Source organism: Tyto alba, unplaced genomic scaffold (genome assembly GCF_018691265.1).
Source record: "Tyto alba isolate M040663 unplaced genomic scaffold, T.alba_DEE_v4.0 Super-Scaffold_41, whole genome shotgun sequence".
Classification (NCBI taxonomy): domain Eukaryota; kingdom Metazoa; phylum Chordata; class Aves; order Strigiformes; family Tytonidae; genus Tyto; species Tyto alba.
Genome location: NW_024881317.1, coordinates 11,031,456 through 11,152,415, shown reverse-complemented (window position 1 = coordinate 11,152,415; position 120,960 = coordinate 11,031,456). Strand labels below are relative to the sequence as shown.

The window sequence follows — 120,960 nt, the reverse complement described above, 5'->3', positions numbered from 1 at the left end:
CTTTTTTAAAGAATTAATTTCTTATTGTAAAAGACTTAGAAGACCCTTTCCTGCTCATAGCTAAAAATCTGTTTCCAAAAACTAGTCAAAGTTTCTTCACAGCTTTGTCCTTCAAATTAAAGAGTTCTTTCCTCTCCCTGGTGTTAACTCCTCAAGTATTTATGGAGAGCACTCGTATGCCAAGCTCTTCAGCCTCCTGCTGATGGACAGGTGCCCTGTTTCCTCAGCCACCTCCGCACAGTCCTCTTTTGTATCGTTTCAATGTGAGAGAATCAGAATTGTGCCCGTTATTCCAAATGGGTGCTTTTGCAACGGTGTTAATGCTTCCTCATCTCTACCAGAAAGAGCTTGCTAGAAATGCATTTGCTGGTTTTCCCCAAGCAACGCAGGATGATCATTCTCTCTTGCCAATGTCCTGGATTTAAATGCTCAGTAACTTCTAGGAATAGTGGTTTTCATTTCTGTTTGCTTGGCATACAAGACTCAGTCCACCTTTGTTTGCACACTTACAGTTTACTGCTGATACTGCTGTATAAACAAAGTTTGAAGCCAGAAAAAAATGCTGATGGATAAACTGAAACCTTGTTCTTAATAACCCAGCTAAATTCTGATGTAAAAAGATATGCGTAATTTTTTCTTATGGGTTTCTTAGAGAACACTGACTCCTGCACCGGTCAGATCAAGGGAACCTCTCTTCCATCTGCCACCTTCCACGAACACGGGTCGCTTCCGAAAAGACACGGCGCCCTCGGCTGCACCCACCCGCGGTCCCTCGCAGCGCCATTATCGCCAATAATTAACCCGTGAAGCCTCTTTCACAACACTCAGTCCCGCGGTCACAGCACCCCCTTGGCATCTCGCCGCGGTCGCCGGCCGGCGGCTACCGGAGGAGCCCCGTCCCGGCCGCCTCACGCCCACGGTCCCGCGAGGGCCGCGTTCCCTGCCCCGCCTCGCCTTTTGGTCAGTCGGTCCCCCACTCCACCCCCGGGGCAGGAGCTCCCACCGCCCTCCCCGAGCCGCCGGGGGAGCCGCAGGCGGCTCCGGTTTCTGAGGCGGATTTAACCTTTCCCGCCGCGGGGCGGGAGGGGGCGGCCCGCCGCCGGGCGCGCGCCGGCGATGGGGCGGGCGGCGGGCGCGGGGCGTGCAGGGCTGAGGGGAGGCGGCGGCTGGGGCAGGGCGCGGGGCCTCGGGGCGCAGAGGGCGGCTGCCGCCTCCGCCCGCCGCGGGGATGAGCGCCTCGGCCGCCACCGGCGTCTTCGTCCTCTCCCTCACTGCCATCCCTGTCACGTACCTCTTCAACTCCCTGGCGGCGGCCGGCAGGTGAGGCGGGCGACTCCCGCCCTGCCGTGAGGGGAGGGGAGGGGAGCGGGCGGCGGGGGTGAGGGAGGTGCGGGCGGGCAGGGGAGCCCGGCGGGTATTTTTAGCGGCGGCGCAGGGAGAGGGCAGCCGCGGCCGCGAGGCTGAGCGGGACGGGGCGGGGGGAGGGCGCGGGTCGGGCCTGGCCGCGGGCAGCCGGAGCCCCGCTCCTGGGTCCTGCTCCGCGTCCTCTAACGGGAGCCGCGCCGCGATGCCAGCGGGGAGACCTGAGCAGGGCTCCTGGCTCGGGACTCCAGCCTGGCCGCTCGCCTCGGGACCCTCGAAGCTGCCGGTTTCGCACCGCCCCGAAGCGTGTCCCCGCGTCCCCGCCGCTCCCGCATGCGGCCCGCCCGAAGGACGAACCGGCCCGGGAGGTACCGGCCGGCCCCGCCGCAGCTGCCGCCGCCCCGCGCCTTCAGCCCCGCCGGCTGCCCCGGCGCGCTGCGGCCGCGCTCCGGCTCCCCGTCAAGGGATTCGCGAACAAAAGCCAATTCTATTTAAACACGAATGGAGGAACTCGGAAAGAATGGAAGGGCCTCGGAAAGCTCCCGAGCCGCACGCTTCAGGCGCCCCGTAGGACCTGCAAGTTTTAACTGAAAATGTCCGTATGCCCTCGCTCTAACCGCAGAAAATAAAGGTCTTTCCTCATGGAAAAAGACAATGTCCATAAAGGTCCGTGTGGTATTTAGTGATCCCACGGCCTCGGGGGTTTTGCAACTTCACAAATATTTGCTTTGTGTTTTTAAGGCTTTGCTACATCTCTTCCTTCCTCATTTTCCTCTTTCTGGCTGATAACTTATTTTTTGTTTCTCATTGCTAGAGAAATACCGAATAACACATGCTGATTTACTTGATTCATTGCCAATATTTATTTCAAATTGATAGACTGCAGTGAAAAGTCACTGCAATATTAACATCTGTAACGGTATGAAGAAATTCATCACTGGGAAAACAGATTAGCAGAAGATTCAAACCGTAAAATAAAACAACAAGCTAGTACTGCTCATCCTGACTCACAAAGTATGTGTGTACATATTCTGAAATATTTGATCTTTCAAACTTTTTGCAATAATTTTAAGTCAAGATTCACTAAGGCTGAAATTGTCATAATATTATTTGTTTGTACACAGTTTAGTTTTTTGACAAACGGAGTGGTACTCTGTATAAAATCATGTACCAAATATTTTTAGCTTATGCTTCTAGACTTTACCTAACTTTCCCCTCATTTTTTTTTCCTTCACACAAGTACAATGTGAAGACTGAAAAGGAGAGGCTTAAAGACAACTAAATACAATTTATGCATTTAGGGCTATAAACCAATTTCAAATTGATTTTTTTAACTTGCACTTTCCTGGGGAAGGATATAAATCTGCTTTGTGCCAAGGAGTTTTTTGCTTTCCTCAGCTACCACTTTACGTGCGCTATCATTGTAGCCCCATCTTCAGAGAAAAGGTCTTTCTGCCGAGCCAACCCCTGCTGATTACTGAGCCCGCCCAAGCAATTCTGCCTTATAGGGCCAGAGAGACCTTTGGTAGCACTTCCAAAACTGGAGATTAAACCATCATAGGCAGTTCGCACTGCCACTCCTATTCCATGGGACTGATGTGGTTTATTTGCAAATATGTAATTTCCTGAGTAGATAATTTATTGCTGAGGTTAGACTAAATGTCCTTAATGATCCTTTTTGGCCTTGAAATCTCTATGTTTGTGACTTTCACCTCTTATTGGCCTTTAAGTTTTCCATCATTTTTGTTTATTTTTGCAGATACCATTATGAAAACTGATTTTAGTCAGACAAATCTAGACTCCTGGATATGTTGTTTATCTAGTTATTTTCGTATTTTCTTTTTTTAGATGATCACGTGTGAAAAGACAGGGACATAAATTCTGCAAAAATATAAAATGAATACGATGACAGACTATGCAATGGACTTTAAAAACAGCTTTTTAAAGTATTTAAAGTTACTTTAAGAGTACGTGCATTTGAGGATAGCTGGTAAGAAAAGCTGAAGAAACAAAATTCTGTCTTTTTCTCTGTCTTTTCTTTTAAATTCTTTTTCTTTTTAATACTGTTACAGTTCCTGGGCAATCGTTGCAGTTGGATTGCTGGTTCTGGTTTTTATTGCTCTGTTGGCTCGTGTTCTTGTCAAAAGAAAACCACCAAAAGACCCGCTGTTCTATGGTATGCCTTGGTAACGATGAAGCTAAATTCAGAAAGTGCTACTTTATAGAAATGATAACATATGATGGTTATTTCAGATTGAACATTTAAGGTGTGGCTTCAGAACCCACTCTGGTGAGGTGCTAAGGATCCAAGGAAGAAAGAAAGAGTGGGGAAAAAGGAGGAGAGATAATGCTTCTTTTGAACTTTTCTATTCTTCTCAAATAGGAGATACGGCTTAGGGACAAGCTAGACCTCATATTTGAAAAGAATAACACTCAAGTTGGGCTGTGGAAGTGTTCATACCTGCTCTGTTAAGATCCTCCTTGTAGCAGGACTTAGACACTACAGTAGACCTCTTTCATGTATCTCATCCTGAGTGGAGTCATTTGGGGTTTTTAGATCTTTTGGGTCAATGGCCTCTATGGCTTAGTTCTTCCTATGATTGAATCCCTTAATTCTGCCTTTTTTATTAGGCTTCAGTGTTAACTCACCTTTGTGACATATAAGAAAGCTCAAATCACCCCAACTCCTGGCTCAGCCTGCCTGCAGACTAGGGCAAACTTTTCTATATTGGTACTTTGCCATTAAAAAATAGAGATACTGATTACCTTTTAAAAGGAAACCTTAGATCTAGATTACCTTATAGCAGAAATCTAGCAGAAAAACACTGCCATTTTCTAAAATTTTTACAAGATGGGTCTGTAGGTAAAGCAACGCACAAACCACCCGTATTTGCCCTCTATCTTCCTCCTCATTGCAACTTGTAGACGTCTGTCCCCATTGTTCTGCATGAGGCTGGGAACTATCAGTTCACACTGAATTCAAAGGAAATAAATAACATAAACCTACTGCAAATAAATTTCCTGTCTCAAAGGAGTGACTCGCTAACTAGCCGGTAGGTCTCCTATGGACTGCAGTGGCTAATGCAGTTTGCCTTGCTCTCCTCCAAAAATGGCAAGTCACATTTGCCTGTGCACCTCCTTTTTGTTGTCCTTCCTGCTTTCCAAGAGATGACTACAGTCAAGGTCGTATACTTTGTGAGACCAAGATTTTTGAAAGGCTGCATAGTCCTTTCTGCAGATGCTAGTTTTCCATGTTGGCTGTGCTGACAGCTCTACAGAATTTCACATTCCTAAAAAAATCTCCTGAAGGACTTTGTTGACTAACTACTAATTAAAAAATATTAAGCCATACAAGAAAGTCACACTGTATGCTAAATATCTGTGACCTCAAAGTAGATGTATCTAGTTCAGTAGATCTCTGCTTGACTGAATTTATCGGACTGTGAAATAACTGTGATTCTAAATCTTTTATTCATCTATTTTTTTTTTCCCTTTGTCTTATTACAGTTTATGCTGTATTTGCCTTTACCAGTGTAGTGAATCTAATAATTGGACTGGAACAGGATGGAATTATTGATGGATTCATGACTCATTACTTGAGAGAGGTAAACAATTGTTTGGCTTACAAATATAAACAAAATCTTTACTATAGCTTTTTATAGTAATTTTCACAGGAAAAAAACAGCCACTAACACATCAAAACGGGTCATCTTGAATTTGGTCATTGACCTGTTTCATTATTGTTATGGGCAAAATGTTCATTGACTTGAAATCACTGTTTCATTTGGAAAAAATAGCATACCTTTCAAGCTCCAACATTATTTCATTTAGTCAAAGTAATTCGGTTCTGTATGAACTTGTGGGAACTGAATAGACTCTACACATTTGCAGAAAGCAATAGATACTCAGCATTTGAAAGTGGATCAGTACTGCAGTACCTATGTGTTACCAAGAAGGAAACAAAATTGCTTTTATTTTTGCCTAATCACTTCACTAAAAGGAATTAAAGTGGAGTTAAAAAATGATGATGCCAGATAGCTAGTCAGCAGAATCTGTTGGCTGCTGAATATCAACATCTACCAAAAATAGCTCACTAAGAGCTTGATACGAAAGTCACTGAAGTCATTGAAAAGATTCCGTGAACTTTAGCGTGAATGAGCTGGACCTTACAAGGCTATGCCTTGTCATCAATATATTCAATGCTGTTGTAGATCTCTAGGTTGCTAAATATATCTTTATTTTGTAGCTTTTATTACTAAAATATGGAAAATCAGTATTTCCCTAATATAGCAGAACAATGCTGACATACACAGGAGTTTTTCCTTCCATCTTGCACCCTATTTTGCAACTATATGTTTGATTTAATTATGCCTGATCCTACCTAAACCAAGTTTGTGCTTGAGAACATGCACTGTCAGTCAAAAACTATACCCCTGGATTGAAAGAACATCAGTTACTTTTCTGAAATTGTTTCCTGCTGTTCTTTATTAATTGATTATTTGTTATTCTTCCTCTAATCGCTGTATCTTTTTTGAAATAAATGTTCCCTAGGGTGAACCATATCTGAACACTGCATATGGCCATGTGATCTGCTATTGGGATGGCTCCGTTCATTATCTGATGTACCTTCTGATGGTGGCAGCTATTGCATGGGAGTCAGTAATTTTGATTTGTGTACTGTTTACTCTGCTTGCATTCTCATATAACCTACAAAGGACTTCTTTTTCTATGTAGTGTCTAGATTTTTCTTTCAGGATTGTTTCATGTCTTAGGCCAAAGCAACACTATTAAAATTTTGTTGCTTTCAGGAATTGAAACCTCACTAAGTTCTCCTTTCTCTCAGCTAAGTAAGATCAACAAATCCATTGAATTGTAGGCTCTCTTCTTCACTCTGCAGCAGAGAGCATAGCCCCTCTGAATGCCTTGTGTTAGTTAAAATGAAAGCTTAAACAGGATGCACATTAAAACCATATCTGTAAAACTTTTTCTTTTTTTAGAACATATTTGTGATAGGAACAATGTATTGCTTAACATGATTATGTTCTTGCATCCATTTTAGAGAGTATGATCATGCAGTTTAAGATAAAATGGTTATTTCTAGGCATTCTTATGTTTACTGCTGTTGAATAAAGGGTTTGAGGAAAATAAGTGCTTAAATTCTAGAGGCTAATGTACCCACTGGTAATAGAAGCACTACCAGAATTAAATAAATTATTAATTATTTGATAGTCTTGTAGAACCTGTGATGTGCAAAATCATGCAGTCAGCCTTCAGATGAGTGAAGCATAACATCAGATAGAGTTTGTACAAATCCTGTACTGTTCATGCGATAACCTTCTCACACATGAATGTAAGATTTCTCCATATCTCCCTCTCAGAGGCAAGAATCCACTGTTGACTTGTGGTGCAGATTCTAAAACCTTTGCTTATTAATATACAACCATGGCAATCAGTATAATATTTGAAGGTAATTTGGGGTAGTGGATTTTTAGGGATGGTGCAATAATTATGTCTTGTTTTCTTTTTTAAACAGACAAAGCTATAGGACCATTGGCCTCTACTGGCTAGGTTCCATTATTATGAGCATCATTGTCTTTATGCCTGGAAACATTGTGGGTAAGGACATAATTTATATGACTAACTTTTTCCCATGTAACATTTTCTAAATTCAGTATTAGGTTATCTGTATTTCATTATTGAAGTGTCAGTTCCTTTCTGTAATAATATGAAAGAGGAATTTTAGGAATATCAGTAAAGAGTTGGAAGATATTTCAAAATTTAAATACAAGAAGGGGAAGATGGATACCAGGGGAAAAAAACCTTTCAATTTACATTGTTCTCAAGGAAAAAACCCCCGAAGTATTGTATTTTGTTATACCCATAAAGCTTTCATGCAAACTAGGTTTAATTTGAGCTATGAGACAATAACTGTCTCCTAGTGTCATAAAAAATCTAAATCTTATTTTGCACCAAATTTACAATCTACTTAGTAATTTGACTTTCGAGAAGCTCACAAGAGGCATCCAAATCACCTTTAAAAGTCAAATCTGGAAGTTCTTCTATTTTCAAAATAATTTAACATTCCTAGGTTTTTAACATAAATCAGTGCATATCTGTGCTGCTAGAGATTGAGAATTGTAATAAAAAAATTCTACATCATTATTACTGGCAGGTGGTCCTTTAAGAGTGCTGCCCCCTTCCATTGAATATTTCCTTTTTGACAAAGCTTAAATTGATGCAAAGTTGACAAGTGTTCAACTGAGCAAATTGTTAATGTGCCCAAATCCTGTAGACAGCTTCAGAAAAGCTTGCTCTGGCCCTACTTTTTATGACAGAGGAGGAATATTCATGGTGCAGCCTGGGGCTAGTCCAGTTCCATCCTTTGTAGATATACATGTACCATAGAAAAAACAGTCAGCAAATTTAATGTGGCAATATCTCTTCTTCCTCCCTCTAGGGAAGGCCGAGAAACTTGTTCTTGTGAGCATGCTTTCTGCCTTCCTTTCTGACATAGAGAGTAGTCAGTGAAAAAGACAGTTTTTCCTGATTTACCTGGGCTGAGGATATCAGTCTGCATTTGTTTTGTCCTCAAATGTTAGTACAGGCCCATAGGAGACATCAGGACTTTGGAAAACAAATGTTATATCAGATCTTAAAAAATGGACACAATTTTTTCAGTTTTTTTAAAGAATGATGTCTCTATTTGAAGCAGGTTTCATTAAGAGGTTTCAAAGCTGTCCCATCCTATAGGATTACTTACTGAATTGACAGAGGTAGTTTCCTGTCCCCTGAAAAAAATCCACTAGTTTCTGAAATGGCTTCCTATCTGATAAGCTGTCACCTGTGACTATCATTATTGAGCACATGATTTTCAATAAGATTTGTGTGTTGCTCGAGCATTTTTTTTTACATTTACAATTTAACATATTTCTAATGTTTTAGGTTTGCATTACCATAGCTTCTTTAGGTTTGATATTACATAGGGTATTTTAAGTCTTCTGCAACACAGCTTAAAAATTCTCATGCATCTTATAATTATTTTTTAACAGGCAAATATGGAACAAAAGTGTGTCCTGCTTTTTTCTTAAGTGTACCATATATTTGCCTTCCCATATGGGCTGGGTTCCGAATTTATAACCAACCTTCGGTGACTCATGACACTCCAGTCAAGGTAATATTATTGTATTTTTAGTATTGGCTACTGTTAGGAAAACTGAAATACGCTTGCTGTTTCTGCTGAGTTTTGTAGGTCCCTTGGTGAGCATGGAATGTACTGTAACGGTTCAATGTTATGACAATTGCTGCTGGGCTGTGTAGACACTGTAAAAATATCTATAGCGCAGGACCATTTCATTATGGTGGGATAAAGAAAAAGCAAAAGAATCTCATGTTTAGAGTGAAGAACCCATTTCAAGGTCTGTGTTATCACCTTCCTTTCAGTTTCTGACTGTTTCAGTTTCTTAGCTGAGGAAAATACTGACATATACCAGCTTTATAAAGCACTACAACATCCTTATAGAAGCTCTGCAGGAAAGTATTCTTCTGCAGATGACTTATAGATTTCATGTGATTTACTATCTTTTTCTATGTGCATTCTGCAATGTTAGATTTTACAGGTAAGACATTGTACATTGATTGATACAAAAATTATTTACATACTTCTTAAGAAAAAAATCTGTAAAAATAATGTTTACTTAAAACTTCTTATACCTTTGCCTTTGAATTTAATAGTTGTGCTGTAATAAGATTAACTGAGCAATCAAAAAATGCAATAATGGTTTATGCACTGTTTTATAGAAAATAAAAATACAAAAAATCCCTGCAGTACAAAGCACAGAACAGATCTTTAACTCTTTGTTGCTATAAGCAAGCCAGTTTATTGCCACAGCACACCGTATCAGTTGCAAGTAACATAATTAATATTTTTGCATCACAAGAGCTCCTGAGTCTCAGTTCGGTTCATTCTGTAACCAGAGACACAGATGAAGGCGTTGGTTTCTGTTCCATAGCTAAGAGGCAGTCAGTATGCAAGTGGTGTAGCCTATGGCATAGAATAACAGCAGATGATGTACTGACAGATTTTCCCAGGAATGCATGAAAGGTAACACTCAGCCATCCAGCCATGATTCTTCAGTAGGAAAGATGGGTATAGACAGACGTTTGTATCTCCTGAAGTTTGAAGAACCACTACAAAATCACCACTTTTAGGGCAGATCCTTATGAAAGGCAAACTGGGGGAGACTTCGGGTGCCAAATCCCCTTCTACCCTCCTGCATAGGCTTATAGGAAACCACATGTCCCATCCCAAAGCAATTTGAGCTGATTTACTTAAAGGCATCACTAATTCTGACCAGAAACACATTCTTTAGAGTCATCAGGGTAGAGAAATTAAGTGTAGTTAAAAGTAGTGAGAGATTTTTGCCATATATATTAGTGAGAACATCCTTTGCATGGAGGATGGATTTTCAGTTTGTTTCAGTTTGTTTTCTCAGTAATGAGAACACCACAGAAATTGCTATTATAGAAAATATGTGATGGACTGCTTATTTGCTGAAATATAGCCATGTCTCCTATGCTTACCAGAAGCTAAACTGCTTACCTAGGTTTGATATTTTACTTTGGTATATAGTGCAGAGAAACTTAGTTTTTAAATGCGGTTTCAAAAAGAGTGTATAAAAGCTGGTGATCTGAAAATTTCACATTGCATTTCTTAGTGAATCCTTTCTTGTAGACCTAAACTTCCTTGCACAGGAGGTCATAGAAGAAGCTTTGATTCCTTTCACTGGGGACTCCTACCCTTCCTAAATTGCTTCTTTTTTATAAATTGTATTTTATCTTCATGCCTAATTTATGCTCCATATCCAAGCATAAATACCTGGATTCAATAACTGTATATATTAAAATGCCTTTAAATATTAACATGACTACTCATGAATTTTTCTTACTTTTTATACAATTCTCAGTCCTAAATTAAATATTATTTCCAGAAAATAATTGTGTGTAATGCTATTAATCAGTTAGTTAATCATTGTAAGTCCTGAAAATATTTAGTTCTCTTTCAATAGATCATTTGCAATTAGCTGCAAAATTGAATTTTTTAGTTATCATTATTCAGAGTTGATATTAAAAGATTTAGGAAGAAAATGTAATAATGCTTTTAAATGTGATAGTGCAAGTATATAGAAAAATACATGAAAGCAATGGAAGTAAGGTATAGTCTCTTGGCTATGGTATTCATTGCTGTAATATTATTATAAACCAGTTTTTTTTTAAAAAATAAATCATCACTGTGGGGACAGAGAAGTACTAATCAAGTTTTGGATGTTTTCTACTAGAGGTGGGTGCATGGAAGAGGAGTTGTGTTGTGCCCTCATTTAGAATCGAACCAAGCTGTGCTGCACTATTTACAAAGCCCAGCAGATTTAACTACAAGTATATCAACCCAGAAAAGCTTAATGTAATTTAAAATTCATTAACAGAATTAATACGCATAAATTCAGATTTTCACATGAATTCTGAAGGGACTGACTTCTATGGACAGCACACAACACAAGATGATTTCGATTCCTTAAAACTGATCTTGTAAGAAGACTTTCAGAAGTTATGGAAAATACCTTTTTCCTGGAAGCGAGAGAAAATTCAAAGCATGCCTACATACTTCCTTGCCACACAAAAGAAACAGCAGGGTTGGCGAGATCTGTGCAGAGTTCAATGTTGTTTGCAATAAACAGGAAACCTGTGGCAGGTCATCTCTACTCGACCGATGTATTTAACACATAATTCATTTTAGCATGTATCGATGTGACTTTGCTGTGTAAAAAAAGGGTAAGGCAAAATTATTACATAGCTGAGGTCTAGCAGCAGAGTACATACTGTCTTCCAAACTCTTGCTTCTCTCTTTTTTAAAGCCTTGGATTTTCATGTTGTTTGCATAAATGTATGCACAGAGAAAAAGGTGTGAGTTTTCTGTACCTTAGCAATTTCACAAACTCATACTGCACCAAAGTTCTTTCCACTAATATTTGCTTTGTCTCCAAAATCTCTAAGTACAAAGTTCTATTATACCTTTGAGATCACAGTAAATATGCCTGTTAATTTAATATACCTTTTGAAAGGAGGATACATATATATAAGCCTCATACTTAGACAAATTTATGGGAAGGAAATATATCAACCCTCAAACTTTCCATTATCCTTAGGTAGCATACATCTGAAAATTACTTGCAACTCAGCAGCCATGGGAGGCCTTTTTCTTTCATGGAAATAAATATTAGAATATAGACATTCTTTGCAGGTAATATTATAAACATTCCTACACTAGTACTTTAAATGCTGTCAAGTGACACCATACTGCCAAAACAGACCTGTTATTTGTGTTTGAAAAACAAAGGTGTCACTTTTTTTCTGAAAAAAATCCCTTAAAATAAAAAAAGAAATAGCTTTATGAAAGGGATGGCCTATGTGTTTAAAATAGCCTTATTTTTGTTAAGCTACAATTCAGATCTTGTAGTTCTTACTCAGTAATTGTGCTTGTAAGATCAGTTCTCCTGTTTCAATAACTTTATTGTGAGTTTCTTGATCCTGAGCACTTTTAACTGTGCCTCTACATTCTAATTATTGTTTTGTGCTTTGGAGAGAATTCCACAAGTGTATAACAGGAAGGAAATCAGGTTTTTCTTTTGCTGTCTGCATGCCAACACAGCTAATAAAAAGGAAGAGGAAATGAGTAATATATAAATGGAGAAGTTTTCCCTCTGAACTACAGAAAGATACTCTGATATGCTTATAATTCTGTCTGTGACTACACAGTGCTGAGAGTGTACCTCAAGTTATTTCCATGAGTCTTGTAAATTTTACCATGCAGGCAAATAGGTGACTTCGGTTCCTTCAAGCCATTTCCCACATTAAGTATCTATACATCCTTTGCTACTGTAGAGTGTGAACCCCTCACATCTGCCCATGCAGTGCAGTGGGGGGGATTCCTGTTCTGAGTCAGAAGAAACAAGGTACAGAACAGACCAGATCCAGATGCTGAGCAGTGCTTCAGTGCCTGTCAGAGGAATCCATAACATACAGTAATAAAAGAATGAAAGGAGGATTTTCCACATGCTCCATATGTGCACAGACACACACATTCCGTTCTATATTTCTACATTACATATTAAGATATTTGCTCACTGATTTCAGAGAGCTCAACTGACCACAAAAAAGCTTTTATTTTATGCCAGTGGTATTCCATTAATTTCAATGGTGTCACAGGCTGCTGAAAGCCAGCATTCGCTGTCAATAATGAGTTAGACCCTCATTTTGCGGTCCCTCCAAACAGTAGTTTTACAAAGTGTATTAGATTCAACATCAAATGTTTGATAAGAGCCTCCATTTCCAAAACTTTTCTACATAGAGATGTTCAGGAAAATGTGTTCATTCCAATTATCAAAAGATGCAACTTTGAAGAAGTTACACTGCTTTAAAGCCTTATGTGATTGCAGAATTCATTTGATTTAATTTGCGTTGAAAGTAAGCCATTCTGTATTGAAATGGCCTTAGTTGGATCCATCCATTTCTGGAGTTTATTGAGATTAATTTTCCTCACTGCATCCTATAAAGTCTGAAGTCACCCTTTTTCACATGGAAATCTTTCTGACTCTGAAATTGGTGGATAAATAGCGTAATGTAACTGAGAGCTAACTGCATCTATCAGTGTTTCACCGCTTCATCCTTCTTGTAATGACTGATCTGGAGTTAAATGCACATCACATGGAGTCAGAATACACTTACTAAACACATTCTGTGTTGCAGGTGGTTCAGGAGGTCCAGAAGAAAGGACTCTTAAGACGACCAATAGATTTAATGTTAGCTGCATACCTCATTCTAGCAACGGTGTTTTGCATATTCAGAGGCATGGTAAGTTGAAGCTATTTTAATATTCTGGCCTCTAATTTTCAGTCAGACTTTTAAATTTGCAACAATTGTGTCTGTGAAAAAGTATGTATGTTTTGGTCAAGGGAAATCCTGTGACTTTCAGGGCTGGAATAGGCCTTAGATATAAAAAGGACAAATTGATTATTTATAATAATTAGCAGTGCTTTGCGTCTCCATTTTGCTCTAAGTATATTTTTCAAAAGGTGAAGTACAATCACAAGAGTAAATAGCATCCCAATGACCTAAAACTGTTTTAATTGGTCTGGTGTTACACTTATGGCTAACATAGACACAAAACAATTAAATTAAATCTGTATTCATGTTTTTCTAAATAGAGATGCATAGTTAAAATTATATAGGAAACCAAGTTGATTTACACTGCATGAGACAGAGGAGAACATCTCCACCTGCAAGAAAAAAAATTATTCACGTTACCTAAACAACACATTGTTTCTACTTACCAAGCTGATTTTTAAAAAATGTTTGCTTTTTAATCATAGTTGATTGAATTAAAATTTCTGAGGGAATGAATCAGTACTGGAACTTCTTGCAGTAAATAAATCCAGTTATAGGTAAATCTAGTCCTTTGTCAGCTCTAAAGCATTTTATGTCTTAAGCAGAAGGGAAGTTGTGTATCATTCAGTGAACAGAGCTCAAATGTTTAGGTGTCTTGGAAAACTGCCTGCTGACTTGATTTGTAGATCTGATCCTGCCTAGAATAATTCAAGTAAGAGGTGACGATAAGTACCCAAGCAATTTACCTAGGTAGATTGTCCTTTTGTAGTTCTGCTGCTCACATTACTCTATCATATTCTGCTGTTTCTCTGAAAACTCACCTCTCAAAAATATTATTTTCTTCTAACTTGTTAGACTGGTTTATTTTTTATAGATCCTGCTACTACAAAGCACCACTGATGCAGGATAATCAGCTGTTTTACCTGTAATTTCACTGTGGGGAATTGTTAATCTCATGCTCCAACATCTTACTTGGTTCTGCAATTTCTCAGAGGAATTTTTTTGTTGATTTTGAGAGTGTGGTCATTTCCTTATATATTTCCTTTACCAGAAACTAGTTACCAGTAAGGAACTCCTTAGTACCATTATTTTTACATACAAAGAACAACTGAAATCCATGTGTAAACTGCAGTAACCATGATTTATAGTCTACTGAGACCTGCTTCTTGAATGTCCACGTTGTAAAAGAACAGGGAGGGATATCCACTGTTTGTAAACCTTTACATTTCCCCCTCAAAGTCACACAACAAATACACATGAAATTTAGTTGTGCAAAACTTACTGTTCAGTCCTGGAACTTAGGCATTAATGATGCCTTGCCATAAAACAAAGTGACAGCTCTTGACACAGACTGCTAACTCCTTTTAGGATAGTATTTGCTGTAGTAGTTTCAAGGGCTACTATGAAAATGAACTACTTTTACAACCGGCTCTCTTTTCATGTTTATTGGGAGGTTTGTTTTTTCTGTAAGAATGTAAAATCCAATAATCTCTCATTTATTACTCTCTTTTAAAAATTATCATTAAGTAAAGCCTGTCTCTCTGCATTGCTCTCTACTGCTACCTTGTCACAATGCAACTCTTCCTTGGACTACATTCATAGCTTGCTATCCTGAAATTGGGTGCTTAACCTGAAGTTTCCACTGTTTGAGCAATTTTCCATTGGGAAGTTCATTTGCTGGGATCAAAGTCTGTTTATCAGAGCAAATTAATAGCAATTACACTTTTACTACACCATAGCCAACTGACTGAATTACCTTCTAGTCAAAAGCTTTAAAGCAGGCTTTTGGCATTTCCTTGCAAACCCTTGGAGCGGGAGCTGAGAGGAAGCTGCATTTCAGCTTTTTAATTAGTGATCAAATGGATCGCCTTTGCAATAGGATTTGAGCAAGCCTCCAGGGTAGCAGTGCTGCAGACAGCTAGTGAATCTTTAGGGCTGGTAACAGGCGTCAGGTTAGCTCGTTTTAGAACAAATTCTTTGTTCACAGGAAGTTTTAAAAATTCTTCTTAGATTGCTCTGGATTGCCCTGCTGAACTCTGCCGGCTATATATTCAACTTCACGAGCCTTATATAAAAGACCCTGCTGCCTATCCTAAGCTTCAGGTAAAGCATTGACTGTGAAGCATAGAGTGTTAAGTGATTTGTTAACTGGTGCAAAGATGAAGCCATGGATTTCACAGATGACAAGATCAATAAGGGAAGTATTTGTTCATGGCAAGTTAAATTGCATTTCATGTTTTTTACTATAGTCATTACAAAGTACCAAGATGTGATAAACTTAACTCAGATTCAAACCAGTTACCTAGAATTACACAACCTAATTACTCAGGCTTCTTTTAATATAGTCCATGAAACAGATCTATATGCTTTTTATGATCATTTCCCTTCCTTAGAAGGATGAAGTAGACTTTTGCTCTGGAATAATGGAGCAAAATGGGGTGTAGCAGGACAAGGTTCCTTAAGCTCATGTTACACTCCTGTCACCAGTGACACACTCCTTGAAATACAATACTTTTTACAAACCCTACTTACACAAGCATTGCAGAGGAGGGAATGTGGTGCGTTACTTTTGTAGTATTTGCAAGGTTGCCATTCTTTTGCAGCCCTGGCTGCTGCTTGGGGGCAAGGCCTGAAGTAGTAAGAGGATTCATGAGTGAGACAATGAGCAGAAACCACGTATCTCTGCTGGACCTGTTCTTCCCGGGAAAGGGGTGGCTCAGGTATATCTCATAGCTCCCGGCCGACACTGCAGCGGAGCTTGAGAAATGGACACCCATGTTGTGTTGGACACTGAATTAGGTCAGGCCATACTTATTGGCATGGTCTCAATACGCCAAGGGGTAGGAAAACATGTCCTGGGATGAAGTGGATTTGGACAGGGCAGAGACAACTGCCATCAGTATTGGTGGAGGCCTTAGGGTAGCTGGATCCAGTCAGCAGCATCCAGGCGTGCAACTTTTCACAAAGAAGTTATAGCTGCAAGAAGGCCTGGGAATCATTGCCACCAGGAATGTAGTTCTGAATAGTCTCAACTCTTCAGTGAGCAGCTGCCTAATTTTTAAATGCATCTCCCTCACTGCAAAGCAACTAATATTTCTGTTTAAAATGCAGATGCTGGCATACATGTTCTACTCTGTGCCTTACCATGTGGTTGCTCTGTATGGCCTACTGGTGCCTGGTTGTTCCTGGATGCCCGATTTAACCCTTATACATGCTGGAGGACTAGCTCAGGTATTTCTTTGTAAAACATTCACTCTTGAATTACAAGTTAATAAGTAGAGATCTATGGAATAAATAAGGGGCCCAGGGCTTGATCTTCCCACGGAGGTTTTATGCCATTGTAACTCAGATCACCTTTTGTATCTGTAAAATCTAATTTAAGGGACTGGAGAATCAAACCCATTATGTGCCTCCAATGACTGCATTCTTGCTTTAGCAGACTTTTATCCTTCTGCAGAATGTTTTTACTGGGCTCATTTAAACCTTATTAAGCACCATGCACTCTTTAGCTGAGACCATGAAGGAAGCCTATCTTAAAGCAGTAACAGTCAACCCTATAAAATAACCCAAACACAACAAAACAGTACAATACATTGTTCCCATACGTGTTGGCCAATTAGGTAGTTTGAAAAATACAAAAAGTAACTACTAGTTACACAAAATGGACAATATCGGTTGATGATGTTGATATAATACTGAGAACACCCTGGGCCACAAATCACAGTAAACACTAAGACATGCTTGTGTTGCCAAAGGCAGACCAATGATAACACTAACTTATTCTGTTCCAAATCTCTTAAATAAACAAACAACAGTAGTTAATTACTTGATGGTGCTGATGCATATGAGAAGACTGACCGAAACAGAAAAAATTCAACAGGAACTAGTGAATGACTTCTCATGACATATAGATGACCATTAAACAGTTGAGACAGAGTGACAATGGTTTTGTACTGTACTTAGGAAGTGAAATATGCTCTGAGCATCCAGACAGTGCAGAAAATATGCACGTAATCCTGCAGCAATAATGAGAACATTGGGACATGGCAGTAAGAGTAATTCAGGTACCACCATTAGACAAACAGAGATCAACATTTTGTTCCTCAGGCCTGAGATACCAATCATGGATATAAACTACAATCCAGCTTAAGTGCCCAGTAAGGATGCGGAGAGTGACATTTTATTTTCTATTTGTGAGCATTATCACGGAGAATACAACTTTTTGACAGTTTATAGAGAATCTTGATATACCAAATTAAATCAAAACAGAATCTGTCAAACATATTGATGAAGAAATTTAGATGCTCAAAAGATATCACAAATATTATACAACTGTGTTTGGCCCAAATCTAATCTAAAAAAAGCACAAGCTAGCTAAAGTACGCAAGCCACTGTCAAGAACCTCTCTCTACTGAGAGATTACTCAGGCTTCATGAATTCCCCAGACAGTTGGGAAAGAAACCACTCCTTCAAAGATTATTTAACACAAGGAAAAGTAAACCAGAAGTCAGAATGTGCCAAGTATCACAACCTTGCATACTTGCCAAAAAAGCTCAGCCTCCCAGATTGGAGGCAATTGCTGTTTGGTTGGTTTGGTTTGTTAGGGGGGTTATTTTGTTGTCGTTTTTCTTTCTCTCTTAAATGTTTCTCATAACAAACACTTTTTTTTTTTTTAAATGGCACTTTGTACCTTTTAGCTGTATGATGAATGCATGCAACATTTTGTTGCTGACTTCTCTGTTGTCCCTTGTGGTCTAGCTTCAGGATAATGCCGATACACACATTAGACAAGAAGAAAAGCTACTTGTAACCCAAAGCTAACACTCAAAATTTCCCATTTTACTCTTTAAAGCTTGTTCTAGGCACAAGTGAAAAACCATGGTCTGACAAAAACTGATTAAGAGAACTGTATGCTGCCGCACACTTCTCACATTTTATCCTGATTCAAAAAACATTTCTTTACCTTTGGGAGGTTTTTTTTTTGTAGTTTTTATTTTAATGCACTGCAGAAGGAACTTCAGTCATTCCACAACTGGACATGATTTAACTGATTTGACTTGGTGAACTGTGAGCAACCTGGGATGAAAAATGTGTGTGACAGTGAATTGAGGACTTCGTATTATTTTGGGGTTTGGTCATTTTGATGCACAAAACATTTCCAGGTTTGTCTACTGTTTAAGCTAAAACTTTGTAATTGATAATTAAAACATATGTAGCTACTGAAACATATTTTGCTTTATATTCTGCACAGAAGTGCAATAACAGCAAATATCTAATGATGGAAACAGTGGGCATTTCTCCCTGGGGATGAACATGCTCCTACAGATGGGGAATGTGGAGATTTTAATTATTTTTATTTCTATCATTATGAAGTATATACTTTTTACAAAAGTAAGTGTCAAAATACCATGTGATACATCTAAACTAAGAACCTCTGAAAGTGCCTAGCCTTTCTCACACAGAGCAATATTTACAGTTTTTCAGAATTACATATAGAACTCAGCTTGAATTATTCCATTACTAACTTTCAGACTCCAAAACCAGGTTGTGACCTTCATTAGACTTTCTGAAGCTTCAGAAAGAGCTCTTTAAATGCCATATAACTAAAGTAGCAGGAGCTTTGCTGATACAAAAGGGTTGGAAGAGCCTCTGGACTTGATTAAATTGCTATTTCCCTATGCAAGTGAGCCACATGAGAAGGGATGAAGAGCCATACCCCTGCTATCCAAAGCCGTTCTGCCTCACCAACTCCCCATAGCCCACTTCCCTATCCTCTCTGATGTAGAAAGTTTTTCTCTACTCCTTCTCCATTTAAGTGTTTTCCATAATCCTGCAATTTTGGTGGCTTGTTTCTGAAGTGCTTCTTTGTCTTACATGAGAACATAAAACCAAGAACAGTTTTTTCCAGGTTACTCTCTCCCCACTCTATTTGATGGCTTTCAATGGCCTCGTAAAACATGGTCCAAACCCCTCCAGAGTTACAGTCTTGGCTTGATTTTAGTCAGTTTTAGAGAGAAAGCACAAAGTAAAGGCCTCCTAACCTTTTCTGGGCCCTTCTCTGTCCCTAGCTAGAGGGTTTTCTTGACTGCAGGGTAAGAAACATTCATAATATTGCCTATGATTAGGCTACAGGCAAAAAAATACTGTAAAAAAAAAAATCCAAACCCAAACTATTTCATACAAAGTAGCTTAATGAGTAGCAGGCAGATGCCAATTGCAGCTGCCAAGTTGACCAGTGGCATGTCCAGCACCAGGCACCTTCAATTGCTGTGGGACAGCCTGATCAGCAGAGCAGCCGAGGCAAAGCGACCTTAGAAGTTTGGTGGCAGCATCTCAGTTGGTTTATTTCTCAGCCATGGTTTAGGGGTTTGATCCTCAAAATTTTCCATGTAAAGTGTTCAATAACAGGAAGCACCAAGGAATGGCTTATTTGCTGAGAGGACCTGATCATGGCAAGGGAACGCAGACTCCAGGCTGCTCTCGCTTACCACAATGCCAGCCTACTGCACAACAGGCACAGAGATCTGCAGTAACTAGCAGCTCTTGTCTTACTGCTTAAAATTATGGATTTGGTGCAAGTCTGCCTGGTACTTGAAAGAACAACAGGACTGGAATAGTGGTAAGTGAGAGATCTGCTTTTAAGATGTATCCTCTACCCCAAAGGATTTAAAAAAAAAAAAAAAAAAAAAGGCAAGCAGAAGCACAGTACAGTCATGGAAACAAAACACACGAGATTAAAGACATAACACAGTTTCCACAGAGGCAAATCGAATTAAAAAAGTTACTTTAACAAACCTAAATATCCTCCCTGGTAACGAAAGGAAAAAGCAATATGTTATGTTGAAAAACAAGTCTAATAAACAATAACTTAATTATATGGTACATCATTAGCTAGTAAAAATCTTCACGGGCTACAAATAGAGCAAGTGTTTCTGCTTTTCCCTTTTAAAATGCTCAAAGCTGACTAATCTGCCACAACTCTTGTGAGGTACAACACAGTAAGGCTTAGGTCTTCAAAGGTATCTAGGAGGCTGTGGGAACTCTGGGGCTCTCGGAAGCAGCCCCTTGCAGCTTTTTCTGACAAGACTTACTATGAATTTATGAATTTACTATCAACTTACTATGATGCGTGGCTGTCCACTCTTGGAGACTGGCAGGCCTTGCAGTCCTCCACGGAGAAGTACGTAGCTTAGCAGCCCATTTGCCCCTGAAGCGACTCTAAAATCCTGCCAGGAGGCTGTTAGCATCGAGGTAAACATCAGACAGACCCAAACCTCCTACCTGAAAGCGGCGGTAGCTGGCTAGCTCCTTGGGAACTGGTGCCCCACATAACGAGAGGGCTTTGCTGCTGAGCACTAATTCTCTGGCTGCCCAGGCCGAGATGGCTCCCGAGGCGAGGAGAGGGACAGGGATCTGACCAAACCACCCAGGTACCAAAGGCAATTCCTGCCTGAGACAGGTGAGAACAGACAGGCTGTAAGAGACATCCTGACTTATAAGGCTGATATAGAAAGGCTGCTGATAGTGTGCTCCTGAACATCTGCTTACTGTGTAATAGCTATTTACTGAAACATGCTAAGTGGCACTCTGCTGAAGTGTGTTTGTATTTGATTTCTTTGATTACTCCGTTTCCTGACTCAGGTTTGCTAGATCAGCTCTCCCTATTCAGTGGAGGTGATTAGAACCACCTGAAAACTGATTTCCTCTTCTGTTTTTGATGTACGGTCTCAGCCTAACCTTTGGCTAGAGGGGTGTGTATTAAACCACCTGGACTGTATTTCACTTTCTACTTTGCTAAGTGTGAACAGAACTGTGTTCTCTGCGGGCACAGACTAACTCCTGCCGAAGCCAGAACAGAGGATGTGATTTGGCCATAGTGTACTCTTGTGTTACTAAACTCCTGGTGACCCTTTCTCCTGCTCTGCTTAAGATCAAATTGATGTTTACCTTCTGAGATCTCCTCTACTGTTAAGTAACTAATAATAAAAAAAATTGGACACACAATAGTTAATGTGAACAAGCTGTGGCTTGAAATAGCAGGTAACAGATGGAGACAAAAGACAGTAACTACCCTGACACTTCTATCTTTAAATGTTTGTTTATGCTAAAAATATGCTTCAGCCCAGCAAGCTTGTCTTTGCATATAACCTTCACTGTAAACTTAACCTATACTTCAGAACCGCCCCCAGCCCAAAAGCCAAATACTGCAGACATTTTCTGAAATCCCCAGGAGTTCAGGGATCAGGATCTGGAAGACTGGGCCTAAGATGAAACAAAAAAACCAATCCCAGAACTAACATAGCTTCCAAGGTTTCACTTTCTAACTTTATTCGGGCTGAGTGAGCGTCTGCTTCCCGCCGGTGCCAAACAGAACATTCCTCGGGCGGTGGGTGCGAGTCCCACCCCCACTGCTGGGCGGAGGCGGGGGGGGGCAGGTCTCGGCGGTGATGCACACTGCAGCGGCCGCGGGGCTGGGGGAGGATCACAGACCCCCTGTGAATGATCACCTATAAGCCAAGGGTGAAATCCTATACCTGATGTAAAGATCAGTGCTACCACGTGCACAAAATAAACCTCCTACCAGGGCGCTGATGGTTCCATTTATGCCGCTTGTACCAAGATATTAATGATCTTAGTTTAGACTGTATTTTTATACCACTGTGCAAAAGTATGACGGATAATTCTGGAATAAAAGGGCTGGCTTGGAAAATGTCGCTGGAGATGCATACTTGCATGCAGATTATGCTGTCTTTCCAAAATACACATCAACTTTACCTTTTTTTAATATATACATTATATACACACCACAGGCTCAATTTTCCCATATTGGTGCTTCTCTTCATGCTCGAACTCCTTACATCTACAGAGTCCCTGAAGAAGCAAAACAGTTTTTCCTGATATTGAACATAATGTATGGGATCCTTCCCCAGCTGTTGGCTTACAGGTGTGTCAACAAGCCAGAGTTTTTTATGAAAACAAAACAAGAAGAAAAAACAGAATAGCACAACTGTTTTCGGCTCCTCTTTTCGGCTATGTCTGTAATTGGGTTGGGATGTAGTTGAACTGCTCAGATGGAACCCAGATGAAGCGTGTAAGATGTGTAAAATTGCACAGTTGTGTAAAGTTGCATGGTCTGTTTTGTTTATCCTACTCAAAAAGGGAAAATAAAGACAACTACCTTCAGTACCACTTCTCAACATTTTGACTTTGTGCTGCAGTGGACTTGCCAGTTCATATAGCTATTTTTAAGTAAGCTGCTTTGACAGTTTTAGAAATATTGTATGAAGTTAAATAATAATAATGATGTCAGTGTTTAGCCTGCACACACTAAAGAATATCAGTGCTAGCAATCCCTATACAGAGCTGCTGTAGAATGTGAAGGTCAGTATTTTGAAGTGTGAAAAATTAACATACATAACTCTGTCACATGCACATGTTTTATTTGTCAAAAAGTATGTCTTGTGGGTCAGCCTTGTTAAAAATCCCAAGAGCTCTTTTAAGAAGCAATCAACTCTTATGATAAGACTCCATGTTTGATAAGCAAATCTTACAGCTTTGTTAATTCTTTTAAGGATTCACTTCGGCAAGGACTGCTCATCTGCTTGAAGCTAAGCATGTGCTTACTGCCACTTGTGGACGGGGCACAGAGAGCTCATTCCCTTAAACAGTCAGGCCTTGCAGCCTAGCGTGCATTGTCAGAGGGGAGGGGTTTGGCCGGGTTCTTCTCTGCAGCTACTTTTGCTCATGCTGTTAGGTCATAAACGAGTAGCAGCAAATACAGTGGCCTTGGTTTGTGTAGCTGATGTTTCTGTTTGTAATTACAACTACTTCTGTGCCTTTTATGTGTATTTATACTGAAAGCAGTATGCTTAGTGCCTTTCTCACTGATGAAATTAGCTGATACATTTTAACTGGAAACACTTTATTTTGTGATGTGGACTCTTGGGTGTTTTGATTTAGAGAATTTTAGTTTTCTTTTTAAACCTAATGGGGAACAAGGAAGCATCAGCTCATGCGCATGCGTGTTGCACCCTGCACAAGGGAACTTCCAGAGCTGCAAGAAATTTCATGCTTTAATGCTCCCCCGCTGCACGCTGAGGTGTAGCTCACAGCAGCGCTCAGAAGAGAGAACCCTCGGTTTTAAACCTCCAGCCAAAGGGGCAGGTCCAAAATACCCACAACACATCTCAGTCAGTGCTTCTAGGGAAAAAGGAACTTGGCAATAATTTCCTCCAGCACCCAGCTCCCTGCTGTGGGCTCCTTCCACGTCCGCTGGGGTGCAGGATGGCTTCATCCCAGTCCCTCCTCCCGGGAAAACAAACCCAGAGCTGTTGGGCTGTAGTGGGACATGCTGGCTCACAAACAGGTATCTGAGCCTCCGATGTTACTTCTAATGTTCTTAAAGAAACTTTGAATACATTCAAGGTGAATTTAATAACCTCCTGTTATCCAGAAAAGGCAAAGTACAGAAAAAATAAAGATCTCACCTGCACTTGTATCTATTATGGTCAACTCATGTTAACAGAATGTTTTGCTTTAATACTTGACTTACTTACATTAATACCTCACATTATTACACGTATGAAGCCAAATATGACGCTAACTTAGTTGCTTACAACCTCAAACCTTACTCCCAATACACATTCCAATAAATTTATTCTGTAAAAACAATACATTTTTTTGTTTTCTTTTTGTTTTGTTTTTTGTTTTTTTGTTGCGTTTTTTTTTTAAGTTTTTTACAGTAAACTCATCAACTACAAACCTTGAATACGCAAAAGATGTTCCAAGGACAAGCATAACAAGGATTGATAAAACCAGACTAAATATGTTTCCACAATAAAAGCTGGCATAAAAATAAATAAAAATCTCTATTATCACAATAGCAACAATAATGTACACAGAATAATGAATTTGGAATGCTTACTTACTAGTCTAGTTCTATTTCCAAAAGGAAAAAAAAAAGCCAGAATGACAGCATCCTTTTTTAAGCCTTTCATTATTTAAAATTGATGTTTTCTTTTGGTTTCCCATAGGGTTCTATATCACAGTAAGCTTAAAAATGGAAAGCATCCAAATGAATGATTTCAAATTGTGTTGGCATTGGAAAAAATCCTTGTATTAATCTAAAGAAACACAAAAAGACTTTCACTAACTCCACATATAGGAACTAAGTCAGATAGTGTACATTACATCATGATTTTGAGAAGTATTAAGAGTATAACTAGCTAGGTACTTCTAATAAGGAAAGGTATTTTATTACATTATTGAACTTGGCGGTGATCTCAACTGAAGAATTTTTCTTTTATGTTGTAAACTGATCAAAAATCAAGAAAGTATGGATATAGGGAAATTTAAAATTATGTTTGTACGTGGAAGATATTGTAGTATTGTATGGAGGGGACTAATTTCTAAGATTTACTTGTTTTTAAAAAAATGCTGATTTAGAATGCTCTAATTTGGAGTTACACCTTTTCTATATAGAAAAGGAATCTAAAACATGTTCAAGTATGCGATATCTTCATAAACCTCAGCCACTGGTAAAGGGCAACTTCATGCAACCAAATATGAAAATCAAAAAGTAACCCTTAGAAAAAAGGGTAAAATGTCATTTCTGCAAACACAACAGATAGGAATGTGAATAATGTGCATACAAACTGGGATGCTGTTGATGATACTCATGAACAGATGTGGTGACTCATATCAAATCCAAGAATATTAGACAACCAAACATGTAACCTTCTTGTGTTTTCCCTTAATATTCAGCAGTCATTATGTTGGTTAAGTCTGAAAGAGAGAGAGAGAGAAAAAAAAAAATCACATGTAATGTAAGAAAAAGCATGCTGCAACAAACTTCATATAATTAATGCCTTATTCCCACACTTTGAAGTCATAGGTACAAGTAACCACCTGGTCTGTTCAAACAGGAATTTTTTTCTAGAAAAAACTGCTTGCATTACATCAACTAAACATATCACTACAAAATACTATAAAGAACACAGTTTAAACATAAACATTTAGAGCTTCATTCAAATAAGCAGCTCCAGGCACGTATGTGGGTTGTTTTTTGTTTTCCCCAATCACTCAATTGTGAATCTTGCAGAAAACTTCACACACAACCAAATTCTGCATTTTTCCACTACACTGAATCACTGATAGGCTTCACGCGAAAGCTCCGGCACCGCCGTATTCCTGATCGCCCTGTGATGAGAACACCCCATCGTTCAAACAAATGAACCCTTAGCAAGCATGAAGAAAGATAAAGTTTTCACAGCTAACGTCTCTGAATGTTGCTTCTGAAAAGGCAACAGGTTGGCTTGGAGTTCAGTGTAAGGTGATGACAGAAAAGGAAGAAACCCACTTCATGGATGAGTCGCGGTCAGCTCTTGCTTCCCCTGACATTAGTGGGAACAGGATCAGACTGTCCTCATGGGATCATGGCAATTCTTCACATTAAACAGAGAGAGCAAAACTCGCCTACAGCCACAGGGACACACTACTTTTGTCTGGCAACATGAGGACATGCGACGCCGTGTGACCACCTAACTCTGGGCGAGGCATCCCTGCTCCTCTATAAAGAATTCAGAGTGTGAACGCTTGTCCACCCCCGCCTTGACAGACAGAAAGAAACCCAGCACACACGCAGTATGAAGGAATTAGCACTGTATTTGGTGTGATCATCCAAGGCAAAAATCAACATCAAGGAGTAAGTGGAGGGGTCCCGGTCAAATCCACCGAGGATGAAAGAATTCTCATTTTACACAGGATCCGGAAGAGATTGTGAAGAGAAGACATTTTAACATCTCTGCACTAGCAGCTTGCTCCTCAACTCTCTCCTGCTCTGGCCCATCATACCTGCTGTGTCTGGTGCCACAGCTACCGTGGACTGTGCTTCTCCATCCAAGAGGCTAAGCGCATACGAGCACCCACTTAGCAGGCTGGGAGCCCAGTCTGGTTGATGCACCTCTGAACTAAGGGCTGTGTTTGTTCAGTGTGGTTCTTCTCTCCTACAAGGGGTTTGCAAACAGTAAGTAATGGAGACCTGCACTTTCCGTGTGGGAGGTCCTGGTACCTCCTGACTAACGACACATGATAAGGGCTTATTATAAAACGCTCATGCACGTCGGGATGGCTTACGGGAACTGCCCGAGCCCTGCCTCCCCCCAGCAGGTGTCACAACGCGCTGCTCCTCCAGAGCACCACACTTCCTTGACCTCTCTCCATTTTTAAGAGTCGAGGAGGTTATACTTACAGATGCTTTGGAGATGTGGCTTGGAGGGGTTCACTGCCGTTTCTTTCCCTTCAGAGGGAAGTGCGGAGACCCATTAAAACAACTACAAATGATTAGTCAATCAGCCCATGCCTCCTGCTAAAGCTCTTAACGACAGCTGCCACCCAGCACTGGTAGGCAGGATGGGTGGTGACACAGTCGGTCCCTACAGTATCACTCTCAGATCCAGTAAGGAAAGCTGTCCTTTTGGAATACGAAACCTTTGCACTCATTTACAATTCCCCCCCGGGCTAAGGCCAGAAGATTGGGTAGGTACCGTTCTTACGTGGGGCGCTGGGAATATTAATACTTCCACTCTGCACCGTCTCACAGATACACCCGTTGGGCCCCAGTGTGACACAGGAGGGACAACAAAGAGCCAGGTATGCGCATCATCCTCTCGCATTTTCAGTTCCCGGCACCATCTTCCAGCGTGACACACGTCGCGTCCCCTCGGCGCACGCCCAGGTGCCCCAGGAGTCGGCAGTTCTCCCCCCCCCCCCCCCCCCCCCCCCCGGTGCGGCAGCCCCTGGGGCCAGCGGGGCTGCACAGGGACCTCGGCTCCTTCCCCTGGCCAGGCTGCGCGCGCTGCCGGGCTCGCGCCGCGGCCGCTGAGCACGGAGGCGGCAGAGCTGAGCAGCCTCCACGGTCTCCATGGTTTCAGGTCTCTCCAGAAACACATCAACTCTCATCATCTTTGTTTGAACGAGTCTCTCGGCTTTGCTGTAAGACAGGGCACAGCGTGTGCCGCACTGACCAACCCCACTGCGCACAAAAGAAACAGCACAGAATCTGACTGGTTCAAGCGAAAAATTTCAGTCATCAAGAAAATTGAAGGACAGAGAACACAGAGAGCAGGGAATACAACAAAATCCGCAAATTGCCTTCTTTTTTCTGGCACTGAAAATTCCTTCCTCAACAGTGTCTGGCAACGGACTCGGCCATCCTGTACTTTAAAAGCTCTTGCTGGATGGGCAGAAGGATAATTGTGTACTTGCTCTGTATGATCATTGTTATTCCATGTTGGTTTGAGGTCAAAATGGTTACAGGACCCAACGTACACAGAGATGCAAACAGTACATTTCATCTGCACCGGCTGCTTTAATCTCAAACTGGCATTCAGGCATTTCTGCTTCTCCTGAGCTATGTCCCGTTGCCTGACTTAGCAGCGCTGTTATCCTGAGCTACAGGAAGGCAGCAGATGACACAACTCCACACCAGAGAGTATGCCACTGTCTGATTTTTACACAGAATAGTTAAACACATTTTTACAAATGTTGTTTTTTTGGGGGGGTAGATTTTAACTTATTTCAAATTGCAGAAAAAAAATCAGACAGGAATACATCCTCTGTTTTAATTTTCTGGAAAAATGCCCACATAAATGCTTGTACATTGAATAGAGCCCTAAATGCTATGCTTTTAATGTTGGTAAAACCTCAAACCTGTTATGCAGCCTAACCAATGTTATTCTTGAGAAGTAAAGAAGGAAGAGTGAAGGAACCAAACATCTCAAAACCACATCAGAAGGACGCAGTGAACCTGTGTTTCTCTGGCCAGTTTGGCCATAACACTTGTCTTTCACAGCAGTAACTGGAATTGTTGCTACCCCACAAGAACATCACAACAAAAAATATGTCCTGGACACAGGCTGTTTTAAATATGTTCTCCCAATTGCAATAGTATCGGATGGCAGTAATTTTGGACCAGATTTTGATCCCCTTATTCATGCTGGCAAGCAGTCGCCTCCACAAATAGATCCACTGACTCCCATGTTAGTAACTGATTGTCAGTGAGTAAAAAGATCAGAGTCCTTTACGCCACTTCAATATTTGGGCTGTACCAGGAGCAAAAAAATGTTTTTCATTTCCAACAAATCTATTATTTTTCAAAGACTCAGTAAAATCATTCACCTCCTGCAAGGCAACCACACACATCTGTACACAAAGGGAATGCCTCATTTGCCAACACAATGCCCAGACTGTAACTAAAATAATGAATACTGAAAGAAAAGCTTGCCACATACCCTGAGTGCTGACCTTAACATTCAAACACTCTGCAATAGGGCAGGGACTACAGCCAGCTTTCAGCCGTCATTATATGGGTACCCAGAGAGTGAAAGTAAAGAGCAGCTTAGGTGTTCAGTTATAAAGATTCAGAATTATGCCAGCCAAGAACCAAACACACAAGTCACTGGAGATTTAAATGGGGAATGTAAATCTGCTGCCATGAATTCACTGATTTAGGAACTAAATTTGTACCACAGAAAGTAAACAACACAGAGCCATGAATACCCTTCCACTGGAATATTCTGTTTGTGTGGTATTTTGAGAAAGCCAAAACAATTTAGAAATTAGCAGCAGAGGAATGTCATGGGGGCGGTTCTGTGACTTTTGACTGGAGCAAACTCTGGGATGGGCTGTCTTAGCTAATATATTATTATTTAATTAATATTTGCTAATAAACCCCTGAAGTTCAGGCTTTGCATCTTTCTGGGGAAGGAAGCAGCCAAAGAACAGTAGTGAGGGAAAGAGCCTGAGAAACAGGTAGTGGCAGGACTCAATTATAAACTGTGGCTGAGTCTGAGGAAGTTAATGTCTCTTCTGTTGAGAGTATCTGTAGTCCTCAAGAATAGCTGAGAAACTAAGGGATGGAGATAAGAAATCAGCTTTGTCAACCCCAGGGATAAAAAAAAAAAACGTAAGTTGAGCCCCTGAACAGTACAAAATTGGCTGAAAAAATATCATAGCCTTGGAAGTACTTTTATTTGCTCTGGGTTTGAGTCTTTAGGAAGCCATCACTTCACATTTTCCAGCTTTCTTCTACCACCTGGAGGTTAGAAATTTCATTAAAAAAATATAGCTGAAGATGCTTCTGCAATCATTTGACTTTAGCCGTTAACCCTTCAAGAAGATCCTCGTAATGCTGAGGGTAAGACTGTGATTAAAAGGCAAGGTTCCCTCTGATCTGAAGAAGGGAGATGTGTCTTCAGCCTGCAGTCCAGACATTATAAAACGTAGTCACTGCTTTATTATTAGTAGTATTATTAAGAGAAAAGTTGCTTGTGACCTTTAGGCAACTCTTGCAGGGTCAGAGCCCTGGGAGGTGCAGAGCACAGGGCCAAAGGCTGGCCAGGACGTAGCCCGTGGGGAGCAGTACCAGCCGGGTGGCAGAGCCCGCAGCCACCTGCCCAGCTGCCCCCCGAGCCCTCCCCAGCCGCCGCTGCCCGGCACCGGGGAACCAGCTGGTCACGGTGGCAAATCCAGGGGAATGAAGCATGCCAATCCTCGAGATTGGAGCCTTGAACTCTTGTTTTTCTTGTCTCTTTGCCTTCGTGGCACCTTTCTACAAGTTATTTTGAAACAAACTCTTTTTTGGTGTGAGTGTCACGCAGCCCCCAGCACCCCACCTTTGCGGGGAGGGAGCAGGTTTGCACGCAGTGCTGTACCCACGTTGGGGTGCTCCTGGTGGCATCTCAAACGGCCAGAGCTCGGCCGGCCGCGCAGGAAGGTGCAGCGGTGGGTGTGCAGCTCCGGTGCTGCACGCTGGGGAGGAAGGAGCCCATCTTCTTCAGACCGCGCACTGTGGGTCCCACGGTCTTCTCACAAGTGAAATGAGTTTAAGGACACCACAATATCATCTATGATGGTGTCTTTTAGCAGATCTGGAAATTCTTCTAAATTCATGCGTGTGAACAAGAGGACTGTATCCCAACTCTGCAGGCACGTGTTGGTCTTTTTCGACCTTCCTTTCTATAGAAGAGAAGTCCAAGTGCATGTGCTGGAGACCAATGCCCTTCGGCAGACTCCCAGTCTGGACACCCGGCAGAAGGTGGCTGCAGGACAGCCGGCCCTGTACCCCAGCAGGTCGATCTAGACACACACTGTGTGACTGGCTGTTTGACAGCAACTGAAAAAAAAAATATCTGATTACTCTTTCCCTGAGTGCCTTGTGTCTGACGAAGGCATACCTTCTAAAGACACCTGGTCTGGCTTTGAGGACACCAGGAGATGGAGTGTCCCCTCCTGGTTCTAAAAGAGAATTGCACTTCTGACAAATCTCCAAAGAAACGCTGAAGAGGATTGACACGTGAAACGCTGATTCTGCAGCAGAAATGCCTGAGGTGAAATATCTGGATCAGGATGTGAATTTCTCCAAACTTATCAGTGCTTTTATCTCAAGCTGCCCTTAAAACCATCTTTCCATCTCTCTTTAGTACATGCTACTAAACTTCCACCTTTCCCATGATGTTAAAAGCACCCAAGATCTAATTAAGGACCGGTCGTTCACGTGTGAGGTCAAGCCCGGGTGCTGGGGTTGCAGAAGTCAGAGCAGAGCCAGCTCCTCACACGGGTGTGACAGTGATGACTGTGAGTACTTCTGTGGGGTTGGTGCTGGCAGGAAGGGCACAGACTGTTGATGCTATTTCAGCACAGAGGCTGAAATATCCGCGATCCTAAACATGCTAAGAGCACGATGATGTTCTAGCATGCGGGACTCTACCTCCCAGCAGTTACAAGCATGTCACATAGAGAAGAAGAGCTGTATGAATGTCACCACCCACAAAGCCAACATCCTATGTGACTTTTTAGCCATTTAGTCTGTGACTGACCTAACTCAGTAAGCATTTGGTACTTACATGGAGAACATGCCTGAAGTTCACAGGCATATCCCCTGTCACTGCTACAAACACGGGAAACAAAGCAGGCCCTCCTGAACCTCTTGCCACCTCAGATGGACCTTATGGCCAGTTTTCTCACTCAAATACCTATTTGAAGACATGAAAGTGTCACAATGTTCACTAGCCAGAACGTGGGCAACACATGCACTACGCACTCGCCACACACATCAGCCCCAGACTCTCAAATTCTGTGGTGCTGGGAAGGCACAGCCGGGCACAGTGTCTCCTTGCGTCAGTCTCTGGCTCAGCCAGCGGCTTGGTCAGGGTGAATGGGAGAAGCTAGAGGCACATTATCTTCCCGACACCGTGAGCCACGTATCAAAGTCTTTGTGAGGTGAAGAGCCACAAAACAGACTGTACCACTGAGAGACAAGGGGAAAGGAAGCTCTGGGAGGAGTCTTTAAGCAGGAGACGACAGCAGCTCCCCAGAGGTTGTGTTTTGTGAGAAAGGGTTGAGGCCGAGCACGCAGCTGGGTGCTAAGGCACCTCGGCAGTGTCAGACGAGAGGCTGTGCTGGCTGGCTTCCTCTCACACCTGGGGATTCGTGTCACTCAGCAGCTCCTGTGACAGCCCAGCCCGGCTGCTGGCCACGTGGCAGGGCCCTGGCATGGGAATCGCACACAAACTGGTTCTGAGCTGGAGCTGTAAGTACTGGAGCAGGGAGGCTTGTGCTGCTCCAAAGGCTCAGAAATAGTAGTGGTTGTTAAAGGTGGCTGACAATTAACCAATTCCCATGCTAACTCTCCTGCTCAGCAGCCTTCCTTTCCATTGTAGTCACAACAAAATAATATTGATATCAACACACAACTGACATAAACAGACAAGGAGATCGTATGAAGCTGCCCTGGAGCAGACTGTATATCCCCCCTCCTTGGAAGGTCATATCCCAAGGCAGGATCTGCCCTGAAACCTGCAGTATGCAGAGTCTGTAACATGCACATGAACCCTCATGAACTCCAGAGAAGTCAGTGGGACTGCACAAATTTTAAACAAGTGTGAAAGGATAAGCAGGCTCCCACTGTTTAGTGAGCCAAAATGCATTATGCAAACAGTCTGATTCTGCTCTCACATCAATTTTGCATCATTTCAGCTCATGGTTTTCAGTAGCTCTTCTCAGCTGACATCCACGCAAGTGTTGGAACAAAAATAATGCTTATAGTATCTTTTTTCATTCAGTTGTTTCTCTAGAGCAAAATTTGGGCCAGTGCAGGGACCAGGCCTATGCTTCTGTTCTAGACGCACTGTGAGCACTGAAATGCAATGTAAAGAGATCCCATGTGGTATGCACAGGTCACTGCAATGCAGTGCCTTTCACCCCTAGCTCCAAAGCCCCCAGTAGCAAACTGCATGGGAAGTGAATGATATTAACAGAAGATTACCCCTTCACTGGTTTTCTGCAAATCTGAAGAAGTGTTTCTTGTGTCATTGCCTGCGTCCCCAGCATCAGAGCTGCTCTTATTTTCTTCCTCTTTGCAGTCCTTATCATCTTCATCTCCAGGAGATTTCCGTGACTGCTTGGAGGATTTCTAAAATGATCAACAACAGAGTTAAAAAGTAAAAACTGAGCTTCAGTCATAAAAAGACACTTTTGAAATGTATGTGAAAAGCTGTCTGATCATGCAGTTCCCTGCTCAGGGTGAATACTGGGGAGGACATGTGGGGTGAAAAACATTTTTCAGGTGAAGTAGTTGGAGTTACTGACATCAATGAAGCAAAAGGAAAAATTCTGTGTTCTACACAGGTTTGCAGCACAATTGACTGTAAGACAGATACAGTAATAGGAGATGGGTATTAGTGTTGGGTCACCTGTAGGTTTTGTTAGTTAATGAAACAGATGGTGCCAGCTTGACAAAAGTTTTGATTAAACACAGAGATGTAAAATGAGAATAACATTAGCAGAGCTGCTTTCCATACTTTTTTTTAGTGCTGTCAGCTTTAATATATTAACATTAAAGCCATGTGGAACCAATATATCTTTTCTGCTCCCTTTATGTTATGCAATTCTACAGTACAAAAGGATAAATTGTGGCATTAAGCCACCATTTTCCTAATCCTCTGTTTTCCCAGAGTCTTCTGGAAAGAAGATGGTAGACCAGACCTGAATTTCTAATGTAAAACACACAAAGGGGGTGAAATTACTTAATACATTTTGTTTGGTGGATGAACCACGAAAATTCCTGCTCTCCTTCAAATTAAGCCTGGATCAGATTGTTTGCTTGCTTCTTCTAATTTCATTTAGTTTTCACTTTCAGAGAAGAACACCAATGTGAATGAATGTGACTCTGCTACACTTTCCACAATTTTTTAAGCAAAGTACAGACCTAGAGGCACACACGGAACTGGAAGAAGCGACTATAATGTTGCTCCTGCTTTCACCCAGGTGACAGAAGCGTATCTGAGCCCAAAGTTGTCACTACCCAGGTGATTATGTTCACCAGCCATTATGAGGCTGTCTGAGACACATTAGTTAGCTTCCTCATCTACACTGTTACTTAGATATTAACAGGGCAGGTAGGTACTACAGTGCAGGTCTTTTATCTATAAACTGAGTGCCCTACTCCCTGCCTAATGAATGAGTTCTTCTTCTCGCCCATCCTGTATCCTGCACTGAAGTATTTTACACTCAGCTACAACAGGAGCTGCTGAGCACATCCGACCCTACCATATCTTTTAGCATGGCATCTGCGGCACTTGCACTGGAGATGGGAGAGGGAAGCTTGAATTCTCCTGGGCAGGCACCAAACCTGAACTCATGCCTCCCAGCAGGCACACTCCTAAGGCTTTTTTTTGATCTTCATGGCAAAATACCTATCAAAGATGATCAAACCTATCAATCCATCTTTGCATAGATTTTCTTTCCAGCCCTTCTGAACTCTTTCCCAAACTTTCACCTCCTTCTCAAAGTGTGGGCCCTGGAACAGGGCAGAGTATTTCAACTGTTGTCTCGCCAAGGCTGTCTACAAAAGCAAGAGCACTTCCCTTTGCCTGTCTGAACACCATCGTTATGGTACCGGAATCAAAATGCTAAAGAAGGAAGAACAGATTGCCATGACGTGGACAGTATTCTCATTACAAATGCACATGGGTAACAATGGAAAAACTCAGAAAGTAACCTTTGAAGTGTAGGATTTTTTCCGTTTTGAGCCTGCTTTTTCATTCTTCCTTTTTCCTTTTCCATCCTCTTCTACCCGATCACCTTCTTCCTCACTGCTGGCATCTGCTGTATTTCCTCCTTCTCCTTCAGTTTCTGATGAGCTCTGTTGCTGAATTGCCTTTGAAGTAACAACAAGAATAACAATAATAACATAAACAACAAAAATATCACTAAAATCTATTATTTAATTTTCATTCAGTATTGAAGATAGAAATACTGGTAACAGACAGCTTACACCCGAATCACTATTGTCAGGAAGAACTCAGGTTATTCTTGCAATTATCAAGAAAATGGGCTGCAAAGGCGATTTTCTCAGTCACCACTTGAAAACAGTTATCAGATGCAGATTCTGAGATAGCATGTTCTGGAGTTTACACAGAAACAGAAGATCTGATAACAAAAATGTGTTTGCCAGAGAACTAAGGGCTGCTCAGTGGTCAGACCTGGCATTCTCTACTTTGGGCAAAACTATGGAAACTTTTAGACTTTGGCTGCAATAGGAGACACTTATTCAGGAGAGAAGATGGCTGATGCAAATCCCTGCAAAGGGCAAGATCTCTGTGCTAGGAAAAAGCAAACACTGACCAGAAGGTTGAGAGCTCTCTGACAGTCCATCTCCCACAGACTATTCACTAGATTTTTTTTAAATCGCCAAGTGTATGCAAAACATCTGTAAGGCTGAAAATATGAAACAGGAACTGAGAGGGGCAGCAGCTTGTCTGCAGGTGGTCTGGTTTGTAAGGTTTTGTGCTAATAATGTAATAGGTGTTTGCCTTCTTTTGGAGGTGATTTCTGCCTTCAAAGGACCACATTTTTTTAATGAGAAAAGTTCTTCGGTTTTATACAGCCCACCAACTACTCTTCTCTCCCTCCAGCTTCACGGACTTTTTGCTCCGGACATCCAACAGGGAGAGCTGTTGCACAGCAGCTACTATCTCATAACAGCAGCTTAAACCTCCACCTTCTCACACCTCACAGCTCTGGCAGTGGTGTCCTACGTGTTATATGTTACCAATATAACAATCAAAAGTGCAGTGACCTTAAGGTCTGTGTAAAATACACTGAATCTGATATAAAAATAAACAACAGAAAGAATAAGTCAGAAATTATTCATGTTTATATTGGAGTAAATAAAACCTTCCATTTTTAATTCAACTAAATCTGCTGCAGAATTTTCCACTTCACCACCCCAGAATATCATAGAAAGCAAAGGACTCTGCAGTATGATTAAAGTTCCGTTTGTCACAGAGTGCAAGACTACAGTTGTGTTTACATTACACAATTACAAAAGCTGCAAAACTTTCTAGCTCCACCAAAACCAGGACCTTCCACATCACTCATACAATGTTTACATTGACAAGAAGTCTTCAAGTAAGAAAACAAGAAAGATAAGGAGGAATACAAGTGAAAGTAATTTACCTGATATCCAGTAAACTTTACTCCGGGGTTGTTTTCTATTTCCCACAGGCCTTCATTGAATCCTTTTCGCTTGTTCGACTTCCCAAACTTATCTTTATATTCTTTATATGGGAAAAGGTCTTTGGGCCCCAGGAATGCACTGCATTTTAACAAAGGTAACATTGCAAAAATTACTCGAATCTCTTCTTCAAAAAAACCCACATTAACAGTGCAAAAGTCTTCCCTATTCTTCTGTTCATTCCACCATTTTTTTTTTTCAGTTTTATTTATTTGTTTGTTTATTTATTTAACATACTGGCTTTGAGTTACTGATGTGAGTCTGATTTAATGGCTGGCTTACCATCCTGATGTTTGATGTTGTAAAATCGTGCTGGGTCTCTCTAGAAACAGCTAAACTGAGTCTCATTTATTATATTAACTACTGCTGGGAACTGGCACTTGAACAGTTTATGAAAGGGATTATATGACGTAATTGCCTGTGATAGCAAGGGAGCAAACTTCCAATCTTATGTGTTACAAATCCAGAAAGGCCTAAAAATACCATATGAAAAGTTAAGGCATGTGAGGAGTGCCTAGAACCCATAAGCCACAACTTATCCCTTGTACTACGGGACAGAAAAAGCAGTGGCATTTATTATTATCTATACAGTCAGTAAGCCTGGGAGTTTCTTTCTTGGAATAAGCCCCCTTCACATGCTAGATTCTGTGCAAACACAATAAAAATACTCTCTTTCCCAAAAATCTTGTAATTTCATATAAGGCAAGAAACAATGGGTGAATATAGGCAGATGAGTAATACAAGGAAACAATGAGACACATAGGGTGCTTGTGGCCAAATTGGTTTTTAGACAGCACAGCAAAGGAGGGATTTTGTGCTCTGCTGCTGCAAAAGTCAGCTGTGCACTGGGCCAACTGATTTCAGGCACAGGCACCACAACGCAGGGAAAACTAATACAAAAAAAAAAAAAAAGAAGAGTGGTGATTTATCCTGCTTTCTCTACATACTTTACAGTAAAATTCTAACTTCTTATATAAAACTGAAAACATAATTTCCTTTTCATTGGGTATCTATATCCAACGTGTTTACTTTGCTCTGTATCATGGTACTGCTATGGCTAATTGTAAGTTAAATTACAAACAGTGAAGGCAAAAACCCCCTATTCATTCCAACATGGAAGATTCTATGTCACCAATGTCCAGAGCTGAGCAAATCACAGTGGCCTTCACTATAATCACTGTCCTACTTTCCTGATATCTTTGCAATCAACGTTAACTCAGTGGTCTCCATTACCATGGGATCGCGGAGCTCCACCATTTCTAACACATTCTCATAACATCACCATGAGGTTGGGAAGGGGCCCTTTTTTGCAGATGGGCTTCTGAGACACAGAGATCTGCCCAAGGTCAAACTCAAACTGACAGCAGAGTATAGAAGAAAACCCAACCCTCTTCAGTCTCAGTTTAATACCTTAATCACAGGATCATATTTCTACCTCTCCGTAAACATTATTTCAGATTAATGCCTGATTTATGTCCTGATTCTTCCCAGCATTTATGAATGTGCAAAGTTTCATTCACTTAAATCAGCCCACTGGCCAAGAGGTTTGCCAGTACAGAGCTAACTGGTGGCTAAAGGCATCAGATGATAAGCCTCTGGGGAAAGAGCTTCCTTTTAACTACACAGAAGACAGAATGGTATCCACACTCAGTTTTCTCACTGAAAAATATCTCAATTATATAATTACAAAGCCAAGAATGCATTTCTACCTGAAAGCCAAACAGTGATTTCAAAACTAACAGATGTCTCGTTAATATTAAAGGCTACAATAGAGCAAGGGATCTGAATAAATTATTTTATCTAGGCTTTTGCTCATACTAGGAAATGTCTCCTCATTGCCAAAAATACATACAAACAGTTCTAATACAAATAACAAAGGAAAACTATGAAACTTACCATGAGCTACCTCAATTTAGCTCAACAGTAATGTATGGAAATGTTTCTACAGACTTTTATGTACAGCAAACACTGAAAAATTGTCTACATCTTTGTTTGAAATATGTTCATTGCCACTGGGAGAGTATAACAGTTTCCACTGCTCTGCTATAAAACTAAGGAGCTGCAATCTACAGTTCATTTTTAACAGTTATGATGCTTTTAAAATTATTAAGGTAGTAACTACAAACTGTTTTCTTATTTCAGATGTTACAGTCAGATGAGTCAACTAACAAAATCCAAAACAAAAGAGATTAGCAGTGTGGGATTCATTCATTTCAGAATAAAAGTGGCCAGAGATCTTTTCTCAAAATGTTTCTCAAGAAAAATGTTTCCATTAAAAAAAAAATGACATTTTGGTTTCTGATTTAAAGCATCATAAGTTTATTTGAACTTAATTCTTTTTAGATTATTTTGTGACAGTAGTAGTAGATCACAATATATCAAAATATCAGGTTGTTTCACTACAGCAGTATGAAGAAATATTTTTAACTACAGAGAAGTGATTTTTATCTTTATTAAGCAGAAACTGCCTTTCAAGATTTTTAAAACAAAATGTACGTATGAGATATGGGGCTTATTATGTTCTGGAATAATGTTAAAATTAAAAAATAAACAATACATTTTTAATAAAGCTTCAGACCTCTAAAATGGAATTTAAAATGTCATCAGAATTCCATTTTTTCTTTTTTCCATTTTTTAAGGAATTCTAGAAAACATGTTGTCTGCAACTGGGGAAAGAAAAGTTTAAAAATGTAAACATTTCATGCAAAATGGAAACTGTGATTTATTTTTTTTAACTACCTCAGACATAGTTTAAAATAGAGACATGTACTTTATAATTTTGAAACTCTGTAGCAATTACCATCAGACCTAACTTACCTTTTCTGTTCTGATTCCTTTCTTTCTCCATGAGCTCAGCCAGCTCAGTTCTTCTATCACTTCTGAGAGTTCCATCCTACAATATCTCTAGTGCAAATCTCACAGGAATGCATATATTTTAAAGCTATGTGAGGACTGTGTGAGGCTCTGGGGTCTGCTTCCTTTTGTTTTACAAACTACCAAGCAAGTTCTCACACAGGACATGAACTCAAACGTGTCCGCGTACAGCAGCCTGATCTCTGCTACCAAGCACATCCAAGTAAAAAATGTTTGCCCCTGCATCTGAGTTCTTTAATAAATTTATGCCAACACTTTTCCTTACAGGAAACACAGGCACTGGTTATTATTTATGCTTAGACCATGTTATACCATCCATGCAGCAGCATTCCCACCTACTTTCAGGTTTCACTTCCATGTATTAATACAAACAAGTTGGGCTCATAGGATCTACCTCTAGGCTCCCAATGGCTTCAGTCAGGATTTGTTCCAATAAAATCAGTACAGATGATGTTAGCTGCACTGGAAGAAGGCATTTTCAAAGGAAAAGATCATGTTCATTCACTTACGTTTCATGAGTCCCAAAAAAGAAGATGGGGTATTTATTTGCTGGAGGCTTCACGGCTCCTTCAGGGAGTTCATCAATCTGTGAGACAGAAATGGAAAAAGGATTATTCCCAAATGTGGTGTCCCTTGTCCAAGAATCCCTACAAAGCCATGGAAGGGCTAGTGCAGGTATCCCGCAGCCCTGTGAGGTACCACTGTCTGCTGGGGTGGGGAAGGGAAGAGGGCTGCTGATTTTTCAGGCAGGCAGGTCATACAAAGTCAGCATATGACAGAAACACTACGGGGAGACAACAGAAGACCAAGGAACAGACAAAAAGTTTTAATGATTTCATGGGCATTATAATACGCAAAGGCAATAAAATCAAGTCTGCTTAATTTAAGTGTTAACTTCAGATGCGGCCTCATCAAAGGCACCGAAGCCCAGAGGGTAATCCTGTCTCACACAGCCACCTAAATAACTTTTGCAACAAATGGGGAACAGATGGTATCTCTGAGACTCTGCAGCCGGAAAACCGGACAATCCCCACCGGTGCTTCCTGGTAGTGATGGTGGTACGCAGTGTAAAATCCAGAACGCATGCCAGGGGGGAGGGCCTGGGACTCTCCTTCCCCTGCAGCACCCTAATAACTGATTTTGGTTACCATTCCCCTCTGTACTCCATCTCTTCTTTCACATTTTATCCTTGCCCTTCTATTTCTCAAGATACAGCTGCAGAGCAGCTAAGGGAGGGATGGTAAGGGTGCTCTCCTGAGATACAGCCAGGGCTGGGACAAACCCCTCAGGCTGAGCAGTGCCTAGAGCCCACCTTCTGATGTCTGAGGGACAGCGTTGGTCACAAGGCAGACTAGGCCCATGACTTACTGTTGTCCATATCTAAACAGAAATAAGAGAGTCCAGGTGGCTACCCACATAAACCAGAAACATGGCGCAGCTTTAAATAAGATCTAAATGCCTGCCTCCCCAGAAATGGCACTTCTGAGCATATGTGGCTGTCTAAAATTGTGTCCAGAGAACTCTCTGGCTAAAAGGGAGCCTAACAAATCTAGATATCTATAGGGCAGCACCAGAACGCAGGTGAATGTCTTGCTGCCTGGGTCTTGGGCAACTCAATCTCAATACAGGCATATCGAGTCCTGCCAAATGTCACTGGAATGGAGAGCAAAGTGCTGACATACCAACGCTATACTAAATCTGCTCCTCAGCAGAGCATGGGGATGGAACCTGCATGTTTTCACTCAGGAGGCCAGGCCCACATGTGCTTTCCTTCTCTTTTCCTGCTGAAGGACCCCAAACACTGAATTCTTGTTGATTAATAAACACCAGATTGTTTTCAAAGGATGTTCTCTTTCACTGTAAAGCATCTGCTGGCTACATAGCTCTCAAAGGAGTACAAGCTTTTATAAGAATTCAAGTCCTTTTGGTCCTTTCTGCAAGGACACCGGTTGGGGACAGAGAAACCAGAGCCACATGTGGAGCTGCAACATCACAGGACTCCTTTCTGCAAAAGAAATGGATGTCTATCTTTTAGGACTAAGCGGAGCATTCTCTGAAGCTAAGCCAAATTAAGGGGATATAAGAGCACTTCCAAACCATTCCCTGTCTCTCTTCTGTGGCATGACTCAGGGGTGTGGATGGTAGAGCTCTGGCACACTGGGCCATTGTCACTGAGCACTCACTACCCAGCACAGTCAGCAGGAGACAATCTGTGATGGTCAGAGGTGTCACATGCCTTGTGGGCACAGCAATTACCCAACTTCTTTTACTTAACAAAGCTAATGAATTGACAAATAAAAGGAGAATCTATTATTTAAAGGCTTATAGAAGGAAGATACACACTGGCAGAAGATGGAAGCATGCATTCACTTTTAGCTCAGCTGTGTGTAAGAAGGAACTGAAACGACATGACAGGCTGTTCGGTGTCCTCTTCATCATCAGGAATACATAGAGGAAAGACTGCCGAAGATAGTTTTTTAGAGCTCATTATTTTCTGACATTAACAATTTATTTTTAAGTGCCCATAACGTGGTTATTTGCTCACTAATTCATCATTTAAATACAGGTATTAGACTATAACAGTGATAAAAAGACTGCAGGGGAAAAACACCGCAACTCACTTTACAAACTGATAGCAAGTCAGGGAGATAGTTTGTCCCACTCCGCAACACTTTTCATGCCTCCTTAAAGATGGAGGTATCTACGTGTCAGACCAAAAAAGGCTGTGCTGGCAGTTTACCAAGTATGGGGGTAATACACCTCAACTGTCTTGATGCCATAGCCATCCTCCTCTTTATTATGACAAGGAAGATGTCCAGAGAGATACCAGACCCCAGAAAAATGTGGACTCCCGTGTCTGAGATGAACAATGTCTGCTGGGACTTGAGTGTGAATCTCATTTGGCTGCTTGAAACACGGCGCCAGCTCTGGGCTGCATTACAGAACACTGCAGTCCAGTTACTGTCTCAGCCCTTTAAGAATTTCTCATGAAATAAAGCTAACAGCTGTAAATGATCAGTAAAGTGGAGGAATGAAGACATGCTTAGCAGGGAATGCTGATCAGAAGGGGATGGGGACCTTACATCACACAACGTGCTATGCTCCAAAGCAGTGAGGATCTTCTCCTAAACAACATCCCAAGCAGAGTTAAGCTTCATGTCACATTCTTTATACTGTCAGCTAAGGAGCAGCACCAAATCGACAAAGGACAGCACACACATCTGTCATGCAGCTCACCTGCTCCCCATTTCGTGGCATATTTCTTTATTCATCCAAGTATTCCCTCTGACTATGTATCATCACAGGAAACCATAAAAAAGCTTTTCATAGATTTTGAAAGTTGGCATACACATAAGAACACATGCAGTATAAATCTGCACTAAACAGCTCAAGGATAGACCATTAATGCTCCCACTCCAACATTTCATTGTGCAGCTCAGGTCAAGACTTTTCTTGCCTTCACTGATTTTGCTGTGAGCTCCCCAGCTCTCAGGCTTATGTCGCTAGTACTGTAATGAGGTTGAATATGAAGTGACAGTGCTATCTTACAGCCATTTAACTCCGTGGCAAAATCTCCAGGGAATTTAGCGAAGGATGAGACCCTCTCCGCCATTAGGGAAGACCTGTTTCCTTTTACCTGTTTGACTCGAATCCCTGCATTAGAGACTGCGAGGAGAGCTTTGCACAGTCTACCCATTCCCAGCAAAACCACCTTAGCCCTCTGTGAATGCTGAGCCCCTAAGTGCTTATTTAGCTGCAGAACAACCCCAGCACTGCTTAACGATTGCTGCTGTTTTGTAGCAACAGAAAGCAAGCAGTACAAGCAACCATACTGCAGCCCCCTGCTGCTGCACTCAGTCACAATTTATTCCCATCCTACAAGATGTTTTGGTTAAATATGCTGAAGATTTGGATCTGATATTTTTCCCCATATCAGCAAGATCAGACAGAAAGAGAGGGAGGGAGAGAAAGAGAGTGAGCATGTGAGCACAAGAGCAAGAAAAGCATCACTGCTTCGAATCAGGAACAAAAGAGATAAGTGCACCCATACTAGGACACAGTGTTGTAGTTACAGAAACCTCACTAATGACTAAAGTGTCTGTCTATCAGAGAGCCAGACTGCGATTGCATTTTGCTCCTGGAAGGAAACAAACAGATTCTAAAGAATCCGTTATAACCTGCAATCAAAGAGGAGATCCATCCCCTCCTGAACCAGAGCAGATAGTGAGCTGGAGCTTGCTGCCACAGAAATCAGTGAGAGCAGTGCATGGCGTGCAAATCTGATACGTGCATCAGCATCATCATAGGCAGCCGCTTCAATTATGGCTAAAATTAAAGCAGGTGGTTTCAGATTTCGAGTTTTATCCCCTTTGCTCCCGTTGCTGTCATCTGCTTAATGAATAACAATTGCTTTCTTTTTGCACAACCTCAGCAGAGCTGCACTCCCCAGCATTTGTTTGCCAACCAAGCAGCAGAGCTTTAAAGACGTAACTGTGCTTTTTTTTTTTTTAAATCCTTTTTTGTTTTTGTTTTTTTTTTGTTTTTGTTTTTTTTTTTTCCAGTAGACAAATGCCAGGCTTCTAGGGTCAAGAACACTGAACATAAAATTCAGCCTGGACCTCTCAAACCAGAGCAGGGCTTTAGCAAATGGTGTTGCTAGGGTATAGCAACGAGCAAGCAAGAAATCTGCCTCCTTACATTGCAGTTTACCGGCTAGGATGTATATGCAGCCCAAATATTTTGCTGTCAGTGGTGCTCAGTAATTGCTGACTTCTCAGGTAGTATTTCCAAGTGGTTGGTTCTCACAGGCTGGGGTTTGGCAGTACAAATACTGCAACACTTTCTTCCCAGTTGCCATGAGGTTAGGGACCCTCGGGAGAGGGGCACTGCCTGGGTGGGTTGGACTGGAGCTGCAGAGCCGTAGCCCTGTGAGGAGCACAGCGCAGAGCTACCCTCCAGGAACAACAGCGGCTCCCAGCAGCACAAATCATCCCCGTGCCTGCCTGTGGGATAACGTGGCATATTCCAGGCAGGCGGAGGAGCTCCCTGGGAGGGCTGGTGCAGAACCGGGGGAGCTGCACCCCCCCTCCTGCGTGTTCTGCTCCGCAGAGCTCTACATTCCCTGCAAAATGGGAAACATGTCTCTCCGAGCCACAGAGAAAACAGCAAGCTTTGTCTCTCTGCTCGTCTGTGCAAAGCAGCTTTCTGTGGAGGTGTAGGTTATTGCAGCTGTCAAGAAAGGGGCAGTGCTGCCCATCAGTGTGAAGGGCATCCCAGATGCGTCTTCTTCCACTTGGAGGGACAGCAGGTGTCAGGTTGTGGGGCTATCACAAAATCTCTGTGCTGTGGATAAGCTGCTGTTCAGAAGCAGGAATTCCAGGCTGTCAGAGTGGCTTTCGGACCAGACTCTGTTCCATTATGTTCCAACAGAATTTTACACTAAAAAATAAAAGGTATTATGCAAAAAATACTTATCAGGTTCATGTGTACAGACCAGAAAGCTTTACTTCAGCATGCAGAGACGCTTATGTGGGCATTGAAAGCACAATAACAAGTCCTTTTATTTTGCAAAAAGAGGGAATTAAAACTGCAGAGCAGTGATCACTGGTTGTTTTGACATACTGTAAATGCCTTTGATTGGCAAAAGCACACAGAAGCATTTCAGAGATCAGTATCTCCCACTGAAATCCCTGGAGTCACTGCACAGCAGTCGAGCAAAGGCCTATAGTATTTTTGCTGGAAAGTGGTTCAAGTTGATTATTATTGCCCAACACATTCAAGCAGCTTGATCTTCTGCAGTTAGCTTATTAGCAAAACTCTCGATGGATAAAAGCAATACTCTTCAAAATCCATTATTAAAATAGGATATTTTGCTTTTCTACATTTTTATTCAGATGGATTTAATATGCTTTTTAATAGCTAATGCTACCAGGAGTCAGCAATACAGCAGCATCTTTTCTAAACCATTATTTAAAATACTGTTCTGTAAAACGTAAAATATTTTTTTTCCCCAGAGGATCCTAAAATGTAAAAAACACAAAAAGAAAAGAAAAAAAATTTCCAATCTCCTTCAAGCTAAAAACTGTGACTCAAATTCTGTAGTACTTAAATTGAACAGCAATCCAACTAAAGCTGATTGGAGACTGCCAATGTTTTCTCATTTATCAGGATTAGATGATATTTGAAGCAAAGCACAACTCCTTCCCTGATGTACATCACATACTAGAACTCCTAGTGTGGAATGCTGGCATATGCACTTTTTCACCCATTAAAAAAGATAACCCTGTGAAGGGTGAGACTAGAAGCAGAATCCAAGTTAATAAGGTGAAATTGCACAGCTACAAAAGTAAAAATTAAAAAAGTCTCTGGGCATGCAGGAGTGCCACCAGCAAAAACAAAAAGCAAAACAAGATTAAAAACAGCAGAGCATACTTCTGAGCACTGCTGAAAATGGCTGAAGGGTATCCTGCAGACAGCCAGAAATGACAATATAAAGACATCAATCCTCCTTTTTTTCTGTGTATGCTCAGGACCTCAACGAGATAGAAGACAATGAAGGGTTAGTTGGAGTCCAAACAATGCTGGCAGGCAACATCTCACTAGGAAAGATCAGCAGTCTTGCAGCTGAGTTCAGCCCCTTTACATCCTTAATTAGCAGCATATTTTTAAGACAGAAAGTTGAAATACACTTTCTGCAGAGCTGCTTTAATCTTCAATATGAAAATGGGGCCAAAGTTTAGTTATGCGTGACTGGTATCTATATGCATGACTTTGTAGATAACAGATCTATGCATGTGATTCAAGTCCTCTGTGAGCTTTCATGGCTGGTGGACTGTCAGAGGAGGAGACTCCAGGGCTACAAAGACCAGTCCTGTCTTTGCCACTGGCCTCTGTGATGGCCACATCTCTGCATCTCTTTCAGTCTCACTTTTAACAAATGGGGACTATGGTACTGTTCTCCTTATAAAGCACTTGAGGTCCACTGCTAAAATGCTAGGTATTACTAATAACAAATACTTCCCTCTCTGTCAGAGGAGGATTTCAGGTCACCAAAATATAATCCTCTCAGGGAGCACACCCCAAAGTTAGACTGCTGCAAAAATGCTCCATTTTCTCCAAATGAAGTGTTTCCCTGACACTGTGAGTAAAGCAATGGTGTAACCACTAAGATTTTTTTTTTTCCCAGTCTGTTCCCTAAGGAAAGGAAAGGATGTGATCACACTATTTTCAGTGTGACTCTTACCTGCAATAACTCAGGGATACATCAGACAATTTTGCCAAACCAGAGAAAAGGAGAAAGGCCAAAAAGATATTAAGCTTCCCCATGTTTTGTGATAAATAGGCTGTCCATCAGAAGATGGACAGACAAGTAGTCCATATGCTGAGAGACAGCTTGCAACGCAGGCTCAACTAAAACATCAGACAACAGGGAATCCATATAAAGGCAAGCCAGAAAAAATAAACTTGTTAAGTTTCATGGCTCACAAAATTACTTTTTATTTGTGGATGGGTGGGGAGAGGTTGTTCATTTTCAACAAATATTGCCAGCTCTGAACTATTTTGTGTTTACTTTTCTTCCCTTTAAGCATAGTGAAGCTTGATTCTCCTTTGTCTGAATTATTCCTCAGAGATCAAAATACTGTTTGCAATGTACATCCACCTGGGCAAACCATAGCGAGCCCACTAATACCAAATGAAAGCAGTTCCTGATGACAGAATCTGGTTATCCTACTTTATCATCTTACTACAAATATTTTTGTCTTGAAATATAGAAGTGTGCAAGAAATGCACATACAAAAAATGTGTTTGGAAGACATACAGCAAATGAAAACTGATTAACCAGTCAAGACATTAACAAATGGGAAATCTAGGGACTACACATTCACGGACACCGTATTTCTCTCCCGTCACTCTCTTCTCATAAGCCAAAGGGACATGAAAAGTCGTATCATCTTCCTCCCCAAAGTGCTCAGATAAACCCTGCCACCTTCCGTATCACATCTGCTAGGAAGACTGGATGAATGGTGTAAGAATTCATTAGGCTGAGGAATGTTTTTTGGCCTTCCAATATTTACACTAGAATTTTACTATTTCATTGATTTTGTTTGTTTTTAAGGAAAATGTTTTATTCATGAGACAGAATTTTTTGGCCAGTCAACTTGATCAAAACCTTTTCAATCAGATGCAGCCTGCGTAGAGCACTGACATTTGGTCAAATATACACTACCAAATTTTATACTCAAGGCTCATCTGTTCCACAGATCCAAAACCCCATATTCCACTGTTCAAGCTGTTACTAAAAGAAGTGTTGCGCTAGCCCTTATACTCGTATATACTCATATTGGCACACTTAAAGCCAAAAGGTAAGCAAATTTCTGGAAAATTGCAGTCTCGTAGACTTGGCTGGCTTAATTTACTATTTCTTTTCCAATGTAATTTACTTCCCCAGAAAGTCAGTTAAAAAAATTGGATTGGCACACTATTCCCAGGCTGATGAATACTGAGCATCCCTGTGCAGTATTTGGTCCAGCTTCCCACGAAGTACACAAAACCCTGTTGACATTAAAGCCTGAGGATAAAATTGTTTTGAGTAAGGAAACATGATCAATGGAGACTGCAGGCCCCAGAATATGAACCTCCAGTTTGCATCAGGTGGACACAAACATACTAGAGACGAACAAGGGAACAATCTGCTTCACTTGCTGAAGCCTGCAGGCTCCTGCTAGGGAGGACGCAAGCTTGACACTCTGGAGGTTGCAACTATCATCTGGGCCTTCGGGTACAGAAAACCTTCCTGCTTGTCTCCTCTGTGACCCATTTTGTTACCATCAGCTGTAGCTAAGGAGAATAATATCGGGGGACTGAAGCACTCCTTGCCACTGAACAAGTACCTGCTTACAAAAAATGCTTACTGTTACAGGACAAAAGAACACAAAATCTTTGTCCCTTAAAAGCACTAAACATTTTTAGTGTCCTGCAACCCTCTGAGGTTTGGGTGCAGCAGTAGAGATGAGACTACATGAGTGTCCTGACTAGTCCTCCAGAGGGAATGGAGACACAGCTAAGCATGTATTTGTCTTCATTACATTGCTCTCTGTGGACCCACAGACCATAAAGACTCATGGTCTTAAATACCTGAGTATATGTGTCCACACGAGAATATCTATTTGTAGGATTTAAACAACTTCTTCAAAACATAAACTTCTGTTTCACAGTATCACAAAATAATTTACCTATTGCCTACCCACTTTTTTGCAGGCACAGGCAGCCTGCACCGGCTGAGCTGCACACACAGCACAGAAGCCATACAAACGGATATCTTCTGCAGACACCAAATGTGGGGGAGGTCCCTGAGCAGACCCTGTGCCCTGGCACTGAGGACTGCAGAAACATGGGCATGCTCAGAGCACCAAATCATGGCACTCAGGGGCCTCACGTGAAAACAGTGGACTGGGATTCTTCATCAAGGGAGATGCCTCGGTCCGGCTTTTGGTACTATGGGATAAGTATAATCACCAAGCACCACCAGCACACAGGCCAATTATTTTGTTGTGATGCAAATAACATGTACAACAACAACATGTACACAATCTGGGGGGAATGAGAAGCAATGAAATCTAATTGCAAAGCTAATGAAATGGAGTGATGTGCAATAATTTTTCAAAGGCAGGTTTTCCTGTTTACTCTGCTGACAAAGTGCGAACTTGTACCTGCAGAAGAGCTCAGTGTCTGTAGAAAGCCTAGGGTCGTTATAAACCTAACAGCTGTCTGTAAATAATTGTTTCCATTAGTCCCGCAGCCTTAGCCACCATCTATGGTACAAAACAACCAATTAAACCAGCAGAGTATTCTGCTAAAATGGAACTTTTGCTTGTGTGGACTGAGTTGCCAAAACCATGGAATGAAAAGAGATTCGTGGAGTCAGAGTGGCCTGTGTGCAGCACTTGGATCTAACTTTGTATTTTTACTGGGTTTGCTTTCAATCTCTGCTCAGATTTCCAGAAGCTGTCATTATGGTGTCAAATACCTTCTTTGCAAAGTCCCTCAATCTAGGTTAAACTCTTAGGAATTTTAATCTGTCTGCCTAAAGAGACTCAGGAACGAGTTTTTCCAAGCCAAATCATACTCCTTCCCCACCTGCCTGTTTTTCTGCTTCCAAACCTTGGAATGAGAGTTTTCATTTAGTTTTGACCAAAAAGTAATATTGCTGAAATTTACTTAGATAGTCCCTAAAAGATTAACAACCTTATTTATCAAAATTAACATTTTCCTCAAAAAAAACCCCAAAATAATCTCAAGCAGCATCTTACAGGGATAAAACTCTTTATGTAAAAATATACAAAGCAAACTATTAGGTACATGCAGACCTAGGAACTTAAATTCTAATTATTAAATCATGTTAGAAAAAAAAATACTCGAATAATAAAAACATGAAAGACAAAAATATGTATTTTTAGAGATATAAGTGGCATTAATGTCAGAGACAAGATGAACATATGGTAGTGACCAGACGTGCTAGGGATGCCCATTGTTCTAAAAAATATGTTTTACATCAGCAACACTAAACATAAGTTTTAAGCATGTGAGTACTCTCTTTTAATTTACATGGATTAATCATGGGCTTGAAGTTGCCTATATATATATACACACACGTATATACTTGTAGGATTAAGAGTTACTTTGTAACATCCCTTCTTTCTGTCCAATAAATTAACTTAAATAGGTGTATGAGGTATGTGTAAATATTTTGTGTTATTTTCAAATAACCTCTCAGAATATGGTGTTTCCATGAACATGAGTTATCAGCAAAACCTAGTGACTCAGCTGCAGTTATGTTACAGAAGTCACAAAGTTTACTCCAGAATCTGCTTTCTCCTGAAAGTCTCTGATTTTATCTAACTTTCCTTCTCTAAACAAGGCTTCTGGATATCACTCTCTCTCATTTCTATACTGGACTTGTAGGGATAATCAGATGATTAATTTTGAAGGAATGATGATTTTAAAAGGATACAGGCTGTCAAGGGACAAATTACACATGTGGAATTGCAATAGCTGTTTTCCTGCATACATTAATATTAAATTTTTAAAACACTCTTTACCTCTGAATAAGGAATGGCATCCATACTAAGCATGGGAACTCAGCACTCTCCCTTGGCAGCTCAATAAAAAATAGCTTTTAAATCAGATTATTATTTTGTTTTAAAAAAGCAGCTGTATTATTCTGACTCATATTGTGCAAATAACTGGGAAAAGACAATTACACATAAAAGAGAACTTGGTTAGTGAGACACATATCTGGAACTAGGAAGGACATTAGGGAACACTGCACATAGAAATTTTTCCTGGGATCCAGATACTGGGTTTATATACACCTCATACAAATCAACAAAATCCAACCAAAAACCTTTCAGTCATTATTTGAAATTTTAATTCTAAGTGTCACTTGCCTTTACTTTTTAACACACTGGTGATGACACATGACATGTCCAAAGCATGCTCCACAACCAAAGAGTTTTAGCTCACACTGCTTCTAATTGTCAAGATCCCCAATTCAGTCTCACCACTCACGATGGTGTCCTTTTTTATAAATCTGCCTTGGGGACAACCCTGACACCCCTGTTATTATACCAAGTCAACTGTATTGCTGACATTTGACAAGCAAGTAAACTAACACTTTCATCTGGCAGCAAATGTTTCAGAAAAAGTATATGCTTCTCAGTAAAAAATTGTTTCCCTTGCTCTCACATCTGCTAAAGAAGCTGGTGTTTCTTCTTAACATATTGCTACTAAAATCTTTATTATTATGGGCTTCTAGAAACTTAATAGCCAGAGGCTTGATCCTGCAAGCACAGCTGGGCATACAGTTTGGCAGCATAAACAAAGCCACTGTCTTTGTATGATCAGATCCCATCCAGCACAATAACATGGCAATTATACTCGCAGGTGAATCCATTCAGTTGTAAGGCAGGAGATGGCATAAAACATCTTCCAAAAGATAAGGAGAAAACATTCACAGCATTTTAATGCTGAAAAGCCCTGTCTGATAAATGTGTCTTCTCTAATCTGTTTTCATCTTTTAACAAGGAATTCTTGTCATTTTACCAGAAGTACCAATTCAAAAAACCTGCTCAGAAAACTGACCCACTCCCTTAACGACAATAAAAAGCTCCAAAGCAGAGTCTCTCAAATAAATGCAAAGAAAACAAAATATTAACAGAGAGAACAAGCTTATTACTGGTGATATATCTTTGCAGACATTAAAATTATAACTACAGGTCTTAATAACTTTATGCTACCTTCTTGTAAAAGCTGTGATAGAAACACTGACTGTGACAATGAAAAATAAAGTTTGCACAAGAGAAATATTTTGAAAAAGAACTCCTGATAAAAAACAGCAAGAGGGGTACCTGAAAATGTGAACATATGCGAGTCACCTGATCCAGACACCATATGAAAAGAATTATCTGTTGAGTTTGCTGCACCACTAATATATTTCAGAAGCCCTGGTATTTCAAGAGGCACTGCAGTAAGGAATGTCATCTTTTATTTTTTTCTTTTTTAAGATGAACGTCTGCCTTCTCCCTTAGGCTGTGGTCCTACTTGTAATGTTTCTACAGGCACGGCAGCGCACATGTAAGCAGTTTTATTGAAATCAAGGAATTTTTATGCAGTCGAACTCATTTGCTGCCTTTGGGACACGGTCTTTAGAGAGCAAACTGCAGACTAATGGGATCGGTACCATCTTCCTTCCTCTATTCTGTAACAAACAGGGCAGCAAGCCTCCAGCCCTGCAGTGGATCTGCGCAGGGCTACTCCTAGAACACGTGGAAATGCCCAAGACCGTGTCTGCTGGAGAACAGTGAAACACATTGGTAATAGTATACTGCTAAGAACACAGGAACCTCAATTCTGCGAACACTTCCACATGTGATTAGAACACTACCTAATTGGATTCCAGATAATAGTGTCTGAAGATATCCTTACAGAAATACAAATTTACACTGGCTCAGATGGAAACAGTGACATCTGGGCTGAAAACCAACTAGCAACTAATTAGTTTAAGAAAAAGATGACAAAAGATGCCACTACACTAGGGCACAGTGCCTGGCATGAGATGCCTTGCTTAGGTATATTCCTTGCCAGGATCTGCCTCACTTAACACCTTCTTGCATGTTCTGGAAGTGGCATCTGGGACAGCAAGCTGGGAACCTTTGCAAATATTAAGACAAAGATAGTCTCTTATGCTCATATGTATGTATGTATAAACATGCCGTCACTTCACTACACCCAGTGATGGTAAAACCAATATGACAACTGACTCACGGAGTCCTGAGTCTGAGAAATACAAGCTACGAGTAAACTGAAATTTAGTTTGCAAAAGGAAAAAGCTAACACATCTGGGAAAAAGGATTTGCAACGTAAGAGAGAGAAAGCTGGAAGCAGCAAAACTACAGGAAGCCAATAGTGGACCACAAGTTACATTTGAACAACCAATGTGCTGCAAAGGTCAAGGCAATATGCAGAAATCCCCATATGCAAACACACATCCTGCCAGAGAGCTGGCAGACAACCCTCACGTGGTGCGACCGCACCCAGGAAAATTATTTTGGCCCTGTGCAAGACATTACCGTACAGACTGGTAGCAAGTTGAAGGAAGCTAAAGAAAAATAAATGGATATTTATGTCAACGCACACACCAAAAAGCAATCAATGGGACTGGAGAGATTGATTTACATACAGTGATGAATAATAAATTATATCCCAAGGAAGAAGGCAGGCCATGCATAAATGGCCTCACTTCTTCTATGGGGTGCAAATCACATCCCTCCATGCCTGCTGGCTCTGGAGTCCCCCTCAGCCACTGTGCTTGGGTGGTCTCTGCACAAGCAATAGGAAAGAGAAAGGCAAAACTTGAGAGGAAGAAGGACACAAAACTCCTTTTGAGACACAGTGCTCTGCTTTCTGGCATCATCTTGTGGTGCTTTGTCAGGATGGCCAACCCATGGCAGATGCTAGTCTAAATGCCACTCCATCGGTGCCTTTCTCCCTCCCCACCACCCCACAGCTGCTGCGACAGGAAGATAATGATATATGCCACAGAAAATGTGACCCGTAAGTACCCTACATCTAAAGTTTTCCCAAAGGATATGTGGATGAGGAGCTGGAAGAACTGCCTCCTAGTTACCAAATACAATAAGTTAGGGACTAGGGTGACAGCCAGGAATGGAGACCTGTATTCTTATTTTCTTCATGTGGAGCAGATTCCAGCTGAGGAAGATATTCCATCCTCCAGGAGTTGAAATAATGGGTTCGCACTATCCCTTTCATGGAGGCTTTGTAAAATATAAGTTTTTTGGAGCCAAAGAAAAACTAGCAAAAAAAGAGCTGTTTGTATCCAATGGCTTGCTATGCAAAATGCATACATTTATCAAGTGAAGGACAACAACTCCAGAATTGTTTTTTGCAGCTATAGCATTTACTTCTCTATCTGTACTTTCATGCTTCTTCCACCTGGATTGCATCTACAGACTGATGCTACATATCTCTGTAAGGTCACTCCCTACGTTATAATTAAGTTTCAATATGCACTTATATTTAGTACATTTAGTAATCCAGCCTGGTGTGGGATTGATTCCCAGAAATGGCTTGCATTATTGTGCAACTGTGTCTTGAGCTCTCCCAGACTTAAAGTTTCTTCTGCTCCTTGCCTCAGTGTGGTTTTACTGTCCATGTTGTAAGTGGCTTCACAGGTAGGTGCTTTCTAAGCCCAACAAGTACAAAGTTACTGACTTTAAAGGCTGACACACTGTTTCCTAGTTGACATCAGTGACATCACAGTGATACTTGCAAGGTCCCTACAGTCCTGAGTTTTCCTTCCTCCCTGGCCCTATTAATTCTGCCATACATAGGATACTTTGTTAACTGATGGTCTTTAAGAAATTCTTTGGTGCATGGTATTCCTCGCCCTGTTTTCCCTCTTTTGTTACATGATGTCTTCTATTCAAGCAGCCAAACTAGAGCTGGCAAACAGCCTCTCTCTAGGTTTTTTACACATTGCTGCAAGGCAAAATAAACAGTTGTTTCCAGTTTGCATTTTTGGGGCTACAGATGTATGCTAATTATCCTTTCAGTCTACTAATGGAAAACTGAAAGAGATTTAAATGTACTTCTCTAAGGCAGAGACCAAAGTCTATGGACACCTGTCCTCTCTAACACTGGGCTTTGTGCTACCCAGAGCACAGTACAAGGTTGTTTCCTCCCTTTATGTTGACTCTGAAGGCATTTTCAGATTTCAGCAGGGCTTTACAAAAGGCCAGCAGACAGAAATGAAATCCTTCTGAAATTCAAGAACATTTTGTGTCTTTCTGGAGCAGCGATGATGCCAAGGATAATATTTAGGTTGACCTGAGACCATTTGAAGGATGGGGAAGTTCATAATTGGGCGATAGGAACTACATCATAACATGAAAAGTTCATTGTTTTGCTAAGATGCTATAGTATTTACACAAAATTTTTACCTTCCTTTTGTTTTCTAGAACTAAAAATTAATATAAACAAACAAACAAAAAACAACCCCAAAGCCAGGTCTCATATACCCTTCAGGTAAAAGTAAGTATTATCAAGACTGGTATGTCAAATGGTCTGTGTAGAAGAAAGAAAAACTGGAAATGAATCTGCAGTTTATTTCCAATTTCTGTATCAGGTTTAGAACTGGCTGTTAGACGAATGAAACAATCTCAGATGTACAAAGCCAGTAATGCAGAGACCTTCCCAAGAGGAGGAAGCGAGGATCTGTTTCCTTCTTTAAGTTTTAGAAGCTTTACCTCATGACACTCACAGGTTTGCCAGATATTTCTTGGAATCTTTCAAGTAACTGTTCATTCTAGTTGCTCCTATTGTGCTTCAGCCAAGCTACTGGACCCTTCTCTGTGGATGTTGCCTCTACTGGAGTCCAGAGTCAAGTGATGTGCTACAGCTATGTTTTAAGTGTCTATCTTTTCTATGTGAGTGTGTACACCTACGCACAGAATTGGTATGTATACACACACACATACATATCCATGGGATGTAGAGATGAGAGATACAGATGATGCAGGGGGTAGACTTGAAGAGTACCAAAACACGTAAAGATACAGCAAAGTACTGATGTTCAGCTAATTCCTAATACCTTTAAAAAGCTGGCTCCACCACCTCTTCCTGCCCACTCCACACAGGCTACTTTCCAGTGTTTGTTGCTATATTTATCACTCAAATTACAGTATTACTGAGAGGCCTCAGTCAGACTTGTTCTCCCTTATGCCTCTCAAGCACACAGTGGAAAGGTCTTTACTGCTCAGACAATGCCATTTCAAATGGTTAAAATGTCCAAGCTCTCTACATTGTCATCACTTTTCCAGCATTATCCTTTCATCTATCCTCAAATGACAATTGTATATACTTACTGTTGAAATCACTGGCTTACAAGATTTTGATTACCCTAAATGCAGGAAGACTCATTAATACATTATTATGATGGAGAAAACAGCAGAGGAAGAGTTAAAATTGAAAACTCAGCCTTCATTTTACTGTCTACACTTAAAAAAAATTCATTCCAGTTGGGGGTCCTAAAAGGTTCTTTACAAAACAGTAAAAAGAAGAGATCTGTCAATTAACATAAAACATTTCTCATAACTTTTTGCAGTAAGAACATAGAGATTGACTTGACAGGCTACAAATTTAACTGAAAGGGGCACCCTTCCTTCAGACAAAACATATATCCAATGATTTCCATGAGATTAGTTGACGAAAATTATTCAGTGGCTTCAAAATTACAAGGAAAAATATCTAACAAAAAGCCTGTACAATATGGGTATGAAAAACTTCAACTGCTTATTGCCTCAAAACTTCGGAGACAACTGTCTTCATTCTGGGTTAGCTTCATTTGGACTTAAAATCATGACACTGCAGGAGAAAATGCATTCATCTATTGTCATTTACACAAAAAGATCAGACTTGCACATTTGGGGCTAGTTATTTAAACTAATTAAATAAAAAAAAAAAAACAAAACACCAGAGAGATTTAAAGAACTGAATTTTAAAGAAGTTTTCCCAAATATCCCTGCCATGCTAACAACAAACATAGAACATCTTCGCCCCAAAATGATTTGTTTGCCAAACAAGAGCAACTGGAAAGGTTTTACTCTAAGCTATGTTTCAACTTTATGTATAAAATTTACTAATTTTATGCTACAATCCTCAGATGAAATCTGGTTTTAAGTCACACTTCAAGCAAAATGCAGGAGCATGGAGAAAGACTATCAGCTGCTGAGGTTCCCCACCTTCCAAACACTAGGAGAATTCACACTTCACTCCTTGTTATTTTTGTTTTAGGAAATGAAGGAAACAGTACTCAATGAGCTGATGAAGTCACTGAAAAGGCACTCACACCTATTCTAAATATGACCAGATATCTGCAAATAAAAGTTTAAATGCTATCTAGGCAACATGTGTCAACCTGGTGCAGAAGGTTTAGAAAGTAAAAAACAATTCCATAAGGACTCACTGCCTTAAATGTATTCTTTTCAGATGTACCACAGCAGAAATCATGGGAGCACTGCCTGAAGAAGCCGCGACTTCACCATTAGTTCCTTGATTAAGACAGACCTTTGCAGTGACCAGCAAATCATGTCTCATCTCAGAAAGGAACAGAGACCTGCCATGAAAAATTGCTTGCAGATCTCTGAGGAGTGATGTATGAGTGAGGTACATAACTAAAGAGGGAAAGAGACAGAAGAAGCTCTGAGCTGGTAAAGGAGAAGTCACAGGAGACTCATATTTAGTAACACGGCAAAAGTGAGGTCATAAACCAGAGCAACCAAAAGGGGGAAAAGGAGAAAAGCACATGGTGAAGGACTGGACAGGTCCCAAATGACCAAGGAGAAAAGCTCAAAAGACTGCAGACTGGGTTTTGGCAGAAAAACACAGAGAAAGATCTGTTGTCTATTTCTGATGGACCCTTTGAAGTTTTCTGGATCTAATCTGATTTTTGTCTGTCTTTATTTGCCAAAAAAGATAAACCCTGCCAGGGAAAACCTACCTTCCCTTATCCTTATACTAACAAGAAAACAAATGGTCTGTTTCAAATATCAAACACTTAAAATGTAGAATCTTTCTTCTATGATGTGTTTGGGAGTTTGATATTTCCAAGCTGTCATACTTGCAATTATAACTGATCAAAGTTGTTCCTGGTTAAGCATCTTGTACTTTACCAAGTCCTACACCGAGAGCTTCACCAAAATCAATGCACTAGCTCTATTCATACTTCACTCAACTGGGAGAGGTTTATTTACTAAAATGTCTGTGTAGAGGTGTCCAAAGTATATTTTACATTTTTTTTTTTTTTTTACTGATACCGAAAGTCTTCTGGAATTCTGTCACTCTATAGTGGTAATTTCTTTTAATAGTCTCTAATATTACACTACACTACAATACTACAGCATTATTAGTCTTATCTTTTTAGGCTCTTGTTTAGCACAGTCTTTAAGCATAAGCTTACCTTTAAGCCTTTCCCTTGGATTACTTTAGTTCATACTTTAAGGTGCCTTACTTTCATGCCTTGCTGGATGGGGGACATAGTCAACAACACTGAAAAAATGCACTCAGCTAAAAACTATCATGTAATCATTACATTTATGCTGCTCAGCCTGCCACAGACACTAGTTCCCATTAAAATGACAGCATTTACTATGCATTACTCTAAGCAATATACTGAAAATTCATACCCATTTGCAACTCTAATACATTAAAGTGCCCCAAATACCATTTTGCCAGTGCTATTGGCAGTTGCTTTTTAATAGTGATATTCACATATGAGGATTATCAGCTAACTAGCAAATTCGGAGTTCAAGTAGGTGTTCAGAGTAGCAGTAAAGGAACTGGACAAGACAAACAGGAGTCCAGAAAACAGGAAATACACCTTCACAAGACAGTAAATACACCTTCATCATAGTTAGTGTGGCACCCTTGCTTTAAAGGTTGTGTTCTCCTCCCAACACAAAATGTTCTAAGCAGCTCTAAACATCCATGTGTTTTACACTACAATACATTGTCTTACCTGCTTGGATCTCTTTTGTGTTGTCCCAAATCAACGTTACCATCCCTACACAAACTACTTGTGTTTACCCAAATGTAGTTCTTGTCTCCCCAGCTGTATGATCCTAGATTTCTGTTCAATAATGGCATCAGCCATTTACTTGGGCATGCTCTTATTTTATTGAGGTCACTCTAGACGTTTTCCTCTGCTCTCTATAGTTGCATTAACAGCTTCCTTCCTATTTTTAAATCAGCAGCTAATTTCAGCAACTAAGTGCTTATTGTTTCTTCAGGGTCACTCATAAAACAAACACCATTATTGATCTTTCTGAACCTACCACTAGTTTTTCCCTTTTATCTCATCTGAGTGACTATTCAAGGGGCAATTTCTCAATAAACCAGGACATCTATCCTAGATAAACTAGGGTATCTGAAGAAGGAGATTTTTCTGTCTATGTGTGCTAATATAGCTCCCATCATGGCAGTAGCCAAGCAACTCAAAAATGTTAGTGATTTTGTCTCCATAACACCTTGTTAAAGGGAAAAGTGATATAATTGTCTTTTACAAACAGGGAACTAAGACACAGAGGGATTTAGTGTTTCAAAGGCAAAGCCTACTCATGAAACGTAGAATGAATTGAATCCTTATTTCCTCTATTTTAACCACAACAGCATCTTCGCTCTATTTTTCATGTATCCCGGATGCAAAATTACTTATTTGTTGGATTACAGTGACTGATGACCTGGCCAGTGGTTATTTATTCTGCATTTTTGGTAAGTATCTGAAGACAACTGACATCACAGGCTAACATAAGAAACGTGTTAAACCAAGCTGCTGCCAGTATTTTATCTACTACTATTATTAAGCCTCAATACAATTCTTGGGGCCTAAGCCCTAAACCTTTTCATTGTCCTCCAGTTAAGCTAATGGAAATTTTGGCTTTGCCCAAGAAAACATGATACCAAAATGCAAAGTAGTCCTTTCAGGTAATAAGACCTAACTGACATCTTTCAGACACCAAGTATCTAAAAGCATCTTTTGAAGAGAGTGGTTTTATTCACTAATTCTATTTTAACAGGGTATGTAAAGATAAGATTTACTGGTCGTTACCGTTTTGGCTAAGTGTAGCAAGTTTGGTCCTTTTCAAATTAATTCTAGACCCACCCACAAAGAAACTTTAAATGCAGTCTGACTGCTATAATGCACCACCAATTATTAGACAAAATTTTTCAGTGGTCTCTGGGTATATCATCAGTATCTGGCCACTTCATGTTTTCTTTCTCTTTACTCACAGTGATGAAAGACAGGCTTGCCGGTCTCATCCTTGCTGATCGCTAGATCAACATACCTCCAAAGAGAGCGGGTGGAAAGCTATCGGTCTAGGACTAGAGATTGCTGCCTATGCTGGATATGTCTGCAGTGGTGTGCCACATGGAGCTGGCTGAGTCCACAAGCATTAAGCCTAATGAGAGATAAAGAGTAACTGAGCTAGGTGCAGATCTGCACTACCGCAGCTGGACTGCTTCTGGGATCCCTGTTAGATTTTCTGTATGACACTACCCATGCACACAAAAATACACAGTTGATTCTAAGCCAGGCCAGTTATGTCTGTGTGTTTCATTAAAGGGTAGGCAGAGTCCTTCGGTCCTGCTTTAACAGTTCTCAGGTTTATTAAACACAGTTTAAGAAGTTTGTCCCTCGACAGGAAATTCATGCCAAAGGTCTCAGAGATGCAAAACACCGTTTGGTAGGGGCAATAACACCGCCATTTAAATATATTGTTACTTGTATTATTAAGCCAGTATATTAGCAGGAAATATGTAAGTTTTTACATGGGAATACAATGATCAAAGATGCTAATTGCATAATGAATAAAGAAGTAGGTAGCAAACACTCAAGGATCTGGAAACAAGAGAATCCCCTGGATAAAAGGCATTCAGTTAATCAGAGTATCTGAGTTGTATTCTCAACCCAAATACTTCTTTTCTTCTTATTTGTATATAATAATCTTTTCTGGGAAACAAAAGAAAGACTAGTGTCTTCACTAGGATTTTCCTTTGCTTAAGGAAGTGTGCATCAGGCAAGACTTGGCAACCAAGACGAAGAAAAGTCCTAGTAAAGATGGTATGAACTGTATTTTTCATGAGCAATATGTTAGGTTTAGGCAGACATCAGCCTGATCTAACACGAAGTTGTATGTAACTGCATCACGCGTTACAGAAACACATTCTGTGCCTTCTGATGCTCAGGTGAACTAAAACCCAGTACTAATGCTGCCCTAGCCTGACTGCTCTCTTTCTACCCAATGGTAGACTCCAGGCTCTCTACAGTTTCTAACTCTGCTTGCTAAGTCATGTTAAAACTAGAGACTACTTTGTCTTCACTTGAACTTTACATCCTGTTAGTTTGCATAAAGGAAGTAAGTTAACAGCACACCTATTTTTTCCTAGTGAAGATGTTCTCTGTTGTGTATTATCACCATTCAGATACTTATTTAGACACGCAGTCAAAGGCTACGACTAGCTGCACAGCATATAATGATTTTTTAAAGGAAAGAAAACGCCATTAAAACAAAAGGCCCTGTTCTGCTTCTGGGTAAACAAATGGGAGTTTTACAAAGGAAAGGGATTAACATGCTCCAACATTGTAATGGTCTCAACTGCTCACATTAAAATTTTCACATTAAACCATGACAGAGGTAGGAAAGAAGTCAATTTTCAGTGGCTCATGCTGTTCTGCTGTCATAAATTGCCATTTTTTAGGTAGTATATCCACCAACCTGTATAATGATAGAATAATAAAACCGTAACCCGGTGTTGATTAAGCTTGGCCTTTTGCATGCTAATTTTAGGCTGCTCTACCAAAATAATTGAATGCACCACCTTATTTACATGCTTCTAGATATTTGGCACCTTCTCACTAATCTTTCTTCACCAACTTTGCTTACGCCTGCGGTGTTGGCCTTCCCTTCCTGTGTAGTGTATGCTGTTCAACACCACTTCTCCTGGTTCCTCAGTTATACTCGGGATATCTTTCCACCACTTACACCCATCCTTTTCCAGGGCTCTCACGTCAAGGGTAATGCTACATGTCAGTCAATCTTTATCCTGCCCATCTATGTTTTCTTGCACGTTGCATACAACACTTCATTACCTTCATGCTCTCTACAGTCTATGAAGACCAGCAACTTTCCTTGACTAGAAAATGATAGCATGAAGCACTACCCAATCGTCCCAGTAAGGCTGGAGAAGACAAGTAAATACAGACTCTCACTGGTTGATGCCTGCCAGTGATTTCGCATAACATGTGTTACACAGTGAGTTTACAAAACAGTGACCAAAAAGGAGGGAAGGACAGGCCACAGTGTGCCACAGTACCAGACCCCCCGGGGAGAAAGCTCTGCTCTATGTTACTGTAGCAGCACCAAAAATGAATGTTTTAATACAATGGGGTGCTTATCTGTCTGCCAAATGCCCACGATGCCTTTCCACCTCAGTTGCATCATGGCAGCGTAAAACAAAAAATGACAAAGGACTGGGAAAGAAAGTCAACACGGTCGAAGACAAAATAAAGCTGGAGGCCCAGCACTCGCCACGCCTGCGTACGGGCGGTGGGGTCTGTGCGGGGTGCTGGCGGCCACCCCTCAAAGCCAGGCCTCGCTTCACCTCACCCAACCTCTCCGCACCAAGCCGTGCCTCCTGCTCCCGCCGGCCGGCTCCCCTCGCACCCGCCACCCCGGGGACAACCGCAGCCTGGCTCCGGGCCCTGCGGGACGGCCAGGCCTCGCCCCCTCCTGGCCCGGCGCTGCCCCGGGCCCTGCCCCTGCCCCGCACAGCTCCCCCGGCCCGGCCCTAAGCCGCGTCCCAACGCCCGGGCCCTGGGCCGCGCTGGGCCGGGGGAGGCGGCCGCCCTGCCCTGCCCGGCCCGGGCCGGCCCCAGGCGCCGGCCGTGGGGGGCGGCGGGGGCCCCGCTGCCCCGCGAGGGAGCCGGGGGGCCGGGGCGAGGGAGGGCGTAGAATAAACAGCATCGTTGTCACGCAGGCAGAGCCGCCGGCTCCCCAAGCCTCCTCCCCGCGATAACAACCCAGGTACAGCCCGCGCTCGCCCCCCTCCTTCCCTCCTCCTCCTCCTCCTCCTCCTCCTCCTCCCGGGGGGCCGGGGAGAAATCTGCAGATCAAAGAAAAGATGCACAATAATAACGGGGTGGGCGCGCACCGCGGCCCCCCGCCCGGCGGGCCCGGGGCCGGGGCCTCCGGCAGAGGCTCGCCGCGGCCCGGCCGCTGGCCGCCCGGCAGGAGGGCGAGGGGGGCGGCGGCGGCGCGGGGCCGGGCGCCCCCGCCGCGGTTACTCACCCGGGCCGGCCAGTGCGGGTACCCCTTCATTTTGGCGAACACCAGGTCTCCAGCCTTGTATTCTCGGGGCCGCGGACGAGCCATCGGGAGCCGCCGCGGGAGCCGCCGTGTGTCCCCCCGCCCTCCCACACCCCTCGCCCCGCACACGCCGCCCCGGGGGCAACCGGGCGAGCCCCCGCGGGGTGCGATGCGCCCGGGCACGGGGCGCAGCCGGGAGCGGGGCCGGGCCGCGGGCAATCCCCGATCTCTCCGGCGGCGGCGGCGGCAGGAGGAGATGGGGTGTGTGTGTGTGAGTGTGTGTGTGTGTGAGTGTGTGTGTGTGTGTGAGTGAGTGTGAGTGTGTGTGAGTGTGTACGCGGGGGAGGGGGAGGCCTTGGACACAACCCCAGCAGCCCCCGGTAGCAGGGAGCCGGCTGGCGGCGGGGCGCCTGGCCGGGCGGGGGCGGCCGGGGAGCCCTCACCCCGCGGCGGCGGGCGGGCGCGGCGCTGCCCGCGGCCCCCCCGTGCGAGCTGGCTACGCCGCCCGCGCCGCCCGCTCCATCCCCGCCGCAGCCGCCGCGGCCCCGGGAATATGGAGCCGTCTCCTCCGAATTACTCCTCGGGCAGCGACCGAAAACAGGATCTTCTTATCCCCCCCCCGCCCGCGCCTCCCCCCCGCGCTTTCCCTTCCTGTTATTTTCTAGGTACACAGATCGGTTTCTATGAAAATAGGAGAGCAGAGAGCGGCTCCAGTCCCTCCCGGCCCTTCCTTCCCAGCTGAAGCATGACATGGTTCTTTATGCGCGCCCGACATGGAGGCTGGGCGACCAGGAGAAGCCGGCTGAGCCCGGCTGTTTTTTACAGCAGGGCCCCCGGGTTCCCCCGGCCAGTGGCTCCCAGCCCTCAGTCCTTGGGGGTGCCGTGCCGCCCCCCACGCCCCCCGCCATGGAGGCCCAGGCCCCAGCACAGAGCAGCTCCCCGGGATGCCTCGGCCCCCCCGGGGGGCTGGTGCACACCCTGCCCGCCGGCCTCCCCCGCAGCGCGGCTGCTGCCCCCACGGGGTGCCTGCAGGCCTTACCCCCTCCCCCGGCAACCAAACACCCAGCCCCGAGCCGGCCCCTGGGCACAGGCCTGGCTCCTGGGGACTGGGATTTCCTGATTCCTGTACCCAGCCTCTTCCCTGCTGCCAACCCCTCCACCTTCCTTCTCGGCCTAAAAACGCAAATAAAACCACACAGCCACAAAGACCTGGACCTGGGATCTGCTTAAATTCACAACAGGGGCTTCTCCTCAGAGGGCGTTTGGGACCTGGCTCTTGCCAGATGATGCCAGTTTTTACAAACATGGACCTCTGTGGAAGGGAAGCACTGGGAACTCACAAATCCAAAGCCCAGATACTGCTGTTTTTACCATAATGCTACTGGTTAAAGTCTAAAGGTCAGAAATCAATTGACACTTACTATACCTAAGTATTGTCTAGAGGAGCAAAGCTAGGAAGGCACCTGCAAGCTGGGCCACAAGTGGAAAAGTTTAGGAAAGGTTTTTCTTCAGGTTTGACTGAAACTGTAGCAGTGGGTTCCCAACTGTTCCCACATGCAGGATGGCAACTATCCCCATAGGGTCTAGGGAGATGGCTCTGGCTGGGTGCTTCTCTGAGGTCCGAGGAAAGCACCTGGCAGTTCCCATTGATGAAGAAGGAAATAGGTGGCTGAAGACTGTAGGGTCACATTTTGGGGTGGAAGTAGATGGACCATAGAGAGCACTACCTGTCTGTAAGGGCTGGTAATGGCAGAGAAAGAAGAGGAAGAAACACTGCTTCTAGCACCTGTTCATGGGCTGGAACAGGACCAAGAAGACTCTTACTGTTTATGGTGTCCCCAGATGTGGTTCTGGTACCCAGATGTTGCTATTGGTAGTACATGAGTCAATGAAGTTTGTCACTCTGGGTCATAAAATAGGATAAGCACTTCTCTGCTGGGGGAAGCACTGCTGTAAAATCATTAGCTCAGGTATCAGTAGCAGACTAACAATGGAAAAAAAAAATCCAGGAAGCTGGATAAACATTTAGATGATTAGCCTGCACTGTGCTCAATGCTGTTATCTGTTCCTGAAGTACTGAGATCAGTGACAGGGTTGCCAACGCAGCCACCTTCGGTATAGACATGTGGCCAAACAGCTCACTTTCACTTTCACATCAGATAGGATGTTGCATCCTTTTAAATTGATACCTCAGTGCAGTTTAAATTCCCTTCAGGAAAATGTAATATAAAATCTCTGAATATAGGAGCTGTAGACTCTGATTTGAGTCTGTCCAGAATAATCCTATGTGCTGTGTCTTACCTCCCATACCTCTATTATCTTTCCAAACCAGGCTTATCTCCAGAATACTTACTAGACAGGTGGAGCTGCTTTTTTTGTTTTTTTTTTTTTTTAAATACTTTATTTGCTTTTCATCTCAGATATGAATAGCTCTTTCTAGTAACTTATTTAGTGACCTTGAATCAGAAAGAAGCAGGATGTATGCCAATTTCTTCCAAAAGGAAACTGTACACATATACACATCCATGGAACAATGTATTGCTAATGTCAGAACAGCAAAATTCGTAATGTCTAGATGCTGAACTGAAACATCTAATCGGAATGTCCACTTTTTTAACTTCCTTTTATCCCAGCATTGGTGTCTGCAGAGAATGCAGTGAAAGAATAATGTTTCTAGTCTGCAGTGAAGATAATCACATAATAGAGCTCCAAAGAAAACTCATTCCATGGACATGCAAGGATGCAGCTCTCTTTTTCTCTTGTGTGTAGGCTACAAAGGATAAATGAGTTGCCAAGGTAAGAACTCCACTCAGGTTTGGCTAGCTGAAAACTCTTAAACACACTTTGCAGACAGTTCTTCCATCAAGCCATGGTTAAGATGCTGGGAAGAGGATGGGGAAGAAAAAAGCAAATTTCCCTGCTGATAAATGAAAAACCAAATCAAATGTTCCACACATTAACAGCACAGAAAACCGTCTCAGCACCAACAGCAAAGGAGTTCCTTAGAGTACGTAACCTACTCAGCTGCTCATCACAACATACAAACCCTGAGATCTCCTGCTATGTCACATGTATTCTGTTCCTTTCTCTTCTGTTACAAAGGGGAGTTCATCTACCCCTTCTACACAGAAGTGGGAAGGAGGAGCAAAGAGAGTTTCTTCCAAATCAAGAGCAGTTTCAGATCATAACCATGAATGGAGGGGTGCAGAGGCTTGCTCATAGATACACCACTTGTATATAGTCCATGGCCTAGGTCTACAGAAGTCAACAGCAGAGTCTGCTTTGGGCAGAGACAAAGATCAGCAGGTCACAGAGGCAGCAACACCATGTCCTTACTGAGGAAGGGAGACCTGCAGCAGGGATGGCTCTCTCCTCCCCCCTAAGCTCCCCTAAGACCAAGTTCCCTTTCATTTCTCATCCTGCCAGACAGGTGTTATAGTTCCAGAACAGGGCAGTATATACAAGTGCAAGGAGGGGAAGGTTGTAAAGGCAGAGAGGTGGCAGGCCCAGGAGTGGGAGTAGTGAAACCGTGAGGCACTCAGGACAGGTAGTGTCTGAGGTAACTGTTTTAAGGTATTACTACACTACTGAATTTTGCTTTCCCAACAATTCCAAGGAAACGGTATTCTTAAGCTATTGAGAATCTTTAAGCCAGTCCTGATCATTTCCCCCCTATTCATATGAGGATAAAAATAGCTATATTCCTGGTTGATAACTTTCAGAGAGGAAGAATTCCATTAATTCAGAAGTGTGGATCAATCTTTAAGAAAGGAGCATGTGGACATAAAAGGCTCAATTTCAAAAGCACCCTCCAAAGTAATGAGTAAATTTTTAAGTGTAAGTTTTGCATTAAATACTCCACAATTATAGGTGTGTACACATATACCAGACATTTGTATGCAAACTGTCTTGTATGCAGACCCTATTCATGCTGCTATCTTACACTTGCCATTTTGTGAGATGCTGCCTAATACTGTAATCTGTAGAAGCCACAGAGATTATTATGGTGTTTGCCTCTGAAATTCTGTCCCTGGCCACCTTACAATTTTTGCTTTCCCCACTCAAATCCCTTGTGAGATCAGACTATAAATGCTCTGCAGCATGGCCACTTGTATAATCAACTTTACTGTAAGATACCGAAAGAAAATTATTTCTTTTTACTTATCTATCTATCTATAGCCGATATAATTTTCTTTCCTTCTGCATTTCCTTTTCCTGTATGTAAAAATGTGTCAGCAGTGATTATGATGATTAGTATTTTGCCTGTGTCCACAGTAAGCTAGTGCTTGTCTGTTAAATATTTTAATAGGAAATTGTTCTGAGTCACAACTGAGGCATTCCCCTGTGCAAGACATGTCTGAGAGCACTGTCTGAAATCACAGAGCTACTTCATGTCAGGCATAAAGAGGCCATGATGTTCTATGTCCATCCTAACATGCACATAAAGGCACTTACCATGCCCATTAGGATATTCTTAATTACTGAAGATAAACAGCTCACCAGGGGATCCCAAGCCTTCTCTGTAATAAGCTTAGAAGGGAGAAGGGTGTGTATCATAGCTGGAGCAAGTTATCTACACTCAGTTTCATGAATCTTCTTATGTTATACACTGGAGCAATCTCCTAATCATATTAGATTAGACAATCTTTAAGGTGATTGCTTTACATGTTGCAGAGGTGTGAATGCGTATCCTAAAGGCAGAAAAGATCGGAGCACTTCAGTTAAAATTAACTTCCTGTCTGGTTGGGAGCTTTCCAATATTAGCTGAAAAGGTTTGTATGGGATGGAAAAGTTACTAGCAAGTATGCACTGCTGCCTTTCCTTGTTCTCTACAGGCGTTTCAGCTAAAGCTACAGCAGACAAAAGATGCCTACAGTCAATGCTGGTTAACAATTTCCAATTCAAACCGTTGTTTTCAGTTGCTTCTCTATGTTTAATAACTTAACCATTAGAATTGAAATTTTCCATGATGATTGTGTGGCTAAATATCAAAGCTCTTCTGACAATGACAGTAGAAGAAATAATGGTAAAATTACCAAATTACCAGGTACCATATAAATGTAGCCAAGTTGCAAGAGTCTGAAAATCATTCATACACGCTCGGTAGGGGTTGATAAACAAACCTCAGATGTTCTGTCTGGACTAAACATGCTCTAGGCTAAAGTGAATGTGATTCAGCTCATGACTGGAGATGACTGTGGAAGCAAAACTTGTGAGAGGAAAAGGTGGCTGTCTCCCTGTGAGTACCTAGACAGTATACCAGGGTGAAGTGACCAGACCAGCATGCGGAGAGAGAACTGGGAAAAGCTGGAAGCGGAGCACGAGCTAAAGCCTGGGAAGGATGTGAGAAAAGCAGAAAGGGATTAGGAGACAGAGGTAAAAGCAGCTGTGAGTGTAAGAAGACAAAGATTTCAGAATATCTTAGAATACATCTAGAAACTCCACACATTAAGAAAATTCTGTGGCCCAGTATGTCTCATTCTCTGCTGGTAGCTTCTCCATACAAAGACTAATAATCCGTTACTATGCTGCCAATTAACTTATCAGTTTATGTGGAAATCTTGACACTGCATTCAAAGGTATTGGACTCTATGACCTACTAGAGGTCTAAGTGGTAACCAGCCTGAGATTTTCTATTGGGGGAAGAACCCAAACAAATCAATCCAGAAAAAGGTTATTGAAAATTGTATCACAAACCACCCAAGAAGACAACAGAACTAAAGTTGCACCAGCAACCTAAACACAAGTATTTCCCAAAATTGGACTATCTGACTTTGCAACTTCAGTGTTCTTTGAATTTTCCCTTATGTCATGTGAGATGCTTTAGCAGCCATTTGTTGAGAAACACTCATCAAAATCTAGTACTTCCATTAACGTGCAGTAAATATTAAACATGATATGAAGATTATCTTGTTGGACATAAGTTGCACAGTCTACTTTGCTGTTCCCACAATTTTAAGTGTTCGGTGGAGACGTCATTAATTACAATTAAACTAATGACTTCCCATCTCCATTTGATATACTAATCTATAAAATGCCTCTTTAAATGGCCAGGTGAGAAACTCCATCTCTAAAGCTATAAGTCATAATACCTAGAAAAGAAAACGTGCAACAGACATTTTTCCTCTGGAGAAGTATTTTAAATGTGTCATCTAAAGCCTTGGAGATTTATTGGGTGAGAAATATGTTGAGAGTTGACAGGAACAATAAATTTAGTGCCAGATTCATGGCACTTACTCTATCGTAGTTTCCCCTCATAAATACTGGAGAAAAGGATTTCTCTCACATGCCCTCTGGTACATCCATCAAAGTGCCTTTTGGAATCTGACTTAATGAATAATTACATCCCAACATGGAGAACAGAACATATTTATTTAAGAAGCTTTGTAACTTTACTTTTGTGTCACCTGAATGACAGTGCCAGAAGCTGGGGAACAGAAAGAAATGTGGCTAATATGCAACTTCTTGAGATTGTGGCTGTTCTGTACCATAAAACCCCTCTCAGGAGCAGCAGTTTGATGTTGGGATGTACCTATTGCTCTAGAATTCATAGCTCCAGAACCCAAACTCTGAATCTCGTCTGCTGTAAAGTGTGAAGCATAGGTAATATCACAAGAAAAACAAGGAATTAATAATTCGGTCATGAATTTCTTCCTGCATAGCTTGGCGTCAACAAGAGTTTAACAGAATCCAAGCTGAATGACTGGAATGTCATCCCAAATCTGTTGAAATCAGAAGGAAAACTCTCAGCATTTTTCCCATGATGTCATCTCTGAAGCTTTCTTCAGATCATCCTTCCCTATTTCCATGGCCAACATTGCCAAACTCTCAGTGACTCAAATCTATTAAAATGAGTCTTATCCTCATCTCCCTCCACTTCTTTTACCTAGGCCACATCCAAATCTTACTATCTTTTTCTGTGGGCATTTTCCTTCTCCACAAAGGTACTTTGCTCCAGAAATGACTGCTACACCCATCTTGCCCTCTCCCACCCACATACCCTCTTTCTCCAGTCCATGTGAAGCAGTGCCTTTGAGGATATGGCAGTTCTTTATAATCACTTTGCCCAAGAGTCACTCGCAAACATCTTCTTCCTGTCATACCCGTGTTTTACACATTGGCTTTACTGGACTGAGCGTTCTGCTGCTTCTTTGCGGTGGGTAGTAGTTATTTGCCCAGTAGGCAGATAAGTCCCACACATCCACTTGCTCAGTCCTCCCCCATGGTGGGATGGGGAAGAGAATCATAAGGGTAAAAGTGAAAACTTGTGGGTTGAGATAAAGACAGTTTAATGAGGAAAGCAAAAGCTGTGTATGCAAGCAAACCAAAATAAGGAGCTCAATCACTACTTCCCATCAGCAGGCAGAAGGTTAGCTATCTCCAGAAAAGCAGGGCTTCATCACCATAGAGATTACTTGGGAGAACAAATGCCATAACTCCAAACATCCCCCCTTTCTCCATCTTCCATCAGTTTTTATTGCTGTGCATGACATCATATGGTATGGAATATCCCTGTGGTCAGTTGAGGCCAGATGTCCCAGCTGTGTCCCCTCCCAACTTCTTGTGCACCCCCAGCCCACTTGCTAGCAGGGCAGTGTGAGAAACAGAAAAGATCCTGATATTGCAGGAGTACTGTTCAGCAATAACAAAAACATCCCAATGTTATCAAGACTATTTTGGTCACAAATCCAAAACATAGCATAGTATGAGCTACTGTGAAGAATATTAATTCTATCCCAGCCAAAACCAGTACATTTTTTCTCACCTTCCCACCCTCATCCTGCCCAGACCTGCTGCCTCATCCCCTTGACTCTTGGATGATGCTAGTGCTCAAAGGGATGTGGGGGTTAAGGACTGAGATATTACTGGGATTGAAGGCATTAAGGAGAGTCCTTAGGCTGTGTGGCCATGGTGATGCTGAGGGTGATGACCGTGATGGGTGCCAGGATGAAAATGGGCTTGAGGAAGTGCTTGGGGAAGTGGATATGGATGATATTGCACCTGATGGGTTGCAGGGGAAGCAAGTCATCACTGGCCAGGCAGAAAATGGGGCAAGTTATTTTCTCTCCGTCCCTTATTCCCAATAAAGGAGGACCCAGCTCTCTGGGCAGTCACTCCTTTCCTCTCCAGAGAGTGAAGGGAAGCTTGAAGGGAGGGACTGAATTTGCCGAATCCACCACCACCACACTTGGTCTGAAATGCTATTACTTAAGTCCTCTCGTGTACTCCAAAAGATCAGCACACCACCCTGAACAACATAAGAACTCATTCCAGCTGGCTCCCGTGAGAACTTCTTAAAAGCACATTTCTTCACACATTCCACATACCCACTACCTCCAGATCATGTTTCTTGCGATGGCCTGCAAGACTGCCCCTTCCTACTTACATCTTGTCATGTGGCAGCCACATGTCGATCGTTTCCCCATTAACCATGCCAAACCTAATATCCTGCTCACCTATTTGTCTCTCAGAGATCTCTAGCCTATACTCCATGCTCATGACATGTCCTTCATATCCCGCTTCTCAAGAATCACAGCCTCATTTATTCTGAATCCCTTCCCCAGAACTCCATCCCTCCCAGACACTCCACCCAGGACAGCTGATTAGGTCTACCACATCTCTAATGAGTGAGGGTTAGCACAGGAATGTAAAGAGCCTGGAATTAAAGTGGTATATGGGATGGGAAGAAAAGGTCATGAGAAGGATGTGGAGGAGGAAAAGAAGTTAGTGTGCTTAATAATAATTACGATTATAACTTGTAATTAACATTACCTTGCCCGGCATTTCAGTGATCCCTTTGTTGTATAATGTATCCCTTTCCCCATAGTCTGACTTTGTTTTCCTCAACACTGCTCTCTTCAAAGAAGGCATGGTTTTCTTCTTCTGAGTTTAGAAAGTTATATGTTTATAAATAATAAATAGAATAATAATAAATCAGGGCTACTGCACTTGCTAGCAAGCAGCCAATATGCACTAGGTCTCTTAGAAGTCAAAGGGTCTGTTTCTGCTACTGTTTATGCCACTTTATATACTTTGGATACAGTGAAGTTGCTCCTGATTCATATCACTGAGAAATCGAGTTGCTAAAATGTAAAATCTCAATAAGATAAAAATACAATATAAATATTACAAAATAATACACATTGCAGAGAAATTACGATAAGCCAGGAAATGTATGTATTTCTAGAGAAGTGACAAAAATACTGTCTAATTAGAACATAGTGACTTGGTAAGGAAATGGCTTGTTTCTGACCACTTGTTTATATTCTTCTTTAGCTGTCACTGACATTTAAATGGATGCTATCTTATCAAATGCAAACAGCAGTTCAAACCTTCCCACTGTAGTTCAGAGAACTACAATGTTTCAGAATAAACAGAAAAATGATACCTATCTTCACTGAGTAGCAGCGAGGGGCTTAGTATATTGCTGGAAGACAAGCATAAAATATTTAGGCTGGTTAGTATTAAGAAAGTCAAAGAGAATATTATGAGATGAAGCAGCCAAACAGAATTGGCAATGATAGTCTTACAATGGACAGGTATTTATAGACTGTTATTCCCACTGGACATGATGCTCTTGTCTTACTCAGGCAAACCTCCCACTGAAATTTTCAAAGGGCATATTGCCTGTCTAGAGATGAGTAGGACCTTTGGGACCAAAAGTGATATCCAAATCATCTGTCCATTCACGTAATGCCTGTATTAATTGCTTGGATTGCATCCTCCCTCTGCAACTGCATGGGGTGTGACAGCTTGCTGTACTGGGCAGATGCTGGCCCTATGAAGATAAAAGTCATTCTTTGTTGCCATGTGGCCCATGGTGCCCAAAGAGGAGAAACATTCACAGCTGCTTTTTGTCATCCAGTGATCAGCACTGAATTTCTGGAGCATGGCTATCAGAGGTGTAGCAGAAAGACATGAATTGGTACATCTGGTTAGGCACCACAGACCTTTAGTTAAATTGTGCTGCCCCGCAAGCCTAGCTCTGGACCTATGTGTCATTTTGGACCCTGCCAACAGGAAAACATCCACTTTTCCATACATGTGTGCGAAGGAGAAGTCTCAGGCAGCAATGGTGTGAAATTGAAAGGAGCTGCAGTTTGCTTTCACATGCAGTGTCCTCCTCTGCCTACTACCAGCCTTCCAGGACAGCTTTTACCTTACAGTGGTAGCTGAGGGAACTCATAGCACATAGACTTCAGCATCCAATAAAGAAAGATTCAAACCAGTAAAAACTATTCACCTGGATATCAGTAATGTCCACATAACATAAAATTAACATTATTAACAAGGGATATGAACAATTGAGATTCAGGGTAATAACATAAACCGGTAACAGCAGACTATTCCATAACTGAAAACCAAAAGCTGTTTTACATCTAGTACTGGCCATTATATAGACTTTGTGCAATTTGTTTTTCTGTTTGTTTCAGCAATGGGACTTTAAATGAACTGGCAAAATGGTTCCATTTTGTGTTCATTTCCCAAAGTTAATAAAGTGACAACAGGTAGACAAATTCAAGTAAGGAATTAATTTCTCAGCAAATAGGTAGTTTACAATAACTGTAATTGTAACAAAGGTCAATAGGCCAAATGCTCTTGGTGCAACTTTGCTGACGACAATACAAGGAATAATTTGGCCAGTGTGTACCTGGTGGACCCAGTCCTCTGCTGCACAAGGCAGTGAAAGGAAGCATGCTCATGTAAGCCTGCCGAGTGTAAAACTCCCATTAATTCTGACTGCCCACTTGCATGACCAGCAAGATTCTGCATTTGAGTTCTCCAGACAGAATTTCAGTCTTTAAAATACTATGTCGTTCTGCACAGACAACTAATGAAAAATGGGAAGATTAAATGTATATTAAACATTACTTAAACTGTATACATATATCCCATAAAATTGTATTCAGTGAAGTATACACACACAAAGCTGATGTAAACCTTTATACATCAGGAATGTTATATACACATTCCTTTATTTCATTTAATATGAACTCATTCTCTCTCTCACACACATGTTCTCATACACACACACACTATAACGAACCTACTGGTTCTTACTGATCCTGAGAATCCCTGAAGGGCTGGGCGGAGGTCCAAACAGCCGTCTCATAGTAGATCACTCTGCCATATGTTTGCCTTTCTACACAAACATTTGCCAGGAAATCTATCACTGTCAGTGCAGCACCATCATGTGACATGATAATAAAAATGTTTACGTGCAGTCTCTCTCAGCGTTTTGCAGAGAGGGAAGCATCTGTAGGAATGAAGATACTGCAGCACATTCTCTTTTAACTACCACATTTTTTTTTTTGGTGACAGCTTTGATCCTCTCAATGTCCTTCTTCTGTCAGTAACCACTCTGGTTTGGATTAAGTACAAATTCTCCATTTCTCTTATTTTCCTAAGTGAAGTGCCCCTGCAAGCTCCTTTATTTGATGCTTGTGCTTCAAACACTGAAAAACTAGGGCTTTGAGCACCTAAATGCTTTTCTCCAGATTCATGGCATGTGGTTCATTGCCAGACATGTCAAAGGCTGCTGCCCCACCACACAGCATGCTCAGCTCCAGTCTTCCACTGAATGGGCAGCAGCATTCGGAGATGCTGCTACAGTAATGAGCAGAAGCCAAGTCAGAACATGTACAGTTGTTATTACTGCAATTGAGGGAAACATGGGTTATGTTGTGATGCACCTAAGGCCTGCAGCTTTATTGTTACTGTCTATCCATATACTGACTGAATCACTCAGATGTCCTATCAAAAACTCTGAGAATAAATGACTGAGTAGGATGAATGTTGTAGTAGAGACACCTCCATATGAAAAATCCTACAGAGGCAAACTAAAGATTCTTACTTGAAAAGACTGAAGATGTTTTCTCTTGACGCTGTGTCACCACGCATCGGAATATGCCTGTGCAATGTCAACAGCTGAATCTCTACTGGATTCAGTGGAGTCTTCCCTTTCATGGCTAACAAATCTGCTGGGGATGGATTTGCTTTAAAAATGTTAATTTTTTCCCTCTTTAAGGCTGATTAGTCCCAATGCTGGGCTTTTGTTTTCTGGTTGGTCTGAATTCTTCATCTAGGAGAAGGTGTCAATATGGTGACAAAACTGATTTCACTTCTAATCTGTGAAATCCACACAAATCACACAACTTGGTTCTATATTATAGCATACACACATGCACTCTTGACACATGGCTCCTGCTATTTAGAAGGAAAGCTTTTTTCTGCATTTTGGTGGGTTTTGCACTAGAAGTCAGGGAGGCCCAGCTGGGGGCTCCTGCACTATTTAAAAGGATACTGCAGGGCTGTTCTAGTGTAAAAGTAAAAACAGATGACACTATGAGAAAAGGGCTTCTCACTTGCTTGCCAAAACTTCTACAATTTCAAAATTCATCTATGTATATTTTCATATTCATTTCTGTGATCATTTATAACATACAAATGTTTTTAAAGTGGCTTCCAAAGCAGACTTTCTAAACACTCTTGCTTTCCACTGTACTTGTAATCACCTTATTTGTAGTGTAAAAGGAAGATAACATTGGCTTTCTCTAAAATTAGCTTGCTCTCAGAAATACACATACTATGACTCTTGCTTTCCTTACAATGCTAATGATGTACATAACAGGTAAAAATACTAATAAAAACAACAGGCATTTTAAAGGATTCAATGGGCTACATGTTCCTTCCAGCTGCAATCTCAATTATTTCATCAGAGTTAAGCACAATAATGTAAGTAAATTTCTGCATAGTGTTTGATCCTCTGTGAAATAATGGAGTCAATTTGCAGCTTTGTACTGACTATCCTAAACTGGTCATGTGTTTCTTTATGAACATTGTTTGTACTGCCAATTTCTATCAAAAACTGTTCAAATTATTTTCAGTTTGGATCACTAGACCGTTTAGAATATTTCTGAGGATGACATGAAAGTCAAGCACTCAGAATGCCTTACTCATTTTTCTCCTTCCACACTAAAATGGTCACCAGAGTGCTTAAGTAACCTAAAATGTCAACATAGATTGGCATGCTCACAGTGATAAGCAATAAAAAAACTAAGTTCAGGCACAGTGTTTGGTAATGTTATGGTGGAGTGTGTAGAAAAATGAAACTTTCTCTTTGCTCTGTACATGTCTACCAGCTAGCCTAGTAGAGCCTATGTCTGTGACAAATGTTTATCACAAAAGCTAGGCACAGGTTACAAAAACTACCTACATCTGGTGAACGAACAACATGCAGGCCCAATATCATAGCTAGGGCTATCACAGTGTGAATTTTATTTATGATCAGTAGTAAATAAGGTAAAATATATTTGAGTGATTTGTTCTGGCATGTGAGGGAAGCTAATCTGTATGAATGCAATTCTGTGCTTCAGGTAATATATTCTGTATATTTTAAATATTCTGATTTAATACATACTCTATTTAATACAGAAAAAAATATGTTCTTAGCATAGATCAAAGAAGAGTCAAACAATGTGTTAAGAAGGAGGTATCAGAAGATCCTCTGCCTCTTAAACATCCCTGAGTAGGTCAGTGGGCTCTTTGTGCAAGACAAAGGTTGTAAGACACATGGTTTCTTCTAAAAATCAAAAGTCAAAACACCCCAGGAACTCCTAAGATATATCTAGGATTGGTGTGAGAAGTGGTTTGTCAGAGGAAAAGAGATGGAGCCGAATAAGAAGAGGGAGAACATGAAAACTCACTGGGAAGGAATTTTGAATGAGCAGTTATGTATAGAGCCTGGAATTTGGGGTGGGTTGCTAGATGAAAGAAGTTTAGGCCAAGATTATCTGATTTCTTCTTTAACCAGAAAATCTGTGACTCTGGATATTCTTTCAGATAGAGAGATGTGTGTGAACTGAACTAATACACAAGTATTCAATACTGGCTATTTAGGTCAGTTGGAGCAGGAATGTGTTTGTAGGAAAATTAACTGAAAGAAACATTAGCAGATAGAACCATAAAATACTACAAAGCTAGGATTTCTAAACTGGGCTTTGGTCTGAGGATAAACCAAGAAAGTTTTGGCAATTTTTTCTAAGAAAAATGGGAAGTCCACTGGGAAGCTTTAGTTTAAAAGTTAATATCTCAGTCCCTCCAAGAAGCCTGTCAGACTGTCACTCACACTGAAAACTTTACTACCATTCCTTGTACACATGGTCACCAGCTACACTCTGCTTAGTTTAAAGCAGAGAAAGCTGCAGTTTTAAGTGGCCAGGGATACTGTTAAAATGTGATCTACTGTATATGCATATTATGTAGCTGGTGAAGATGCTCTGTTTGAGCACAATCAAAAACTTGAAGTCAGTAGGAATCTTTCCATTAACTAATAAACTTTGCGTGAGGGTCATTTTATAGCATAATTTACTCCAAATTGCACCGATTTTACTGTTTGTAACTCTGTACCATGCTAGACCAGTGGGCTGACTGATCAGCTCCAAAGAATCTGGATGCTTCTAGACATTTTATTGTGACTTTTTATGGGTTTGGGGAGAAAATAACAGCACATGCTTATGAGTTGCAATCTCCATGAGAAGTATTATTTTATTTTTGAGCTTGAATCTTATCATCAGGAGATAAACTTGGGACTTTTCAAAATTTGCCTGATGGACACTCATTGAATCTCAGGAGCTTTGGCAGTTTGCTGTTTCTGGTGCTGTCCCAGAGCAAAACCAGTTTCCTTTTCAGAAATGGGAAGCCAATGCTTCTGACAGCTATCAAATTTTGCAACTTTCTGGGAACAACTATTGGGTCAAGTCCTGCTTTAGCTTTATACAGCCTGCCCTGTGTTTAGAAACTGGCAGCATACTGCTAGCTGTACCATCATGTCCAAAAACACTGCAACTATTAATAAAAAAAATGTCAATGAGGAAGCTTCTTCAGGACAGACTAGTACAGGGATTGTGGCTTCAACATTTTGCTGATCATTTGTTAATGCAGTTAATGGCTCTCTCTGAAGCTACTTAGCACATGCTGGTGCTACTACCATGGTGTACTTGCCAGAAGGACTTGTCCAGCATGGCTTTCTCTTCTCCCTGGGGTCCCCTGCATTAGCCAAAGGTGCATCTCCTGCATGACTGTTGCCAATGCCATGGACATACTGCTGTCTGCCAAGACACTGCTGTGTCAGATGAACTGCTTCTTCCCAGAGGCAGCCTGAAAGTGTTGCCATTGTTGTACTCGTGTACAGATTCAAGTTAGTTCATTTATTTTCTTTAGAGAGCGCCATTCAGCTCTCACAGAAAGGACAGAGAGAAACACCAAAGAATATCTATGCTGCCATTAATGTAGTCCTTCCTGGACCTCTGACCTTTCTCACCAGGAAGGTTTTCCAAGCTTTGTTCTGTGAATAGAAATCTGTATTTCCCTGAAGTACTGAACAATTTCCAGCAGAGGTCTCTGCCTACTAATAATTAAAGTTTGGCTGTGCTGTTTACACACCGCAGGGTTCAAAAAAATCAGTGTTAGGCTTTGTCCTTTCACAGGATTAAGAAACAAAACCAAGACTTCATGAAGCTGAGTGCCTGAGAAATCATCATCTACTTCACAGGGCAGTAATGCCCATCTACTACATACACAGAGATTCTCAAGGAAGGTTTCCTTTTGTAAGATATTTTAAATAACTCTGCTGGGGTTTGCACAGCACGTGTACTGTGCAAACTAGCCTATCTACCAAAACCAACATGCTTCAAAGAATTTAAGAATTAAGAGCCCCTCATTGTTAAATACATGAGAGAATTATTAAACTGTAAATATCACACTTCTGGATGCAAAACAGACAAGTTCATTTCAAGTGAAGAAAAGAAACTTCTTTCTTTTCAGAGTGTACTGTGATCCCTAAATTGAGATCTAACTACGGTCAAGGGGAATTGCTCCAAGAGACGTTTAGCTTTCAGGCTACAATCTCTTTGCTTGTCATCTGGCTCTAATACATGCATACCGTCTGCTTATGAGAAAATGATTTATTTTTATGCCTACATTTCCCTGTCTTTAATTTTATTTACTAATCTACTTCACTGAGTGGGATGCACTCATAAAATGCAGGTTGCTAAAAGTAAGGATTAAACATTTCTACTTTTAGGTCTGGTCTCTAATTGCTCTGTGCAGCATCTCAATTTACCAAGAAACTTTAAGAAGTCTCAAACAGAGGCTCTTTTGAAGCTCAAACAATATCATTGGGGTGGGGCAAGTTCCCTTCCCTCACCTCAGGAAAGAACTTTACCCTCCTTTGTGCCAAGCCGTTTGCTGGTGTGTACATTTTGTTACAGGAGAGAACAGTGTGATATGAGATTCTTGCAGCAGAATCACTATAATTTCTCCCAGCTCAACTGCAACACCCTCTTGTGTGTTAATATTACAATAACTGTGGTACCACAAAAAAATAATGGCTGTTCACCCCGAAAGCTTATCAATTCAACTGTGATGTGAAAGGTGCCCATTCCCTTCATCTACAGATTTCTAAAAATCACAGTTCCATATTCCAAACTGAAACAGTCCAGCACACCTGTGGCACCACCAGCTTCTATAAAGAGAAGACCACTGGAGCATATGCAAGGTCTGATCCTACCAGTCTCAGTTGGGTGACTCACAGCAGTAGGTTTTGTGTGGAATGCCTGAAGAATCACAATCCAATAATTTCTTAATAGCTCTTACTCATGTCATAAAATCTAGCATTATTAGATGGTAACTCTACATACATACGTGCTCTCACTCACTTCATTTCCACAAAATATTACAAGTTGGGGCATTGAGGCACTACTGGAAGCTGCATGTATAGCACTGAGAACAATACTGAAAACAAATTCAGCCTTAAAACAGAAGAAACAATAATTTCAAAATGAGAAAAGGTATTATGCTCTTTTCAGCACATGGCACAAGACCTAGAACTTACCTTAGCACAGAAGCACAATTTACTCTGACCTATACCAACATAATCATACTGGAGTTAAGGAAGCATTATATGGATGTGATTGCAGGCCAAATTCCAGCAGTCGTATAACTCCTTTTTCAGCTTTGACTCAATCCCTCCTATTCATGCACACCTAGCAGAAGGTGTATGTATTGAATGAACAGACTGATAATGTACATGCTCACTTGCTTAGTGTCCCCTGCTATAGGAAGCCCTTTGGGACAAAGTGAAAGAGAAGAACTGCTTGTGGCTTAGCACAAGGAATTTTAATCAAACAGCAAAAAGTTCCACTGTGTCTCAAACTGAATGTTTTAGTCAAATCAATGCCTGCACGTGTCTTCTGCTTATAATTCACCATAAGATAGAAGTCCCTTGGTACTCTAGTAGATATTCTTGCAGTCCTTTGAAAAAATTCACTTGCAACTCAGTAGTTCTTTGATTTGCAAACGTTGGGTAGAATTTGATTCATGCTTCACTCTCTCTTTCCCAGCACATACCTGCATTCCAGCTAAAGCTGATCCTTGTTTTGTCAGTATTGTCTCTGATTTAAGATGGTATGTTGACTTTTTGGGGAATTTAGCATAATCCAATCTGTCCTGCTACCTTGTGTTTAGCTGAAAAAATGTATTGTGATTATGATAACAGGGAGATGAGAGGCAGACCTACTTAACCTCTGGATATCAGGATTCAATTCCAGTTCCAAAACTTTGAAGTTAGATGCTTTCCTCCCACATAGCTGCTGCAAGTCTGGATGATATGGTAGATAAAAATCCCTCCTCTTTTTATCCTGTCGGATAATCTTATAATTTAAAGACCCTAGAATAAGATGCAATGGGAAGCAGGACTATCTGGGAACAACACAAAGATTTAATTTGGATTTATGGATGTTCTGAACCTCTGAAAATTATATAAAGTGATAACAAAGTCAGAAACTATGTCTGAGGAGACCATCCTTCCCTTTCTCTAAAGCCAAGGACAGTGATATTCTCCTTTATCCCAAGACTGACAAAGACTGTTTAATTAATACCTCTGAAGCTCTGCAGCTATCGCACAAGTATCACTGTGGTCTGGAACAGTAAGTACAATTGACCATATCCCTTCTTACTGCTTTTTTCTTAGTTTTCCATAAACATTCTATATTGTTCCAAAATGTTTCCATGAGCCAAGATCTTCAGACCAAGACCATTCAAAAAGCTTACATTACGAAGAAATTAAATGAATAGAAAGGAAAATTAACTTAGGCTACAAATTCAAAGGCACGTTCATCATGTTTTGTGCCTGAAGAAACTCAAAGTGAGTCTGATTTAAAACTCACCAGAATATCACAGATTAAAGGTCTGCCTTGAGCTGGATTTTCATCCATATGAGGAGGGATCAGGATGCAGAAGAAGAATATCAAGTAAAGAAAAGATGAGCAACAGAGAAAGAAGAAGAAGTATTGGCCCTGTTTTGTGTCCAGAAGTGGTTCTCATGTTCACTTCACATGAAAGATGCAAAGAGACTGAGTTAGGTCCCTCCTTTCTTACCGCTCCAAAATTCAAGGCCTTTCAGTAGGCTATATCTACCTTCAAGAAATGAAAATAGAGCAAGAATGGACCATGAACCCAGCAGAAGGCAATAAAAAATCCAACCAGTAAAGAGGGATTGTGGGTCTTTTTCCTTGGCATGTGTTCTTTGTAGAAAAATTCTAGCAGAGAAGTTCAGAGCATCTTACCACACATCTTCCCCCAATCTATCCTTCTGCTTGACACCAGTTATAACGAAACATTTAAAGGTGTCCTTCTATTGAGAAAGCTCACTATTGGCCTGGAAAAAAAAAATAATTTTTCCTCCTATGCATTGACTTCAGCAGAAATACACATCTATTATGTGAGAGCAGAATCTGGGAATAACGGAAGACAGAAGCAGAAGTGAACAAATTATACAAGATCCTCACTTTTAAACTTGGAATGTGGTCCAGTTTTTAACACAGCAAAAGGAAACAACAGAAAAAGTGCTAAACAACAGAAAAAGCATTGCTGAACAATGTGGATAATGGAGCAAGTCATGAGATTACAGTTCTTTACTCTCATCTTTTGGAGCCATGAATATCAAGATCTCAGCAATATTTCAATACTTGCAGAAGAAGAGAACTCGTATGTATTCCACCTATCAGTTATTCAGCATAATACTGCCATTTTTTAAACTGTTTTACAAAACTGAGTGCTATTAACTCAGTTACCTATAGGTTTGAATTCAAGACTTTCAACAGATTAGATAGTATAATTCCAACAGCCAATCAATGTCATGCATGATAAAGTTGCACAGACAGTATTAATTTTTAAAAATTAAAAAAATAGCATATTTCTGCTGTGTACTGCTACTCAAAGTTAGTGCTTTAAAAATTAGAGTCACCTTTTCAGGGCAAAAGGCCCAAAGAAATATGTAGGAAGGCCATGATATGATCATGTGAATAATCTTTCCTTCTATCACAGTCCACATCAGAAAGATTTCATAATATAGTCCTTGAGCAAGAACGAAGCACTGGGCTTAGTTTTCACACTGTAAGCAACAGATAAAAATGGAATATTAACAACACTTGGAATTATAATGTATTACATTTTGGGCTGGTTGGAGGAATACAATGCTGAATATCTGAGTATTCCCAAACCACATTTACTGTAACATGCCAATGGCACTAATTTCTCTATGCTTGGGTCGTTTTTCTCACATTTCTAATTCCCACTTAGCTTTAGTTTCTGTAAGCATTCTCAGGACTGAGAATAAAAATACATTTGTTTATTCCCTTCATTTAATCAAATTATACTTCTGAAGTTTTGCATTGGTGCAAAGGAGCAACATAGCTGCTAAATGGAGTGTAGCACTTACTGCCAGGACCCTCGGTTGGAAAAGCGGGATGAAAAAGTCAATCGTTTTATGCAGAAAAAACCCTCAAAGCACACCCAACCCAACTATACTATTCTGACACATGTTAAACCATGCAGTTTGCAATGAAAATAACCCTAGTTGTATGCCCTTGTATGCCTTAGGGCACTAGTCCTTAAGACACAAGAAAACTGTAAGTGGACTCTTGCACGAGGATGGACACAGGGTCATGCACTCAGATCCAGAAACTTGGACTATCCTCCAGATTAGACATAGCTTCTATAAAGCATACAACTGTCTTGAATAACCAGCTATCCTTAGCCATTTCTTCCATACAGTAACCTTCCTCCACTAACTTGGTGGCATATAATGAATTTAGACAAGAACAACAACAACAAATAAAGCATTCAAATTCTCCTTGTCACTCAGTCTCAGTCCTGGGACTTTACAGAGGCTGCAAGGCCAAAACACTGGGGAGGGAGCTTTGTCTGTCCAATGTATGTTTCACTTGAAAGTATTTCCTATACACAGAATTAAACATTTTTATCTTCATTTGAAGTGCCCTGAGACTCTCCTTTGATGCTAAGTTAGGAAAGGGGTGCACTCTTTGCTGTTCACAATATTTGTGCAATTTTGGGATTTTCAAAGGCACTGTATTAATTTTCCACTTACAGCCATGTTAAAGCACAGGAGAAATACATCTAAGAAAGAACTGTAATTTAATATAAAAACTACAAATATAAAAGGAGAACTTGGAAATCAGAGAGATATCTTCTCACTTTCTAGAACATCACTGCTTCATGAGGTATTCTACATTTCAGAAGCAGGGTGCCAAGCAGGGTGATATTTCCAATCTGCTCTGCGAAATCATGTTCTGCAGAGATTTCTGGGAGTGTGTGTGCTCACTTTAGTTTGCATGATTCTTTGTGGTATTTATATTAGTGCAAAAGTTGTTGATGTAATGTCATGATGGTGGTCTTCTACCCAAATCCAACATGTAATTAATGTGATGAAAACCACAACTTTTCAAAGAAACTTTGGCCTGCTTTTATAGAAGGGAATGCAGACTTCTTGAGTTTGCAGTACGTATCTGAATGCAAATATGCATGCTTGATTTCCCCCGAGTGTTGTGTGAACAGTTACTATTACTGACCTGGAAATTATTCTACTTTCCCTGTTTGACTATTGTTTTTGTCTGGGTTATATGTATCCCTGAAACCAGATGTGCAACACTTGATATATTTCCATTACTTAACATGATCGTGTGTATTTATTATCTCAAAGTTTGAAGCAGTAACATTGGTTTGTTCTGCACACATCATGATCTCAATCTGTTACAATGACCGACAAGCTTCATAAGACAAAATACAGGGTGTTATAAGGAATCTACGTCAATTTAGGCATTGCCTGGGATAGTACTGCTATGAACCTCTTGAAACAAGAGGAGAGAAAACTTAGAGTTTATATTTCTAAAGCATGCTTGCATGATGGATTTTACACAGGCATCTACCATGTGGCAGAACCAGAATCACCTCCTGTTGTTAGCAATGAAAAGGCTGGTCTGGCCCGTTCTAATTCCATCCAGAAGAGTGCAGCAGTATATACTCATGCTGAACATGTTCTCACAGGACAGACTCAGAAAATGCCACCCACCCCCCCAACCCCCCCAATCACCTATTCCCTGCCATAATAGCCTGACATGTAAAACAAAATAAATGACAGTTTAACAACAAATTGATTTCTTTCAGTCACACAGAAGGGTAATAGAAAAGGGATGGGAGTTGACATCAAACTGTGGCTATTGCTCTTTAGCTCTGAAAACACTGTAATTTACTTTTTATTGCCATTTTACTGTAAACAAAAAAGACTGGTGATAAAGGAAGTGATTGCATATGAATATTAAAGATTTTTTTAAAAATAAGAAACTAAAGGGTGGGGGAGTATAATGTCATCCAAAAACAACCTTTGCAGTAATCTTCCACAGGGACACAATAAGGATTTTATAGAACCGGATTCTTACATATTCTGCAATATCACAGCATACAGCCAAGTCTTTATTAGCTCAGTTACTCTCACAATTTTCTTATGAGGTTGGACACTATTACTCTGACTGAGGCATAAAATACCTTTGCAGATCTTTGCTTAAAGTTAAACAGAAAGTTAGAGCTATGGCTGGAGTTTTCATGCCAGTTCCCTGAGCTCCAAACCAGCTCAGTTACCTGTATATAGCCCTTCCCCTCCTCCACATGAAGAATGCATCCTCAGAGCACGTACCAGACTCGCATTACATCTGCTCAAGGGCACTAGCAAGGGAGCAAAGAGTGTGTAATGCAGTGCTGGAAGCTCAGTGTGAGAGGAGGCACTGCTTTTTTTCTTAGAGCTGAACTGCATGGTCCGAGCGAGGGAAAAATCCCCATTCCTTTACCATAAAGAGTGTTGCAAAGATATGGGTGAGAAACTGAGACTACTTTCTAACTGTCCTCTAACATGAGGTTTTTTTCTTCTAGCATGACAGAATACAGGAAGAAGGAAGAGTAGCCTCATCAAATGCAACATGGAAACAAGTAGGAACAGAGAAAGTGAATCAGAAAATACAGAAATTTTCCCTTTCATCTTCAACATGCAGGTCTTTCTTCATTCCTGCTTCATCTCCCACAATATCATGGCCCACTCACTGGCAGTGGCCGTTCATGTATGCACAGCTTCAAAAATGGGTTCTCCTCCATTCAGTTCATACTGTTTTCTTCAACAAAGAAAGGTCTCCTTCCTTTCTGCCACACATAATACTCTAGAAGGAACCCCTCATAAAAGATTCTTTCTCCGGGAATGGTTATAACACACAAAATTCACCTGAATTATGTGCTCCATGTATTCAACCCTTTGGAACTACCCTGTGGTTTCTCTCCAAATGACAGCCCCCCAGTTTGATTCCCAGCCACTGCTCTTCTTCATTCTTGTTTGAGCAAGATAAGGCCGAGAAAGAGCAAAAGGAGCCTAGAGATTTTTGTCAAATTCCACAGCAGTGAGAGAAGCTCAGGTGCCCCTCCCCTCCTGGAAAGGAAGGAGATGAAGAAATAGATGAAGGGTAAGTATGGACACAGCAGAAGCTCTAGCTACTCCATCCTTTGTATACAGAGGGTAAAGACATGTTTTTTTGCTAAAGCGGGGGGAGGCAGAGTGCTGGGAAAGCTCAGATAAGTTTTTCCTGCATATGCCTAGGAAGGCAGAGAGGCTCACAGTCTATAGGACATCAGTGAAAGCTAGAAGAAGTTCTGCAGTGACTTTCTAAAGCGAGATAAACCCTCATTTTTGTAGATACAAGCCCTGCATTACTGTGCATATGATAGTATTAGGCAAGTTGTTAGTTTGGAGTACACTCTATTCAAGCTGCTTGCAGCCTGAGAACCCTGAGTATACCTCTCACTTGCACATGGCCTCTCTGTGCTCAGGAATCCAACGTAAGGTTTATATCATCCCACACAGAGGTGCAGATGTCGGCTTCCCAGAGCAGCAATAACATGTCTCCTCTCTAGTAAGTTATGTTGTTTTCCTAGCGTCTCCTCTGAAGTCACTCTGGCTGCTCCTGGTTCTTCCACATCTTTATGTGCCATACACTCACACATTTTGTTCTCTTTGAGAATTTTTGGCTGGAAACTGAATGTCATAAGGCAGATCTGTCCAGATTTTGAACTTGCCTAAACTGGCAGAGCTCACTCAGAGTTTGTGTTTTACATCGACACAGGATCTGTCTCATGCTATCTTACCAGCAAAGGTAACACTTTTCATAGTACAGTTGTTACATTGGTCATGTAGAAATATAGCTGCAAACTAGTCATTTATAATGGAGATGGGGGCATAGAAATTAGTAAAACATATTTGTTCTTTCAAATTACTGTATTTTGACCTGCTTCAGTAAGCTAGCAATTACAAAGCAGTATAAGCAGCCAACATGAGCCTAGGTACTCACACATGTAACTTATGGTCCTTGTTGAGACATGACTCCAGTATTATATGCCCTGTTCTACTGAATTCATTGAAATTACTCCCAAAGTGTATTACCATAAATGAGAGTGGAATTCGGTTTAACATGAATATGCAGCCCTATGCATATGCAATTACACTATGCATTGATATATGTGTGCATAAGTTACCTATGCATGGTGTGCATATATATACTGTCATTCTTAGAAATCAGCAGATTCAGATAAGATAAATATTTTTCTAGAAAAGGGCTTGCATAATGACTATAATTAAAAATAATAATTTTGGAATGAAAATGAGAACTCAGATTGAAATCTTTTTGTCTGCTCAGTTTCACTGCTGTGTAAGTTGCTCAGTATAGACCTTAACAATAATGTGTTACTTGCAACTCAAGGATCATCTTTTTAAAAAAAAACTTAGGAAGCCATGGCAGTTTATTAATTGTGGCTGAACAGATGTTAGGACTAGCTGTTTCTGAATTTGGATGGATACAAAAAGGAGGTGAGAACAAATCCAGGATGGTTCAGTTCATCCTTGACAGTCACCTCACTGGTGGCTGGGTTTAGGGCTTTAGGCTTCTATGTGAAGGGCAGGCCAGGCTTCTAGACTTGAGAAATGCTAGTCTGTGGCACGAGATGTGTGGACAGGGAAGGAGTAGGAAAAGTGTTACACATCTTAAAAAAAAAAATACAGTCTGACTCAAACCTCAAAAAATCAATAGGGAAGCTTCAAAAGAACTGACTTCTCTCACTCATATCATCATATGACAGGGAAGGCTTGGGCTCTTTCAAGCATATTGTGCTTCTAGGACCTCTTTTCAAGCAGCACATCAACATGCTTTCCCAGAAAATGGTAACTAATTTCCACAGTCCAACACCAACAGTTTCTCAGACTTGCAACTACCTAAGTGTACAGTCTTCAATGACTGTCTCTACTTAAATTTGTAAGAGTGGTAGAGGTGGAAGCTAATGGCAGCTGTAATAAGGGGACACATTACAGAAATCCCTACACTGAATGGGCAGAAACTATAGAACAGAAAGATTAGTGACCAAAGATTTAAAAGATTGAAGCAAAGAATCAGCTCACACTTAAGACATGCTTGTATTGGCCTTAAATTATTGAAAAGAAAAAAAGTTTCAAGAAATTGTAGAAGGATGCTGATATATGGAACTGCTTCCAATTCCAACTAATGAGAGTTTTGGTAGAGACTTTGGCAAGCACAAGTTTGACAAACTCTTAGTACCGCACTCAGGAGCTAAAAGCAACTTCTCTGCTTATTAAACCCATGCATCTGCCAGCAACAATGGCAGTAATTCACAGTCAGTTTTACCAATTTAGGATAGGAGCTACAGAGACAGAATACAAAGGGCTACACGTGCTTCTGCAAAGATCTAAACTGGTGCATAATTAAACGAAGTGCACACCAGACAGGGACTGTCACTTCACAGCATTACCTTTCCTTTACCTGTTCACAGAACACAAATGAAAGCTGAAGGGTGCTCACAAGGAATGGAGCTGACAGGGCTAGAGCTTAACAGGGTGATGTTTCAGCAGTACATTTGCAACAACTTCACATAATCCAAGGAGTGCCAAGAGGCATAGGGAGCCAGGGGGTGGGGGGTGAAGGCAAGGGGAAATTAAAAGCCAGTCTACCTTCAGAAACATGCTTGTTGATGTTACGTGGAAATCTCACTAGCCAAAGTGTTCAAAAGAGTTTTCCAAAAGTTGTCCAAGTAATTCAAAGCTGACTTGATCACACTATGCATACTTAATCCAACTTCAAATCTTACCTTTTCTATATTGTCTTTCCCTCCCCTCAAACGGGGGGGACTGGCAATAAATGCTTCACTGAACAAAGCCTGTAGCCTGGCTTTCTCTACAAAACCTCTTTGATCCAACCTTCCTTCTCTTATTGCATTGTTGTCTCCCTCCCAATTCAGAGTCAAACTCTCATTTCAGTTTGGAAGTGAATGCTCACTTGCAGGCTGAATGGAATCCTTATGGGCTGTATCTCAAACTCAAAAAGGTGTTTTTGGTTTAGCTGCGTTTCTTAAACCTGTGCTTGCTGATTAATCAGAAGCTGCTTGTGAACCCTTTTCAAGGAGGACCTGACATCTTATTTAAAAATCTCTGGACTATGTCCAAGTAGTTTAGCTGTTTTTCAGGCTTCCCTATTCAATGCAGGGCATCAGACAGGTATTTTCAGAACTTGTTTCTCCACTTTGCTGGGTTTTACAGTGTGTAACTTCACTAAAGATTCATCAGAAACAACAGCCTCTGGTTTTGCCACAGTTTTCAAAGTACTTAGAAACCTGCAGCTACAAAACCAGATCCTTTATACTCCATTCAAAATGGATTTCTGCAAATGCTGCTGTAAGCACTAGGACAGTCATTGTTCCAGAGTGATACAGGCTTGCTACCATGAACTATTCAAAATACCTGTATTCTGAGAAATCGGATGCTCAAACGTATAGAGTGGCTACCCCGCAGTGTGCATCTGTGCCTTCTCCTTTGGAGTCACAGAAAGATGACAGGAACTAGTTTTTGAGGATCTTGTTTTCTAAAGGAAAAAAAAAATAGATACAAATAAAAAAATGGAGCAACATACTTGGGTAGCAAGGGTGGGCACATCCAGGCCCAGTTCAAATCTCATGTAAAGATCTGAGCCTCCAACTGCACATACTTGCAGCATCACAGATGTAAACATCTCTGGAACTGAGCCTCAGTCAGTGAAAGCTGCTTCAGCTTTGCAGACTAACTCTGAAAAGCTCAAAAAATAATGGTACTACTATTCTGAAGTGAGGTTACTTCCTTCAACATCTGTGGTGAATATGTGATACAGGCTGCTATAGGCATCACACATATTTAAAACTAACAGGAGATGTTAAGGCTTGGTCCAGCCACATTGTGGTCATTAGGAGGAGGGAGCTACACAAATGCTTCATGAGATACATATGCTCTACTAGGGGTACTAAGGGCTTAGCCTATTCTGATGTCTCCCATTCTGTCCAGATTTTGAAGAAATAACTAGCAAACCTCTCCAAAATATAAAGTATAAATAGGGCTTAATATATCTGTCTTTTAGCACAGTTCTCAAGGATATTTACCTTCCGTTTAGCTAATGGCATTTAAACTAATCTCTACCCCGCCAACTGCACAAAGGAAAAAAAAAAACCCAACAAAAAAACCCCAACAATAAAATACCTGGCAACATTTATTACATTATTTCTAATGGCTTGTTAAAATGATGAGACTTCCTTATTATGGAATAAGTTAGTATCATTGTCAAAACAGTGCTCTCCAAAGATGGAATATGTTTTCAGAATTATTATTATTTTTTTTTAATAAAAATGAAGAACAGCAGTTTTTTCAATCACAAAAGCCTACTTTTCTCAATCAACCAGTGGCATTATTATTTGTTTTTATTAACACATACAAAATTATTGGGGTATACAAATATGTTTTCTTTTTGGACACAGTGAAAGCTAAATTAATGGGCATTACAGCATTAGTTTACATCACACTGTTTCAAAAAAACACTGTTTATGATTAAACAAATAAATTTTAATATATATATTAAAAAAAAAAAAAAAAAACCAGAGACCTTGAAATAGCTGGATAACAAATCATTGATATATAGTACCAAAAGGCTGGGAGAAATTGTGTCTCCTGTGATTGTGCCCTTAGCTTTCAAACCATGACCTCCACTGATAAGAGTTCCCATTTAAAAAAAAAACAAAAAACAAAAAACAAAAAGCAAACACCAACCAACTCCCCCCAAAACACCCAGAACACTAACCCCCCCAAACACAAAAACTCAAAGCAATGGCACAACTTTCCCCAGGCTAATAATTTTTCCTGACAGCTTCAAGCACAAATGGATTATTTTAAATATCACATAAACCTACTGTAAATTAAAAAAATAGAAGATTACTTTACACAATACATGGAAACCATTTCTAGTGAGCACAAACATTTACAACTGTGTCGTTTTTTCCTTGCATAACCCATACTTGCACACAAACCAGTTTTCAAAAGAATTAGTGAAATATTCAGTCCACTTTTGTTTCTTTTATACAATATGAAATGGTTACAATACCATAGTATTTTTTAGAATAAGTTAAACATCAAGACATATGGCAATAGCATTGTACTATTCTTTCTACATACATATGAAATCCAGAAATTCAGTCTATTTTTATTCAGTCACAAAAATGAATAATGACTAAGATCCAGTTATACTGGAAAACTAGACTAGTTCTAGAAACCACAAATACTGTAAGCGCTTTGGTATAATATGTACAGATTGTGCTGTCAATATCATGCTTGCATACTAGAATTGATCAACAAATTTCAACGGGTGAATTAAAGTAACAAAAAAGTACTGTAAGACTTGTTTTCTTCTTTTTCTTTTTGGAAATGATTCAGTCAAAGAAGATGCACAAGCACACACACAGCATTTGTATGGTGTGACTACAAATTAAATATTAAAATGTTTTTTAAACACAATGCAAGACCAGTCTTCCTAAGTGCATAGAACATAATGCAGAATACTGTTAATTACAGGGACAAGTACAAAGATACTGAACATTTTAACAGATATTGAACAATGTTTTCAATAAAAAGATGTGTGAATAAGCATTCTTCTACCATTACAAAGATCAACATGTTTTTCCCCCACCGTTAAGAGAAACAATAACTGATGAATCATGAAAGATATCTACTGCATCCATTTTATCTCTGTGTCTCAAAGGCTTAGAATTGCACCTTCAAACTCTTAAGCAGTTTGGATATTTGGTTGGGGTTTTTTTCTCCTTTTTTTTTGTTTGTTTTGTTTTTCCTACTTTTGACAAAAATTTTTCCTGTAAGTGGAACTCAAAAAGTGCATTTTAAATTAAAGGGTTTACTTTTTCTCCCTATTTTATGGATGCATTTGCTGTGTTTTAGAAATTTAACTTAACCTATTAATTCTTTTTATCGCTACAATTTATCAGAATGTCTCTAATTTATTCAGGTAACCCTGCCAAGTTACATAGCCCCTTCTTTTGCAAAACAAATGGTATTAAATCCTAAGAAAGCCAAAATACTGCAGTCTTTATTCAAGAGAAATGCCAACTTAAGAAGCAAGGACCGCAGGATTTTCAGAAGATTTGGACTGTATACAAAGTCTTCCCAAATTTTTATTTTATCTTTTGGATTTTGGGATATAGTAAGCTGTAAATACCACATTCAACTAACACTGCAAGTCAGCTTCAGACTGTGGTCTCAGGAACAAAATGGTAGCCCAAAAACTCTCAACCCAACCAGAGGGAATTCACCCCAATCCTTACTCATTTCTTACATGACACAACTCATTTAACATGTAAACACAAGGGAAGATGGTTCTCATTTGAAGTTCCTATTGTTGGGAAGTAATACTTCACAGGTATCAGAAATACTTTAGTTAATGTCTCCATATTTCCCCCATTTCTAAGATTCTTTCATTTCCTTACAGAAGCTTTAGCTATTTAACATCAAACCAAACAATTGCACAAAAACTACAGCACCAATCTTTGCTAAATGAAACTGCTGGAGAGCACACACAGGAGAAAAGAATTTGACCATGGTTGTTGAGTGGGCCAGAAGTCAAATGAGTTCAAATAAAACTAATGTTAACACATTCCTTAATTGAAATGATTAATTCTTAGCAGAAATAAGTTAAGATCATCATGATCTTACTATAGGTGAGTTGGTGACCCAGACAGACTTTTGTGCAGATTAGGGTTTTGACTGTGCCTGTTCCGACTGCGAACAGATGAGAACATTGTGTTGCAACCTGGGACTTTACATTTGTGGAGCTGGCGGAGATGCACAGTTTTGTAATGAGCCCTGAAAGTTCCTTTATTACTATAAGTTTTTTGACAAATATGACAAGTTATTGGCAAATTGGAAGGTAGATTTGTAAAGTTTTGATCAGCTTTCTCAATTAAAGTACAGTCTTGGTAGAGTTCATCATTGGGCATTAGACTGGGTCCTTCACAGCTTTCATCACTATCATCCAAGGGCATGGTGCATATTTCACTTCCTCCATCAGAATCCCAAGAAGAATGAGCACTGCTCTCAGATTTAATGCTGGAAGTAGTGCTTAGATCCAGAACAGCTCCATCATTCAATGGATCGTATCCATAGCTCTCAGAACAGGGTTCTCTAATTTTGCTCATTGGAAAAACCAAGCTACCTGTTCTGTTCAGTCCTTTGAAGATTACAGAAGTATGTCCAACATGTTGTTTTAAAGAGACATCTTGACAAAACTCCTTAGCCATGTCTTTCAAGAGGTATGTTGCATTGAAATGGTTGTTGAATTCCAGTGTATCTTTAGTCAGAAGCTTATGATGAAGATTTAGGTTTGAACTATGTCTAGAAGAACAAAGACAAACTTAGCAAGAAAGTGTTTCACCTCACTTAACAGCTGTTTCATAATGAACATTAACAAAGAAAAAAAATAATCAATATTTAGTAGCATGCATGAATGGTATACTTATAATTTGTCCAGCTGCCACACCAGGAGTGCACACAGATGATTTACACATGTACCTGGGTAACTGAACTTTCTTGCACTGGCATATATAAGAAATAACTACAGAAATCAATGTTTCAGTTTCTCTCCTGCATTGTGGATAGCTGTCCGCTCCACTAAATCTAGTGCTGGGTCTAAAGAGTTGGGGGACAGACTAAAAACTTGTATACTGAACTGAAATCAGAGAATGGACTGAGGCGGGGAGAAACAAGATTCTTTCCCAATTAACAAAGCAGGAAAGGAGTGACACCTGAGTCTGCAAAAGATACTGATGATCAAGTATTCTAACTACGTGCCAGAATGCAGCTGTACACATCAGTACAGAGCTTTTCCTTGACAGGAATTTTCTTGAAGAAAGAAATGTTGCATTTTATGCAACTTGCAGTTTTTGAATGGGTATCTCTGGATTCATTTTGAAACCACCAAAACATACAAAATCATTGCTCCTCACTGATTACTACCAATCAGCTCACTGGGAACTTCCAGGCTCTGGCCAGAAGATTCAGTTTATTGCAAGACAGGGGAAAAATTCATTTTTCCCCTTGCCGTGATGCTTTAATCCAAACCATGAACTGTTCAAAAGTGCACAGAAATATTTTGTACTTGCAGTCACAGCAGTCTACATCAAAGTCTAGAAATTTCTGCAAAGTTGTTACAAATAACAACTGTTTTGCACAAAGTTGTGAACTTTCTTGTGAGTTGGCTTTTTTTTTTTTTTTTTCTTTTTTTAAAAAATAAACCATCTTCCAAAAACACCTATGTTAAAACTTAACTGAATATATTGGTGTAGGAAGGAATTTGTGGCATGTGAATGCAAATCTTACTGCTGGCCTTCTTTCCTGTGGCCCGTACCATAATTACAGTGGAGAGGAATTCACATCTGGGAAGATGCAGGCAGCAGATCAGGGTACGAAGCTCTGCCAGCAGCAGATGAATCTGTGCATCTCAGATGCAGCGGCCAGTCCTCAGACTGGCTCATCCTCTCTCTGGACTGCATCAGCTGGCTCCAGTACTCCTAGCAGATTACAGACAATCTAAACCTTGTGTCACTGAACTACTATCCAGGCACGCTTCCTGCAGCCAAAAGCTGCCTTAACACTGTTACAGGAGAGTTTGAAAACTTACACCACTTAGTCGCACTTTAACAGGTTTGGTATCTATCACTTATCAATTCAGATACATAACCAACGGTCAACAATAAAGCTTCAGTTCTTGTTTCTCAGCCTATGTGCATAATAGGCTGAAATAAAATGATTTACAGCAACACAATACTGCAGCTAACAGTACACTGCATCAAGCTCATGATATAGTTTAGGAATTAGTATGTAATCTCACATAAAAGCACTACCAATGTGGATCCACACCACATAGTGTTAGTTCAACCAGCACTGTATAATGTTAATTTTGTACTGACATAGAGTAATCTTGCTTTTCGTATAGGCTTTTTCCCACCAGTCTGTTCAAAGTCCTCAAGTAAAGCAAGGACAAGGGCAAGAGGAGATTTCCTGAATTGATCTCATTGCTTTTTCATTAAAGAACACTGTATACATTAAAATACACATGAAAGTACATATTAAACATATAAGTCCACACATGCATCTACTGGAAAATTGCTGAATTCATACCCTTTTGGCTTTCCCTTTATGTTCTAAAGTATTCTTTCAACTACTGCAGTCTTTATCAGTTATGAAATTTTCATGGCTTTATTTAATACCTCATAGTCTAGTGGAAAGGAAATGTTTCTTTCAATGGATTTTCATTTCACAAATGTTCTGATAAGTTATCATACCTGTTATACAAGGATACACAAAAAATCTTTGCAGGTTCCATTCCTCAAACACTCATTTTAATTTCAAATTAGGCTCCATTGTGATGGTAAAATAAATACAATTTTGTTTATAATTTTCTTACCTGTCTCGACTTCTACGAGAAGGGAAAGCAGCATTACAGCCCTCAACTGTGCAAATATGCATTTCTTTGAGATGTACATTTTTAAAATGCATTTTTACACTGTAAGGGTTTTTAAAAGTCTTCTTACAGATGTCACAATGAAAGCGGCTTTCTTCCTTCTGAATCCCTAGTGCATGTTGACTGACATGATCCATATCTTTAGAGTCTTCAAAACAAGGAATGGCAGCACCCCTGTTTGACAAAGTGCTGAAAAAGCCCCCGGTCAGCAAGTGGTGTTGCAATTCAGGGCAGTCATTTTTAGGAATCCTGCGCTTTGACTGCTCTTTAATATACATGGGGGGTTCAGTCACTGGTTTTATAACATCATTGTGGTGGTGTTTTGGGTCTTCATATATAATCTCATGGGAAACTATTTTTAATGGTTGGTTTTCTTCTGGTTTAACCTCTTTCTCACAGTGGTGCAATTCATTCTCAGAGATATCCTTGATGTATTTGTTATTTGGCGCAAAGACAGATTCAAAATACTTTGGGCCCTCTACCCCAGAGACAGATTTCCATGAATTACCTGAATGGGGGTGCTTTTCCACCCTGTCGGTCACCCGCTTCTCTATCTTATGTTCACAGGTCTCAAGCTCTCCATCGCTTACCACTTGCAGACGTGTATCATCTTCAGAACTGGCAGCATCACTGTTTTCATTATGTGTCTCAACAGCTTCTTTCTCTATCTTAATAGGCATACTTGATTTACGAGATTTCTTCTTGGGTAGCATGTCAAATGGCAATTCATTTGATACAAGCTGCTCTGGTATTGAGGAAGAAACAAGAGGCAGAGAAGGAAGAGTACCTGGAGTATTAGCAAGCTCAGCTGGTGTGACTGGACTACGATAAAAAGGAAGAACAGGCTGTACTGTCTTCAGGTTTGGAAAGAGGACACCATTCTGTCCAATACTGGGAAATCCAGTCTGACCCTTTGAATCTGTACAAGAGCTGGCATAGCTGGTAATAGTTCTGCTATCCGGAGTTAAAATTGTAAATTCTGTCCTTTTACTATCTCCAGGTCCAGCAATAGTCAAGCCATTTCTTAGATCTTTATCCCTGTTATTTCTGTTCATTGGCATATGGAGTCTGGGGTTAGGATTTGCACTATGACGATTTCGACTACGCAAAGAGCTAAATACCATATTGCAGCCCTCGATTGTGCATTTGTGCTTTATCTTCAGATGAACAGCATTGTAATGTATTTTCAAAGTACCTTTGTCATAAAATGTCTTTTCACACGCGGTGCAGAAAACACGCCCTTTCCTTGGCCCAGTGCCATTTTTTTCAACAGATTTCATTTTGTTTTCTGGAGATAGTGCTGTCATTTCAAGCTTTGCTGCTGTATTATGTGAACTGGAATCACTTAAAAGGGCATCATCTTCTGTTTTAGTGGTGACATCTGGACCATTTATGCTCTCATTTTCAACTTGAAATGGTGCAGAACTAGAAGTTAAGAAGCTGCTTTCAGAAAATGGTAGCTGAACATCTTGTTTAGTTTCATTGCTATGGTCTTGACCTTGCTCAATCAAATGTCTTTCTGGTGGTGAACCTATCAAAGGTGGAGGCACTGGACTGAAAAACTGGAATGGCAGCATGAAAGCCATGTTATTTACAATATTCTCAAAGGGATGAATGTTGGTGGGACTCATTTTGTCCAAGGAAGCAGAAAAATTAGGACTGTGTTGATTGCAGCTCTCAATGAATGCCCTAATATCCAAATTGGCAGTTGTTGGTGGTATTATAATTGATTGCCCTTCTTTCTCTTGAATTGCCATCAACTCTACAATGGACTTAGTTTCTCCAAAACGAAGAAACTGCTGCAAAGTAGCCAGTTCTTCTTCAGTGGTCATTATGCACCAGTGATCCAGCACCTTTCCTGAAGCATCCTAAAGTCAAAAATATTTAAATGAGTCAGACATTAGTTAAGGCTAACAGAAAAAACCCTCCCCCCAAATCTCTCATTTTTTCAGGGACTAGAAATTCTTCTCTAGCAAAATTATAAAATCATTCTATTTAATGAGAGATTAACGCCAATTCTGTGGTACTTTCTTCCAAATTTTACCACATTGGTGATATTATTTCTTTCTGAAGTGACAGGAATACTTTCGAATAAATTATTTTTTTTTCACAAAAATTAAGACGCGTCATTTGAACAACAGTTAGTATCATGTAAGTACAGACAGCAGAGATGGAGCAATCAGACCAAGATTTAGCTCCTCATTTAAGTCAAGTATGCTTTCATTGCAAGTTTAATAATCTTCCAAGCAACTAAGATCAGAGAATAAATGAACCTGTATTGATCTATTGCCAGTGTTCACAGAGCACAGCTGTAATTACACTAGAGTGTTGGAGTTCTTTCAAACTCTAGCTATGCCTAACTTTTCCCAATAACTACAATAAATATTTTATCACAGAACATGTATTTGATGGCCTACTGAGATTTTTCACAGTGCATGTAAGAGTTTCTAAGATGATGAAGAACGTAACTTTATAAATTTTTCATGTGGTAGAGGTTCAAGGTAATTGATTCCATATTTTTAATCCTAACACTAAAAAGCAAGATTATCAAGACCATTAAATATTGATTCGTGTCATAATGTAAGATCATAATGTTACTTTACATAAAAGGTAACTTCCACAGTAGCAAGGACTAACATCAGTGTAAGCACATAGGGCCAAATTTATCCTTGATGTAGCTTCAGTAAGGTCAGTAGCTCCACACCAGAGATGAATATTGTCCCTGGTGTTTAAAATGATGGCAAATTTATTTGTCAATGTATTATTCTGCTGTATAAAAGTAAACTTACTGTTTATTTAATACTAGAGAAAATTCTGAAGCCTTTACTTTGACACATTCACAGTAACTTTTTATCTTGGCTTACCTTTGTTGATATATTTGAGCAAAGTAGGAAGATTTGTTATGTCTGACTAAAACGAGAGCAATGACCAAAAATCCACCCTTTCTTTTCTGGTGCTAAGCTTGTACAATCTATTACTGCTTTTCAGATGTACCACACTGTTAATGTCTTGTGAACCACTTATAAGGTTAAGCTAGAAAACATTATGAAATACTATTTAGCTATCACATTTATATTTAAAAAGCCCCTCTAAATACCTGTAGCACATATCCACGTATATAATCCTGTAGTGTCCAATCCAGAGCATGGAGAATCTGTATCACCTCTTCCTGTTTCAGAACACTGAAGAGCCGATCTAACAGAATTTTAAGGCGCACAGGAATGGCTTGAGTTCCGTACAGCATGAGGCTACTGATATCAAAGACAACATTGGACTGAACTATTTCTACCTGGCTTGATGGGTAGAGGTTGGGAATCCTTAATTTGCTCAGGGCTGAAAACAAAATCACAAAATGTAAATAAACTTAAGAGATAGATAAAATTGAATGTAATTAATATTGGGATGGGGAGGTGGGGGGAGGAGTGACACAAAAAGCATGCTACGGTGAGGAGGGTTCTAAAAAGTTTTATAGAGATTGTAAGAAGAAATATTACCATGTGCTACCCATCCATGCCGGCATTGGTCACATTGTCGCTGATTTATTTTCCCAGGTTTGAAACACTGACAACTACAGTTCACAAGAGTGCATCGGATAGCCTGGAAATCAATACAAAGGATGATAGGTAATATATAAGCACCATCTAGAGTGTGCAGATAATATGTACACAATACACACATAAAATCCACGTGAAGACAGAGTTAACATACCAGCACATATCTATTGACAGGCAATATAAGTAATCCAGGCAAAATCCAACTTATGCAAGACTACTCCTGCTTTAAAGAGAATCAGTCACCATCTAGAACACCAGAATATTATGGAAGCAAAATATTTAATGACAGACATAGCAACACTTCTGTGGATTTATTTAGGCTGAAGTACTTGTATAACAATAATAAAGTGTTCTTGTGCATTTATCTAAGCTATGATCTTCATGCAAGATCACTTTTTTCAGGAAGGCTTGAAAAAAAAGACATACAGATTAAAGTCCCACTCTCTTCAAGTTTTGCTGGAACTCCATACTACAATATAGGAAGTTCTAATGAGCAATTCATTAGCTCTGCATTGATGCCATCCCTTACATACAGCAGTATCCACATAGAATGTATGTATCCTGCCGTCAAAGATGCAGGAATTCACTAACACTTCTCAGTAACAAAACTCACTAAAAAGTACTCCAATTCCTCAAAGACCATATCGGTCACATTTTGTAAGGAAAAGCTTGAAAGACAGTAGGCAAAATAGAGCACACAAACAGATAACAACCAGTTGCACAGTTCAATTTGTGCATCACTTTACTCTCACCGAGGTCATCTATAATGCAAATCAAATCAGTATTCCTAATCAACAGGGTAATACAAACTTGCTTCCTGGAATATATGCTTTCGTCTGTATGTGCCCATCTGCTGCACAAGGCAGACAGACAACTTTGAGGTCCTAGTTAAAGCTCCATAGGGATTGGTATAGAGCAAAGCATTTGTAGGATTCTGTATTGCTTAGATCTGATACTGAGGATAGTTCCTGCATAAATGGAATATTTATTAAGGGAGGGAAAGTGAAGAAATTAATGTGCAGAAAGTCTGCACTGGAATACAAAATAGAGGTTAGATTATGAAATTGTATGTAACATGTCTTCATTTTTCTGTTTTACATTTTAAATATATAGAAAGACAAATATGAAATAAGGCAAAGTTATGCCCACTACTGGCTGTTACTCCTGCTCCTAGGGTCTTATGCAAATGGGACTTCCACTCTTATTAATCCCCATAGAAAAGTGAGACAAGACTTGAAGAAAGAAGTAATGTCTTTTCAAGGTAGACATCCCCACGTTGGCACTTTTGGAAAACATACAAAGCAGCAAGGTTTTGGACAATCAGGCTAAGAAAGATGGATGTGGGAAATGTTTAAAATGAAAAGAATGTGAAAGCAATTTCACTGAGGCTTGCAATGGTTATATCTTTAGACTCGAAGAATTTGACCGACTCAAAGCAGAAGAGGACACTACATACAACAGTCTACTACAAGCAAGCATGTGCAGGATATTGGGATGCCTACTGCTTTACATGACTGGATATGGACTGAGATTTTAAAATCTCAGTAGCTGGCTTATCAAGGAGATAGCTTACATGCACATCTCCAAACTGCAGTGACTTGATGCTGAGATTCATCTTTATTTGAAGAACTAGAACAAGTGGCAACAGGGCTATTGAAATCTCTGAATCACTCTGCCTTTAATCTTTTAAAGGAGCAATTACTAAATGCTGATTTCTTGAGAAAAGCTCTGTGTTTCCCATTAAGTTGTAAAATACACATCCATACCCCGTGTGGTATGAATTGCTTCACTTTTATGGAGAATATATTTTTACTTAGATGCTAAAATAATTTAATATCACAATAAAATCCCACAAATTTCTTGCAGAAAGGTTGAGAAAAGAGGTGTAGTTGACTGCTGATTCATTTTTATCACAAGATAAACAATGCAGTTCAAGTCTTCTACTTCTGTACATACATAATATTCTAGGACTTGCACAGACCGAACCCCTTCCATAGGCAACCCTGCTAGGGTCAGTAAGGTACAGTGCATTCCACGAATGCATCTTTTGCAGGCCCTTCAGACAAAATTACAAAAGAGTACTTCCTTTTTCTGCAAGAAGTAACAGAAATATGCACAACGAAAAAAGCTGTCACGATGATAAGTTAATTGAGATTTCAAAATTTTTCTCATTCCTTTTCCTTTGGACATGTTCCACAAACCACTGAACTTTAAAACTATTTTTTAATTCTTAATTTGTGTACTAAGACAAGAAAGATACGCCACACAAAGTTTCGCATTTCATGGATTTGTGTAAGATCTTTTTTCTTTAGGGAACATGTATTTATTTTGTCTTTCTGTATATGTGTAGAAGACTAAACATGCCAAAAGTAAAAGGAGGGCATTTTGTTTTACATATATGAAAGCAGCTATTAGAAAGGGAGTAGGGTTTCCCCTCTATTCTAAATATGGAATTGATCCCCTCTCAAGTCAATACATTACTGCTTCTGGACACCAGTCTTAGATGTAACTAGCTTGCACACTGCCAAAATATCAAAGCTATATCCTCAAATCAGGGGTCTGTCACTGACTTAAAAAATTAGTTGTAAGAACCCCTGAGAAGAAACAAGTATAATTTCCAGGTTGGTAGCATTTTCCTTCATTTATGCATGTTAGAATCTGTGCCTCCTAAAATCCTTCTAGCAACATTTGCGTTAATACAGTCACAGAGAATATATAACATGGCAAAATTAACTTTTAAAATAATCAGTGGGTCACTATTTTGAATCTTCATCCATTGTTCAACTTAAAAAGGCACTTGTAAAAGATGCACTTTGATTATCTCCCAAATTAACTTATATCAGAGTTTAATGAAGAGAAATTTAGCAAAACTTCATGAGATTAATATGCTTGTCTTTTGCCTGTTAATCCTACTATCCTTAATATGCCTATTCTAAGGTACTGTAATTACATCAAGTCCTTTAATGAGCTTTATTTTCCTAACAAGTGGAATGTACAAACAATTTCATTCTATAGAACAAAGGAATAACTTTCTATATTGCATACATGTAAAGCTTCAAAATCATAATTAAAGGATTGGAAATGTAGATGGAAATTAAAATGGAAATTTTTTTAAGTGCAATCCTTTCATTTAGGTCTATTATTTAGTTTCATTTTCCAGAAACATAAGGCAAATTTTTAAAATAAATAAATCTATGCTATCATTAAGGATCTTGTTACTGCTTTCCAGTCACTCTCTCCAACACAAATGGATCTTTCCAAATCCATTATCAGTTTCCATTATCACTTCATTTTTTTCAAAAACAGAGTTGAAAATTCTGATCAAAATTTTCTGTGGTTTTACCAGCACAACTGTGGGAATCTGAACATCAGATTTTAATACAAATGATTCCTCATTACGAGAGAGACAGATTAACCGTTATATTGGCCACTGTGAAATATCTAACTACTAATCACTGAAAAAGAAACCTTAACATCTGTTGCCTGAAAGTCACAACTGCTAACATCTTTTTTGCCAGATATTGATGTGGCTTCGATTATGCTTCAAAAGTTACTGAACGTTTCTTTGCAACTCACTCACAGCCTTCACAGCTAAAGAAAAGCACATGCTAATGGGACACGTTCATTCTGATTCGGGGTATATGATCAGGCTTCGTTTCATAAAACAAGACAGAGATCACCTCTGCTCTCCTGAAGCCTTTTGGGACCTAGGCTCACTTGCAACATACTAACAGCAGTTTTAAAAAAATGCAGCAAGAGAAGAAGGGCAGTGTAACTGTATCGAATCCCATTCCATGTTAAGTGGATGCTGGTTTGACAGCTCTTTGGCTTAGGAAATAAATTTAAAAGTAAGTAAATATTGAAGACCCTGTCAGGACCAAATTAGAGATCTCAGATCACGCTAGAAAGCCGGTCTGGCACTGTGCACGCAGTGAGAGCTGCAAGTGTAGACACCAGTAAAATGGAAGAGCAAGTCCCAGTTTATAAACCCTGGTAGCATTTAGCATCAGTAATGCACAGGTCACACAGGTCAGCATCCTCGCTTGTTTCTGGCATCCAAAAAAACCCAAACTTGTCTTCTTTGCCCAAAGCTACTCCTCATTTTGAAAACTGCCTTTTTTTTTTTTTTTTTTTAAGCTAATACCATTGCATGAAGAGCATGAGAGCTTTGCTGCTCTGCTGTAAGGATTACTGACAAAATGGTGTCATTGATGCCATGTTACAGAAACATCTTTTACAAACAACGATTAGAAATTCCTATCAGTTTAAAATGCAAGTTTGAAGAAGAAACATGAATTACATGAAAGAAGTGTGTGAGCAAAACTTTAATCAGATGAGATATAACAGATACCGCTTTTCATATTCTTTATTGAGGGCTTCTAGCAACAAGCTGTGTATCTCCTATGGCCATCTCACCTTTATTTCCCAGAAAAAGTAATCCCACTGAATATATGTAACCCTCCAAGATATGTGCTCCGGTTAGCACATATCCTATAGGGAAGAACTGGGACATAACCCATTTCTGCAGAATAGACTCACAGTGGCTCCACAGTAAGAACACTTGTGGAGGAATAGGCAAGATTTATAACAGGGGAAGAAGATCAATTTGTAAAGCATTAAGATTGTTTTTTTGTGTGTGTCTGTCAATCAGCTAAAACATAAAAGCCTTTTTACTTCCTAGAGTACAGGTAACAATTTTCTCACATATTAAGAATAATCCACAGAAACTAAGCTCTCTTTTTGGTTTGTAGAAATAAAATGAAACATGGGACATATGTTTGGTTATTAAGAAATATTTTCTTGCTTGCACCCTGTAAAAGATTTGCTAGGGAAGTAAAGGGATGGATACATTTACCATCTCTTAGATTAAAAGTACAGTCCATAGCTAAATCAAAGGTCAAATCAAAATCTATGTGCATCTTTCAGTAAAGAAAACAGTAACTATACAGGAGTGCGAAGTTGCCTTCCTGTTCAATTTGTGTTCTTTCCTGTTTTTACTGTTACCCACCAGGCTTCTTGTGGTTGTAAAGTTTAAATAAGTATTCTTTTTTCATCACCCAGTTATATTTGATTACTTCTGCATTTGAATCCCTTGAACAACCACTGAAAGCAGAGACAAATTAAAACAACCTTATCTTAAGCATCTCTGTCAATGCTGTACTTTTCCGCATCATACAATGGGCAAAGGTTTGCTTTGTTCATTTTTTGTCAGGCAACTTTTGCCACTTCCTCTAGGGTTATACTCCACTGATAAATAAAATCATCTGTCAGTTTTGTCATGAACTTAAAACAAGTTCTCAGTTTATATTTTGTCCACCTTACTTTCACTGCATCACAACCCAGCTATGCCTATCTGTATCACACTAATAATATTTGTTTTCTTCATCTGTTCTACATGTATTTGTATCCACCCTGTCCACTCAATAGTACATATTTAGCCCTTGTGCGTGTTCCTTCTAAACACAAACTTTGGGTTCTGATACTCTGTTGAGCTCCCTGCAGTTTACTGGAACTAAAATATATTCCAGTATATTCCAAGTACAATCACAAAAGGTGTTGGGCTGCTCCAGATGGCATAAGTGCTTATTGAAGACATAGCCCAACAATCAAGCCTAAACTGCATGTTGATATTATATCTGTTAGAGTTTAGATTAAGCATCTTATATCTCTATTGTTCCTTGAAAGTTTCAAGGTATTCTAAGTTTAATAAGTCTATGAATCCCATCTGCCTGTAGAGAACATTAGGAGGGCCCCTGCAGCATCTTCAAGGAAAGGCTCTGGGCCATTTTCTTCTTCCTGCCATGCTTACTTCAAAGAGGAAATGGGGTGCCTGGAGGATGGACAGAATATGGAAACCCTTCACTGCCTGTAAGTAGATCTGTGAGGACACATAGGGAACAAGGAAAAGTGAGACACTCACCAGGCAAGAGTGCACCAAAATGCACTTACATGTGTACAGGTCTGACGGCAAGGCCAGTCTGCGAGTTACTCTGCACAAAGCAGACTTGGCCCATGCTACAACTTGCACATGTTCAGCTCAGCATTGTGGTGTTTTCTTCTGTCACGTGTTTAAAGTTCTCAGTTATGGCTGAAGTCAGAGCTGTGCTGTTAAGTTACATACCACTGACAGTATGCATCTGCCTGCCTTTAACAACATTAGCCCTTGAAACAAAGGGATTTTTATTCATGTACACTTATGCCTACTCAAGTCCATTTGGTTGTTGCAAGTTCTGCTGTTTCTATCCTAAAGTTTAAAAATACTCAGGACTAAAATAAACAATTACATAAAATTATTAAACCAAGAAAAAGGTCCTCATAAGATTTCTAATTATATTGGACTGAATGCTGCACACACTATTTCCACAGTCTTATCTCACAAAAAATGTTCCTTACAAAGTAACAGCTGTCATTAATACATTTAATAAACATAGTAAGTAAAACCAAACATCTTTCATGAGAAGAAAACAAGCATTGCAGCTTGTTGTACCCAGAAAACAGTCTGGTATCTTCCGTAGTTTGAGTGTTTAATTAAGTAAAGTTGCACATGGATGTGACAGAGTGAACAGCACTGACCAAATAGCTCCAACTTTGTCCATTAACAGACATATTTAAAATGCTAGCCCTAGAAGATTCATTTGACAAACTCCTTACTAGTAAAATAATTTAGCAAAATTCTTATCTCCTGCTTAAGAGATAAAATTGGAGAGAGATGGGAAAGATGGAGATGGGCCACAACTTGCCTTTTACAGTGCCACTAAACATGAAATTACACTCACAACTCAGTTCTTAAATCCATGATGGCTCCTCAATAATTGGGCTGGTTTTCATACACACCGGCCATGTATGCTCCTACCAAGCTCAGGAGATGCAAGAAGCCTTGAAAAACCCAGACAAAACCCTTTTGTTTCAGAGGCCAAACATGGATTTAGGAGTTGAATCTAACACCCATTGTGCTAAAAATTTTGGCTGGTGCTGATACCACTCAACTCCCACTTATCCCTTCTCTGTGGGGAAATTATGTTATGATTTTTACTCCTAAAAGAATACAAAGGCCACAAGTTGAATACATTTTCTAGATAAGACCACAGAATACTTCCCATTAATTATCTGGATCCTTACGAATATATTCATATTGTTTATTTGGGGTCAGATACCAAAACCTGACCTCCTTTTAAACAGCCACAGCCTGAGAATACACATAAACAGAGTATTTACAATCAAGATCCTGCATTACATTGCATTACCTCATTACATTCTCCCTCAGTGGGGCTGAACAAAGCCAATTTTGGCCTAGAATTTGACCAACTCACTCTCTTGTGGGTGCAGTTGAACACCTTGAGCTGAAAATGTTTAGTTGCCCATGCAATAATTGACTAAAACATCCCCCAAAACAGCCAAAAAGTGTGTGTGTGTGTGGGGGGGGGGGGGGGGGGGGGGGGGGCGGTGGAAAAGCTCAGTAAAATGGAATTGAAATTAGGTAGTACCTTCACATGATGGGACCACCCTGTCAAATCAACCATGCTTGTAGATTTAAAAGAGAGTTTTAGCTTGCTCCTGAATTATGGACCACAAGTCCACATGCCACCACTTTGTTAAAGTTTTTCTGAGAATGGCCCTGAGAGCGAGGAGCTGAGATAAGAGACTAAACTAAACACAGACTCACAACCCTACAGCCAATTCGAGCTCAGCAGCAGCTTTCGAGGCTAACAGAGGAGCTCTGGGTAGTCTCGGGCAACGTAGCTGGGCAAGGAAGCAGAAGGGAGCCGTTTCTGAGAAAGGCAGAATGCTACAAGGCCAAACTTTAATCACAGCATAACTTGTGGGATGAAAATCACTCCTCATGCATGTCACTTACCCTAAAGGGCCCCTCAGGGCAACTCTTGTTAATGGCACTGCCAAAATAATTATAAAGCGAAAAGAATGTGCATGTGTGTGTGTGAGCGCACACACTCAGATTGCTACTCTTTAAGTGAAAAGCACTGGACAGTAAAACTTAATTTTGTTGTTCAGCAACGTGCTTGTAGATACATTGGCGTACTCTGCAATTAATCTCACTTGTTAACAACAGGTGTGTGCTGACAGACAGCTTGGTCAAACTTGGGAATGTATTTAGATTCTCTATTACCATTTGGTTTGGAAAAGAAAACAAGAAATACAAATTGAGGAATGAAAAGTGTCACTTTATAATTATCTTATAGTTATTTACTTTTGCTTCTGAAACAGACTACAATGCTGCAGTTCCCGTGGCATACCTGCCCTAGCCTGTGTAGGTCAGAAACATTTTGCTGAGTATTAAAGCAGTGTCTATCACAAGATATTGAACTAGCCCTAATAAGCATGATTTTTCAGTAAATTTATTAAAAAGGGACGCATTTCAAAAATGGTAACAGATTGCTGCATATTGATGAGAAAAAACTGCTCAGACTTTAGGGGTAAAGATAAGTCACTGGATAGAAATGGTGTGAAATTTCTGATGATAAAGCACTAGATGCTATTTAATCCAGCAAATAAACTGCTCACATACTGTTTATCTGTATTGACATGCTGTGCATACCACGTTAAATGCTGAAACTACAGACCTATCCATGAATTGAAGTTGGATTAAATATTTAATTCCAAGTCCTACATTAGCAAGAAATAAGTGTTATAAACACAAATGCACAAGCAGCAGAGAAATGCAGAATATTAGTATAAATCAACCGCAAGCCCTTTATAATCTGTCTTTAACTCTTTCCCTGGTTTACAAAATGTTATATGTGCACAATATGGGTGAGTTAATGTTTCAAAGACAATCCTAACTTTTTCAGCTCTTCACACCGCTGTGTAAGTTTCAAATCTATAAAATATGCATGCTTAAATTTTTTCCTTTTTTCCTGATACAGAGCAAAGACATAGATAAAAGAATAAAAGAAAAATAACAGCTCTCTGAGATATTTAGTGTTACACAATTTCATTTAATGCAATTTCATAATTTTTAACCCCAAACAGTATTTGTACGCATACACACGATACTATCTATGGTGCTATAGTTATGCAATATTTTATGCAACAGTGCAGCTCCATTGGGAATTTCATAATTTAAAACTTAGTATTCCTTTTTATTGAACACAAGTGAGGAAATTTTTAATTGGCTTTCAGACATCAGCTACTTTCAAATGAAAAATTACCAATTTCTCACGCATAATCAGCTATATTTGAAATTTGAAGTCAAAAGTTTGCATTTTGCTTTGGTTTTTTTTTTTTTTGCTCTTCATTTAAAGAAACAATCCTACCATGGCTTTGAAGTGTGGAATGAAAATGACATTATTCTTTATTCCAAAATGACTGAAGTCTGTTAGAAATTGTCACTTTTCCTCATTCCCCCAATAATTTTTTTTTGGGGTCTGAATATTGAAATTTCAGTCCCTAAGCAGATATTTTTTTTTTTTTTTTAGATAGCCATTAGCAACAAAATATTAAGAAATAAAAAACTAGAAAGAAGAAAGGCGCTGACACTTGATGTAAAACTTCAACTGTAGCATCTGCTAGGACAAAAACTGCTGGCTGCCCAGTACATAGGAACTGTGAGAGTTCCTGCACCACTGAAGCCAGGAAGGGCAGGAGATGACCCAGAGGACCAAAACAATAGTTTTTCTTCCCTGCATTTGGTGGATGTGTTGCTGGAATAGTCAATTCAAGATCCATACCTATATTTTAGCTCAAATCTCTATTAAAAATGTTTAGTAAATGCCAAAACACATAAAAAGTGCTTTTATAACACATCCAAGTAGAAAAACTGTAATCTAAAATAAAAGGAGAATGTTTCTGTTCTTATCAGAGGTGTATTTAATATTATCGTAATGAAGCCTTCATTGCTGAAGACAAAATAAATCACTGGCTTGTTTGATTGGAAATGGAATGACATGCTTAATGTTGTATGAACATATTTTTTAACAATATCATGAACAGGCATGGAAGCTGGAAGTCAAGACATTTGGTATCAAAAGACCAAACCTTGCTGCAGCCTAAGTATGTAGAATTTCATCTCAGCTATAGTAAAGCCCATGAAGTGACCCAACATCTAGAATAATTTTTCCTGTTTCTGTGAAGATTTAGCCCTCCTGCAGGTTTGGATATGTTTGCAGCTATCATTATTTTTAGGGTTCTGAATAGATTGCAGATTGTTTGGTAGTTCAAAGAATATACATAAAAATTACTTTTTAAAAATCAATCTAGCAAAAAACCGTATCTGAAGTATAACAAAAATGTATTTCCCATAACATAAGATTCGTTACTTTTCACACGTTCACCTATTGTTAAAATAAAAGTCTGATTAGGCTGCAAACTACTAAAAACTCTAGAGTTTAATTCAACCCAAAATGCAGAATTATGCTGATTAAAAAGAAAACTTACTAGCACTAGACACATAATGGTAAATAGATCTAATGGAATAGACATAAGTTCTTTGAAAGTCCGTATTTTTTCCCTTTTCTGTAGAAGAAGTAATTAGAAAGGTATTCTTCAGTGTATGTTGTTCTAATCACTAAAACAAAGAAAACCTACGTGTACTGTTGTTAGTAGTTAAAAATAATGCTAGTCCTACTTTGCACCATGACCTGAAGTGGAGTGAGGCTCCCCACCTCCCACTCCTCCAGCACCGAAAGCTGAGCCACAATTCCAGTATTTTAAAATCAAAGTACAGAAACAGAGACTCTCGTCTAACACAACGTTTGCATATTTTTCAGCAAACTGCAGTAAACAGGACTGTATTTTCCAAAAGGTTGTTAAAAATAGAAACATACGATTTTTTTCCCACCCAGAATTGTATCCTTACAATTAAAGACTATTAGCTGGCATCCCTTTTAACCGTCAAACTCAGACAGTGGCAGTTCTATAGCCACAAAGAGAAGCAGTAAATGAGAAGAACATGTTACTACACTGCATTTGAGAAAGTTTGGCTCCAAGCTATGCACTGATTAATATCAGATCTCCTTCTTTACTTGCCTCTTGACAATCTTGTCACATCTGGCTGACAAATCCTTACAAGCTTATCCAAACCAAGGCAGCCCAGATCATGCTCCGGGAGTAGCTTGAAGGAAGCGGCAACACCAGCCATGCACTGATGTGCCATCATGAAACTAATGAAGCTGACTTCACTTGCAGACTGCAAGAACACGAAGAAACACAACATGCCTCAAGGTTTTGCAACATAACGCAGAGTTAGCTCACCAAAAGATAAGACAAACAATCAGCTCCCGAGGTTCAAGAAGCCAAGTAGTTACATGAATTACAAAAATTTATATAGAAATCGCTTGAACAACAATCTCAACTAAATGAGCACAATAAACTCCAACCTCAGATCAGATGTGAAAATTGACTGCTAAATGCCTTTCAAACAATGGTTTGTTTTAAATTAAAGTGAAACTAGTTTATTTCATTTTCTCCCTCCCACATTCCCAAAATATCAGAATGTTGCCTGGCTTCCAGGTTATTCAAACTGAAGGACATTAAAAAAACAAAAAACAAAAAACCAAACCAAAAAAAAAAAAAAAAAGAGGGGGGAAGAAACAGTGTCACTTTTTATCCATAGGATTTTACAGACGGATAAACCACAGCCTGTGTATATCAGTAGTCCTCCCCTGCGTTAGCGATCTGCCCTCTCCTCATTTTTAAACCAAAGATTTGTTACATAGAGGACTAGAAGTATTTGGCCAATTAATAAATGAGAAAGTAAAATTCTGTATCTTAAACACATCTAAGAAAACCTCATTATGTATGAGCTGACAATTAAACCATGTTTATTTTTCTATGTGATGAAAAAAATAAAAATAAATTAAGTGTCTTGTATTCAGATGCATTTAACCTCTTAATTAGTGCAATGCATTTAAAAAAACAGACACCCCCCCATATACACACATGCACACATTCATTCTCCCTCAGTTGTCGACACCCCCCCCCAACACCCCCCCCCCCCCCCCCAAATACAAACAGAGTGATTCTAAGAAAAGAATTATTGGCCTTATTTTCTGGATGCTAAATAGGCAACAATAAATTGTACATAAAGGGCATTCATTACATTCCACTTTAGTGGTAATTTCTAAAGAACTTCGTAGTGAAATTACATTGTTGTCTGCTCTCCAGTGCATTTATACGTCATGATAATGATAATGTATCTGCTTAAAGCACTTGACTCAGAACACATCTGAGTCACAAATCAGAGATTTTATTGCTATTAATGTATATTGAAGACTTGTACAATTAAACATTGTCAAGTATTTATGATTTACATGCTACTGCTTCAGTTGGAAAACAATTACACAAGTGATGGCTCTGCTTATTATAATCAGCCTGCAATTCTGCATTACTTACTGTAGAACAGAAAAGTCATACAGTTGTTTACAGTGCACAGCAGAAAAAACCTCAGGATTTCTTACAGAAACTAGTTTTCTACTTTCACAGTATCTTTTTTTAATTAAGAAATGGAGAGTACAGCTCCCGACAGCTCTCATCTCCATTGTTCATTACCAAAAACAACACCATTGCAAGATTTTTTTTATATCTCCACAGTGCATAGCCACAAGTAAAAGTTGCACAGTAAAAATACACATTCATATAGAACTGCAAAGAACTTTCCTTACCTCAGACATTCTTACTGTGCTTATGTTTCCAGAGCTATAAAACAGTTTCCCATTCCCTCAGTGAGTTGTACAAAGAAGTACTGGAAACACTCCTGCCTGTACAAGTACTAAGGCAGAACCATCACACGCCTCTTTACTCTTGTCTGACTCTGAGCACCTCAAGGTCTGATGTATGCTCAGGCTGTGCACAGGGGAGTGAAATAAGATCCTCCCCCTTGGTGTTCTCCAGACCTACAGTACGAAGTTGTGTCTGCCTCTCACCTCTGCAGCCAGCTCTCACCTCGGTGCCCCGGAGTGGTGTGCTCCGGCGTGCTCCTCCAGTCGCAGGGCAGTCCCCTCACAGCTGGCTTGAAGAGGGCATGACACTCATCTTTCACAGAGATTTGATCAAAAGGAGTCACGGAGGCTTGAGGCGCTCCTAATGCAGTGCGAGGAGATTCTATCTCTGCTCTGGCAGCCTAAGTAATGCATTAAATCAATGCAGCTGACCTAAGGCCTATTAGGTTTTTTTTCTTCTTCTTCTCTGAGTGTACAACTATCTGCAAATAAGCTATGAGGTACTTATGATTAAAATTACTTATTTTTAGTGCCAGAGTGTTGTTTTTAAAATTGAAGCTGCTGTGTTGTTTTTTTTTTTGTTTTGTTTTTGTTTGGTTTTTTGTTTTTTTTTTTTTTTTTTTTCTTTTTAAACATTTGCAGGTCTCAAAGGTTCACCAAGTGGGGTGTATATTTTTTAAAGCTAGAACATTTCCCCCCTATCAACTTACTTTTCAGTTAGGGCTGAATTCTATTTCTTTTTATGAAGTTGAAGCTTCCTATTAAGAGAAATACAGGTCATAAAGACAGGAGAAGAATTACTTTCCAGTAATTGGGGCAAAATCTGGTTTCAGTTATTCAGGTGTTGGGTTGCATTCATGAGTTAGAGCAGGATTTTTGTCATAGTCATTTCTCACCTATTTAAAAAAACAAAACAAAACACTGAACAAAACACTTCTCCCCTCCTCTCTACTGTACTTTTGCCTCCTGTAGATAATTTCTTGGCACTCTCCTAATCCAGGAATACACTGTACTATGCCCAGAGATAGACATGAGCAAGTCACATCGAACTCAGTGGGAATCCTTGTAGGAACTTACCAGGACAATATTTGACCAGATGAATACTTGTAATCCCATAGGAAAAGCAGCAGGAAATAACATGGCTGTAGGGAGAAGACAGCTAACGTATTATTATTATTGTTGGTTAATTTGTTGTCTTCTAATCCTATTTATTATTTGCTAGATATATGCACAATGCTTAAGGAGAGAAACTAATTTACATTTTACTAAACACTGGACTACACTTAATTTTAACTCCACGGCAACAGCTGGAACCAGGCCAGGATAAAACCAATGGGATACCAGAATCTGGTCCCATAGAGCATGACATGAAGCACACGCTTTCCCTAAATACCTAGATTTCTTCACCCTATACCTTATTTCTCCTACTGAGCTACTGAACAATACTGAAAAACAGAGCGGGGGAATTTAGTTTCACAGTATGGTCTGCCAGCTACTTCTGCCAAAAACCACCGAAATGAGAGAAGAGTCATCCACCAATGGCAGCTTGGTCCTTCCCCAGCAGAGCTCTACATGGGGGCTCCAGTGCCACCTCTCTCCTCTGCAACATGCTGGGACATTTCTCTCTTGGCCACGCAGGGTTGTTACACACAGATTACCGGTGGTCTTGTAAACTGTAGAAAAAGTGCCTGAGAAGTCATGGCCAACATCATGCTATTTGAGGTGATTCATAACAGCGGTGTTTTGAAAGCGTATGTTCCGTGATGAGAACATACCTAACTGCTCTCTCATGGTGATAACCCAAAGCCAAAGGCACACATTGTTACTTACATCGTATTTCCTTCTTAATGAAATAAGCAGCGATGTAACTAAAAAAGACTCTACCTGATTGAGAATTCTGCAACAAAAGCGGGAAGAATGGCTTAAGATTACATAAACTGCCAGGAGCTCTGAATTGACTTCAAAATGATAAGTGACTAAAACTTAGATGTGTGGAGAACTGCTCTCCCCTCTAGCCAGTTCCCAGGAAGAGCCTATTTACTAGCTATCTGCCATTTGCCTAGAAGATGATAATTCTTATTAAATGGGCTAACTATCCATAGCAAACAATTTAAGACCAATTTACTTTTTTCTTAATTAATTATCTACTAACAGTCTTTTCTTTTAAGCATTATTTTCATTATTCAAGCTTTTTCAATTAATATTTTATGGGAACATATTCATGCCTTGCTGTTTTAAAACTATTGACTATTACTGATTAGCAGTTTTTCAGCGTTTTACTATCTGTGCACTTTTTAGTAAAATCCAATGATCTCTAGCATAATGTGACATGTGCAAGGCACAGTTTTTATCTACAGGCCAACTTTAAAAGAAATACTGGCACATTAACAGTGTTTTCAGTAATTTCAGCTGATTCATAGTTCAAGCTTGCTTGTACAGAACAGTTATCAAGATGTGTCTTGAAGAATGATCAAAATGGAAATGAGAGGGTGACTCCCATAACTCCTCTTGCGGCAGTAAAATCTAATGGAAAAGCAGCTTCTTGTGGAAAGAAATAGGCACCAGGACAGGGCACCAGGCTTGAGTCAGAGGTCTTGGGGCTCTGCCACTGAGTTGCTATTTGACCTTCAGCAAGTTATTTCAATTCTGATTTCTATTTCCTTGCTTCTGAATTATATATATATATATATATATATATATATATATATATATATATATTTGAGTTTTAAGCTCTGAGGAAAACATGGCATCTTAGTGTGTTCTCAGAGATAGTGCTGAGGACAAAGGAAAGGGGTCCCCAGGTCTGAACTCCATGTAAGTCCTAACATAAACACCTAGAATCATGGCCTAACAACACAGCCCAAGGAAAGCTGCCTTCTCCTCCCACCTGCCCCAGCATGTTTCTTCTTCTCCTCCATGTCTCAGCCTGTGTTCAGAGCAGCATGAACATAAGTGGATGTTGGGCAGATTGTGAAGTGCTAAAACTACTTAACCAAATACAAGAGTATTCATAGTTTTGAGAAGAACTCCAATACATGGGACTGACTACCAACAAAAAGCTGCTGCTCTTACCTGATTTCATTGTCCAGGATGCTTAAAATTGGGTATTAATCCTAGGGGATTACTATAATTGAGCCAGTGTGATGCAGCACAAAAGCACAATACTATCCCCAGGAAAAGATTTCTCCTAACTTTTACATTTCAATCATGACCTGAATTTTGGTGTTTCATTCCAAAAAAGAAAGAAAAAAAATTCTAAAAAGAAAATCAAGAATCTGATCAAGCACTGACTAAACATTAGGAGTAGGCTTGGTCTTTGCTGCTGCATTCTCTAGGGAAACGGGCACGTAACTTCCCCAACCACACACTGCCTACTTCACACTTCTACCAGAGCTAGCTGTAAAACGGTGTTAACCTTCGCGTCCTGCCTGCTTGGCCTAAATTCCAAACACATAATACACCACGTTCCTCTTACTTAAATCAATGCTGGCAAAGATCTTAGGGCTAATTTAATGCTCTGCTCACTTATCGCCTTGGAGAGATGTGTGGATTAAACATTTCACCTCTCAGAAGACACATGAAGTAATGGTCAGCCCTGTGATCATACAGATGGGCACTGGGTCACCTTTCAGGGAGAAAAGCCAACAGGAGTATGAATTGCTGTCCAGGACTGAAGGGACACAAAATTTTGAGGAGGTAAGAGGGGAAAGAGGAAACAGACCTTGAAAACAAGGAGAACTGAGGTGCTGTTGGCAAGATATAAGCACAATTGTGGGGTTCAAACAACTTGCAAGCCCAGTGGTTTTTAAAATTTGACAAACTTTTGCACATGAAGATGAAAACAGTTTTAAACTTAATGTGCTGCAGCATGGGTTTTGAGCACTAGTCAAACTACAAATAGGCCAGCTAAAGCCATAGAGTACTCGATGAAGTTTCTTAAGATCTGTGGAAGGTCAGGTAAGGCACTCCAGTTCTCACCTAGGCAACAGAAATCCAAACCTCTTGTTCAGTATTTCCAGGTAGGCTGATTTTGTAAAGTGGCCCAAGCAAATAATACAGAGCTATAAAGTGTCCAGAACCATTTTCCACTAACAGTTTAACCAGAGTTCAAATGTTGATCCCTGTCTTGCTATTTATAGTGCTTTTAGTTCAATTAGACAAAAAGAACCCAATGAAAACAAGAAGGTTTTTTGCATTTGCACCCCTACCTCTGCACTAATATTCATCTAACTGTTCACTGTGTTGCTTTTCTTCTGTAGCAAAAAATATCAGTGAAGTTAAGCAAGCACTGGCCATTACAAAACATTAACATTTAAAGTAGTGCATATAGTGGACCCAGAAAGACATCACCAATACCAGACTGTATCACTGATCCTTCCCCATTGAAACAGTGCCTCTCCACTGAAACAGTCACCAGGATCAAGCAACCCTGCAATTAACAACTATGAAAAGACCTGCCTGAATATTAAGTTTGGTTTGAACACTTATTATTGTTTTATGCTACAATGTATCGTCTGAAAAATCTGATTCTATAAAAGTTTTCCATCTTCTATAGTTTGTTTTTTCCAAGTTACATTCTTTTACAAGGCCAATTTCTCAGCATGAATAGTACCGTATTTATACAACATCGCTTAATTATGCATTGAACAGAAAAAGCTTTTTAATATACTGGTTTTAAAACATGTTGCTTTAAAACATGAAACAGAATAAAGCAAATGACTTTGTTTGACTTCTCTGTGCTAATCACTACATTTGTTCATGTCATATCTTATTAATCTCTTTGCTAAATGAGGTGGTCCTGTCGACAATCCTCCTATCAAAGCCTTCCCCTGCTTCCAATGATTTCTATAATTGTGCATTTTGATTCTCCAATTTTTATTCTTCTTTATTTGTTTAAATCCTTTTGGAGGTGTCTTAGGATCACCAGAAGAGGTACACTGCCCTGCTTGACTTTTTGATAGTATTAATGTATTTTAAATATTACTCTATTCTACCCTTTTGCTTTCTACCATTTTAGCTTCCTCCCTTTAATGCTGTTTTGCACTGAGCAAGAGGCACAACTTTTATCATATACTCGATGACAAACAGGTAAATATAGCATTTTCTCTCTCCTAATGAAAGCAGTAGAGTTAATCCATTGTCCATATATGCCACACTATTGACTCCACCCACTTTTGTGGTAACTGAGCTTTTCTGTTGAATGCTTACAACTTCATTTCAAGACTTGACAGCATTTACAAAAACTCCAAACTACTTTCCAGCACGCTCTACTTTGCATTTTTCAACAGTTTTATCTGCTCTTTAGGTAGGTTTATTAGATCTTTTCAGAGAACCTTACAATTCAGAGTCTTAATGAGTCTAAAACATGTATCTTCTCTGCAAGCAACATTCCTTCTCTACTCTCTCCACCCTCCCCAGTGTTTTTATAAACACCATCTGACCCAATGTGGAGCCTGGAGCATCCAGCTAAACTATTAGCCATTTCAGACTCACTGGTTGTTCCTATTGTTTGTTCTCTGTGTTGCTGCCAGTTTATAATGTTAAACTAAATACATCACCTTTCACCTTCTTGCTTAGTAGCTTTTCTATACTTGGATTTCAATACATACAACCAAAGAGTACAAGAAAAGAAATTATAAAGAGTTTATGTAGTGACATTATCATCTTTAAAATGTTTTGTAAAGTAGATCAACCCCCACAAAATTCAAACTTCAAGAAGAGGGCTTCACAACCCAAATCTGTACTTGTAACTATAGCTTGCAGATAGGCCAAAAAAACCACCAATTTTGAAGTAGTCTAGCCCCTAGAAATGTATTTCTTTAAAAACACAGAAATAGAAACATTTTGTATATATATATATATGCAGTGAGTATCAAGATTGGAAAAGTTGTTACACAAATATGAATCGCAACGCATTGCCATCCAGAATAAGCATATTTAAAGTGAACAAACACAAATGAACAGCACGGAACAGTTTTAGACATATACTAAAAGACTTTTTTTGTTTCATCCTCCCACTCCCCCCCACTCTGGGATATGTGAAAGAAAACTGGCTTACCCATTGGTTCTGTTCTCTACCTTTCTAAATTTTTTTAAACTACAATGAAGTATGCCACTTCCATATAAATGAATGGCAAAACACTGCAACATTTTGTCATATATGAATGTCATATGTATGAGATACCTACCCAACTAAAGATATAGCTCTAAAGAGAGATGGGAACACTGCAGTGAGGACAAGATGTCCAAGTGTTCTCGGCAGTTCTGCCCATTTTTCTTTGCATGGTCAGTCAAGTTTGCAGTGGGCTTGCACAAAAGTGCTAGCAGAGAATATGAACCTGCAAACCTTTGGGCTAGATGAGAAAGGTGTTATCAAGTGAAATGTAATTTTCAAGTATTAGCTAATCACCACACAATAATGGGAGTTGAAGTCTCTCGCTCTCAGGGATTGAAATGGGAGCTGGACTGGCTACACATTTCCCTTTCTGCACAACTCTACCGATCACCCTCTCATCTTGCAAGTCCTGAGAGCAGTTTAAAACATTTAATTGCCAACTCTATTATTAAGGAATCTACTCGGTCAAACTGCAGCTCCTAACAACATTAAGTCTCTTAGAGCAAATGAGTTTTGATACTGATGTTTCTCAGAAGTGCAGCATTTAATCCTCAAATTACAATACAAGTTTTAACAGGCAGATTCTGTCTGTCACCAAGATTTAGTAATTAACCAAAAAAAAAAAAAAAATCAACCCCCTAACACTAATGGTTTATCAAAAGAATACCAGTAATTTCAGTTAAGATATACTGATGAACGAGGCAGAAATACAATGGGGAGACAGATGTGTTTACACTATCTGATTGAAAGGGCTGAGACAGAATTCCAGAGTCTTCGTGTTGTCATAAGAGGAATAGTCAGGAACCACGTTTGTGCCCCCAGGCCAAAGGGTGTGACATCGGGCCAGAGGTGTGTCGAAATCAGAATAAAATGCCAGCCATAAAACTGGTAGCCACTCATATTCACATGGTTAAAGAAAAGGAGAGTTGGCAGTATGATACTTGAAACAGTAATGCTATTGGGTTTTTTTCCAAAGATATTCAAATCATACCAATACAGGACATGCTTCACCTATAGCATGGAGCTTTGTATTTATTTTCACAGCTTCCAGCATTTTGTTTCCTTTTAGTTGTGTTTTTTTTTTTTTTTTTCTGTTGTTTTGTGGCTTTTTTTTTTTTTTTTTTTCCCCCTGTCCTTGTTCTTTAATACCAGGTAGTGGTTTTAAACCATTTAAACTATGGCATATAATAACTGATGAGTAACATAGCAGTAATACCAGTGGTGGCAATTTTGCTTTGTTTCATGGGAGTGTTAGGGTATTAGAGAGATGACTAGGACATGTCTCAGTGGCAGACTGATAAAATGTAAGACGAATTTTCCTTGCCTACAAGTGTTGTCAAGTTTTAATCATAAGCATCATGAAGGTTACGGGACACTTTTTTTTTTTTCCAGTCAATTAAATAAAAATCAAACATCTTATATTTTTAGATGAATTTTTTGGATGAAGAATTTTTGCAAAAAAAATTCCTACAGTTTGTCTGTGGAATATTTTTTTCCAAGCTCATAAGCTCCAAATTTCTGACCAAATGGTTGAATTTAACAACCATGACTAAAGTACTGTTACTACTGGGACAATCAATGTATATTATGGAGGCATATTTACCAGCTCTCCCACTTTTCTCACAACTTTATGCTTTAGCCAAAATTTCTATTCTCAGTTATCTTTTCCCATCTACATCCCCTTATTGATAGGGAGGAAGAAATTTCAGTTCTTATTTACAGTGATATTCCAATAAAACTTCCTTGAAGGGGTCACCCATTCTCTACTTAGCGGATTCTTTTAAAACTATCTCTTTTATTAACTTACTCCAGACATGTGCCTGTTCTTTTTATGTCTAAAATACATGTTGAAGTTTTGAAGTTTACAGAGGAGTGAAAGCAGAAGGTATAGCAATGTCCTGGAGTAGCATCCGACTACCCCCTTCAACCAGGATAGCACATCGATAGCAGGACGGTTTGCAGAGAGCTGTTTTTAATGGACAGCTCCCAGGTGACACCAGACACCGCTGCCGCAGCAGCCGCAATATCATACATCCTTGATTGAACTTTGATTAATTTTCCAGACTTTCAGAGCCTGTGGCAAAAGGATCCACAGCGGTAGCTGCAGCCATTAACTCCACCTTTTGTGATTTCTCCTTCTTCATTATGTTTGGGTCTTGATTGAACTTTGTTCCAAGTTAGTAGCTTTTGGCTACGGACAAGGGAGATAAGACTTTAGAAATGGAGTGCAGAAGGATAATATGTGAAAAACTTGCAGTGAAAGCTGCCTGGCTAGCTGGTGGTAGATTTGGATACACCTTGATGATATGAGTGGTGTTAAAAATGTTGGAATTCTGGCTAACACCAGTCTAAACTACACAAACCATCACTCCATGCAGCCATAGTCCAAATGTCTTCCAACATTTGTGCATAGCGGATGCTATTTCATTGCGCTGAACAAATTCAAAGTCGTTGCATTCACATAATGAATAAAATTACCGTTCCTAGGCAAAGGCAGAGCTTCACAGAAGCACTTGTTTAAAATACATGAATAGTCTCAGTGGCTTCCAAAGATTATTTGCAGAGTGTGCTGCTAAATGGTGCGAGCAACTACCCCACTATTTGCTCAATAGGACAACTTCATGCTTTAGTGTCAACCTAGTGTCTGTTACATTATCTTATCCAAAAAAAGCAGTTCATTAGCAGCTAGGGCAGATTTTTTAGTTCTTGGGAAAAAAATAAAACTCACAATACTTTACTGAAAATGTTACACTGAATTTTTCCAAATAATCCTTCAATGTTTTCATTAGCTTGCACTCTCTCTCTCATTTTTGGTCACAGAATGTCTAACCACTTTGCTAGTAAGGGGGCATTTCAATTCTAAGAAGATTACTTCACAAAAAAAGGAAAAAAGTCTGGTTTTCCTATTCTTTTTCAGTTAATGCTTAAATCTACTGCTGTGATACATTCCTAGAATCACTTATAGCTAGTTTCATTGCCTCCTATTGGTATTTGCCAATGGTGTTGTATAGAAATGGCATGCAGAGGTGGCTGTAGCAATCTGTAGCACTTTTTGCCAGAACCTACAAACGCCGTGTAAAAGCCCCTTTCAGAGCTTGAAAACTGTAATTAACTCATGGGAAAAAAATATTAAACTATTAAAGGTGATTCAAAATCCACTACGAATCAACGATATACATGTTTCCATAACATCTGACATAATGGGGCTTTCTCCCTACAAGAAGCCTCTGGGCATTCCTGTGATATAGGCAATAATAGATTTGTCTCTGTGAGGCTTTAAGTTATTGTGGCACCTCCAATACAGGCAACCTTTGAAATAATTGAAAGCCTGGAAATAAAAGCAACCTTTAAAAAAAAAAAAAAAAACAACCCCATACATACATATACATGCACACATACATATATATAAAAATAAATATAACTCTTCCTTGCTTTAACCTTTTAATTCATTGCCAAAAATAGCTGGCTAAGGAATCAGCATCTGCCGTGAGCTCTCATTTATTTTCCAGTGCTGCCTTGCCCCACCGCCCAGGCAGTCTCCGCAGTTCCCCTCCTCTCATCCCCTCACCGCTTTGCCTTCCTCTGAACCCAGGATACAGAGCAGCCTTCCAGAACAGAGCCCTTCTCTGCTTACAGACACCCAGGCTTTCCAGCCCCTTTCCTCCTTCTGCCAATCCCTGTCTCACTGAGCTTTCTGACAGGAGACTGCTTATACAGAAAAACCAGAATCTCTCCGCTACCTGGTATTTTTTAGGCACCATTAATAACAGACTTCCATACTGGAAATTATTAGCTTAAATGTGATCAGGCTGGAACTAAACTTTTTGTCAGCTCAAGCAGTATCTGTCTGGGTGATCTGGACATTAGACTTGGATAAAGTGGATAGGATGCTTATTTAGACAACTAGCAACTTTGGTAACTAAATAACTGGTGGGAATGCTTCAATGTTGCAACAGGTAGAAGCAATTCAAGAAACACAAAGTTGCTATGAATAAGTGATGGGTTGGCTACCTAGTCCCTTAAATTTCAGCATCCAAGCTGCCTGAAATGCACTTCAACAAGCACAAGTCTATTTTAGGGTGAGACCAGAGCTGCCCTGTTAATAACTGTGGAGCACTGGACTGGTTACCAGGGCTTTCCCTCCT

The 120,960-nt window shown here is 40.2% G+C and overlaps 3 protein-coding genes and 1 long non-coding RNA gene across 11 annotated transcripts; 2 read left to right on the top strand and 2 right to left on the bottom strand.

Moving 5' to 3' along the window:
• The first annotated feature begins 1,158 nt into the window (after positions 1–1,158).
• On the top strand, positions 1,159–22,485 carry TM6SF1 (transmembrane 6 superfamily member 1). 8 transcript variants are annotated; one of them, XM_032982983.2, is made up of 12 exons: positions 1,235–1,320; positions 2,177–2,376; positions 3,211–3,352; positions 3,435–3,538; positions 4,870–4,967; positions 5,914–6,017; positions 6,896–6,978; positions 8,412–8,533; positions 13,162–13,266; positions 15,310–15,402; positions 16,411–16,530; positions 22,110–22,485. In XM_032982983.2, the coding sequence occupies exons 5-12, from the start codon at positions 4,947–4,949 to the stop codon at positions 22,299–22,301; spliced, it is 840 nt and encodes a 279-aa protein (XP_032838874.1). In that variant the 5' UTR covers positions 1,235–1,320; positions 2,177–2,376; positions 3,211–3,352; positions 3,435–3,538; positions 4,870–4,946; the 3' UTR covers positions 22,302–22,485. The 8 variants fall into 8 exon arrangements, with proteins under 8 accessions (XP_032838873.2, XP_042660300.1, XP_032838881.2 ...); XM_032982984.2 differs by lacking the exon at positions 3,211–3,352; XM_042804368.1 differs by lacking the exon at positions 2,177–2,376 and having other exon boundaries at positions 1,272–1,320.
• Positions 22,486–23,714: 1,229 nt separating this feature from the next.
• HDGFL3 (HDGF like 3) lies at positions 23,715–62,653 on the bottom strand. The gene is made up of 6 exons (XM_042804370.1): positions 62,173–62,653; positions 39,259–39,335; positions 35,818–35,956; positions 34,358–34,516; positions 32,624–32,770; positions 23,715–25,083 (listed from the first exon to the last, which is right to left on the bottom strand). Exons 1-6 carry the CDS (start codon positions 62,254–62,256, stop codon positions 25,078–25,080), a joined length of 612 nt encoding a protein of 203 aa, XP_042660304.1. The 5' UTR covers positions 62,257–62,653; the 3' UTR covers positions 23,715–25,077.
• LOC122154579 lies at positions 61,753–63,396 on the top strand. The gene is made up of 2 exons (XR_006166629.1): positions 61,753–61,908; positions 62,856–63,396. It is a non-coding gene; the product is annotated as an uncharacterized LOC122154579 (long non-coding RNA).
• A 25,857-nt stretch (positions 63,397–89,253) lies between these two features.
• Positions 89,254–110,848, bottom strand: BNC1 (basonuclin 1). Its single transcript, XM_009969101.3, has 5 exons — positions 110,644–110,848; positions 97,967–98,069; positions 97,570–97,805; positions 94,416–96,340; positions 89,254–92,344 (listed from the first exon to the last, which is right to left on the bottom strand). Exons 1-5 carry the CDS (start codon positions 110,650–110,652, stop codon positions 91,666–91,668), a joined length of 2,952 nt encoding a protein of 983 aa, XP_009967403.3. The 5' UTR covers positions 110,653–110,848; the 3' UTR covers positions 89,254–91,665.
• Positions 110,849–120,960: the final 10,112 nt, after the last annotated feature.

What these genes read in the sequence shown, in the direction of transcription:
- TM6SF1 (XM_032982982.2), top strand. Translation starts at nt 1,229, where the DNA reads ATGAGCGCCTCGGCCGCCACCGGCGTCTTCGTCCTCTCCCTCACTGCC. An exon ending in TCCCTGGCGGCGGCCGGCAG is followed by an intron (nt 1,321 to 3,434) that starts GTGAGGCGGGCG and finishes ATACTGTTACAG; the next exon opens with TTCCTGGGCAATCGTTGCAG. An exon ending in ATGCTGGAGGACTAGCTCAG is followed by an intron (nt 16,531 to 22,109) that starts GTATTTCTTTGT and finishes TACACACCACAG; the next exon opens with GCTCAATTTTCCCATATTGG.
- HDGFL3 (XM_042804370.1), bottom strand. Translation starts at nt 62,256, where the DNA reads ATGGCTCGTCCGCGGCCCCGAGAATACAAGGCTGGAGACCTGGTGTTC. An exon ending in TTTTTTGGGACTCATGAAAC is followed by an intron (nt 35,957 to 39,258) that starts GTAAGTGAATGA and finishes GTTAAAATGCAG; the next exon opens with TGCATTCCTGGGGCCCAAAG. An exon ending in TAAAGTTTACTGGATATCAG is followed by an intron (nt 34,517 to 35,817) that starts GTAAATTACTTT and finishes GTTACTTCAAAG; the next exon opens with GCAATTCAGCAACAGAGCTC.
- BNC1 (XM_009969101.3), bottom strand. An exon ending in GCATGGATGGGTAGCACATG is followed by an intron (nt 97,806 to 97,966) that starts GTAATATTTCTT and finishes TTTTGTTTTCAG; the next exon opens with CCCTGAGCAAATTAAGGATT. An exon ending in TACGTGGATATGTGCTACAG is followed by an intron (nt 96,341 to 97,569) that starts GTATTTAGAGGG and finishes TTTTGACTTTAG; the next exon opens with GATGCTTCAGGAAAGGTGCT.